Source organism: Balaenoptera physalus, assembly GCF_965194825.1.
Source record: "Balaenoptera physalus genome assembly, chromosome: X".
Classification (NCBI taxonomy): Eukaryota; Metazoa; Chordata; class Mammalia; order Artiodactyla; family Balaenopteridae; genus Balaenoptera; species Balaenoptera physalus.
The window spans coordinates 61650059-61794237 of record NC_138903.1 but is presented as its reverse complement, the minus strand read 5'-3'; the positions used below and the strand labels follow the sequence as shown (position 1 = coordinate 61794237).

The window sequence follows — 144179 nt, the reverse complement described above, 5'->3', positions numbered from 1 at the left end:
TTCCTGTTTGTTCTTTTTATTTTATATTTTTGTAGGCAATTTTATTTGTTCTCTTTCTTTGCTTAAATTTTAAATTTATTTTTATTTTTACTTTTAAATTTAAGTAGATTTACAATATCGTGTTAGTTTCAAGCATACAGCACAGTGATTCAGTTATAAATATAAATATATGTATATATATTCCTTTTCAGATTCTTTTCCCTTATATAGGCTAGTAAAAAATATTGAGTATAGTTCCCTGTGCTATACATTTGGTCCTTGTTTTTGTAGGTAATTTTCATTTTATTTTCATGCATTTTCTTTTCTTTACAAATTTTTTTTGAAGTATAGTTGAGTTACAATGTTGTGATAGTTTCAGGTGTACAGCAAAGTGATTCAGTTATACATACATATATATATATATGTTCTTTTTAAAATTCTTTTCTATTACAGATTATTACAAGATATTGAATATATTGCCGTGTGCTATACAGTAGGTCCTCGTTGTTTATTTTATATATAGTAGTGTGTATCCGTTAATCTCAAACTCCTTATTCCCCCCTCCTTTCCCTTTTGGTGACCATAAATTTGTTTTCTATGTCTGTGAGTCTATTTCTGTTTTGTAAATAAGTTGTTCATTTGTATCATTTTTTAAGGTTCTACCTATAAGTGATATCATATATTTGTCTTTCTGTAACTTCACTTAGTATAATCATCTCTAGGTCCATCCATGCTTCTGCAAATGGCATTATTTCATTTGTTCTTTTTAATTTCTTTAATTTTTGGCCGCACTGCGTGGCATGCGGGATCTTAGTTCCCCAACCAGAGATCAAACCCGTGCCCCCTGCAGTGGAAGCGTGGAGTCTGAACCACTGGAACGCCAGGGAAGTCCCCTGTTCTCTCTTTTTAAAATCTCTTCCTCCTTCCACCATTTAAATGTTCATGTTTCCCAATGTTTTGTCAAGAGCTGAAAGGGGTCTGAGATGTTACCCCACTTGCACAGTTATGTACATTATACGTATGGATACTAAAGAAACACGAGACACCTGGCTCAGGGAAAAGAGGGTTTTTTTAATTAATACTCACAACCAGATCAACAGCCAGATTAATATTGCCATGTTGGTCCCCCACACCCAGACCCACAGGTGACAGGGTGAGAACTGATGGAAACTTTCTTTGTGAGTGGCGGGTTTCACCCCAAAGATGAGAGATAGAGAACAGTGGATTTTCTCCATTTATATCTGGGAGACAGCCATCCTGCTCCCCTCCGAAAGGAGAGAGAAAAAGCTTTGCTCCTCTGAGAGGGGCTGGAAAGGATCCCGGTTCTTACACCAACCTTTTGTAATGTTAACATGTCCTTCCAAGAGCCAGATAAATCCTGTGTCTCCAGCTTTTACAGCCTAGAGATGTCTCCAAAGTCTGGGCTTTATCCCTTTTGAAGTGTTAATACTTAGGGAAATAGTACTCAGTCTTCCTGGAATCTTGGGTGCTTCACCTGGGGACCTGGTCTCGGCTGTAACCATTTGGAGCTCTTGGAGAGATAAGAAAAGTTTTATTATTCCTTTGGATCAGAGCAGTGAGCTAGACAAATGACTGGAGATATCCTCATGGTATGTGAAAAGTGAAATGCAGGGGAAGTGAAAGCAAACATTCTCCATCTTTATATTGTGTACATCCCCGTGTCCCAGGTGGCTGGGGCTTTTTACAGGAGCGCTGAGAAATTCAGGAAGTTTTATTTTCCACACCAGGATTCTACCTTCTGTCTTCTTCTGATCTCACTCTACATGCTCTCCCTGGACCATCCCACCTCCTCTTGTTGTTTTAACTGCTACCTCTACGCTAGGACCTTCAAATATCCCACCACCTTCCAGACATCTATGTGAGTGTTCTAACCCCACATGTTCGAAATGGAACTCATCACCCTGCCCCCAAACTCTTGTATCCTCTACGTCAGTTGGCAGCAGCACCATCTGTGTCATACTTGTGGCTGCCCTCATTATTGGAATAACCTTTCTATACACGGAAGATTTTCCATGTTATGAGCTCCGCCCCCATCGTGTAAGAGTCAGAACTATCTGCCGGCCTCCCTCGTAGCTAGAACACGGTCCCAGGACTTAGGCTCCTCCACTCAGACACACCTGCATGAGACTGATTCGGAACTGAGCACCATGAGGAAACCAGCTCTACGCAGAGCTTCCATTTTTTGCTATCAGGGAATTCCCACTGTTTTCAAGGTTGACTTCTTGCAGCAGCAGCGGTAGCAGTGTCCTCTTGGGCTCTGGCTGGGGGCACCTGTAGCATCCGGCCGCTTCTGCAATGGTTTGGGGCACTGTTCCCAGAAACTTAGCTTTCAAGGTCTTTCTCCAGCCTTCCCAACAATTGTGGCAGCTCCTCAATACCCTTTTCTTCTTTTTATGTATATTTATTTATTTATTTTTGGCTGCATTGGGTCTTTGTTGCTGCGTGCCAGCTTTCTCCAGTTGCGACGAGCGGGGGCCACTCTTTGCCGTGGTGTGCAGGCTTCTCATTGCAGTGGTCTCTCCTGTTGTGGAGCACGGGCTCCAGGCGCGCGGGCTTCAACTACACAGGCTCAGTAGTTGTGGCACACGGGCGCTAGAGCGCAGGCTCAGTAGTGGTGGTGCACAGGCTCAGCTACTCCGCAGCACATGGGATCTTCCTGGACTAGGGCTCGAACCCGTGTCCCCTGCATTTGCAGGCGGATTCCTAACCACTGCGCCACCAGGGAAGTCCCTCAATATACCCTTTTGTAAAAAATGACTTTTCTGTTTAGTTAACTGGAGTCAGCCTCTATTGCTATCAACTGATATCTCTGACAAATACACACCCCATCACACAAAACAGAAGCCTGGAGTCGTTCTTGACTCTCCCTCACCAACAACATCCACTCAATCCTCGAATCTTGTTAATTTTATCTACTAAGCATTTCTTGATTCTGACCCTTCCTCTTTATCCCAGTTACCTCTTCTCTGGCTCAGGCCCTGGTAATTTTTCATCCAGACTATGGCAACAGCCTCCTACTAGTCTGCCTGCCTCCAGTCTCGTCCCCTTCCAATCCCAGCCTCCACACTGTAAATAGAGTGGAGGCTGGGATCTAAAACATAAGCCTGGCTGTCATTCTCTTGCTTTAAATTTCATTACCTGCCACTTCCTATTTTGAAAAATGTTGCTATTACAACACGGAACCACTTGTAATTACTCCCCAGGCATGCGCGCGCATACACACACACACACACACACACACACACACACACACACACACACACACACACACACACACACACCCTTTCTATCTCTTGGTTCCATGCCTTTGCTTGTGCTGTTCTCTCTAAAATGACTTTCCTTCCCCCTCTTCACTTGGCCACTACCTGCCTATCCTTTCAAATACGCCAAGGGTGTGATAGGTGGTCTCTTCCTTGTTTCCATAATACCTTGTGCACACATCTATCACTGCACTTACGACAAGGCACTGTAATTGATATACACACACACACACACACACACACACACACACGTCCTCAATTCCTACCTTAGTGCTTGGCATTTGCATGCACACAAATGTTTGATAGCTGATTCATAAATTGATTGACTTAATTCAATTCAAACAACACTTTTTAAAAAATTATTAATTATTTATTTTTGGCCGTGTTGGGTCTTCGTTTCTGTGTGAGGACTTTCTCTAGTTGCGGCGAGAGGGGGCCACTCTTCATTGCGGTGCGTGGGCCTCTCACTATCGCGGCCTCTCTTGTTGCAGAGCACAGGCTCCAGACGCGCAGGCTCAGCAATTGTGGCTCACAGGCCCAGTTGCTCCGCGGCACGTGGGATCTTCCCAGACCAGGGCCCGAACCCGTGTCCCCTGAATTGGCAGGCAGACTCCCAACCACTGCGCCACCAGGGAAGCCCCCAAACAACACTTCTTTGAAAACTGCTTTAAACCTTCCCATCTCCCTTCAGACCTCTCCTAAAGCAGTTAGTGGTTCCTTTCTCTATGCACTTTGTACATTCCTCATTTTTTAAATCTAGGTAAAATTCACATAACACAAAATTAACCACTTCAAAGTGTACAATTCAGTGGCATATAGTATATTCAAAATGTTGTGTAACCATCACCTCTATCTAGTTCCAAAACATTTTCATCATCCCAGTGGGAAACCCCACACCCATTAAGCTGTCACTTCCTGGTCCTCCTGACGCCCCCCCATCCCCCAGCCTCTGGCAACCACTAATCTTCTTTCCATCTCTATGGATTTATCTATTCTGGATATTTAATAAAAATGAAATCATACAATATATGACCTTTTATGCCTGTCGTTTTTCACATAGCATAATGTTTTCAAGCTTCATCCATGCACCATGCGTCAGTACTTAATTCCTTTTTATGATTAAGTAAAATTTAATTGTATGGCTATATCACATTTTATTTATCCATTCATCCATTGATGGACAGTTCAGTTGTTTCTACTTTTTGGCTACTGTCAGTAGTGCTGCTATGAACAACTGTGTACAAGTTTTGGTTTAAATACCTGTTTTCGATTATTTTGAGTATATACCTAAGAGTGGAATTGCGTATCATACAGTAATTCTATTTTTAAAAAAGCTTTTTGAGGAACTGTCCAACTGTCTTCCATAGTGGCTGCACCATTTTACATTCCCACCAGCAATGCATGAGGGTTCCAATTTTCCCACATTCTTACCAGCACTTGTTATTTTCCTTTAAAAAGAAGTATAGCCATCCTATGGGCTTCCCTGGTGGCGCAGTAGTTGAGAATCTGCCTGCCAATGCAGGGGACATGGGTTTGAGCCCTGGTCTGGGAAGATCCCACATGCCACGGAGCAACTGGGCCCGTGAGCCACAACTACTGAGCCTGCGCGTCTGGAGCTTGTGCTCCGCAACAAGAGAGGCCGCGACAGTGAGAGGCCCACGCACCACGATGAAGAGTGGCCCCCGCTCGCCGCAACTAGAGAAAGCCCTAGTACAGAAACGAAGACCCAACACAGCCAAAAAGAAAGAAAGAAAAGAAAGAAAGAAAGAAAGAAAGAAAGAAAGAAAGAAAGAAAGAAAGAAAGAAAGAAAGAAAGAAAGAAAATTAAAAAAAAAAAAGTATAGCCATCCTAGTGGGTGTAAAGTTGTATCTCATTGTGGGTTTGAGCTGCATTTCCCTAGTGACCAGTGATGCTGAACATCTTTTAATGTGTTTGTTGGCCATTTGTGTACCTTATTTGGAGAAATGTCTAGTCAAGTCCTTTCTTCATTTATTTTAGTAGACAGTTTTTTTTAGTACAGTTTCAGGTTTACAGAATAATTAGACAGATATTACATAGAGTTCCATATACCCACCCCGCCCTCCTCTCCACCCCCATCCATTCCTACTCCTGCATGCAGTTTTCCCAATTATGAACATCCTGCAATAGTGTGATACATTTGTTACAATTAATGAACCAATATTGATACATTGTTATAAGATCAAATAGTTTATAGTTTACAGTAGGGTTCACTCTTTGTGTTGCATGTTCTATGGGCTTTGACAAATGTATATGACACATTCACCATTACAGTATCATACAGTATTATTTCACTGCCCTAAACCCCCCTGTGCTCCACCTATTCAACCCTCTCTCCCTTCTTCCCCAGAACCTCTGGCGACCACTGATATTTGTATCGTCTCCAGAGATACACTTCATTTTTTAGAGCAGTTTCACATTTGTAGAAAAACTAAGATGATAGTACAGAGAGTTCTCATATACCCACATCCATCCCTATTATTAACATCCTACATTAGTGTGATACATTTGTTACCATTAATGGACCAATATTGATATGTCATCATTAACCAAAGTCCACACTTTATTCAGACTTCCTTAGGTTTTTTTTGGTTTATTTACTTATTTATTTTTGGCTGCATTGGGTCTTCATTGCTGCGCGCGGGCTTTCTCTAGTTGCGGCAGCGAGCAGGGGCTACTCTTCATTGCAGCAGGCGGGCTTTTCATTGTGGTGGCTTCTCTTGTTGCGGAGCATGGGCTCTAGGCACGTGGGCTTCAGTAGTTGCGGCACGTGGGCTCAGTAGTTGTGGCTCGCGGGCTCTAGAGCGTAGGCTCAGTAGTTGTGGCACACGGGCTTAGGTGCTCCGCGGCACGTGGGATCTTCCCGAACCAGGGCTCAAACCTGTGTCCCCTGCATTGGCAGGCAGATTCTTAGCCACTGCGCCACCAGGGACGTCCCCAGACTTCCTTAGTTTTTACCTAATGTCCGAAATTTTCTGTTCCAGAATCCCATCCAGGATGCCACATCACATTTAGTCATCATGTCTTACCTTAGGCTCTTCTTGGTCGTGATAGTTTCTCAGACTTTTCTTGTTTTTGATGACCTTGATGGTTCTGAGAAGTGCTGGTCAACTATTTTGCAGAATGTCCCTCAATTGGTATTTTTCTGATGTTTTTCTCGTGGTTAGACTAGGATTATAGGTTTGGGGGAGAAGACTACAGAGGTAAAGTGCCATTCTCATTGCATCATAGCTGTGATACATAATATCAACATGATTTTCATTGTTGATGTTGAACTTGACCGCCTGACTGAGGTAGCATTTGTCAGATTTCTCCACTATAAAGTTACTCCTTTCCCCCCTTTGCACATTGTACTCTTTGAAAGGAAGTCACTATGCATACCCAATCTTAAGAAATAGAGAGTAATGCTCCACCTCCTTGAGGGCAGAGTACCTACATAAATTATTTGAAATTCTTCTGCATGGGAGATTTGCCTCTTCTCTTCCACTTATTTATCTATTTATTCAGTCAATCGCTTATTTATGTCAGTATGGACATATAGATATTTATTTTATACTCTGCCCGCTCTCACTTTTATGTTCAATCATTTTTATTTTTATTTTTTTAACTTTTATTTATTTATGGCTGTGTTGGGTCTTTGTTTCTGTGCGAGGGCTTTCTCCAGTTGTGGCAAGCAGGGGCCACTCTTCATCGCGGTGCGCGGGCTTCTCACTATCGCAGCCTCTCTTGTTGCGGAGCACAGGCTCCAGACGCGCAGGCTCAGTAGTTGTGGCTCACGGGCCCAGTTGCTCCGCGGCATGTGGGATCTTCCCAGACCAGGGCTCGAACCCGTGTCCCCTGCATTAGCAGGCAGATTCTCAACCACTGCGCCACCAGGGAAGCCCTTTACTTTCTTTTTATGCAATTAACAGCAGTCTGGCATCAACCAACCAACCAACCAATAATAGTTCACTTGACAATGCTAGCACACTGTTCCCGACACTGGGAACCTTTCCTGGGACCTGAAGAATGTTTCCTTCCAATCAGAGGCAATGATGGCCCTCTGTAAGTATTTACTGAAGTCGATCTTCCCCCTAGAGGAACAGATAAATGAGTTTGGGGAGTGCCTCCCTACACTTGTCAATGAAATGAGGACTTCCCAGACTGGATGGAGAAAATACTTTGAAGGATGTATCAGTCAGAGTTCAACCAGAGAACCAATAGAAGATATATGTTAAGAGATTTATTGCAAGAAATAGGCTTACACAATTGTGGGGGCTGGTTAGGCAAGTCCAAAACCTGTAGGGCAGTCCATCAAGAAGGGCAGGCCAGAATTCCTGAACAGGCTGGAGCTGCTGTTCACAGGAGGAATTTCTTCTTCATCAGGGAAGCCTCAGCTTAAGGCCTCTGAACTGACTGAATCAGGCCCACCCAGATTATCCAGGATAATCTCCCTTACTTAAAGCTAACTGCTTATGGACTTCAATCACATCTACAAAATACTTTCACAGCAATACCAAGATTAGTTTGATTCAATAACTGAGGACTGTAGCCTAGCCAACTTGACACATCAAAAACCATCACAGGGCTTCCCTGGTGGCACAGTGGTTGAGAATCTGCCTGCCAATGCAGGGGACACGGGTTCAAGCCCTGGTCTGGGAAGATCCCACATGCCGCGGAGCAACTAGGCCCGTGAGCCACAACTACTGAGCCTGCGCATCTGGAGCCTGTGCTCCGCAACAAGAGAGGCCGCGATATTGAGAGGCCCGCACACCGCGATGAAGAGTGGCCCCCACTTGCCGCAACTAGAGAAAGCCCTCACACAGAAACGAAGACCCAACACAGCCAAATAAATAAATAAATAAAAATTTAAAAAAAAACATCACAAAGGAGAAAGAGGAAGAGGGGAGAAGTGGAAGAGAAAAAGAAGAAGGGAAAGGAGAACAAGAAGGAGGGAGAGAAAGGGGGAGGGGAGAAAGAGGTGTAGGAAAAAGAGGAAAAGGAGAAGGAACATGCCAGGAGGTCAGCAGAGGGTTTCCATAACCAAGGTTATGATGATAAGTAGAAAAATGTGAAAAGAAAAACAAGTTGAACCAGCCACATTACACCACAGATATGAAGCATTCTCCATGAAGGCTTTGCACAGACCCACTAGACAAGATGTTTTATCACATACTCCACAGAAGAAGAGGGAGGATTCTGTAAGTGGAAACAAAAGGAAGTGGAAACAGTTGCCCTTGGCAGCAGTAGCAGAGACTGTGGAAGTGGATGGCTTGCTGCCACAGTGTTCAAGAGATCACTGGAAAAAGCCTCCTCACAGCCAATCAAAAGTGATAGTGCTGGGCTTCCCTGGTGACGCAGTGGTTGAGAATCTGCCTGCCAGTGCAGGGGACACGGGTTCGAGCCCTGGTCTGGGAAGATCCCACATGCCGCGGAGCAGCTGGGCCCGTGAGCCACAATTACTGAGCTTGCGCGTCTGGAGCCTGTGCTCTGCAACAAGAGAGGCCGCGATAGTGAGAGGCCCGCACACCACGATGAAGAGTGGCCCCCGCTTGCCACAACTAGAGAAAGCCCTCGCACAGAAACGAAGACCCAACACAGCCATAAATAAATAAATTTAAAAAAAAAAGTGATAGTGCCATAGTCTGATCTAGAAATTCCACTTCAAGAGATGCATTCTATATCTACTTATTCTATATATAGTCTATATATTTATTCTACATATATTCCATAAATATATGTTTGAAATGACACATGTAGAAAAATATTCACTGAAACGTTGTTTGCAAGAGCAAAAAGTTGGAAGTAGCCGAAAAGTCTGCCAGTGGGAAACTGGTTAAATAAACTATGGTATAGCTAGCAGTGTAATACTACACATTTGCAAAAACAATGAGCAGCTCTCTACGGACTGACTTAGAAAGATCTTCAGGATATAGCGTGAAGTGAAAAAGGCAAGGTGCAAAACTGTGGGCATATTATGCCACAATTTGTGGTTTTTAAAAAGGAATATATGGATATAAGTGGATAAATGTATAGAATCTTTCTGGAAGAATATATAAGAAACTGATAACTGTAGTTGTCTCTAGGGAGAGCAAGTGAATTGGGGATAGAGGAAGAAGGGAAACTTACTCTTTATCACATACATTTTTGGAGATTTTAATTCTTGTACTATACATTATATATACAAAAATTAAATATTGTATGCCAAGTAATGTTGAAAGGGGATGAGGTGCTGTCTTCCCACTGTGGATCTGAAGTATATCATAGAATCTATCAAACTTTCTGACCTCTATCTGCTCAGAGGAGGCAAGTCACGTGCAAAGCAATTCTCTGCAATGATGCTTGGGCAAAAGCTGAAGACCTTGGGAGGAAAAGGGGGCATTTCCATTTCTTCATCCAACTGAAAGAAGGGCTCTGGGAAGAGTGGGGAGGAGTTGACAGTGTCAGAGAAAGCAATTTGGGCTTTTGGACCAAGCCTTAAGATATTAGAATAACACGGTGTTCGCTACAGAGAGAGCACATTTCATGAGGGTTCGAGAGAGTATTTCCTTGGAGACATGCCAATCTGATCACATGAATTTTAAACAGAAAGCAAAGTAAGCGTTAGAAATATGTTCAAGTGAAACTAAAATCGGTTGTAATGGGGCACATTAAGAATGGTATTAAAAGAGAATGACAGGACTTCTCTGGTGGCGCAGTGGTTAAGAACCTGCCTGCCAATGCAGGGGACAGGGGTTCGAGCCCTGGTCCAGGAAGATCCCACATGTTGCGGAGCAACTAAGCCTGTGCGCCACAACTACTGAGCCTGCGCTCTAGAGCCCGTGCTCCGCAGCAAGAGAAGCCACCGCAACGAAGGGCAGCCCCCGCTCGCCCCAACTAGAGAAAGCCCGCACGGAGCAATGAAGACCCAACACAGCCAAAGCAAAACAAAACAAAAAGAATGACAGCAGAGGAGGTGTCACCACCTTTCTAAAACTGGAAAAGAGGTGAAAACTGATATTAGAGCCCCAGATGCTCTGTTTCCTCCACATACACCTGCAACCTGTTTTTGCCACCATTTGCTTTTCTCAGAGCCCTTTGCACTGTGCCTTCTGGAGCTCCTGTTCCTGGAGAAACTAACCGCTCTACGCACTGGTTTTCTTTGCTGAGCTTTTCCTTCCAGCCCTTGTCTTAACTGATCGTGGCTTTCTCCTGAGGCTCCTGCTTTCCCACTCCTCTCCAGAAGGAGACTGCTTCTTCTCTCACACTCTGACTACCACAAAGGTGAGGAGGAGTGGGGGGAATGAGGGAAGCTTTCTCCTTGCTCCCTGTTGCCAAGTCCACCACTCGTGGGTAAACCATTTCTGTTCCTTTGAGACTCGTGGCATCTGGATTTGTAACTGTCTACACAACCTTAAAACTATGATCCCAGCCTCCTTTATTCAGTAAGAATGTTTGAATCTAGCTATCAGTTTTCTTTCCTACCCCATGTCATCAGCTAGATGACTCCAGAATTAATCTGGATGACCATCTGACTCCCTGGCTTCCCAGTTTCTTGACTTTCTCAATTGCCTTCAAGAAAATATCCAAATTCCTTAGTATGGGGACTTCCCTGATGCTCCAGTGGTCAAGACTCCATGCTCCCAATGCAGGGGGCCCAGATTCGATCCCTTGTCGGGGAACTAAGATCCCACATACCGCAACTACTGAGCCCGTGCGTTCTAGTGCCACAACTAGAGAAGCCCACATACTGCAACGAAGAGCCTGTGTGCCACAACGAACACCCAGAACAGCCAAAAAAAAAAATTCCTCAGTATGACAGACAGCATCCTTCAAATATAGTCACCGGTCTACTTCATTTCCTGGCATGGCTTCTTGGGTACTTTATATTCCAGCTAGAAGAAATATTTTACGGTTCTCCAAAACCACTGTTAATTTATTCCTTCAGGCCCTTTGCCATCCTCCTCCTTCTTTCTGTAACGCCAGTTCCACCCCCACCTAGTTTGCCAGTTGAGCATCCATATGAATGACTCATTTAACAATCCAGCCTTCCAGTTCCTATTCTGCCTTTACTCCAGGAACTTTGATATCCATCCCATTTCAGCCTCCACTCACAGAGCCACATCCTGGGCTTCTTCAGTGCCCAGAAAAATAGGACTTCTGAAATCTCACACCCCAGTCTCACAAAAAGCCAGAGGGGACTTCCACTTGTGGCCAAGATGGAATAATTTACCCTCCTGACCCAAAGAACAACAACAAATGGACAGACTCTATTAAACAATAGTTTTCAGACACTGGACATCAGGTAGCACATGATAATGATCACAGAAAGAGGAGAAACAAACAAGCTGAGTGCCCTAGCATACTGTCAGAAGAGAGTTTCTAGGCCACAGTGCAGAGGGGTGGAATCCAAGCAGAGCCTAGCAGCCTTTGTGAGCTGAGAAGACAGAGTTGGGAGTCCGGGAAGGCCAAGGTAGCTAAAACTCACAGGACAGAATACTAGAGAGAAGAGGGCTGCACAGAAAGAAAGCTCTGGAGATATGCAGAGGATTCACCTTGAGTCTTCCATCTGAGTACTGGTTAGTGAACACATGTAAAGAAACTACCTAAAGCTGGAGAAAGAACCACCTGAAAGGACTGGAGGGGAAAAATATTCAAAGCTTGGGATTGCCCTGGTGGTCCAGTGGGTAGGACTCCACGCTCCCAATGCAGGGGGCCCGGGTTCAATCCCTGGTCGGGGAACTAGATCCCACGTGCATGCTACAACTAAGAGTCCACATGCCGCAACAGAGTAGTCCACATGCTGCAACTAAGAAGTCTGCATGCCACAACTAGGAGCCCACATGCTGCAACTAAGACACGGCACAGCCTAAATAAATAAATAAATAAATATTTTTAAAAATATATTAAAAAAAAAGATTCAAAGCTCACACAGGGACCAGATAGTTTGCATTCCCACAGCCTGAGTGGGAAAACTTCATAATTCACAAGACAGTGGGTAAAATACTGAGGAGGGTTTTGCCTCAGTAGTAGAGTGAAATTAGCCTGAGACTAAAAGGCTGCTTTGATTCTGGCTTTAGAAAAATAAGCTGAAAAGCTAGTCTCAAAAAGATCAAACTGTTTTCAAGTAACAACTTCCCAGAAAAAAGCTTTAAGCACATCTATAGTAGTACAAAAATATCCAGCACCCAATAAGGTAAAATTCACAATGTCTGGCATCCAATATTGTTAAGATGACAATACCACCCAAGGCAATCTACAGATCAATTTAATCTGTATATTTTGCAGAAACAGAAAAACCCATCTTAAAATTCATGTGGAATCTCAAGGGGCCCCCAAAGAGCCAAAACAATCTTGAAAAAGAAGAACAAAGCTGGAGGTCTCACACTTCCTGGTTTCAAAATTTACTACAAAGCTACAGCAATCAAAACAGTGTGGTACTGGTATAAGGACAGACATGGACCAATGGAACAGAACAGAGAGCCCCAAAATAAACCCTCATATATATGGTCAGTTGATTTTTGACAAGGATGCCAAGACCATTCATTGGGAAAGGACAATCTCATTAGTAAATGGTGTTGGCTCCCTCCCAGAGCCGGTTCTTCCCTGGGAGGGTGACTTCAGGGCTGGCCACCCCCCTCGCCCCCATTCCCCATCCTCAACTGAAGTTTGATGAATTGAAATTGGGCCTCTATGCTAACTGGTTTCCTTTATTCTCAATAAATGTTGGGTTTGGTTTAAAAAAAAATGGTGCTGGGACAACTGGACATCCACATGCAAAAGAATGAAGTTAGACCATTACCTTACACCATATACAAAAATTAACTCAAAATGGATCAAAGACCTAAACTCTAAAACCATTAGAAGACAACAACAATAACAACAACAACAACAAATTCAAAAATGGGTAAAGGGCTTCCCTGGTGGTGCAGTGGTTGAGAATCTGCCTGTCAATGCAGGGGACACGGGTTCGAGCCCTGGTCTGGGAAGATCCCACATGCCGCAGAGCAACTAGGCCCGTGAGCCACAACTACTGAGCCTGCGCGTCTGGAGCCTGTGCTCTGCAACAAGAGAGGCCGCGACAGTGAGAGGCCTGTGCACTGCGATGAAGAGTGGCCCCCGCTTGCCGCAACTAGAGAAAGCCCTCGCACAGAAACGAAGACCCAACACAGCCACAAATTAATTAATTAATTAATTTTAAAAACCATTAAAAAAAATGGGTAAAGGACTTGAATAGGCGTTTCTCCAAAGAAGATATATAAATGGCCAACAAGCACATGAGACGATACTCAATAGGACTACCCACGAGAGAAATGCAAATCTAAATGACAATGAGATACCACTTCACATCCATTAGGAAGGCTATTATCAAAAAAAAAAAAAGGAAACTAACAAGTGTGGTCAAGAATGTGGAGAAATTAGAACCCTCGTTCACTGCTGGTGGGAATGCAAAATTGTGCAACTGCTGTGGAAAACAGTTTGGCAGTTCCTCAAAAAGTTAAACATAGAATTACCATATAATCCAGCAATTCCATACCTAAGTATACACCCAAATGAATTGAAAACAGGGACTCAAATAGATACTTGTACACAAAATCATATCAGCATTATTCACAATAGCCAAAAGGTGGAAACAAATCAAGTGTCCATCAACAGATGAATGGGTAAATAATATGTGATATATACATACAATGGAATATTTTTCAGCCATAAAAAAGAATGAAAGGCTTCCCTGGTGGCACAGTGGTTAAGAACCTGCCTGCCAACGCAGGGGACAAGGGTTCGAGCCCTGGTCCGGGAAGATACCACATGCCGCGGAGCAACTAAGCCTGTGCGCCAGGACTACTGAGCCTGCGCTCTAGAGCCCACGAGCCACAACTACTGAACCTGCGTGCCACAACTACTGAAGCCCGCGTGCCTAGAGCCCGTGCTCTGCAACAAGAGAAGCCACCGCAATGAGAAGCCCGCGCACTGCAACCAAGAGGCGTCCCCGCTCGCCGCAACTAGAGAAAGCCCGCGCACAGCAACAAAGACCCAATGCAGCCAAAAATAAAAATAAATAAAATAAATTTATAAAAAAAAAAGAATGAAGTTCTCATACATGCTACAACATGGATGAACCTTGAAGACATTATGCCAAGTGAAAGAAGCCAATCACAAATGGACAAATACTGTATGATTCCAGTCATATGAGATACTCAGAGTAGTCAAATTCATAGAGACAGAAAGTAGAATAGAGGTTACCAGGGAAGGGGGAAGGAGGGAATAGGGAGTTATTGCTGAATGGGTACAAAGTTTCTGTTCAGGGTGATAAAGGGTACTGGAAATAGTGGTGATGGATGCACAACATTGTGAATGTAGTTAATGCCAGTAAATTGTACACGTAAAAATGGTTAAAATGGAAAATTTTATGTATGTATGTTAACCACAATTAAAAAAACACACATGCCACAGCACATCATAATCACATTGTTTACAACCGGTGATAAAGAGAAAAATCTTAAAAGCAGCCAGAGAAAAAAGATATGTTATGTATAGAGGAATAAAGATAAAAATGACAACAGGTTTCTTGTGAGAAACGATGTAAACCAGAAGTCAGCTGAGCAACATCTTTAAAGTACTAAAAGATAAAAAACCCTGCTAACCTAAAATTCTATGCTCAGGGGCTATAAAAGGGTAGCATAAGCCATCCTGAGATGAAACTGCCCTGTGTTTTGACAGTGGTGGTGGTTGCACAAATCTACACATGTGATGAAACTGCACAGAACTAAAGACACACATACAAACACACAGCTTAGCATATGGAAAGCTGGTGCTATGATAAGGTCTATGGATTGTATCCATGTCAGTTTCCTGGTTGTGCAGTGCACTATAGTTATGCAAGATGTTTCCACTGGGAGAAACTGGGTGAAGGGTGTTGGGATCTCTGTATTACATTTTTTTTTAACAACTGTCTGTGAATCTACAGTTAACTCAAATTAAGAAGTTAAAACAAAACCATACATTTATTAAAAAATAAAACAAAGAAAGGAAAAAAAATTTTAGAAAAGAAAAAAACCCAAACCATACATTTATCATCTCACTGTCTCCTATGGGTCAGGAAACTTGGCACTGCTTACCTAAGTTCTACAGGTCAGGGTCTCTCACAGGACTTCAATCAAAGCGTCGGCCAGGACTGCATCCATCTCAAGATCTACTTTCAGAGAGTGGAGGGAGAACTCCTTACCTTGAAAGGTACATTTTTACTAGACTTCCATTGGAGGAACTGAAATGCATGGCCACACCTAGCTGCAAGTGTGGTTGACACATGTTGTCTTTGGCAGGGAAGCTTTGTGCCCAGATAAAACTCAGAGATCTATTTACTGCAGAAAGAAAGGGAGAATGTATTTATTTGTTCTAAATACTTACTGTTCCTCTCTACTGGACTCATCCCTACAGAGTTTTTCCCTGCACCATTACAGCTGACCTGACATATGCTTTGTTTGAGCAGATGCTGAAACACACTAAAGCAGATGCTGTAAGGTGCTTGCCCTAACACATGAGGTGTCTGGTCTCTATAGGGACTGCTCTTTCAGTGTGGGTCCTGAAATGAAGACATGGTACAGAGCCAGTGCACAGCAGAGCTCATATGTATGTGAATAAGAAATTAATCACTTTTATTACAAGCCACAGAGCTTTGAAAGTCACTTGTTTCTGCAGCAAACTAAGACATGCTACATTATGCTTAGACTGCTGTATTGACAACTAGCAACCTCTGCCATACTCCCCAAAACATAAACTTTAGTTTGTTTTTTTTGTTTGTTTTTCTTTAGCTAGCAAACATTTATCAAACATGAACTATGTGACTGGTATTTTGGGGCACAGGAAACTATATGCATAGTAGATATGTACTTAATAAACAATAATCATAAAAAGTATTTACAAATAAGAGAAAGATTCATTCTCCAATAGCAAAATGGATAATATACATGGAAAGGCACTTAAAAGTAAACAAATAAATGAATAAAGAAGTAAATAAAAAAAAAAAAAAAAAGATCTACTTTCACATTCACTCGGTGGTTGTTAGCAGGATTCAGTTCCTTGTGGGCTGTTGCACTGAGGGTCTCAGTTACTTGCCATTTTGGCCCCTCCACAAGGCAGCTCACAACATGGCAGCTGGTTTCCTTAGAGCAAGCAAGCAAGAGAGAGCGAGAGAGTGCCAGCAAGATGGAAGTCATGGTCTTTCGTAACTTAGTCTTGGAAGCAATGACCCATTACCTTTGCCATCACCTTTACTGTATTCTATTTGTTAAGTCACAAGGTCCAGCCCACACTCAAGAGGAGGGGACTATACAAAGGCATGAATACCAGGAGGTGGGGATCACCGGAGGCCATCTATCTTCCACAGCAGCCAAAGAAAATACTTTAAAGGATGAATAATAAGGCCATTTGACCCACCAGATATAATTAAATGCATAGTAATTAAAAGTTTTATAGTGGTCTAGAAATAAACAGAAAGATTAAACACAACGGAATAGAGTCCAGGAGACTCAAGCATTGCTAAGAGCAAAAAATTGGAAAATTAGATGTCTACCAGGGACTTCCCTGGCAGTCCAGTGGTTAAGACTCCACACTCTCAATGCAGGGGGCCTGGGTTTGATCCCTGGTCAGGGAACTAGATCTTACATGCATGCCGCAAGTAAGAGTTCACATGCCACAACTAAGACCCGGTGTAGCCAAATAAATAAATACTTTTTAAAAAGTGTCTATCAATAGGTTGTTAAAAAATAATGAGGCAGGGCTTCCCTGGTGGCGCAGTGGTTAAGAATCCGCCCGCAGGGGACACGGGTTCGAGCCCTGGTCTGGGAAGATCCCACATGCCACGGAGCAACTAAGCCTGTGTGCTACAACTACTGAGCCTGTGCTCTGGAGCCTGCGAGCCACAACTACTGAGCCCGCGTGCCTAGAGCCTGTGCTCTGCAACAAGAGAAGCCACCACAATGAGAAGCCCGCACACCGCAACGAAGAGTAGCCCCCACTCACCACAATTAGAGAAAGCCCGCGGGCAGCAACGAAGACCCAACGCAGCCAAAGATAAATAAATAAATAAATAAATTTATAAAAAAAAATAATGAGGCAAACTGGAGAAATCTGAAAAAGATTACTGGGTTGCATCAATGTCAATATCCTGGTTGTGATATACTATACTATAGGTTTGCAAAATGTTACCATTGGGAGAAACTGGGCAAAATGTGCAAGAGATCACTGTTATTTGTTACATTTACCTCAATGAAAATGTCAATTAAAAAAGAACGAGGTGTGTGTGTGTAGATAGAGAGACATTCACAATAATTAAGTGTAAAAAGAAATACACCTCCCATCTAACACACACACATGTACACACACACTTCTAGATCCTCACATCCCCCTTGAGATACTGTCTCCTTTCTCTGCTCCCCTTAATAGCAAAACTCCTCAAGTATCTATACTCACTGTCTCCACTTCTCACCACCGATTCTCTCTTAAACCAACTTTAACTAGGCTTTCATTACCACCACTCCACAGAAACTGTTCTTGTCAATAACACCAATTACCTTCATTTTGCCAAATCCATTCTGCCTCAGTTCTCAGGCATCATCCTGCTGGAATTCTCAGCAGCATTTTATATAGCTGATCATGACTTACTATTTTTCTATTTTTCTTACTGAAGTATAGTTGATTTATGATGTTGTGTTAGTTTCTGGCATACAGCAATGTGATTCAGATATATATATATATATATATATATATATATATATATATAAATGTTCTTTTCCTTATTCTTTTCCATTATGGTTTATTACAAGATATTGAATATAGTTCCCTGTACTATACAGTAGGTCCTTGGTGTTTATCTATTTTATATATAGTAGTTTGTATCTGCTAATCCCAAACTCCTAATTTATCCCTCCCCCCCCTTTCCCCTTTGGTAATCATAATGTTGTTTTCTATGTCTGTGAGTCTATTTCTGTTTTGTAAATAAGTTCATTTGCATCATTTTTTTTAGCTTCCACATATAAGAGATATCATATGTTATCTGTCTTCCTCTGTCTGACCTACTTTACTTAGTAGGATAATTCTAGATGACTTCCTTTTTTTAAATTCTTTTCACTTGGCTTCTAGGAACTGTACTCCCATCTCCTAATTTTTTTCTTCTTACTTCACAGTCTGTTCCTTCTTGGCTTCCTTTAATGAGTCCTCTGCATCTCCCTGGCCTCTGTATTTGTTGGAGGACCTCAAGATTCGGTCCTTTAGGGGCTTCCCTGGTGGCGCAGTGGCTGAGAATCTGCCTGCCGATGGAGGGTACACGGGTTCGAGCCCTGGTCTGGGAAGATCCCACATGCTGCGGAGCAACTAGGCCCGTGAGCCACAACTACTGAGCCTGCGCGTCTGGAGCCTGTGCTCCGCAACAAGAGAGGCTGCGATAGTGAGAAACCCGCGCACCGCGATGAAGAGTGGCCCCCGCTTGCCACAACTGGAGAAAGCCCTCGCACAGAAACGAAGACCCAACACAGCCAAAAATAAATAAATAAATAAATAAGTTAAAAAAAAAAACCTAAATGGGAAGCATCTCTTTAAAAAAAAAAAAAAGATTCGGTCCTTTAATCTCTTCTCTTCTTTGCACTCAATTCTTAGGCCATCTCTCCTAATCCCACGGCATCTACATAGTGATGATTCCCAAATTCATATCTCTAGCCCCAACCACTCCCCTCAACTCCAGGCTCATATAGCCAATTGCTTATTCAACATCTCCACTTGGTTGTCTAAATGGCACCTCAACCTAATATGTCAAAAACGGAGCTCTATTTTTCTCTTCAAACCTTCTTTTCTCTCAATGTTCTCCATTTCACCAAATAGCATCTCCAGCCTTCCAGTCTCTCAGGCTTGGGAGTCATCCCTGACTCCTCCCTTTATTTCATACCTCACATGCAATCCATCAGCAAATCCTGTTGGTTCTACCTTCAGAGTACATCCCTACTTTTAATCACTTCTCACCATCTCCGTTACTACCAACCTCATCCAAGCCACCACCATCTCTTGCCTGGATTACTACAATCGCCTACTAACTAGTCTCCCTGCTTCCACCATTGCCCCCTAGTATTTACCACAAAGCCTAAGAGATCCCTTAAAAAACAGAAATAAAAATCATGTCACTCCATGCCTAAAATCTTCTAATGGCTCCCCATGCCACAAGGAGTTACATAATCTGGCCCCTGGAAACCTCTCTGACCTCATCGCCTTCCACTCTCCCCTTGTTTATGCTGCAGCAGACATGATGGCCTCCTTGCTGTTCCTCTAACATGCCAAGCACCTCAACTGTCTCGGCATCCTTGTACTTGCTGTTCTCTCTGCCTGGAATGATCTTCCCCCAGATATCCACATGATTTATTTCCTCACTTCATTAAGTTCTCTGCTCAAATGTCACCCTCTCAGAAAGGCCTTCCCTGAACAGTCTAATAACTCACCCCCCCCAACTCCCTCTCTGTACCCTTACCTTACTTCAGTTTTCTCATGTACTTATCACCACCATCCATATACAGTCATCCCTCAATATCCTCGGGGAGGCAGGGGGATTGGCTCCAGGACACCCCCACACACACACCAAAATCCCTGGATGCTCAAGTCCCTTATTTGCATATAACCTATGCACATCCTCCCATATACTTTCTTTCTTTCTTTCTTTATTTGCCTGTGTTGGGTCTTAGTTGCAGCACGCAGGGTCTTAGTTGCAGCACGCAGAATCTTTAGTTGCGGCATGTGGGATCTAGTTCCCTGACCAGGGATCGAACCCGGGCCCCCCTGCATTGGGAGTGCAGAGTCTTAGCCACTGGACCACCAGGGAAGTCCCCCTCCCATATACTTTAAAGTTTATTTTGTTTTATTTTGTTCAGTGCTGTATTCCCAGCACTTGGATCACTGCCTGGCACAGAGTATTCACTCGCTCAATAAATATTTGTTGAATGAATAAATGAATTAATGATTTCTAGCTCTTAGATTAACAGTAACTACATAATTGAATAAATGTATCTCTGTACTCCAGGGCCCAGCATAGTACCCTCTACCTAGTTGGTATCAACAAATTTTTGTTGAATGAATGAAAGAAGGCTGTAAATGTGCTCATATCTTACAAGTATTTAAAAAATCTTCTGATGATCCCATTTCTCCCTCTAGTTATTACTACTATTCTTCTTCCCTTCACAGCCTAGCTTTCTCACCTTCCAATCATTATTTCTTAGCCTAAAAATTTTTATGAAACATATCGCAAATACAAAACAATATACACATACATACTCTTACGATTTAATTATTTAAATCATATATATAAATAATAAAATCATATATGTGTGTGATTTAAAGAATAATAAAATGAACACTCATGTAACCCACCAATCAGCTTCAGAAACAGAACATTACCAGAGCTTCTGAAGTCCTCTGTATGCCCTTCTGCATTGCATTCCTCTCCTTTCCCGCAACATATAACTGCCCGCAGGGATTTTGCTTTTCTTTATTGCTTTCTCACCTGTGTTTTTGAACTTTACATACATAGAATCATACTGTATGAATTTTTCTGAACTTGACCTTTCTGTAGATTGTGTTTGTGGGATTTATCCATGTTGATATTGTAGCTGTAGGTATTCATTTTCACCAATGTGTAGTTTTCCATTTTATGATTATACTGCAATTTATTAAGCCAAATGTCCTGCTGAAGGACATCTGAACTGTTTCCAGCTTTTTGCTATTAAGATCAGTGCTGCTATGAACACTCTTGAACTCTTGTACATACTTTCTGGTACATTTCTGCAAGAATCTTTCTAGTGCTCATAGCTGGGATAGAATTGCTGAGTCAGAGAGTATGATCATGGGTACTTTTCAGTTCTTACTTGACTTCTCTGTTGCATTTTAAATACTGATTATTGGGAATTCCCTGGCGGTCCAGTGGTTAGAACTCTGTGCTTTCACTGCCAAGGGCCTGGGTTCAATCCTTGGTCGGGGAACTAAGATCCCACAAGCCACATAGCCAAAAAAAACCCAAAAAACCATCTTCTGATGGGAAAGAGAAAGAAAGGAAGGAAGGAAGGAAGGAAGGAAGGAAGGAAGGAAGGAAGGGAGGAAGGAAAAAAGAAAGAAGAGAAAGACTGATTATTCCTTCATTCCTCACATTCTCTTCCCCCTCTAACTTCTGGATTACACACTTGCTGACTGTTCTTTTGCAATCACCTTGCTCACTCCCCTACCTCTGGTCATCCATTAAATGTTGGATCTTTTCCCCAGAGTTCTACCCTTGGCCCTGATCTCATTTACATAACTTCATCTGCCACCCATAGGCTAATGACACAACAACATGGCCTCTCTCCTAAGCTCCATTATTTCCAATTACTTCCTGAACATCTCCACTTGGATGTCTTACAGACATCTCACCAAACATGACACAACTCCTTATCTACCTCAACCCAAAGCCTATTCCTTCTTTTAAGTTACTCCTCTATTATTCTCCACCCTCACCCCTAGCTGCCCAAGACAAAAACCTGGAAGAATTCCACTCTCCCCTTTGGTCATTACATTCCGAGCTGCTTTAGCAACACTTCGGTTCTTCCAATACACCAACCTCTTTTCTGCCTCAGAGCCGTTGTTCTTGCTGTTCCCTCTACCTAGGATGATCTTCATGTGGCTCAATGCAAGGCTAGCTCTTTCTCATCTTCAAACCTTAGTGAAAATGTCACCTCCTCATTAGAGACTTCTGCTGTCTATCTTATCTGAAGTAGGTCCACAGCCACCCCAACCTGGCCACAATGACTAATATACCACCTTCTTTTATTTCTTTCTTTTTTTTTTTTTTTTTTTACACACTGTATTTTATTTTTACAAGAGATAAATAGACTGACACCAAGCATTGTACATGGATGACCAAAACAAAAGCAACAATGATTGCAATTACCAAACATGAAACACACTCATACTATGTCATAATATTGACATTCAGTCCAGTATTCCTCCACTGTAACAGCTCCTTTATTTTGCAGTGAAAATTGATTTGTATATTCTTTGCCTCTGAGTCCTTGTTGGATTGTTTCTTTTTTTTTAATTCAGACAGAAAGTCACAAAAATTATACTCATCCTCATCAGTTCACTCAGTCTCATGTAATTAATTGTTTTTTTTCATCTTGATCTTTTGTTAGCACTTTTATGAGTTCATCAGTTTTTCATTAGAGTTCTGAAAATGCTTATTCATTCAGTTCAGCAGTACAGTCAGTTACCAGAAACCTGTATTTGTCAGAGTCTTTTCCATGAATTTCTTAAAGATGAAACCCTATTATAGGAACATATTTGCAAAAGCATCAGAGTACACACAGAACTGTCTGTAAATGACAAAAGACTTAAAAATGACCACAGTTAAAAATTTGATGAAAGTTCATAATAATGCAGTTGACAAGAAAATTAGTTATTTCTGAGATATACATTTTAAGGTAATAACTAGGATTATGACTTATAACATTATACCAGAACATATAAGATTTTTAGAAATTTCATGTAACGTCTGAAACATTTCTATTAACATATTTCCATACAAATAACCCAATGAAAGTTTAGTATTAGTTGTTCTGTTTGTTTGTTTTTTTATACTGCAGGTTCTTATTAGGCATCAATTTTATACACATCAGTGTATACATGTCAATCCCAATCGCCCAATTCACCACAACACCATCCTCACCCCACTGCAGTTTTCCCCCCTTGGTGTCCATATGTCCGTTCTCTACATCTGTGTCTCAACTTCTGCCCTGCAAACTGGCTCATCTGTACCATTTTTCTAGGTTCCACATATGTGCATTAATATATGATATTTGTTTTTCTCTTTCTGACTTACTTCACTCTGTATGACAGTCTCTAGATCCATCCACTTCTCAACAAATGACTCAATTTCATTCCGTTTTATGGCTGAGTAATATTCCATTGTATATATGTACCACGACTTCTTTATCCATTCGTCTGTTGATGGGCATTTAGGTTGCTTCCATGACCTGGCTATTGTAAATAGTGCTGCAATGAACATTCGGGTGCATGTGTCTTTTTGAATTATGGTTTTCTCTGGGTATATGCCCAGTAGTGGGATTGCTGGGTCATATGGTAATTCTATTTTTAGTTTTTTAAGGAACCTCCATATTGTTCTCCATAGTGGCTGTATCAATTTACATTCCCACCAACAGTGAAAGAGGGTTCCCTTTTCTCCACACCCTCTCCAGCATTTGTTGTTTGTAGATTTTCTGATGATGCCCATTCTAACTGGTGTGAGGTGATACCTCATTGTAGTTTTGATTTGCATTTCTCTAATAATTAGTAATGTTGAGCATCTTTTCATGTGCTTCGTGGCCATCTGTATGTCTTCTTTGGAGAAATGTCTATTTAGGTCTTCTGCCCATTTTTGGATTGGGGTGTTTGTTTCTTTAATATTGAGCTGCATGAGCTGTTTATATATTTTGGAGATTAATCCTTTGTCTGTTGATTCGTTTGCAAATATTTTCTCCCATTCTGAGGGTTGTCTTTTCGTCTTGTTTATGGTTTCCTTTGCTGTGCAAAAGCTTCTAACTTTCATTAGGTCCCACTTGTTTATTTTTCTTTTTATTTCCATTACTCTAGGAGGTGGATCAAAAAAGATATTGCTGTGATTTAGGTCAAAGAGTGTTCTTCCTATGTTTTCCTCTAAGAGTTTTACAGTGTCCAGTCTTACATTTAGGTCTCGAATCCATTTTGAGTTTACATTTGTGTATGGTGTTAGGGAGTATTCTAATTTCATTTTTTTACATGTAGCTGTCCAGTTTTCCCAGCACCACTTATTGAAGAGACTGTCTTTTCTCCATTGTATATCTTTGCCTCCTTTGTCATAGATTAGTTGACCATAGGTGCGTGGGTTAATCTCTGGGCTTTCTATCTTGTTCCATTGATCTATGTTTCTGTTTTTGTGCCAGTACCATATTGTCTTGATTACCGTAGCTTTGTAGTATAGTCTAAAGTCAGGGAGTCTGATTCCTCCAGCTCCGTTTTCTTCCCTCAAGACTGCTTTGGCTATTCGGGGCCTTTTGTGTCTCCATACAAATTTTAAGATGATTTGTTCTAGTTCCGTAAAAAATGCCATTGGTAATTTGATAGGGATTGCATTGAATCTGTAGATTGCTTTGGGTAGTATACTCATTTTCACAATGTTGATTCTTCCAATCCAAGAACATGGTATATCTCTCCATCTGTTGCTATCATCTTTAATTTCTTTCATCAGTGTCTTATAGTTTTCTGCATACAGGTCTTTTGTCTCCCTAGGTAGGTTTATTCCTAGGTATTTTATTCTTTTTGTTGCAATGGTAAATGGGAGTGTTTCCATAATTTCTCTTTCAGATTTTTCATCATTAGTGTATAGGAATGCAAGAGATTTCTGTGCATTAATTTTGTATCCTGCAACTTTACCATATTCATTAATTAGCTCTAGCAGTTTTCTGGTGGCAGTTTTAGGATTCTCTATGTATAGTATCATGTCATCCACAAACAGTGACAGTTTTACTTCCTCTTTTCCAATTTGTATTCCTTTTATTTCTTTTTCTTCTCTGATTGCCGTGGCTAAGACTTCCAGGACTATGTTGAATAATAGTGGTGAGAGTGGACATCCTTGTCTCGTTCCTGATCTTAGAGGAAATGCTTTCAGTTTTTCACCATTGAGAATGATGTTTGCTGTGGGTTTGTCATATATGGCCTTTATTATGTTGAGGTAGGTTCCTTCTATGCCCACTTTCTGGAGAGTTTTTATCATAAATGGGTGTTGAATTTTGTCAAAAGCGTTTTCTGCATCTATTGAGATGATCATATGGTTTTCATTCTTCAATTTGTTAATATGGTGTATCACATTGATTGATTTGCGTATATTGAAGAATCCTTGCATCCCTGGGATAAATCCCACTTGATCGTGGTGTATGATCCTTTTAATGTGTTGTTGGATTCTGTTTGCTAGTATTTTGTTGAGGATTTTTGCATCTATATTCATCAGTGATATCGGTCTGTAATTTTCTTTCTTTGTAGTGTCTTTGTCTGGTTTTGGTATCAGGGTGATGGTGGCCTCATAGAATGAGTTTGGGAGTGTTCCTTCCTCTGCAATTTTTTGGAAGAGTTTGAGAAGGATAGGTTTTAGCTCTTCTCTAAATGTTGGATAGAATTCACCTGTGAAGCCATCTGGTCCTGGACTTTTGTTTGTTGGAAGATTTTTAATCACAGTTTCAATTTCATTGCTTGTGATTTGTCTGTTCATATTTTCTGTTTCTTCCTGGTTCAGTCTTGGAAGGTTATACCTTTCTAAGAATTTGTCCATTTCTTCCAGGTTGTCCATTTTATTGGCATAAAGTTGCTTGTAGTAGTCTCCTAGGATGCTTTGTATTTCTGCAGTGTCTGTTGTAACTTCTCCTTTTTCATTTCTGATTTTTTTTTTCATTTCTGATTTTATTGATTTGAGTCCTCTCCCTCTTTTTCTTGATGAGTCTGGCTAATGGCTTATCAATTTTGTTTATCTTCTCAAAGAACCAGCTTTTAGTTTTATTGATCTTTGCTATCGTTTTCTTTGTTTCTATTTCATTTATTTCTGCTCTGATCTTTATGATTTCTTTCCTTCTGCTAACTTTGGGTTTTGTTTGTTCTTCTTTCTCTAGTTTCTTTAGGTGTAAGGTTAGATTGTTTACTTGAGATTTTTCTTGTTTCTTTAGGTAGGCTTGTATAGCTATAAACTTCCCTCTTAGAACTGCTTTTGCTGCATCTCATAGGTTTTGGGTCGTCGTGTTTTCATTGTCATTTGTCTCTAGGAATTTTTTGATTTCCTCTTTGATTTCTTCAGTGATCTCTTGGTTATTTAGTAACGTATTGTTTAGCCTCCACGTGTTTGTCTTTTTTACGTTTTTTTCCCTGTAATTCACTTCTAATCTCATAGCATTGTGGTCAGAAAAGATGCTTGATATGATTTCAATTTTCTTAAATTTACTGAGGCTTGATTTGTGACCCAAGATGTGATCTATCCTGAAGAATGTTCCGTGCGCACTTGAGAAGAACGTGTAATCTGCTGTTTTTGGATGGAATGTCCTATAAATATCAATTAAATCTATCTGGTCTATTGTGTCATTTAAAGCTTGTGTTTCCTTATTTATTTTCATTTTGGATGATCTGTCCATTGGTGTAAGTGAGGTGTTAAAGTCCCCCACTATTATTGTGTTACTGTCGATTTCCTCTTTTATGGCTGTTAGCAGTTGCCTTATGTATTGAGGTGCTCCTATGTTGGGTACATATATATTTATAATTGTTATAACTTCTTCTTGGATTGATCCCTTGATCATTATGTAGTGTCCTCCTTTGTCTCTTGTAATATTCTTTACTTTAAAGTCTATTTTATCTGATATGAGTATAGCTACTCCAGCTTTCTTTTGATTTCCATTTGCATGGAATATCTTTTTCCATCCCCTCACTTTCAGTCTGTATGTGTCCCTAGGTCTAAAGTGGGTCTCTTGTAGACAGCATATATATGGGTCTTGTTTTTGTATCCATTCAGGAAGCCTGTGTCTTTTGGTTGGAGCATTTAATCCATTCACCTTTAAGGTAATTATTGATATGTATGTTCCTATGACCATTTTCTTAATTGTTTTGGGTTTGTTTTTGTAGGTCCTTTTCTTCTCTTGTATTTCCCACTTAGAGAAGTTCCTTTAGCATTTGTTGTAGAGCTGGTTTGGTGGTGCTGAATTCTCTTAGCTTTTGCTTGTCTGTAAAGCTTTTGATTTCTCCATCAAATCTAAATGAGATCCTTGCCGGGTAGAGTAATCTTGGTTGTAGGTTCTTCCCTTTCATCACTGTAAGTATATCATGCCACTCCCTTCTGGCTTGTAGAGTTTCTGCTGAGAAATCAGCTGTTAACCTTATGGGAGTTCCCTTGTATGTTATTTGTCGTTTTTCCCTTGTTGCTTTCAATAATTTTTCTTTGTCTTTAATTTTTGCCATTTTTTTTTTAATTTTTTTTTTTTTTTAATTTTTGCCATTTTGATTACTATGTGTCTCGGCGTGTTTCTCCTTGGGTTTATCCTGTATGGGACTCTCTGCGCTTCCTGGACTTGGGTGGCTATTTCCTTTCCCATGTTAGGGAAGTTTTCGACTATAATCTCTTCAAATATTTTCTCTGGCCCTTTCTCTCTCTCTTCTCCTTCTGGGACCCCTATAATGCGAATGTTGTTGCGTTTAATGTTGTCCCAGAGGTCTCTTAGGCTGTCTTCATCTCTTTTCATTCTTTTTTCTTTAGTCTGTTCCACAGCAGTGAATTCCACCATTCTGTCTTCCAGGTCACTTATCCGTTCTTCTGCCTCAGTTATTCTGCTATTGACTCCTTCTAGTGTAGTTTTCATTTCAGTTATTGTATTGTTCATCTCTGTTTGTTTGTTCTTTAATTCTTCTAGGTCTTTGTTAATCATTTCTTGCATCTTCTCAATCTTTGCCTCCATTCTTATTCCGAGGTCCTGGATCATCTTCACTATCATTATTCTGAATTCTTTTTCTGGAAGGTTGCCTATCTCCACTTCATGTAGTTGTTTTTCTGGGGTTTTTTCTTGTTCCTTCATCTGATATATAGCCCTCTGCCTTTTCATCTTGTCTATCTTTCTGTAACTCTGGGTTTTGGTCCACAGGCTGCAGGATTGTAGTTTTTCTTGCTTCTGCTGTCTGTCCTCTGGTGGTTGAGGCTATCTAAGAGGCTTGATGGGAGGCTCTGGTGGTGGGTAGAGCTGACTGTTGCTCACCTTCTTTTATTTCTAACACAGTTTGTGTTTCCTTGTTTACTGTCTCTTTTCCACTCAGATATAAATTCCATGAGAACAGAGATTTATTTCCATGTTTTTCACTGCTACATCCACAGCCTAGAACAGTGTCTGGCACATAATAGGCACACTATAAAGATTTATTGACTGAGTCCTATAAGCCTCCTTATTTCTTGGCCCTCTAATAATTAGTCACCAAGCATGGTTGAGTCTACCTCCTAAACATCTCCCAAATCTATGCCATCTACTCCAACCCAAATATCATTGCTCTAGTTGAAGTCCACAACACTTCTCACCTGAACGAATGCAATCGCCTTGTAACAGGTACCCTTTCCTCCAGCCTGGCCTCTTCTCTAACACATTCACTAGAGTGAAGCCACAGTTAATCTCTTTAAAACCAAACCAAATCGAATCACATCCTTCACATTCTTCATTGTCCATCAAGATAAAGTCCAAATTCCTCACCGTGGTCTACAACCAGTTGTGGGATCTGTTTCATAATCTACTCTGCCTTCCCCTACCCTCATTTTCCCTCCCCACAGGCCCAATGTTCCAATTCTGCTGGACTACTTGCAGCTCTGCAAACATTCGACGCTGATTCTAGGCTCTGGCTTTTGGATATGTACTATCTGTCTGGAATATCCTCACCCCACCTTACCTGCCAACCCCTCAGTAGCCATTCAAATTCAGCTCAAAGGTCTTTTGAACTGTAAAGCTTTTCTTCACCCTCATCACTGGCCCATAACTTGCAAAATTGATTACTTTTTCCTCTCAACTTTCCCTTTTCCTTTCATATGCTTCCACTGCATTGATCACACTGTACTGTACTCTTGGGTTTTGCTTCTCCTGTCAATCTGGCTTCCTGTGATGCTTCAGAGCAGATGCTGTATCATTCTTCTTCGTAACCTCAGTTGTCCCCAGTAGTAGGTGCTGGAACGGTTATTGAATGAATGAAAATAGGCAAAAACAACTTTTAAATAACATCTAAAGTTGACAAAGTTGTAGTGAAATTAGTATGTTCACATAGAATGGGTACAAACTTTTGGAAAGCAATGTGACATTACATATCAAAACCCATAAATACCTTTGTAACAGATAAAAGTGGTTGCTTTGGGGAAAGTGAGTGGAGAAGAAAAGGGAAGTGTGGGTAGGGAAGCTGCTATTCATTATGAGCTCTTCTGATTTTTTGACCGTGTGTTACATAGATAGCAACTTTATAGAATTGTTTTTAACCAGTGGCCTAATAATTCCACACTCACAAACTGATGCTAGAGAAACAATTCAACAGAAGTAAAAGCTATATGCATGGGACTTCTCTGGTGGTCCAATGGTTAAGAATCTGCCTTCCAATGCAGGGGACGCGGGTTCGATCCCTGGTCGGGGAACTAAGATCCCACATGCCATGGGGCAACTAAGTCCACATGCTGCAACTACTGAGCTTGCACGCCACAACTAGAGAGCCTGTGTGCCGCAACTACTGAGCCCACGTGCTCTGGAGCCCGCACGCCACAACTGGAGAGAAGCCCACACGCCGCAACGAAAGATCCCGCGTGCCGCAACTAAGACCCAACACAGCCAATAAATAAATAAATAAATACATACATACATATATAAAAAAGTAAAAGCTATATGTATGAAATGTTAATTGTTGAATTATCTAAAAATGGGAAATATTGGAAACAATCTAATAACACAATAATAGGGAAATGGTTAAATAAGTAAGGGTAAATTCAATAAACTATTACGCAGTCATTAAAAAGTGGTATGTGCAAGTATGATCTAATCTTGGTATACATTAGGTATACACAAGTGTGTAAAGGCCTGGAAGCTAGCTATACACAAAACAAGTTAACGGTGATTTTCTTTGGTGGTGGGATTACAGGTTTGTATTTCCCTCTTTTTGCCTATCTATATTAATTTTCTACAATGAACAATAATATTTAAATAATAATTTTTATTTTTTTAAATAATAATTTTTAAAAGTTTAAAAAACATATTTTGTACACCATGACTGCTATCAGGTAATATTATGCAACTACGGGAACAAAGACTGGGAGGTAATATGCAAAAATGAAAAGTTATTATGTTGGCATAGTAGGATTATAAATGACTTTTTTCTTGTAACAAAACTTATTTTCAACATTTTTATGATGAAAGTAATATATGTTTCTTATAGAAAATTCTCTATAGAAGAAAATTTTTTTTATAAATTTCTTTTTTTAAAAATAAATTTTATTTATTTATTTATTTATTGCTGCATTGGGTCTTCGTTGCTGCACACAGGCTTTCTCTAGTTGCAGCGAGTAAGGGCTACTCTTTGTTGTGGTGCGCCGGCTTCTCATTGCGGTGGCTTCTCTTGCTGTGGAGCACGGACTCTAGGTGCACGGGCTTCAGTAGTTGTGGCATGCCAGCTCAGTAGCTGTGGCTTGTGGGCTCTCAAGTACAGGCTCAGTAGTTGCAGCGCAGTGGTTAAGAATCTGCCTACCAATGCAGGGGACGCGGGTTCGAGCCCTGGTCCGGGAAGATCCCACATGCCGCGGAGCAACTAAGCTCGCGTGCCGCAACTACTGAAGCCTGTGCGCCTGGAGCCCATGCTCCGCAACAAGAGAAGCCACCACAATGAGAAGCCCGCACATCACAAGGAACAGTAGCCCCCGCTCGCTGCAACTAGAGAAAAGCCCGCGTGCAGCAACAAAGACCCAACGCAGCCAAAAATAAAAAAAAAATACATTAAATAAATTTTTTAAAAAACCCATTCACTTTATAGCAGTACACCATATATACTCAATAAATATTTGTTAATCAATAAATACTAAAAAAACAAAAAACAAAAACAAAAACCCTGCGCCACCAGGGAAGCCCTCTATGGAAAAATTTAAAAAATAAAATGAAAACCACTCTTCATCCCACTGTGCAGATGTAACCAGTGTTACAATTTTCCTGTATTTCCTTCCAGACTTTTTTGAAATTAATTAATTAATTAATTTATTTATTTATGGCTGTGTTGGGTCTTCGTTTCTGTGCGAGGGCTTTCTCCAGTTGCGGCGAGCGGGGGCCACTCTTCATCGCGGTGCGCGGGCCTCTCACTATCGCGGCCTCTCTTGTTGCGGAGCACGGGCTCCAGACGCGCAGGCTCAGTAATTGTGGCTCACGGGCCCAGCTGCTCCGTGGCATGTGGGATCTTCCCGGACCAGGGCTCAAACCCGTGTCCCCTGCATTGGCAGGCAGATTCTCAACCACTGCGCCACCAGGGAAGCCCCCAGACTTTTCCTATACTTATTTTTTTTTAACAAAAAATGTTGGGCTTCCCTGGTGGCGCAGTGGTTGAGAATCTGCCTGCCAATGCAGGGCACACGGGTTCGAACCCTGGTCTGTGAGGATCCCACATGCCGCGGAGCGACTGGGCCCGTGAGCCACAATTACTGAGCCTGAGCGTCTGGAGCCCGTGCTCCGCAACAAAAGAGGCCGCGATAGTGAGAGGCCCACGCACCACGATGAAGAGTGGCCCCCGCTCGCCGCAACTGGAGAAAGCCCTCGCACAGAAACGAAGACCCAACACAGCCATAAATACATTTATTTTTTAAAAAATGTGGTCATACTTAATTTTGTATACTGTTTGTCTCACTTGACATTGTATCATGAGCATTGTTCCATGTCCCCTGTCCATCTTGTGGCTGTATCTTAATTTAATTCCATATTGTCGAACACTCATGGTTTCTATTTTTTTTTTTTTTTTTTTTGCTGCACCACGTGGCTTGTGGGATCTCAGTTCCCTGACTAGGAAATGAACCCAGGCCACAGCAGTGAAAGCCTGGAATCCTAACCACTAGGCCACTGGGGAACTCCCTCCAATTTTTTATCTTAAAAATAGAATGCTTTGATGAGCGTATTTTACATAAAACTTCATGTTCATCTCTGATTATTCCCTTAGGATAATGTTTTTAAACTGGAGTTACTAGATGCAAAGGATGAAAATTCTTAAGGCTCTTGATGCAGTGTCAAATAGCTTTCAGCAAAATTGTACTGAGTTACACTCCCACACACAGTGTGTCAGTGCCTGCTTTATCATACCCTCATCATAACATTTTCTTTAAAGCAGTATTGTGTTCAAAAACATGGGTTTCAGAAACAGATAGCCCTGTATCCAAACCCTGGCTTTACCATTTATAAATACGTGACTTTAGGAAAGTTGCCTAATTATTCTGATCTTCAGTTTTCCCACCTGTAAAAATGGGCATACTACCACCAACCCTGAGGGTTACTGTGAGGATTAAAGAAGATAATGTATTAGGTTGGACTTCCCTGGTGGCGCAGCGGTTAAGAATCCACCTGCCAATGCAGGGGACACAGGTTCAAGCCCTGGTCCGGGAAGATCCCACATGCCACAGAGAAACTAAGCCCGTGTGCCACAACTACTGAGCCTGCGCTCTAGAGCCCACGAGCCAAAGCTACTGAGCCTGTGCGCCACAACTGCTGAAGCCTGCACACTCTAGGGCCTGCGTGCCGCAACTACAGAGCCTGTGTGCCACAACTACTGAAGCCTGAGTGCCTAGAGCCCGTGCTCCACAACAAGAGAAGCCACTGCAATGAGAAGCCCGTGTACCGCAACTAAGACTAGCCCTTGCTCGCTGCAACTAGAGAAAGCCCACGTGCAGAAAGGAAGACGCAACGCAGCCAAAAAAAAAAAAAAAATACTAGGATAATGTATTAGGTTGAACCATATTAAATCGCCAACATTCAATCATTTTGACCTACAAAAATGTTTTCCATATTGTTCAACCTAATACATAAAGCATGCTATCTGGCAAATGGTAGTTATTGAAATTATTATTATGGAAGCAGGATAACAAAAATGAATAGCATCCTTACTGAAACCCCTCAGGTTTAGAAGAAATAAGCAGAGATAAACTCCTAAAGAAAAACTTCTGGCCTTTTTACAAAAGCAGTAGAGGCTTCAAGTACAAAAGGGAAAGGGGAAGAAGAGACCAAAACTAGAGGGAAAGAGTTGGGAGACCACCTGCCCTTTCCCAGCTGGAAATATTTCTTGTCATTTACATTCAAATGTCCTTACTCTGTGGAAGATGGGAAAATACAGATTTCCTAAATTTGAAAAAGGAAATAAGGAAACTATATAAATAAGGAAACTATAAACATAAAGAACAGTAAGTTTTGTGTCGATGTTTAGCTATTGCAAAACAGGGAGAAGAGAGAAATGCTGTAAGCCAGTATTTCTCAAACTTGGTCTCATAATAAGAATCACCTGGGATGCTTTAAAGCTCGTTTCCAAGCCCACATCCCAGTTAAACTGAACCATATTGTAGAGGAGGGGCTGGGAAACTTGTATAGTTACCCCAGGTAATTATGATAATCAGACAAGTCTGGGAAACTGCTGTACAAATACCTATAGCTTTCAAGAAGGCAATGACGAATTCATAATAACCTCATGGATGAAGAAATAGGAAGTAGTTGGTGGATACTGCAGGCAATATTGGTAGTAATAATAAAATTAAGAGGAGTCAAAATATAAAGAGCCTGGCAGACTTGCCTGTAGTTCTTCTATAGCAAAGTTATCTCAAATTGCAATTCTCTGTTATTCCTGAATGAACCCATTTTTCTGGTAAAATAATTGGCTGTTCTACTTCTACGGTCAACACCTTCAATGGACTTTCGTACAAAGCAGGCTTTCCCAACTTCCTTTTTTCCTCTGTAAAATAACATTCTTCCCCTTGGTCTCTGGAGTTGCCTATCATTTGCTATAGTTGGCATGTCCTTAATTGCTATTCCTCTGCCATTCCTAAATAAACTCATATTGCTGGTTAAAAAAAATGTAAGGAGTCTATCAAAAGTTCATTACTTACTTTGGTGGCTTTAACTTATGTTCACAACTTCTTTGCTACTTCTTGCTCTAGGAGATGGAACTTAATTTCCCCTCACCTTGAGTGTGAACTAGATTCAGTGACTTGCTTCTAAGGAACAGTACATGGAAAAGGAGAACTAGTAATTTTATAGTGGAGAAACCTGGCAGACAGCTCCTTAACCAAGTGATTAAGGTTAACATCACCAGTGATAAGTCATGCTGATATTCTGTGCACCACCTGGTATGATGTGACGAGAAAGGCACTTCACACTGTGGTCTTCTTCGCCCACATGCATACCACCAGGATAATGAGAAAAATATCAGACAAACCCAAATTGAGGGCCATTCTACAAAATACTGGACCAGTACTCTTCCAAAGCATCAAGGTCATGAGAGATAAGGAAAGACCAAGAAACTTTCACAGACTGGAGGAGACTAAAGAGACATAATGATTAAATGCAACGTGGTATCCTGGATTGGATCCTGGAACAGAAAAAGGACATAGGTGAAAAAACTAGTGAAATTTGAATAGAGTCTCTAGTTTGGTTAATAGAACTGTACCAATGCTAATTTCTTAGTTTTGATAAATGTACCAGATTAAGATGTTAACATTAGGGGAAGTCAGATAAGGGTATAGGGGACCTGTCTGTACTATATTTGAAACTCTACTGTAAATCCAAAGTTATTTCAACATAAAACTATTGAAGAAAAAAATATAATTTCTTATGTGGTAGGTACACATTTAAAGGTTTTATTATTCTTTACATCTAGTACATCCATTATATTCTTTTTTAAAAATTTTTATTTTGAACAGTTTGTTTTATTCTTTAAATTTTTATTTATTTGGCTTAATTTTTATTTATTTGGCTGCATTGGGTTTTCCTTGCTGCACGTGGGCTTTTAGCTGCAGCGAGTGGGGCTACTCTTCATTGTGGTGCGCGGGCTTCTCACTGCGGTGGATTCTCTCGTTGTGGAGCCCGCGGTAGTTGCAGCACACAGGTGCTAGAGCACGCGAGCTTCAGTAGTTGCGGCACGTGGGCTCTAGGGCACGTGGGCTTCAAGTAGTTGTGGCTCGCGGGCTCTAGAGCACAGGCTCAGTAGTCGTGGTGCACAGGCTCAGCTGCTCCGCAGCATGTGGTATCTTCCAGGACCAGGGATCGAACCCATGTCCCCTGTGTTGGCAGGCAGATTCTTAACCACTGCACCACCAGGGAAGTCCCCATCCATTATATTATTTTTTTAAGTTTATTTTATTGAAGTATAGTTGATTTACAATGTTGTGTTTATTTCTGCTGTACAGCAAAGCGATTCAGCTATACAGATATATACATTCTTTTCTATATTCTTTTCCATGATGGTTTATCACAGGATATTGAAGATAGTTCCCTGTGCTATACAGTAGGACCTTGTTTATCCATTCTCTATAGTTTGCATCTGCTAATCCCAAACTCCCAATCCCTCTCTCCCCTATCCCCCATTATATTCTTTTATACACATGAACTATTTTATAATTTAAAAACCAATATAGGAAAAATGTAAGGGATCTAAAACAAGCCATCTGTGGAAGGGACCTACAAAATTTTTAATACTCCAAATTCAATTAAGTTGATTTGGGGTAAGCACAGGATGGATTGTTCCAGTAGGTAAGAAGCTTTTATTTTAGCAAATATACAGGCTTTCTTTAGTTGCGTCGAGTGGGGGCTACTCTTCGTTGCGGTGCGTGGGTCTCTCGTTGCGGTGGCTTGTCTTGTTGTGGAGCACAGGCTCTAGAGCGCAGGCTCAGCAGTTGTGGTGCTCGGGCTTAGTTGCTCCGCGGCATGTGGAATCTTCCCGGACCAGGGCTCAAACACGTGTCCCCTGCATTGGCAGGCGGATTCTTAACCACTGTGCCACCAGGGAAGCCCTACTGAGCTCTATCTGACGAAATGGGATATTAACAGAGCAAGGATAGTCTGCAAGTCATCAGATACGAGAGTCCAAGGTAAAGGCCAAAGTCATCAATATTCCCCAGCACTGTCTAGGAGGCTGTTCTGGTATCAGATCCATCCCTATACAGAAGATGGGTACATGAGGTTATGACAGCTTGATCCCAGCCATTCAAATTGGCCCGTGTAACAACCAGATAATCGTGTGTCTCCTGATGTGATGCAACAGGAAGCACACACCATCAGTTATGAAACATCTTGTTCCTCCCCCTCCCTCGAAAATAAAAACATTCTGAACTTGACTCTAATCAAGCCTCCTGGTCTAACTTCCCGTTTACAGGATATACCAGGGAATAGAAGACTATTGGGGATGCAGTCAGCCATACTGGGAGAAAGTCAAAGTGACCTGGTTTTCTCAACAACAAATGCCATTAAAAAAAGAGAGAGAGGTGGAACTGTTAAAGATTAGAAAGGACTTAAAAGACGTGAACCAAATATAATGTTTGAATCCTGATTTCAACAAGCCAAATGTATACCTTTTTTTGAGACAATGGGGACATTTGTACATAGATGGGGTATTAGATAGTATAAGGGGATTTTTTTTGGGGGGGCTGCGCCATGCAGTATGAGGGACCTTAGTTCCCCGACCAGGGATCGAACCCGTGCCCCCTGCAGTGGAAGCTCGGAGTCTTAACCACTAGACTGCCAGGGAAGTCCCGTGATTATTGTCATTTTTGGTATGTGATAAAGGTAGAGGAGTTTTTAAAGTTTTATCCGTAAGAGCTACATAATGAATAATTTTCTGGCAAAATATGATGTCTGGGATTTACTTTAAAATACTACAGCACCTCTCCAAGAAAAGGGGGAGGGATAGATGAAAGAAGACTGGCAAAATGTTGATAATTGTTCAAGCTATATGAGGGGTTCATGAGGGTTCATTATACACCTCTACTTTTAAGTATGTTTGGAATTTTCCATAGTAAAAATTTAAAGGTAAAATCCAACTTACTGCCCTGGTTCTGATTGTCTCCTCACTAAGCAACATTCTGATTACAAAGTCTTCTCGTGTAGACTTGTCAACTAGCAGAAAATGTACTAATGAGCAAATATGAGTACTTGCCTACTTGTTAAATTTCTCATTGTTGATTAACAAATTAGTAAATGTTTATATATCAGTTTGCTTTAAGGTTTAGACACAGCTTCTGATTGGTGAGGCAGAGACCATGGGCTGGGATGAATGCTACCACTGGTCAACTAACTGCGTGGCCAACTGGTCTTCCCTGAGCGGACGGATTACCTCCCAACAGTTTTGCATTCACTGTTTTACCAGCGTGCCGTGCTTTCCTACTTGAACTGCAACACTGGTAGATTGTGAATTAGGAACTAAGGAGTTGTGGAATTAGAACAAGGAAAGAAGGTCCTCTTCTCCTACTCATCATTACTATTTGTAACAATAAAATGAGAGTTAACACATACTGAGTGCTTACTATGTTGCAGACATTATTCTAAGCACTTCACAATGTATTTTTGATTTAATCTTTACGATTATCCTACTATCCTACATTCACAGATGAGGAAACTTAACGCCCAGGGGACTTGCCTAAAGAGCCATAGGAGTCTGACTTAAAAGGCATGTTCCGGGCTTCCCTGGTGGCGCAGTGGTTGAGAATCTGCCTGCCAGTGCAGGGGACACGGGTTTGAGCCCTGGTCTGGGGGGATCCCACATGCCGCGGAGCAACTGGGCCCGTGTGTCACAATTACTGAGCCTGCGCCTGGGGCCTGTGAGCCACAACTATTGAGCCTGCGCGTCTGGAGCCTGTGCTCTGCAACGAGAGAGGCCGCGATAGTGAAAGGCCCGCGCACCGCGATGAAGAGTGGCCCCCGCTTGCCACAACTAGAGAAAGCCCTCACACAGAAACGAAGACCTAACACAGCCAAAAATAAAATAAATAAAATTTAAAAAAAAAAAGGTATGTTCCTAGGTATTAAGACATATTATCTTCATTTGAAAACAATGCCGTAAGTCATCTGGTTTATTTTGTAAATCACACACAGGAGCATCTCTGAACTGTCTCTAGGCTCTGAAGCAGCATATTACAGACTAGGCAAGTAAATATGTCCCTGGCAAAATGCACAAGGGTAGCGTATGTTGGAGAACAGAAGATTTTGTAATGAGTACTGGGGGGAGGGGACAGGGCAGTATAGCCTCTTTTACCTGTATATTGAGAGATTATCTTCTAAGTCTTGGGCACTACCTATGTTAAGACAGGACACCTAGGGAAGGCGCCAGGCTGTCCTCTTTACACAGCTCCTACTGAATCAAAAGCAGTTTAAGTGCTTGAAATTTTAATAATTAGAGGTTTGCATGAAAAAGCTTAGAATTTGTGTTATAAAATGAGGAGCCCTTGAAGCTAGAAATTAATTGACTAAACTGGTACGTGAAATGTGTATAAATTGAATGGATGTATTACTGTGTAATAACTTACTTCGAAATAATAATTTAAAAAATCATCATGCTAGGATGGAGTCAAAGAGAACAACTTCTGATTTAGTTGTAAGAAATTTCTCATCTTACCTTTTTAAAGAATTTATATTTTCTGGCAAACAAATTCTGCCCAGTCTGATATTTATTGCTCAGAGTTAGGAGAAGCCATACCTGCTTGGTGATCTGAGAGTTAAATCTCATAACTTACAATTTGATTCTAAAGTAAAAAAAAAAAAAATGAAATGAGAAGCAAAACTTTTAAAACCCCAAGTTTTGGGAATTCCCTGGCTGTCCAGTGGTTAGGACTCGGCGCTTTCACTGCCTCAGCCCAAATTCAATCCCTGGTCAGGGAACTAAGATCCTGCAAGCCGCGTGGCCAAGCTTTTATTCTAAACTTGAATTTCAGAAACACATCAAGTAACTTGGAAGAGAAGCTAAAATATTTAAATTACAAAAGTTAGTGGTGGACAAATTCTTACGCTTTTTTCATATCTGCAATAATTTGGCTTTATTACAGTACTTGGAGCTGTCTAGAGCCATCAGATATTTGTGTTTTACTTTTATTTGACTGTCATAAAGAGTTGTTTATTTTAAATAAAGGAGAGTCAAGTAAACTGAAAAGTTGTTTTCTGGCCCTGCCAGAAAGGGAGATGAAGTCAATACATGGTTCTGAAGCTTTCCCCTCTACCTGTGTAGATTCTCATCCATAATAGTGACTCACCAAGGCACTGATTTTCAGCCAAGGGGATAGTAAAACTCTGGGTGAGTGTGGAAGCAACTCTCCATGTGGGGGGAGAAGATTAACAGGGAATGGGAGTTTGAAAACGTCTCTCAAGTAATTCTGACAAACCCTCCCTTCCTGAGGATTTCTACTTAGTCTGGAATATTTTGCAATTTCACATTAAGATCGAGGTTTCACTTTAAGGAGCTAGAATAACTTAAATTGGTCTAAATGTGTGAACTATTGTTTATTCAGAAGAGATAAGAACCACAGCTAACATTTACTGGGTGTGAACCATGTGCCAGGCACTGTGCTGAGCACTTCATAGGCACTATCTCATTTAACTCTCACTACAGCTCTGTCAGATAGCTGAGGAAGCAATGTTAGTTAATTGCTAGTAAGCTGTTATACATAAGTATACATGATACTTAAGCCTGTATTTCAAACCACCACACGCTACACTGTTTCTAAGACACTTGGATCTGAAATGTGGGTTTTTGTTGAAATATTTTTATCCTCATAGTCCACAAAGAGATTCTACTGGAATCTGGAGTTACAGCTGGCAATCACAAGGTTGGAGGAAGTGAAACAACTGATAAATTTACCTCAAGAGAATGAAAAAGTGTTGTCCCAACTTTTCTCTCTATTGTAAATTGGCGATCGAGCCTGTAACTTGCTTATGATTTTGTCTAAAGATTTAGGAGTATTTAAATGATGCTCTATTGTTTGCAACTTAGACACCTTTGGTGAGAAAGTTACATTAAACCTCAGACTACACCTCTTTTTAAATTACTTTCTTAAGCAGGAGTCTAATAAGCACCTGATATTATATACAAAACTTATGTACACACTGCTGTACTTAAAATAGATAACCAACAAGGACCTCCCGTATAGCACAGGGAACTCTGCTCAGTACTCTGTAATAGGGACTTCCCTGGTGGCACAGTGGTTAAGAATCCGCCTGCCAATGCAGGGGACATGGGTTCAAGCCCTGGTCCGGGAAGTTCCCACATGCCGCGGAGCAACTCAGCCCGTGTGCCACAACTACTGAGCCTGCGCTCTAGAGCCCGCTAGCCACAACTACTGAGCCTGTGTGCCACAACTACTGAACTCCGCACGCCTAGAGCCCATGCTCCGCAACAAGAGAAGCCACCGCAATGAGAAACCCGCGCACCACAATGAAGAGTAGCCCCCGCTCGCCGCAACTAGAGAAAGCCCGCGTGCCACAACGAAGACCCAACGCAGCCAAAAATAAAAAAAAAAGAAAATTAAAAAAAAATTACTCTGTAGTAACCTAAATGGGAAAAGAACTTGAAAAAGAATAGATACGGGGCTTCCCTGGTGGCGCAGTGGTTAAGAATCCACCTGATAATGCAGGGAACACAGGTTCGAGCCCTGCTCGGGGAAGATCCCACGTGCTGCCGTGCAACTAAGCCGGTGTGCCGCAACTACTGAGCCTGTGCTCTAGAGCCCACGAGCCACAACTACTGAGCCCTGGCGCCACAACTACTGAAGCCCACGTGCCTAGAGCCTGTGTTCTGCAACAAGAGAAGCCACCACAATGAGAAGCCCGCACACCACAATGAAGAGTAGCCCCCGCTCGCTGCAACTAGGGAAAGCCCGTGTGCAGCAACAAAGACCAAATAGAGAGCCCAAAAAAATAAAAATAAAATAAAAAAAAAAAAAGAATAGATACGTGTATATGTATAACTATGTTGTACACCTGCAACTAACACAACATTGTTAATCAGCTATGCTCCACTATAAAATAAAATTTTTAAAAAAATTTTTTAAAAATAAAAAAACTTTATGTGTATTTATATTTTTTCTGGAAGGAAAATTCACAGCTTTTACTATATTTTCAAAATTGTCCATATCCCCAAACAGGGTAAGATCCATTATTTTAACCACTGTTTGATAGACTGAGAGCTGTTTGATAGAGAACAAAGGTAAAGGCTGAAAATTCCTCGTTGATAAGAAATCCATTAGTTTTAAATTTAAATATTGAAACCTACGAATTTTTGTAATATAATATCGGGGAAACTTCATCAAATTGTCTAAATCAGGGATGGGGAAGGACGGGGCTGGCGGGGTGGGGCAGGTCTCCCTATCACTTGGGAGGCTTAAAAAAAAACCCTCCTGGGGCTTCCCTGGTGGCGCAGTGGTTAAGAATCTGCCTGCCAATGCAGGGGACACTGGTTCGAGCCCTGATCTGGGAAGATCCCACATGCCGCGGAGCAACCAAGCCCGTGAGCCACAACTACTGAGCCTGCGCGTCTGGAGCCTGGGCTCCGCAACAGGAGAGGCCGCCGCGACAGTGAGAGGCCTGCGCACCGCAATGAAGAGTGGCCCCCGCTCGCCGCAACTGGAGAAAGCCCTTGCACAGAAACGAAGACCCAACACAGTCAAAAATAAATAAATAAATAAATAAATAAATAAATAAAAACAACAACAAAAAAAAAACGGAAAAAAAAAAACCCTCCTCCCAGACTCTGGTGACCTTCCCACCACCAGAATCTAGAGCCACCCCATCCCCCCTCTCCCAGAATCTAGAACATTTGTTTACTAATGAATGCTCATCTTAACTCCCAGTGTATTTGGGGAAGAAACAAAGAAACAAATAAGACTGGTTTAAACTCTTACCTTCAGGGTCATAATATGTGCCCAGCACTATGCTGATGTTATTTTAAAAGATAGGCAGACTGTCAATATTTAGGATAAAGGAATTTAGGAAGTGAGTTGTCTAAAATAAACAGCTTCTAATATACTTTCTTCTGATACAGTTGTGAAAACTGAAGCAAAATATATCTGGCACCCTACCAACCTTCATTTTTCATTGATAAATTCTTTTTCCTTCCTACGTATTTAACTATGTCTCTAGTTTTGGGAACTAGAGCAAATAAATGTGCTCCCAAGTTTTCCCATATAGCTGTTTCCTCCCTTTATAGTATTCCAGATTTCATAAGAAGGAAACATAGGAAAAATGAATAAATTTGTGATCATTGATATGACATACCCTCCACCTACTAAAATGTAATTTAATTCTGCTTAGTCTGTTATTTGACCACTTCTTACAGTTAACTGAGTCAAATTTTTGGTTGATACAAGTTCTTATTTGTACTGTGTAAGTGAGAGTCACAAACACAGGATATAAGTACACATTTTTATTTTACTGTAAATCAGGATGAGTGGATATTTTTAAAAGTTGAAAAGCTGTCATGTGCAGTTGATTGAAAACACTGCATTCTGAGACCCCAAAATGTGGAAAATCCAAACCTGTACAGGCAGTTTTAAATAAATGATTTTTAAAGTCTTACATCTATTTAAACCAACTTGCAGAATTTATAATTTATATGTAATTTGTCAGTTTACGTATGACATTTATACATAATAGATTGAATGTATAACATTAAGGGTAATTTATTATTTTTTAAAACCTTGAATATTAAGTTATTATGAACCAAAAAGCAAAGGATAAATTTGTAGTACTATATACCTGATAATTAAAAAATTGTGATTCTATATTTCTTCTAAAGTACTTATGTTTACCAAAGGATTATTATGAATATTGTTGCTAGTATTATTTTAAGGACTATCTGCATCAGAATTATAGATGTGCATGTTAAAAATGCACATTCCAAGCCCAGGAATTTAAATTTACAATAAGCAACCCCTATTGCCATTTTGATGTAATACTTGTTGAAGAACAGTGATGCCGACCAGGGACCTCTGGGGCTCCTGGGCAGGGAGGCCTTTTTGTCCCCCATTTCTTGTAGGCAAGACTCCAGCCTCCATGACCTTCCCTGAGTTCCAAAGGGCAGACCTGAACAGTTGCTAATCAAGGGCCTGAGGCAAGACTAACGGGACCAGAGAAGCTCAGGAGATTAGGAGACCCTGCACACACCCTAATCTTGTCAGCAACCCCACCCTTTTGAAACTCTGCAGAAGAAAGAAGAATGCAAGACTGTTACTGCCTTGATCCTTATCACATACCTCTGACCACTACCCCTGACTATATAACCTCTCCCTATTCCCCAGTGAAGGGGGGCACAGTTCTTGAGGCGCTAGCCTGCTGTGTTCCCCTTTGCCTGGCAAAGAAAGCAAGCCATTCTTTCTCCCCCATAACACTGTCTCCATATTTCTGTTTGGCATTGCTGCACAGAGAGCCAAGATTTTGGCAACAAATTTGGGGGCTCGTCCGGGATTGACTCGCGGGCAGGAGGCCCCGTAGGGGCCTCGGCTTGATCGGTTGCTCAGGGATTTCTCTCCACGTCACCCTCCCCAGGGAGAGCAGAGGGTTGGAGGATTTCTCTGAGGCCAGATCGCCAGGGTTCCCCTGCCATAGGGCCCTGCCCCGATCATGCCCGACCCACCGTCTCAGCTGCAGAACTCCATGGCTGCGGCGGAGATCGGGGGAGAGGTTGCCCTAGCAGCTGCCGAGGCTTTCTTTGCCTTGAGGACACCTTCCTTCTCCCTTCTCCGCACCAGCCCGGACATCTACTCTGAGAAGACATTAACTCTTGGAGGATCAGAAAGAGGGCGTTTGGTACGTCGCAACAAACTTGCCAGCAATTTGGTAAGTCCCCTGGAGTGCACACCGTGGCCTTTTTGACTATGTCCGTTTGGGGAACTTCGGTTCCAGTTTGGGGAGTTCTCCCTGTGAAGGGAAATTCCATTTGTAAGGCGCTGCTTCGGACAAAGGTCACAGGTCTAGTGGGACTGGGAAGTCACATTTGGGGCATTTTTGCCATTTGGTTTTTGATTTCTGGGCATCTCTTTGCTGTTTTTTAAAAATTTTGAGTGTGGCTTCCAGCTGGCGAGGTTTGGGTTCGTTTGGTTACTTTGGTTTGAGCGCGCAGACATGTTACTAACTGCTCAAGCTAGAATGGGAAGCGCTTCCTCTAAGTTTCCACCCCCACCGGGGAGCCCCTTAGAAAAAAGTTTGAATGACTTCGGTCAACCTATAGCTATGATCCAATGACAAAGAAAAATGGCCTAAAAATGGGTCTCTTACAATTAGATCTTTATTGCCACAGGATGGGAAAATGGACTGAGGTTCCCTTATGTCCAGGACTTTCTCCTATAATTGAAAGCCTGAGGAATCAGAAAAACTCTCCTGGCTCAGGGAGGAAAACAAGCCTCCCCCACTGCTGCACGTTCCCTTACTCCTTCAGATTGTTCTGATAAGCCTTAGTAGACCCTGGAACGTGGAATATCGAGGTTCCGGGCTTGGCCAAAGATATCCAGCCAGTGATTATTAAGTAAAAGGGTTATATAGTGTCTAAATATAAGGTACCAATTTCTTAAACGTAGGGAAGATCCTCAAAAAATGTTTGTAAATAGATTACCAAAATAGGAGGCCACCGGTCTGACCTAAACTAACCACAGCTGATATTCAGAGCCTGATAGGAATTTTGGAAGAGGCCTTCTCCCCTAAGCTAAATGAGGAAAAGTAGAACTTTCCAACTTGGGTGAATGGGTATGTCAGTCCCTCAATATCGTTAAGGTAGCCACCCAATTCTTTGAAAAAGAAAACAAAACTGTCCTTGTTTTACAAATGTAGTCTTTACAGGACCAGAGGTGTGGCTCCGAAAATAATCCAAAACCCACCAATCTCTTTTACCACTCCCAAAACCTTCCCTATTTATCTTAAGAGGCTTATAAATATTAAACAAAAGGGAAACAAAGTCATCCTAGGAGGAACTTGCCTGTACCATTGAGATGCAAATGTCCTGTCTGGTCTTCTCAGGAACACTTAACCTCTGCCATCTTTTTAAACTGGAAATTTTAAAACGGGTAAAGTAATTCAGAATTTGACTTGTCAAGGATAAATAGAAATCTTAAGTGTCTTTTCTTCTGTAAACACTAGTAAAAAGGGCTTAACCATCTAGATAGGTGACCTTGATGTGTTCCATCTGCTAGAAGCCCAATTTGAATCCAACCCCTTGTAACTGATGGCTTTTATGTTGTACCTGACTCAGGGCTGAAATTTTCGAATGGAAACTATGAGGCCTCTATGTTTGTTTGTGTGTTCGTATGTGTCTATATGTGTGTTGTAGGTGTATGGTATTGCCAAAAATGAATTCGTAAAAGACCTCTACTTAATTGGCTTTTAAAAAAATCAAGTGCTTATATAAATACTCAGAAATAGAAAATAATCTGGCTAGAATGAATTTCAGGTTCATGTCATCCGGAAAATATTCAGTACTAAACTGATATCCGGTATTTGAAGGTGGCTTAAGCTTGTTGGTTTGATTAATATAGATATGTTAGAGTCATCAATGTCAAGTATAATACTTCTGTTGTACCTAGGTTTACTAGAGGTCAAATAAGACCTTATTCTATCTCTATTACAAATTTGTCAATAAGAAAAGGAACTCAATGGGAAAAAACTTTTACGGAAAGTAAGATATGTGTTTTTAGTAAAAGAAGGTGTGAAGGGCTTCCCTGGTGGCGCAGTGGTTAAGAATCCACCTGCCAATGCAGGGGACACGGGTTCGAGCCCGGGTCCTGGAAGATCCCACATGCCGCGGAGCAGCTGGGCCCGTGAGCGGCGATTACTGAGCTTGCGCGTCTGGAGCCCGTGCTCCGCAACAAGAGAGGCCGCGATAGTGAGAGGCCCGCGCACGGCGACTGAAGAACGGCCCCCGTTTGCTGCAACTAGAGAAAGCCCTCGCACAGAAACGAAGACCCAACACAGCCAAAAATAAATAAATAAATAAATAAATAAAAATTTAAATTAAAAAAAAAGAATAAAAAAAAAAAACTTCCCAAATCAAATAGTAATAAAGTTTCTTCAACCTCTAGCTAACTTTGGGATGCTTCAAAGGGCCCTGAAACATCCCAAAGAGAGATACTAATCAGGTTCATTTGGTATGTTAAATTACATGGGAAGTATTGTCAAATGAGTAATAAATCTTCTTAGGTTATATTGTATGGTAAATGTTACTAATACAGATATTCTAGAAATTATATGGACTTCATAAAGATCTGATATGTCCTGGTAATAAAATGTTATCAGTCATAATTCTAGTTATTATCTTAAAGTGTTGTATGTCACAACAGTAACCAAGTTACTTTGTCAATTGCATTGTAATCAGATTTTAAACGTGCCTTCTTAAGTCTTTTGTCATTATAGACACTTACCGTTTCAATCTAATGCCTTTGCAAAAAATGCTTCCCCTTCAAGAAGATTTATAGAAAGGACTTTTGGATATATACAAGTTTCTGACTTTCAGACCATAATGCTGAACTGGGTACGAAACTGAAGAATTCTAATGAAAAACCTGATGGCCTCATAAAGCTGTTAACCAAAAAATGATTAGTTATATAGGATGGAGTGAACTGGTGAATATGGTTATTTTTATGGTTTCTATCTGAAAAAATTACTGGTTTAAATCTGTGTTTTCCAGGTATAAGGAAACCTTCCCCTCAAACTCATTAAAACTTACAGAAATTTGGTAAATTATACTTTTTTGTAAGCAGAATTGAAACATTTATCTTATCTCTCTATCTGCTCCCTCCAGAGACTGGAAACAGCTTTATCGGATAAATTAGGAAGGCTACCTCACTAGCAGTTACAGAAATCCCAAGGTATTTTGGAGACCTTGAAAAGGGAGGAATTCACCTACATCTGTTAGGCAAAAATCTGTGATAAGCCCTTGGCGTGACTCTCCTAGCCCTGAGAGGTCCTTTAAAAGTCCAGTCTGATCTTACCCTTCCCCCTCCCCATATCCTCAAGTCCATTCTCTAGTAGGTCTGTGTCTTTATTCCCGTCTTGCCACTAGGTTCTTCATGACCTTTTTTTTTTTTTCCCCTTAGATTCCTTATATACGTGTTAGCATACTGTATTTGTTTTTCTCTTTCTGACTTACTTCACTCTGTATGACAGACTCTAACTCCATCCACCTCACGACAAATAACTCCATTTCGTTTCTTTTTATGGCTGGGTAATATTCCATTGTATATATGTGCCACATCTTCTTTATCCATTCATCTGTCGATGGACACTTAGGTTGCTTCCATGTCCTGGCTATTGTACATAGAGCTGCAATGAACATTTTGGTACATGACTCTTTTTGAATTATGGTTTTCTCAGGGTATATGCCCAGTAGTGGGATTGCTGGGTCGTATGGTAGTTCTATTTTTAGTTTTTTAAGGAACCTCCATATTGTTCTCCATAGTGGCTGTATCAATTTACATTCCCACCAACAGTGCAAGAGTGTTCCCTTTTCTCCACACCCTCTCCAGCATTTATTGTTTCTAGATTTTTTGATGATGGCCATTCTGACCAGTGTGAGATGATATCTCATTGTAGTTTTGATTTGCATTTCTCTTATGATTAATGATGTTGAGCATTCTTTCGTGAGAGAGTGGCATGGACATATATACACTACCAAACGTAAAACAGATAGCTAGTGGGAAGCAACCGCATAGCACAGGGAGATCAGCTCTGTGCTTTGTGACCACCTAGAGGGGTGGGAGGGAGGGTGATGCAAGAGGGAAGAGATATGGGAACATATGTATATGTATAACTGATTCACTTTGTTATAAAGCAGAAACTAACACACCATTGTAAAGCAAGTATACTCCAATAAAGATGTTCAAAAAAAAAAAAAGTCCAGTCTGAGACTCCTTATAAAAGTTTCAGCAAGTAAAAAGTCTATATGATCAATTACAGTTATATAAATCATCAAACCAAGTTTATTGAGAGACCACACTTATTTTACAAACCAATTAGTCTTAATTTGGTTACATTTAGTAGAAAAGAGGGTAATTTTAGAGAGAAAAAGATTTTTCAATGAATGTTAAATCCCAGTTTTGTTAATGGACATCTGTAATTACTAAGACTCATCTCCCACATAGTTCTTTGCTGTTATGTTATATTAATGTAAAGTTTAATTGAATTATTAAAGGATACTCTAAGTTTGTTTCTGAAGCTTATCTCAGTAATTTCTTTGGATGAAGATCAGATGCCCCATGACCTGCAACCAGGGGATTATGCATACTGGAAAAGACATAATTTAAAGGACTATCTCCAACCAGGGCAGAAGGACCCTTTTCAGGTACTCTTAACTAGCTTATGCACAGTGAGAAACTGAAGGGAATTGACTCTTGGATTAATTTCCACTCACAAAGGGTCCCTGCACTGGAGTGGCCTGTAGAGAGGATGGCTGACCTCAAAATCACCTCAAAACAATGCTCAAACAAAGGAGAAACTACACTCACACCAGGGCGAGAAGAAGACGACATCAGAAGTAGACAGCTTGCCCGAGATCCTCGACCTGGCTCATCTCCCCCTCACCTGGAAGCTCTCTTACATCCCTTCAAAGCGGGAGACGGGGTGCTGCTGAAGTATGAAAAAGAGCAATGACCTGAGCAGCAGCAGCAGCCTGAAGAAAAAAATGAAAGGGATCTTATCTTAGGACGTTCTTCTTACTACTCACGCCTCTCTAAAATTAGATAGAGTAAAACCGTGGGTACATCATACCAGAGTAAGAAGATTATCAGCTATTGACCAGCCAAGCCTGCCTACAGCCAGCGCAGACTCCTGAGAAGCAGACATCTCACCCTTTGGGAAACTTTAAGTATTTGTTCCAACAAGTGGAATGAAAGTTCTGTTTTCTTAGCCTTTCTCATACCTTCTACCTATAGATTCATATGCTGATTCTTTTGATAATTCTAACTGCTAGACATGTGGTCAGCTTCCTATTTCTGGGTCTTCAGGATTGCCTTGATAGGTTTTCCCCATACAGGGAATGGTTTGGAAACAATTGGCTACAATAAGTCTCTCTGAAGTACAGGTTCCAGACTGGGCTTCAGACTTACTCCCCTGAATTCCCAAGGAAATGAGATCTGTTCTGTCTACTAAAGTTCTAGTTGTCACGCCTCTTACTTCTAACTGGGTCTGCTACACCAAAATGGCAAAACAAGGGATTGAGATCTTAATCACATAAGACTTGGATCCAGGACTTGGAACTCAAATATTTCTAATTTGTTATCTATTCCCCAAAATTTAGGCAGGAATATGCCCCAGCTCAGCAAGAAGTAGTTAAAGCTGTCGTCGCCCCATTCCCTAAAAGGTTTGGGGAAAGATACAGCTGAAGTGGGGATGAAAACCGAGTCCCCCTAAAGCTGAGTTCCTCTGCCGAGTTTACGATTAACATCTCTATCCAAAACGATTGTTCCCTTTTCTTGTCCAACATCTGTTCTCCTCAAGATTGAGGAATATCAAAGAAAAGGGAGGGACTGATGCCAAGCAGGGCCCTCTGGGGCTCCTGGGCAGGGAGGCCTTTTTGTCCCCCATTTCTTGTAAGCAAGACTCCAGCCTCCATGACCTTCCCTGAGTTCCAAAGGGCAGACCTGAACAGTTGCTAATCAAGGGAGGAGCAGCCACAAAACCACCCGAGGTAAGATTAAAGTGACCAGAGAAGCTCAGGAGATTAGGAGACCCTGCACACACCATACTCTTGTCAGCAACCCCACCCTTTTGAAACTCTGCAGAAGAAAGAAGAATGCAAGACTGTTACTGCCTTGATCCTTATCACATACCTCTGACCACTACCCCTGACTATACAACTTCTCCCTATTCCCCAGTGAAGGGGGGCACAGTTCTTGAGGCGCTAGCGTACTGTGTTCCCCTTTGCCTGGCAAAGAAATAAAGCCACTCTTTCTTTCTCCTCCATCTCTCTGTCTTCGATATTTCTGTTTGGCACTGGTGCACAGAGAGCTAGGATTCTGGCAACAACAGCTGATACAGAGGATAGCATTAATTTGGGAATGTTGCTGAATCAGAGTTTCCCAAACTTCTCAGATAAGAATCACTTGGAGGGAATTCCCTGGCAGTCCAATGGTTAGGATTCCACGCTTTCACTGCCAAGGGCACGGGTTCAATCCCTGTTCGGGGAACTAATACCCCACAAGCTGCGCGGCATGGCCAAAAAAAAAAAAAAATCACCTGGGCCATCTGTAAAATATACACACCACCAGTCTTCCCCAGACATTCTGACTCAAGAAGGTTGAACTGGGGCCTGGGAATCAGTACAAGTACACCAGTGGTTTATCTTCAAAGTCAGGGGGAAACAAATTATATTATTATATTTAGGCAAATATTTGCACCGTAATACCGAAGACCCTGGAATTGCCAAAGAAGATTAAACTACCAATAGGAAAAAATTTGTCTATTTTACACTGATATGGAACCGGTGTTTTGGAAACACAATCCTGAGGTTACCTTCTCAGGCTCCACCCCACTCCCACTGAAAAATTTCCCACTACTTTTAGAATATAGACAAAACTCCTTACCATGGTCCACAATGCCCAGAGTCATGGTTTCCTTCCTACTGCTTCTCTATATCCAATACCCATCTTTCTGGTCTTAATTTAAAGATGGCCCTTCTCTAGGCCAAGGCTAATCTCTTCTACCCTTGGTGCTCCTGAGGAAGTTTCCTCATTTGTAAAATGGGAATAATATTGATCTCATAGATGGTTCAGGATTAAATGGGGTCAGGTAAGAAGAGCTCTCTGCACAGAGAGGCTGGCACAGTGAATTATTTAATCAAATCCAGCTCTGTTTCTACTTCACGTTCAATTCAATTCCTTTTTTTAAAATTAATTAATTAATTTATTTATGGCTGTGTTGGGTCTTCGTTTCTGTGCGAGGGCTTTCTCTACTTGCGGCAAGCGAGGGCCACTCTTCATCGCGGTGCGCGGGCCTCTCACTATCGTGGCCTCTCTTGTTGCGGAGCACAGGCTCCAGACGCGCAGGCTCAGTAATTGTGGCTCACGGGCCCAGTTGCTCTGCGGCATGTGGGATCTTCCCAGACCAGGGCTTTAACCCGTGTCCCCTGCATTGGCAGGCAGATTCTCAACCACTGCGCCACCAGGGAAGCCCTCAATTCAATTCTTAAACCCACTTGCCATCTGGTTTCTGCATCCACCATTCCAAAGAAACTATTTTCATTAGGCTCACCAACTGCCAAGTCCAAATGGCATATTTCAGTCCTTATCTGACTGACCTTTCTGCAAATACTGGACATTGCTGACCATTCCATCCTCTGAAATTCTCCTTTGGCTTCCCTAAAAACTGTATCCTGGTTTCCTCATACTTCTCTGGCCAGCCTTTTAAAGTACCCTTTGTGGTTCCTTCATTGCTTACTTTTTCAAATTTTAAAAAAATGTTTTATCACAGTAATACATGCATATTTATACGCCAATGACAGCTACTCAGCAAGGTCTTCCTTGACCATTAAATTAGAACCCTCACCCCATACCCTTTCTCATCACTTTGTTTTGTCTTCGGAGTACTTCTCTCACTCTCATTCACTTGTTTGTCTTCCTCCCCCACTAGATCCTAAACTCTCTGAGGGAAGGGGGTATGTTTTACTCACTGCTGTATTCAGAGCACGAAGAATAATGCCTGGCACCCACTAGGCTCAATCAACATTTGACTAACTGACTGAAATATCCCCCACATTTAATCAATCACTTGTAGATTCTACCTCCTCAATTCTCTCAAATCTTTGCCCACTGTTCTTGCTTCACAACTGACTCATATCTTGCTTAAAAGACTGCCACAACCATCTCCAGTCCTATTCTATAGTCCATAGCCCAAACTGCAGCTAAAGTGATCCAAATCCTTCAATAGATTCCTACTGCCTTTAGGATTATGTCCAGATTCTTTAGCAAAGCATATAGAGCTCTCCATGATCTGGACCCTGGCTAATTCTAGTTTCAGCTTTTGCCAGCCCCTTCCATATGCACCATGCTCTAACCATCCCTAACTATTTATAGTCACATGCAAACTGCTTTACCTTTTTTGCTTCTACACCATGACAGCTGTGTTGCTGAGGACCTTTGGAGAAAAAATCACACAATAAAGTAAATCGGTACCATTTTAGATAAACACCATTTAACCTCATTTGTGCATTGAACACCTATAACAATCCTTTTATGGATCCCTAGTCAGCTCCAGCTCCCATTTCCCTCATGACCATTAAAAAAAAAATACCAAGAAACACTTCAACATTAATAGAAGGGTCTACAGTGAAAAGAATGCGCCCCTCCCCAACCCTACCTCACTCCTAGAGGTGTTAACAGTTTGAAGCGCAACGTGCCAAATCTTCTCTGTGAATATGCAAATATGGATTTACATCCCTTTTGTCTCCTAAACAAATGAAATTAAATGTCACCTACTATTCTAAGACTTATTTCTTCAAGAATATCTTTCCATATTAGTACATATAGATTTTCCTCATTCTTTTTCAACAGTTGCATATTTTTTGACTGGACGTACCATAATTCAACCTCTCTGCTACTAATGGACATTTAGCAGGTTTCCCGTTTTTCATTCTCTCAGCAGTTCAACACTTTTATTCAAGCTCCCATCCCATTTTCACTTTTCTCACAAGGATGATTTTACCTATTTCACAGAGGAAACTGAAGCTATGAAGTGTGAACTCCTCCAACTTTCTATCTCCCTCATCTATACGCTGATCTGTAACTCCAACTCCGTCCTTCCTTTGTCTGGGGGTGGGGGGGAATCTCTTCTCCTATAGGAGGAAATGCTATCTATGCTAACATTCCTTCCTGTTTTCACAGAGGTCTTTCCAACAATTATCTTCTCTTGCTTTTTTCCAACCCCTCCTTCTCTATTGCTTTCTCCCTTAAGCCTATGTAAGCGTACTTATTTATCTTCCATCTTTTTTTTTTTTTTTAAATTCTTGGCTGCACCGGCGCCACATGCAGGATCTTAATTCCCTGACCAGGAATCAAACCTGCGGCCCCTGCAGTGGAAGTGCAGAGTCTTAACCACTGGACAGCCAGGGAAGTCCCTATTTTTCTTCCATCTTAAGGTACAGTATGCTAACACATATATATGGAATCTAAGGAAAAAAAAAAAAAAGGTCATGAAGAACCTAGGGGCAAGACGGGAATAAAGACACAGACCTACTAGAGAATGGACTTGAGGATACGGGGAGGGGGAAGGGTAAGCTGTGACAAAGTGAGAGAGTGGCATGGACATATATACACTACCAAACGTAAAATAGATAGCTAGTGGGAAGCAGCCGCATAGCACAGGGAGATCAGCTCTGTGCTCTGTGACCACCTAGAGGGGTGGGATAGGGAGGGTGGGAGGGAGGTAGATGCAAGAGGGAAGAGATATGGGGACATATGTATATGTATAACTGATTCACTTTGTTATAAAGCAGAAACTAACACACCATTGTAAAGCAATTATACTCCAATAAAGATGTTAAAAAAAAAAAGACTCTCCCCCTCTTTTATTCCTCACAGCCTAGCTTCTTGAAAGAGTAGTCTATGATCTCTCTTGTCACTTCCTCATCTTCCATCTGTCCCTCACCCTCCTGCTGGCTGGCTTCTAATCTCACTCTCTTGCTAGCTAAGGTCACCAGGGACCTCCTAGTTGCCAAACCCAAAGGCTCTCAGGCTTTATTTTACTTTACTTCTCTGTGGTATATATGCTAAGTCTTTTTCTTTTTTCCTTTAAAACTCCTTCCTTGGTTTAAGAAATATCATCAAGTTTTCCTTCTATTTTTGACCACCCCTAAAAATTGGTCTATACGAGCATTCTGCCCTCCATACCCTTCTGACTCTACACAGGCTTCCTGTGTGATCTCACCTACTCCCAAGTTTGCACAAATCCTAAGCTTTCTACCTATCATAGTTTAAACACACATGCTCCCAACCGAACTTAGTTATTTCTCCTACCTTCCACCCTCAATCTGTTCAGTGAATGGCCATCACCATTTACCCAATCACCTAAGTCAGAAACCTAGATTCCACTTTTTTTTTTTTTTTTTTACTTTCCATTATCCAATCAGTCACCAAGAGGTACCTCTCATTTCACCCCTACTGCCAATGCCTCAGCCAGTTTAAGTCTCCATCATCTCTCATCTGGCGTCACCCCTCTCCAGCCCATCCATTTTTCACACTGTGCCAGTGATCTCTCTAAGATGAGCATTTGATCCTGAGCCTCGTAATCACTACACTACATATGTTTCCTTTATTCCATCCATCCAGAACTACTTGTTGTTCCATGAACAGACCATGTACTCTCATGCCCCTAAGCATTCTGTTCTCTCTGCCTAGAATACCTCCCCCCCGCTGGCCCCCAGCAAACTCCTCCCTACTCTTCATGATCTATCTGAAGGGTTCCCCTCTACGAAGGCTTCTCATCCTTACTTCATAAGCAGAGTTGGTAACTCCTTATCACCATGAAACTTTGTAAATATTTATTGCAATGATCATTTCTTATTAAACTTATTTATATGTCTGTCACTCATTCTAGACCTTAAGTGCCCTGCCATCAGAAACTGTATCTTAACGTCTGTATCAGCGTCTAGCAGACTACTTGATAAAAATAGGTGGCTCGATAAATGCTGAATGAATGAATGAATACCATGTACCCATCCAATCAAGCTAAACCAAAATTCTGGAAGCCACCTTTCATTCTTCCTTCTCCACTCCCAAATGCCAATTGGTCATCAAGTCCTGTTGATTCTATCCCCTAAACAGCTCTCAAATTCATCCCCCTCCTCCCCATCTTAATGCCACAGCCCTAGTTCAGGCTCCACTACCCCATACTTGAACTAGATTTGCCCCCCTCCAAACCACTCTCCGCACTAGTGCTGGAATTTTAAAAAATTTTTTTATTACAAAAATAATACATTCTTGTAAAAAATTCAAATACAGAAATAAAAAGCACAATACCCCACCCAGTAGACACACAAGCATATAGCCCCCTCCCCTCCAATCCCACTCCCCAGAGGTTATCACTGTGAACAGTTTTGTGTATATCCTTTCAGACCTTTTCCTTTGCATATACACGTATATATAAACACATATAAATACACACACATGGGTTTTGTCATTTACAAAAACGGTATCACACTTGTTACATGATTGTTCAATTTTTCTTCATTTAATATACAGAAAATTTCTAAAACACAAATCTGATTATATCACTCCACTAGAGCGCCTCATTTCTCATAATATAGAATTCATATGCAGTAGCATCAAATTCAAAGCTCTTGACGATATGCTTCCTATCCATCTTTCAGTCTCATCTCTGGCCATTCCAGCATTTGAGGGACTGGAACATAAACCACCTTAAATCCTTTCTGGAACACGGCAGGTACAAACAAACAAACAAACAAACAAACTAGGAACACACTCTGCCATTTCTGGAGTTCGGCCTTTTCACTTCATGTTACACTCTGCCTGGACTTTTCCATCTGGCAAGCTCCTAATAATTCTTCAACAATCAGCTTAAAAATTACCTCTAGGAAGACTTCCCTGACTTTTTCAGACATGATCACTCCTCTATTTTCCCCTATACTTTATATCTAGCTTCTTAATTGCACTTCTCTCACAGTACTGTAATGATTTATTAACATGTCTTGAATTCCACTCCCCCTCCCCCAACTTGATGGTGATATTGTTCAGTGAAAGGAATGCATCTTATTTAATTTTGCATCCCAAGGTTTTGATGGAATGCTTACCATGGAGCAGATGCTCAGTAACGAATCTGTTGAGGATTTTATGATTCTAGGAACATTTACTGAGTACCTACTCTGCACAGAACCATATCCTAAGCATGAAAAGAAACAGAAGACACAGTCTTTGCCCTAAGGAACTTACCATTTCCCTACCATTTCCCCTGGGGGGGAGGGACAGAACACATTTACATGGCAACATATCATTTCTGACATATAGGCTGTTTCAAAGATTTATAGTTATCTGCCTCCAATCCATTTAGGAACAAGGCAGTGTATAATCAAATACATAATAAAATAATGGGCAGTTCAGTTTGTCCAAGAGGTTTATGCTTTTAGTGTGGCACAGAGTCCACCAGAATCCAATTCTCTGTCCCAGCAGAGAGGCTGTCCCCTGTTCCAGCCTGCACATTAGAAAACTGAGATGATACCATGCTTGGAAATTTTCTAATACATCAAGAGGACATAAAGTTATTAGTTCTTTCATGATTTCTCTTCTTTCCCCAGGAAAGAATGATACTAAGAGCAATAAATGGAGTTAAAGGGGGCACTGGAGAAGGAGAAGATTGCTCTCTGTTAGTGGTAGGGGGAAGGGGGTTGCTTGGTTTTAAATCAAAGGGTGGCACTGCCCCAGGAAGATCAGGAGAGGTGATTTTTTATCATTTACTTACTTACTAATTTTTAAAGGCTACGGTACTAGTTAATCTGGTGATTTCAAGATCAGACACTGTACAAATATAAACAAATGGGGGAAAGGTGAACCACCTAGGCTGGAGAACAGGGAAGGCTGACCAAGGAGGCCCAAAGGAAGCCTCATTCATCAGAGTCCAAGTCACTGTCCCCAGCAATGGAGTGGAAATCCTCACTGTCCTCCTCGTCCTCTGACAGGTGGACCTGGCTTAGTACGCTCGGCCCAGAGCGCTGCTCTTCCTCCTCCTCATCTTCTTCCTCCTCTGATACCTCATACCCACCGATGCTGCTGAAGCTTGTGTCTTGGGTGTTCGACTTGGGATCAGGCTCCTCATAGCTCCCATAACTGAGAAGAGAAACATGTCATCTCTCAAGCTCGGACACCATCCTCTAGCTGACCAGTCCCGTTCTTGGTGCCACCAAGGGATCAGCCCATCTCACCTCCCCTGGACACTAAAATGACGGTTCTGGACTGTTCTACAGGTCCCTGAGAGAAAAATGATCCTATTCAAAAACATCAACTTGCCAACTTCATATACGCAAGAATCTGAATGAAAGAAACTCCCCTACACCCGAACAACACACTGCCAACTTACATGACCATAAATGCTCTGAGAGCCTCATAGTTTCGTCTGCCACTTACAGCTTCACTCATCTACATATCCAATTAGTCAACAGTCCTGAAGATTCTACCTTTTCAATATATCTTGTCTCTATCCCCTCCTTTCCAGCCCTATTCTGCCTGCCTTGGCTCAGTCCTTTGTCATCCCTGGCCGCCTGCACCACTGAAATCAGTCTTTATGCCTCCAGTCTTGCTCTCCCCCAATTAATTCTTCACATTTCTGCCAGAGTGCTGTTTATTTTTGTTTGTTTGTTTATTCTTAATTTTACTTAAAAAAAAAACACAAGTAATGCACGTTCACTGGTTAAAAAAAATTAGAATATACACCAGAAAAAAAGAAAAAAAAAAAAAAACACCAATAACTCTACCACCCAGAGATAATCTTTTGGTATATGACCTTCCAAATTTTTTTCTATGCACTTCACTTTGATGCTTAAACATTTCCTTTTTATTTACAAAATTGGAATACTCTATATACTCTTCAGGAATCTGCTTTTCCACTAATGTTTATAATGAACATCTTTCCATGTCAATAAACATACATCTATAGCATCATTTTAATAGCTGCATGGTATTCCACTGTATGGCTGTAACATGATTTATTTCACAGTCTCTCACTAGAACATTTAAGCTGTCTTCAATTTTCCCACTATGAGAAACAATGCTGTGATAAACATCCTTGTACAAACATCTTGATGAAGGTATTTTATTGTTCCCATGGAATAACTTCCTAGATATGGAATGTGGGGGCCAAAGGGGATGCACGCTTTTTAAGTTTCTGATTTATAATGATAAATTGCTGTTATCTCTCTCACCTACCCCTTTCGATTTACATTACCAACCAGTCATTTCAGAATGTCTTTTTCCTCATGCCTTTTCCAACACTGGGCATTATCATTCATTTTAATCTTTGCCCATCTTATAGGTTAAAAAATTGCATTTCATTGTTTTATTGCATTTCTTTGATTCTTAGGGAAGCTAATTTTTCATATATTTATTGGCCATTTGCATTTCTTTTGTAAACTGTTAATTCATGGCTTTTGCCCATCTTTCTTTTGGGGCACAGAGCAACCTTTCCAAAATACAGATCTGATCATACTACTCTCATTCAATGTTTGCCCCAAATTTTCAGGCCCTTCATGATTTGGTCCTTACCTACTTCTTTAAACTGTCTCTATTACACGGATCATGATCAAAACCTCCAGCCACACTGAGCTACTTGCATTCTCTAGAAGTGTTTCATGTCTCTGTGTCATCATACATGCTGTTCTTAGTCTCTGGAATGTCCTTCACTTCCTTTTTCATTTAGCTGATTCCTATTCTGATTCAGCTCAGTTTCTCTAACCAGCTCCTCTACTCCACTCCTACCCAAGTCCCAGAAAAATCCTGTCGTTGCCTATCACAGCACTTTTCTTGTTACACTGTGATCATCATCTGTTTGCCTGTTTTAGATTTCCCACTAGACTGAACTCCCTGAAGCAAGGGCAACATCCTTGCTTTTGTACTTGTAAATATTTGCTGGATGAATAGACTCTTAACTGCTTTCTGGATACTTGTGGCTTAGATGTATCATATGTACCTTAAATAAAACATGTCCACAGACAAATTCATTTTTTGCCTGCTTTCCCACTCCATCTAATACCTGTTTTTCCTCTTTCTTCTCTCAGTGACATTCCCATTCATTACATATCTTATCTCCTTACCTCCTAAATCCAATTGATCTACCCTGTGAACAGCTCTTGAATATGTCCCTTCCCTTTCTTCCACTCCTAACAGATTCTAGCTGAATTCCTTATCACTGCCCTAGAGTTATTGAACACACAAATTTGATGTTACTTTCTTTTCCTTAAAGTGATGATTCCCATTAACCACAATCCAAATGTCTTAGCATACCAGTTAAGGTCCTCTACAGTATAATCCCTTGCTACTTCTAGAGTCACAACGCCCAGCAACCTCCCTTCTGTCTGGAATTTACTTTGCTATATTTCTGTGCCTTTGAACATACTGTTCCATCTCTAAGGATCTCCTCACCTGCTGCCACTTATCTACTTAGTAGACTCCTATTCATCCTGTAAGGCCCAGTTCAAATGTTCCCTCATCTGTGACACTTTCCCTGATTACTCCAAGCAGAGCGAGATACTCCCTCCTCAGTGGTGACTTGGCACTTTGTACTTAACCTATGCTATGTAGCTCTTATCACACTGTATTTGTAATAATTTTGTTGTATCAGTCTCTTCCACTAGACTGTGAGCTCCTCAAGGGCAGGATATGTCTTGCTCCTCTGTGTATCCCCAAGGGCCTAGCACAGTGCCTGGCCCTAGCAGGTGCTCAGGAAACGTTTGATGGATGAAAGTAATCTGATGCTGGGCCCTCTGACATCATAGCTGGGCACTGATGCCACAGCCCTGTAGCGTGTTGCTACCGATTACCTGATGTTGCTATCCTCCAAACCATGAGAAGCCTCCCCACCGTCTCCCTCATAGGACATCATGCTTTCTTCATTTTCCATGCCCATCCTTGTGTTCTCCTGAAGCATGCGGGGCTGTTTGGGTCTTATCCCACCAGATCCCACATCAGAGTCACTTCCACTTTCACTCAGCTGGATAGCTGTGAAAAGAGACAGATCCTGAGATAAGTTTGACAAAGAATTAACATCTTTGGCTTAGTCTTCCAGAACTAGTTAATCCCATGCATCTACAGAGGCATCTTGCCTGGACTCCTCACCTCAGAGGATTGCCTAGGGTCAACATTGACAAGATCTGTAGTTTGGAAAGAGAATTAAAAAATCATTTCCTTTTTCCATTTCAGTGCTATCTATCTGTTCTTTTTCCCCCCATCATCTCCTCCTATACTCATCCCCTGCCATTGCCATTAATCCACAAAAAAATCCCAAAGCAGGATCTTTTTTCTTCATTTTCCTTCCCTATTGCCACATATAACACTTCTATCTCGTTTTTATCAAGTATTCAAATCAAAACTGCTGCTTTGGCATTGCCTTTTTGACTGTCATCTTTTTTACCTTCTGTGTTGTACTTTTTCACCTCTTCTAAGACTAATGAATTTGATCAGCCTATGAGTGACTGCTCATTACCCTGAGGTCTATTAATGGGACTTCAATAAAAGAGCAGTTTCTGGTAACAGCATATGTGGCCCAGAGCTTCCTCCCAAGTCTTGAGGGTGCCATGGTGAGCTACGTACCAGAGAAAGGGTTATCTCCTTCTTCATCACTCCCGGCATCTTCCTCATCATCTTCTCCTTCAGACATAAGCAAATCCTCATACAGGACACTGGCTTGAGGCTGTTGCACAGTTCCCTCCTCTTCATCTGCAAGATCACCATCTGCATCTCCACCTTCCTAAATGAGACCAGTTGAGGATCAAAGTCCCATTAATCGACCAAGTAAAAGACCAGAAGCCACCACCAGCCACACCCCCCTTGCTGCCTTACAAGAAGTTACATAATTTTGGTGGGTAGATTTGTTTAGCTGGTTCTTAAAGTCAGATTGGGCCTCACTATGGAGACCTTCTGATAGCACCTGGGGATTTGGCCTGTCCTGTACTACTGGGGCTCCTACCATATAAGGGTATAATGTAACCATAAGCTTTCTGTAAGCATACTCACTGGGGCTGGAGTCTTAGGTTTCCCATCCTCCTCCTCATCATCATACCCTTCAATATCTACATCAGAGTCTTCCTCGCCCAGCCTACCTCGGCCCTGGTGCATCTGAGTAAGGAACACAAATAGCACATCATTGAGGGACGTGCCAGTAGGAGGAGTCAACCAAGGGCTCTCACTCAGGACCGATGCTCCTCCCTGATATCCCAGCAAACCCCACAGCTAGTGGGGGCTGTTTACACAGCTCAAGGCATGTGTATTTTCCCCCATTCATTCTTTGGAAATCACAGGTAGGGTTAAAAAAACCAAACAAACAAAAACCCAAAGAACAGGAAGGCCTTGGTCTACTATTACTGTATCATCACAAGGAGACTCCTCCTTTCTAAACCAAGCTTTCCCTAGCTTGTGTTGGACTCTTTGGGACAGAAAAACCCTTCTGGATTTTGTACTCTCCAGTGGAACCCTGACTGAGATCAGCTGATAAGAGTTCTGACTTCAGATCAGGAGTATCTGCTGATACCTCTAGAAAACACCAATTTAAAAAACTTAATTTTAAAAATAACTTTAATTTAGATAACTCATATACAGTAAAGTAGCAGGGCAATTATTTTGAACTCTGTCTCTGAATGCAGTTGGTCTTTCTAGTCACCTGTCAGGCTGCTGTGATGCCTCACACACTTTTCACACTTGTACCTTCCCTTAAGTTCTGCTGTGCCTGACTCTGCCCATGGTGACAGACAGAAGACAATGCCAGTCATGCGACCTGCCACCGTCCCACCTTGAAATCACATTTCCAGGCCTTCATTCCCAGGGCCAAGGGGTCCAATCATCATCCTTGACACATGTCCACACATCACCACCATCACTCCCCCATCCCCTACCCCCAAGCATACTACCAATCTCACAAAAAGAATATCCTACCTGTGTCACCTGCTTTTCTGGAGTGGCAGTGGGAATATCCAGGACAGACATATTGCTCTCATCTTGAAATACAGAGGCATCTCGAGACATACTGAGGGATGTGTTGGTATCATACAAATCAGGAGGCTGTGGCACAAATCATACAACTTAGCTTCTATTTAGTAAAGGGAGCAAGAAATACAGAGAACTCCTCTTTAGAGTATTCACTGCAGAAAAAGGTCATGCAGAACAATCCATTTAAAGAGAAAACATAGTTTTGACATAGTTTTATGGACAGGTTTTTGGGAATCTCACAAATGTTGCTCATTCTAGCAGAGAGGCATCTGATGTATATGATCAGAAGCCTGAAGCAGAAAAGCATCAAAGCTATGGGACAATTCTATGTCCTAACAGCCTTTATGGTCAATAACCTAATTTCTTCTAAGCCTTGTCTTATTGTTTTTAGGCCCAGGGCTTCATACCAGTGCCATTTGGATTGTTTGGTTTGGAGACATCTAATAGAAAATGGGATAAAGAAATTTCAGTTCCAACCAGAGCATGGAATGGGGTAAGAGCTTATGAGCTCACCAGAGGATGCTACGAGGCAAAATGGCATGGTGAAAAACCATGGACTTTGGAGTAAACTGCCCTGGGTTTGAGTCCTGGCTCTACCATTTGCTAGCAGAGTAACTTTAACAAATTACTTAATTTCTCTAAGCCTTGATTTCCTCAACTGTGAAACACGGATGATAATGTCTACCTCACAAGGTTGTTTGGGAGAATTAAGAGATGTGTATATGCTCCTTACCCAAGGAGCATATCCTTCCTTCTTCCCTCTCCTAAAGAGAACAGGGATTTAATAAATGGACTACTCAGTGAAAGGAGGGCAGGAGGGACTAAAAAAGAACAGGCTGGAAAAGTAGGAAAGCATTCTCTAAAAAGCTGGCTGAGGGCAGAAATATTATGTGGCTATTAAAAAATGTTTTCAAAGACTATTTAATGAAATAAAATGCTCATGATATAATGTGAAGCGAAAACAAGACACAAAATCATAATGACCAATTTCACTTTAAAAATGTGTCTATAAACGCACACGTACACGCATTACAGATTTGAAACATGCCAAAATGTTCACCGTGGTTGGTTCTTTCTGACTGGTGGACTTGATTTTACGTAACTTATTTATTCTGTATATTTTCCAATGTGTCCCAGTGAACATGTTACTTTTATCAACAAAAAACCCACGTGTGTTACTTTGTTGTTGGTTTTGTTGTTGTTTTTAAAGCAAACAAACAAGGCTGATTGGGAACAGGGTTTTGGAGAAAGAGAGGCAAAAAAGAATTCAAAGCATTACACTGCAAATAAACTAGTTGTGGAACAAAAGAAGAGAAAATCAGGGAATGAAACGCTATGTGGGAAAATGTAAAGCAAGCAATTTTAGAGAAAGTGTTAAGCTGAACGTATGGTGCAATACAAGCTGGGTAGAAACAGTTGAGTGAAGATACATTATTGATTACCACCATTTAGAGCTGGAAGTAAAGTACGATTACTGTCATGTTTCTACACAACAAAATTGTATTATGACAGGTTAAACTTACACAAACACACTTTAATAGCATTTGGGTTTGAGAGTAGTAATGAGTAAGGACAATCACTCATGCACATCTTCCTCAGGTTTAGAAGTAATGCACTGGGCTTACTAATTTAAAACGTGTATATATGAGCGAAGGCAATGATCAGAGAGTGAACTGGAATAATGAAGAGGCAATACCTACACCCTACTCCTCATAGGAGATCCTCTTAACTGCACAAAACAACATCTACTGCTCCTGAGGGAGAACAGTTGCCAGGTTTTCCTCGCCATCTGAGATAGTTGGGAGGGGAAGGGAAGAAGGGAAGATGGCTTCTGGGTCTAAGGCTCTGACTCACCAAAGGGCTAGCCTTAGGCTGTCATAGAGCAGAGCAAACCACACGCCACTCAGTAGTTAGACTCTCCTGGGGAATGATGGCTAAAACCCAGGCTTTAACTTACCACAAAGGGTCTTGCGGAAGCTGTGGGCCTATTAGCAAATAGGACCTTCCTGGGCAACATCACTCACCCAAGCCCCCTTGACCCAATCTGCCCACACACTCCAAGAGCCTTTCCTTGTTCTGGGCCTGGAAGAAGTATCTTAGGGCTCTTTATACTTGGCCCCTCAGTGGCCTAGGTTTTGGGGTGAAAGACAGAGTAAAAGATAGATAGGGAGAGTGCATGAATGAGATACAGACAGCAATTATCCAACAGAGATCACACAGGTTGCATTATTAGTTCAGAGTGAAACCTGAGCAGAATGGAAAAACGTTTTCCAGTGGGAATTGGGAGAAATCTGCATTAGAATATTTGGTTAAATTTGAAAGGGCCTCTGAGAATCCTGTAGGTGACTTTCATACAGATAAGGAAATAAACATTTCCTGAATGTCTACTATGTGCTGGGCAAATGACCTTGTTTAATGTTTACAACAATCTTGAAAAGTACATTTTAGAGAAACGGAAACTGGATTAGAGGGGTTAAGTTAACTTCCCAAATTCACAAAGCTAGATAGCAGCAGAGCTAAGACTCAAACCCAGGACTGTTTTATACCAACCTTCATGTACTTTCCACTTTACCACAGTGCCTCCAATACAGTTATATTCTGGTAAGTCTTATTTTTCAAATATACCAGCCCTCTAAGAGTATAGTATAGATGAAAGAGACTCTTAGTATATTCAAGGGTCAGATCCGAAAGACTAAAAATTTCTTATTAATCTTGCTCTCTAGTCTTTGAAATGAAAATTTAAGAACATTATAAAACATTACCTGTCTTCATTTACGGGGAGAGCGAGTCAATCCAGGAAAATGGGTGACATCTGAGCTACACTGAGATATCTCAGAGGGAATGAGTAATCAGGCATCTATAAGGCACAGGAACAATGTGGCCCATGTCTATACTCTAGGGATGTCCTAGAACCCCAATGCATGAGGCAAGGGAGCTCCAGAGACTCAAGAGAATGCCTCTGGCTATGGTAGTCAGGAATCTGGTATTCCTAAATACTGCCTAAACAACTAAGACCCCACCCCATTCATTCATCCCATATCTGTCTCTTCTGGATTCAACAAGGCTACCAAGACCCACGGCCCTCACTCACCTTAGCCTTTGAGAAGACAAGAAAGCACACGAAAGGCATATGAAGAGGAAGGACAGAGAAGAAGGGTATCTCAGTAAATACATCTGTTAACATGCTCCCAAGTTCCCAAACCAAAAAGAAAACTGTAAGAGGAGGCTTCTAGTCCTCAGACTCACCTGAGGTGTGTAAGGCCCTGGGGTCATTGGGTCCAAGCTTTCTAATTCTGCTTCCTCCAAAGCTGCTTCTTTAGCTGTGCAAATATCCTTCTCAAGTTGAGTCAAATGCTCATCATACTGAGAAATAAAGAAAATTAGTGAATTCATTCAACATTTGTTTTAGACACTGGGGATACAAAAGTTGTAAAAGGAGCAAATGAAAATCCTTGTCTTCGAGGAGCTTCTATTCTAGTGGCAGGACACATATGGTAATTAAAGTAAATAATTACATAGTTTATTAAAAACATTTAGTGCTAGGTAAGAAAATAAAGCAGGGAAGGAAATAAGGGATGTGGGTTGAGGTTTGGGATGTGATATTACGTTTTAAAACAGGATAGGCAGAGAAGGCCTCCTCATCACTCTAGGGAACAAAGGGATTCCAGAAAGCTAGATCCTAAGGGGACCTCCTCTTTACCACTTACCTCAGTCAATGTCTGGTAACAGACGTTCACAATCTCCTGAGCAGTCTTGGTATACTGACTTTCAGGCCCTAAAAACGAAGAGAACGCCATTACCTTTGCAGACTTCAGTTCCAGAAATTTACATTGTCACCAGTGGTAGTGTCCCATTATCCTAGATCCAAAGAATCATGCTTCAGCTTTAACTTGGACTCTTGCTCTACTTTTGGAGGTGGAAAATTTCAAACACATACAAAAACAGAGACACTAATAAAATGAACTCCCATGTACCCATCCATTACTCAGTGTCAATGATTATCAATACATGGTCAATCCTGTTTCATTTACACCAACTTTGACACTTCCCAAATTATTCTGAAGCAAATTCCAGCATTTCATTTCATCCATAAATTGTTCAGTATGTGTCTTTAAGGACTCTTTAAAAAAATAACTATGTATGATACTATAATGGTAGATACATGTCACTATACATCTGTCAAAACCCACAGAATGTACAATACCCAGAGTGAACCCTAATGTAAACTATGGACTTTGGGTGATAATGATGTGTCAATGTAGGTTCATTGATTGTAACAAATTTACCAACTTAGTGGGGGACGTTGATAACAGGGGAGGCTGAGCATGTGTAGGTGCACAGGGTATATGGGAACTCTCTGTACCTTCTGCTCAATTTTGCTCTAAACTGCTCTAAAAAATAAAGTCTATTTAAAAAAGAAAAACCAACTGTATTACACCTAAAATAGTTAACAATAATTCTTTAATATTATTAAACAGCCAGTCAACATTCAAATTTCCCCAACTGTTTTACAAATGTTCTTTTACATTTGATTTTTTGGAATCATAATCCAAATAAGGTCCACACACTGCATTTGACTGATGTGTCTCTTTAAGATACTTTAATCTATTAGGTGATTCTTAACCAAACTACACAGCTCCCCATACAGTTTTTGTCACAAGTTGCAAACTGGTGGCTTGCAGGTCAATCCAGTTTTATTTGGCTCACAAAAAAATCAGTTCAGGTGGTGATCGTTTCATAATGTGCAGAAATGTCAAATCATTGTATTGTACACCTGGAACTAACATACTGCTGTAGGTCAATTATACTTCAATTAAAAAAAATCACTTCAGTTTGTGAAAATGCATTGAGCTGTGCACTCATAATATATACTTTTCTGTACGTAAACTATACCTCAATAAAAAGTTAAAAAAAATCTTAGTTGGCAACATTTAACAATCAAGAGATTTCATATAAAAACCCAAATGTCTGGCTTCTCTTAAAAAAGTGAAAGATGTGGCAACACAGGGTTAGCATTCTCATAATGCACTGATGGGCTGGATCTGAGTAGCAGCTGTCCCTTTTAGATAAGGCATGTGTTTCCCAGGTTACGTTGGTCCCTACCAGGTCTGCTTAACTCATTTACGCCTGGACCCTGAAAACATCTGACTTTTTATTCCCTGCCTTAAGTGCTTTATAATAGTCTTTAACATACTGTTCATTCACCTACTCATTCATAAAACATTTTTGAGTACCTTCTAGGCGCCAGGCACTAGACACAGAAAGGAGTAAGATATAGACCATATCCTCAAGAAGTTATGGTCTAGCACAGTGAGATAGACTATAAACAAATGGGGCAATACAATGCAGTGAAAAAATCTATACAGGGCTCAGTAGAGGCATAGAGGAGGAAGTGGCCAATTCTGGGATGTAAGAAGGAAAGAAGAATTAGGAAAGGCTTCACAGAGGAGGTGATGCTTGAATTAAATCTACTATTTATCAGGATGTAAAGGATAAAAAATATACCACATGTGAAGTTTTCGTGCTGTAACTACTCTGATTATTGCAAGCTATTATACAAATAAATAAGTCTCCTTCAGTTAAAATCTCTCACAAGCATAGGTCATCTGTTCTTTTTTTTTTAATTAATTAATTTATTTATTTATGGCTGCGTTGGGTCTTTGCTGCTGCGCGCGGGCTTTCTCTAGTTGCGGCGAGCGGGGGGCTGCTCTCTTCGTTGCGGTGCGCAGGCTTCTCATTGCAGTGGCTTCTCTTGTTGCGGAGCACGGGCTCTAGGCACGCGGGCTTCAGTAATTGTGGCACTCGGGCTCAGTAGTTGTGGCTTGTGGGCTCTAGAGCGCAGGCTCAGTAGTTGTGGTGCACAGGCTTAGTTGCTCCGCAGCACGTGGGATCTTCCCGGACCAGGGCATGAACCCGTGTCCCCGGCATTGGCAGGCGGATTCTTAACCACTGAGCCACCAGGGAAGTCCCAGGTCATCTAGTCTTTATAAAAGATAAGTAAAGTTGTGTCCTCACACAAGCTGACTGTGCCAAACACAAACCAGAAAGAAAACGCAGTCAACCAAAAGATATTCAGGACATGTAGAAAGACAGCCAGAGCTGGCTCACAGTCAAGAATAGTTTGAGTGATAAGAAGACCGAAGCTGAAGTTTCTGAGTTCTAATCTTCTAGGGCCACCAGTAGGTTGGTCCTCAAAGTACTGACGGAGACAGACTGCAAAAGTTATCAGACAAGCTTTCATGTTGATAGAAATGCATGATGTTAGAGAAAACAGGCTGCATACAGGTTAGAGCCCTCCTTCACCAAGCCAGAACAACATCAGCTTATTGCAGTATCCTGGCTCTTATACCTACCTACCTGACTCATCGCTCAAATTCCAGCCTATAGATTAAGAATTCAGCTCTTCAGTTTTGAAACCTAAACATAAAACAACCCTTTCAATATCTCAATGCTCTCATAATACAAGAAAAAATTAGTTTTATACATTTGCAAAGTTTTCTCTTACTTTAAACCATTTAAAAGATGTGACCTCTTCGTCGCCCATTTTCTTTGCAACACACAACTCTAAATAAATACCCACGGGCTTCCCTGGTGGCGCAGTGGTTAAGAATCCGCCTGCCAATTCAGGGGACACAGATTCGAGCCCTGGTCTGGGAAGATCCCACATGCCGCGGAGCAACTAAGCCCATGCGCCACAACTACTGAGCCTGAGCTCTAGAGCCTGCAAGCCACAACTACTGAAGCCCATGCGCCTACAGCCCGTGCTCCGTAACAAGAGAAGCCACCGCAATGAGAAGCCCATGCACCCCAACGAAGAATAGCCCCTGCTCGCTGCAACTAGAGAGAGCCCGTGTGCAGAAACGAAGACCCAATGCAGTCAAAGATAAATAAATAAATAAATAAATAAATAAAATTTATATTAAAAAAAAAAACCTAAAAAAATAAAATTAATACCCACTAATAAAGCCCCCAGAATATAAAAAAATACACTTACTTATATAGCTGAGATACTTCTCTGTGTGTTTTGATTACTAGCTGTGTCTGTTCTCAGTTTTTCACAGTCCATGCTCTCAAGAGCTACAAGGGTTTCAGCTATTTAACTCTATTACTCTACTATATGCAAATTGGCACTGAAGTATAATATTTCAGATGAAAGATGGTGGTGGAGTTGGCAAACCACTGTTAACACCACCAAAAAAGGATAAAAATACACAGATATTTTCTTAACCCTACCTATACCAGAAATTCTTTATTTATTTGTTTGTTCATTTATTTATTTATTTATGGCTGCATTGGGTCTTCGTTGCTGCACACGGGCAGTGAGCGGGGGCTACTCTTTGCTGTGGTGCGTGGGCTTCTCATTGTGGTGGCTTCTCGCTGCGGAGCACGGGCTCTAGGCGCGCAGGCTTCAGTAGTTGTGGCACGCGGGCTCAGTAGTTGTGGCTCGCGAGCTCTAGAGCACAGGCTCAGTAGTTGTGGCGCACGGGCTTAGCTGCTCCACGGCATGTAGGGTCTTCCTGGACCGGGGCTTGAACCCATGTCCCCTGCATTTGCAGGCGGATTCTCAACCACTGTGCCACCAGGAAAGTCCCTATACCAGAAATTCTTGAATGGAGTGGTAATGAGAGAGATCCATGAACCTCCTGAAACTGTAAACAGAATTCTGTATATAATACATATTTTTCTGAGTAGAAGATCCATAGTTTTCCATCAGATTCTCAAAGGGGTCCATAACCATCTGCATAATGCTAAAAATATTGCTCTATATTCTGCAGCAATCAGGTGCTTACTAAAAGTAGGATGATCAGGGCTTCCCTGGTGGCGCAATGGTTGAGAATCCACCTGCAAGTGCAGGGGACATGGGTTCAAGCCCTGGTCCAGGAAGACCCCACATGCCGTGGAGCAGCTAAGCCCGTGCGCCACAACTACTGAGCCTGTGCTCTAGAGCTCGCGAGCCACAACTACTGAGCCCACGTGCCACAACTACTGAAGCCTGCGCGCCTAGAGCCCGTGCTCCGCAATGAGAAGCCACCGCAATGAGAAGCCCGTGCACCGCCATGAAGAGTAGCCCCCGCTCGCCGCAACTAGAGAAAGCCTGTGCACAGCAACGAAGACTCAACGCAGCCAAAAATAAATAAATAAACAAACAAATAAAAGTAGGATGATCAGCTTTAAGTTTCACAGCTTAGGAAGAAAAGAGTCATCCAGTGAAAAGACATACACAGACAACAGGGCCTCTGTGGGAATAATAAAGATACTGTGGCTACTGTGGGGGGAAAAAGAGGAGGCAGAAACTGAATTCCAATTTCCCGGTCCCTAAAGGATTACTATACAGAAAATCAGAATTTATGAAGAGTAATTTCCAGGATGACATGAAAATGAATGTGAAAGATAAAACCGTCTATGAATTATCACTGTGCCCTACAGGAGAACAAGTGACCCATTTGCAAAAATGTATGTTTTTCTGAATATATTTTGTTTTTCTTCTCTCTCCTTATTTAGTAAATCATGGCAAAGCAACTGTAAATATCAAAGAAATATATTTATATTTATACTTTGCCTCATTCATAAGGGTTGGCAGTAGCCTACAGAATCACATGTAATTCAAATCAAATGTCCTTAAATAGTGATAATTCCAATGACAGCTTTGGAAAGTTGATATTCCACCAAAATCAAAGAAAATTCCTTTTGTCATTTCTAAGTTAATTTCCCTCTTTAGTAATGTCAGGAGAAGAGAAGAAAGTTACAAGCTTTGTGGTTCCAGTTAGAGAGGGAAAACAAGTATTATTGCTATCTAAAAGGTTTCAGAGAAAAATACCAGTTGAGTTGGTGAGCAGTCCTGCACAACCAAGAGAAGGGGGTTTGTGATCACTTCTAAGCTCCTATTTCCTTTGAGAACATTTCCACAAATACTAAAAATAACCTTCCTCCTAAGAAGATAAGCACTGTGCCAAAACAAGCATAAATTATTATCCTGACAGTGAACGGTGTGGGGGATATGCATGTGTTGCAATGTGAATCATTAAAATTAAAAAATAAAATCTCAGTAGCAGTAGAAAGCTTTAAAAAAAATCAGTGCCAGATTTAAAAAGAAAAAAAGGAAAAATCTGCACAGCTAATTCCTAAAGAAACTAGAATTACTAAATTCAATTATGCATAGTCTACAGATCCCAAAAAAGATGAGCTTGGGCTCTCCCAATTCTTAGATATTTATCTCAAACTAGTTCCAGAAAAGGTAAAAAGAGAAGTAAATCTAACCTTTCAGACTGTAGCTAGGCTCTTTACATTAGGTATGACGTAGATCAAATGCAAATTAAGATGTTTAGTTTCCAAGATAAAAGGTTTGAGCTCTCAAACCACTGTAACAGAACTTTACTCAGAATCAGGACTAGAAACTCAAGAAGCTAGAAAATCCAGAGGGGAACTGGGGTAATAAATCTCACTGGGCATGGGTAGGATTTACATTCAGGACCTACCTCGTTAAAAGTCCCAAAGAACGTTAAAATACTTTTTTCCCCCAAATGGACCATTCCATTTAGCAACTTAAAAAATACATACATAGCCTTAGCTAAACACACTCATCTCATATTTCTACAACAATTAGAAAAATAACAACATAGACAATTCAAAACACCTTTTCTTGAAGAATAAAATTTATAACAGCCTAACTCTTCATTTTTAAGTACTTACTGTAAGCCAGGTATAGTGCTAGGCTCTGATGATACAAAGATACAAAAATAAAAAACAGAACAAAACAAACAAAAAACAAGAGATAAGTCCTTGTGCTTGATGCCCTTTCAAGGCTTCATGGAAGATAAATATACACAAACTCATAATTTCAATAACATACCAAGCACTAAGGGATCGTAGAGAAAGTAGCAACTGTGTCAGAGAATGAGGCAGTGTTAAAGAACACTTCTTTGAAACTGTTTTCATCAGGTCAACAGTGATATGCTTACTGCCAAATCCACTCAACATTTTTCAGACTCAACCCTAGAAGTGCTATGTTACATATGCAACTGACGTTCACTTTTCCTTGAAATTCTCTAAGCCCAAGCTCCTACAGCACCACTCTCCACTTTTTCTTGGTAGCACCTCTTTCTTTGGCCGTTAGTTCATTCAACAGATATTTACTGAGTGTTTACTATGTGCCAAGCATTATCCTACACACTGGGGATATGAGACAGACATGGTTCCTGCCTCCATGGAGCTTACAGCAATCACTTATTAGATTTAGGCCATTTTTCTTTCTGTGCCCATTTTTCTTTCTATACTCTTCACCTACCTCTACATGATGCCAACTGTAATAGCTTATATAGAATAAACACGGGGAAGTTAATATTGATTTATATCCTGCACGGTAATAAGGTTTTTTTTTTTTTAATTTTTATTTATTTATTTATTTATGGCTGTGTTGGGTCTTCATTTCTGTGTGAGGGCTTTCTTCTAGTTGTGGCGAGTGGGGGCCACTCTTCATCGTGGTGCGCGGGCCTCTCACTATCGCGGCCTCTCTTGCTGCGGAGCACAGGCCCCAGACGCGCAGGCTCAGTAGTTGTGGCTCACGGGCCCAGTTGCTCCGCAGCATGCGGAATCTTCCCAGACCAGGGCTCGAACCTGTGTCCCCTGCATTGGCAGGCAGATTCTCAACCAATGCGCCACCAGGGAAGCCCGGTAATAAGGTTTTGTTTTGTTTCTCCTGGCACCACAAAAAATACACTGCCTTGACAATACATTACAGAAACTCCTAGGCTGACAGAAAGCCTATTTTTCTATATCTCCTTTTTCTTTTCTTTTTTTTTAAAGTGCTTTTTTTGTTATCACAGTTTATTCTTTTTTTTTTTAAATTAATTTATTTATTTATTTTATGGCTGTGTTGGGTCTTCGTTTCTGTGCGAGGGCTTTCTCTAGTTGTGGCAAGCGGGGGCCACTCTTCATCACGGTGCGCAGGCCTCTCACTATCGTGGCCTCTCTTGTTGCGGAGCACAGGCTCCAGACGCGCAGGCTCAGTAATTGTGGCTCATGGGCCCAGTTGCTCCATGGCATGTGGGATCTTCCCAGACCAGGGCTCGAACCCGTGTGCCCTGCATTGGCAGGCAGATTCTCAACCACTGCGCCACCAGGGAAGCCCTCTCCTTTTTCTTTTAATAAATAATAATTTTTATTTTCCCAAATGCTGTTTTTGGAAATGTGGGCTTTGTTGTAGCCTTAACACTTTCTGGTGCATATTTGTTTTCTAGCATATTATAGTATCTCGCTCACCATAAGTACAGGACTTTCAGTGAGATGATGCCTTGTAACAGATTGCTATATCACTATTCACTAGCTCAATACAGTACATAAGAGAAGAGGGCTAGTAACTTCTGGACATCTTATGTCTATTCCCTATCAAACTTAAGCAGATAATGAATTCTTGAACAACAAACAAGTATTCTCACAGAAATGAAATGTCAAAAGACAATTATCACTGGGCAATCTCCCTCTACTTCAGCCATAGTATTTATTTATATATACATACACACACACACATTTTATTGAGGTATAGTTGATTTATATATTAGTTTCAGGTGTATAACATAGTAATTCAAAATTTTTATCGATTATACTCCATTTAATTATAAAGTATTGGCTGTATTCCCTGTGCCATACAATATATCATTGTACCCTTTTTATACATAGTAGCAGCCACAGTATTTTTTTAAAATTGAAGTACAATTGATTTACAATGTTGCGACAGTTTCAGGTGTACAGCAAAGTGATTCCATTATACATCTATATATATCTATTCTTTACAGATTCTTTTTCATTATAGATTATTACAAGATATTGAATATAGTTCCCTGTACTATACAGTAGGTCCTTGTTGATTATCTATTTTACATACAGTAGTGTGCATCTGTTAATCCCAAACTCCTAATTTATCCCTCCCCCCACCTTCCCCCTTTGGTAATTGTAAATTTGTTTTCTATGTCTGTGAGTCTATTTCTGTTTTGTAAATAAGTTCTTTTGTATCATTTTTTTAGATTCCACATATAAGTGATATCATACGATATTTGTCTTTCTCTGTCTGACTTACTACATTTAGTATGATAATCTCCAGGTCCATCCCATGTTGCTACAAATGGCATTACTTCATTCTTTTTTATGGCTGAGTAATATTCAATTGTGTGTATGTATGTGTGTGTATATATATTACATCTTCTTTACCCATTCATCTGTTGATGGACATTGCTTCCATGTCTTGGCTATTGTAAATAGTGCTGCTATAAACATTGGGGTGCATGTATCTTTTTTTTTTTCTCGCTGTGCCGTGCAGCATATGGGATCTTAGTTCCCCGACAAGGGATTGAACTCATGCTCCCTGCAGTGGAAGCGTGGAGTCTTAACCACTGGACCACCAGAGAAGTCCCCTTGCATGTATCTTTTTGAATTAGAGTTTTCATCTTTTCCAGATAAATGCCCAGGAGTGGAATTGCTGGATCATATGGTAACTCTATTTTTAGTTTTTTTTTAAGGAACCTCCATACTGTTCTCCATAGCAAGCAGCCACAGTATTTTTAAAAGCAAAGTAGAAATCCAATTTAGATTTTTATTCCAGAAACATTCAAAATGATATTCAGTTCACTCTTTTGCCTTTTTGAGTCACATATGAACAGATTTTACTTAAACAAGATCACATACTTAGATGAATGAAAAATTGTCCATAATATAATGTCAACTGAAAAACGAAAATTGTAGAACAGAATATATGCTTTCATTTGTCAAAAAAAGAAAAAGTATATGGTATGTACAGAAAAAGGCCCAGAATGCTTCACACCAAAACTAACACTACTCTGGAGAATGGGATGGGTAAAGGAGAAGGACAGGGAGATTTTTCCTTTTCACTATATACAATTCTATATGGTTTGCTTTTTTTTAATGCACATGTAACTTTTTTATGATGGAAAATTTTAGTTTAAGTTATATACCTGAATTTTACAGAAATAATTTGGCAAAGATTTTAAAACACTGATAATCTCCAGTGTTGGACAGGCTGTAGGGAAACAGGCATTCTCCTTCACTATTATTTTTATTATAAACAGGTATGGCCCTTTTGGAACACAATTTTAGAACATCTATCGAGATTTCCTACAAAAATATTCCTACAAATGTGCAAGGATATCAATTATGATATATATATATATATATTTATGCTATGGAATGTATTAAAAAGAATGATAGAGATCTCTATGTACTAACAATAAGACAGGATCAGTAAAGATGTCAGTTCTCCCCTAATTGATCTATAGGTTTAACTCAATTCCTATCAAAATCCCAGCAAGACTTTTTTGTAGATATAGACAAGATTCTTCTAACATTTACGTGGAAAGGCGAAAGAATAAGAAAACAATTTAGAAAAAGAATAAAGTGAAAGGAATCACTCTACCTGATGATAAGACTTACTACATAGCTACAGTAATCACGGCAATGTGCAGAGGGACAGATACATAGGTCAGCGGAACAAAGTAAACCCAGAAACAGACCCACACATTTAACTGATTTTTTTACAAAGGTGCTCACAGCAACTCACTGGAGTAAGAACAGTCTTCTCAATAAACAATAATGGAACAATTGGACATCCACAGGCAAAAAGAAAATGAACCTCAACCTAAATCTCATGCCATATATAAAAATAAATTCAAAATGGGTCATGGGGCTTCCCTGGTGGCGCAGTGGTTAAGAATCTGCCTGCCAATGCAGGGGACACGGGTTCAAGCCCTGGTCCGGGAAGTTCCCACATGCCGTGGAGCAACTAAGCCCATGCGCCACAACTACTGAGCCCACGCGCCACAACTACTGAAGCCCGCGTGCCTAGAGCCTGTGCTCTGCAACAAGAGAAGCCACCGCAATGAGAAGCCTGCGCACCGCAACAAAGAGTAGCCCCCGCTCGCCACAACTAGAGAAAGCCCGCATGTAGCAATGAAGACCCAACGCAGCCAAAAATAAATAAATTAATTAATTTTTTAAAAAATGGATCATGGATTTAAATGTACAACAATAAGAGAAAACCTTTGTGACCTTGGGTTAAGCAAAGACTTCTTAGAGACATACCAGAAGCACAGTCCAAAAAGAAAAAATTGATAAATTGGATTTCATCAAAATTAAACATTTATGCTCTTCCAAAGTTACTGTCAAAAGACTGAAAAGAAACGACACAGGCTAGAAAAAAATCTTTGTAAATCATATATCTAGGGACTTCCCTGGTGGTGCAGTGGTTAAGAATCCGCCTGCCAATGCAGGGGACATGGGTTCGAGCCCTGGTCTGGGAAGACCCCACATGCCGCGAAGCAACTAAGCCCGTGTGCCACAACTACTGAGCCTGTGCTCTAGAGCTCGTGAGCCACAACTACTGAGCCTGCGTGCCACAACTACTGAAGCCCGCGTGCTGCAACTGCTGAAGCCTGTGAGCCTAGAGCCTGTGCTCTACCAACAAGAGAAGCCACTGCAATGAGAAGCCCGCGCACCATAACGAAAGAGTAGCCCCCGCTCGCCGCAACTAGAGAAAGCCCACGAGAAGCAATGCAGACCCAACGCAGCCAAAAAAAAAAAAAAATCATATATCTAATCATATATCTAATAAAGGGCGTACCTATAAAGAACCTTCAAAACTCATTAATCATAAGAAAACAACGCAATTAAAACCAGGGCAAAGAAATGAACAGACACTTCACCAAAGAAAATATATGGATGGCAAATAATCACATGAAAAGATGTTTAACATCAACAGCCATGAGGGGAATGCAAAGTAAAAACACAATGAGATAGATGAATGAATACAATTTTTTAAAATAGTGGTAATACTAAATACTGCAGAGAAACGATGATTCATACATTGTTGGTGGGAATGCAAAGTGGTATGGGCACTCTGGAAGAGTACAGCAGTTTCTCACAAAACCACACATACATCTACCATCATATTCTTAAGCATTTATCCCAGAGAAATGAAAATTTATATTCACACAAAATCCTGTACACTAATGTTCACAGCAGCTTTATTCATCATAGCAAAATACTGGAAAACTGAATGTCTTTCAATGATTAAATGGTTGAACAAACTCTAGTGAGATGGAACACTACTCAACAATTTAAAAAATTAACTACTGACACACACAATAATCTGGATGGATCTCAAGAGAATTATATTTAGTGAAAAAAATCAATCTCAAAAATATTATATTATTCTTTATATAACATGCTCAAGTTTCAAAACTATAGAGATGGAGAAGAGCAAAGAGGTTGCCAGGGAACAAGGAGAACGGTGGGTGCACGTGGAGGGACATGGAGGCAAAGGGGTAGCGTCAGGGAGTTCTTTTGTGATGACAGACCAGTTCTAAACCTTGATGGTGGTGGTGGTGGTGTGATGGCATAAAACTGCATAAAACTATACACACGCACAAATGAATATACATTTTTTTAAAGGTGCAAATTGAATAAGGTCTGTAATCTAGTTAATGGTAATGCATCAATATCAATTTCCTGATTTTGATATTGAACCACAGCTATGTAAGAGGTCACCATTGGAGGAAGGTGGGTGAAGGGTATATAGGACTCTACACTATTTTTATAATTTCTTGAGTCTAAAATTATTTCAAAATGGAAGCTTAAAAAAGAGGATCAGGATATATTCATGAGCAAAGAGAGCAACTTACAGAATAATTATCTATAAAAATGACAATTTTTGTAAAAAAAAACCCCAAAAGTTAAAAACTATTTATGTGTAATTACTTAACATGTTTTGTATAAGCACAGAAAAAAGTATAGACAGATATACGCCAAACTGTTACCTCTAGGGAATAAAACTATGGGAGATAGGAGCGGGAGGGCAGGAACAAGTGTTTGTTTGTTTTTTTTTCCCAGGAGAAGGATGGATTTACCACTTGCAGCAAGTAAGGAGAACACTGGGGATCTTTCCCAAAGCAGTGTCTCCGGAAGAAGCTTTAATATTTAATTCTATCTATTTCTGTATTGTTTGACCTTTTTGTAAGTATGAATTATTAAAGAGGTCTATCTGACAGGAATGTGAATGATAGGTTAGAAAGAGATAAGTCTAAAGGCTGGGACACTGGCCAGGTGACTACTTATTGTAATAATTTAGGCAAAATATAATGAGGGTTTTAGTGATATGCTGGAAGTTGGGGATTTATTCAAGGGAAAGAATCAAAAATAACTCTGTGGTTTCCAGATGTAGCTACTCAGTGACGCTAGTAGCTCATTCAACCCAGATTGGAAACAGTAAAGGAGTGAGTCAAGTAAAGGACAGAGGGAGAAAACTGGAATAGAGAAAGGTTGGAAGAACACTCAGTTTGAAGCAAGTTTCAAGTTCCACTGGGACATCCAACAGGAAATGTTCAGCAGGTGGTTGGGATATATATAGATCTTTCCCCAGAATAGAGTTGAGAGTCATCAGGGAAGAGGTAGTAATTAAAGTTGTAGGAACAGGCAGAAGAACATTCAGTAAAGGAGATTGAAAAGGAATGGTCAAAGAGGTAGGAGGAAAGTAAGAGCTGAAAGTTGTTATGAAGCCAATCATACTACAGTTTCAAGGAAGAAATGGTCAGTAATGTCAAATACTGGGGTGAGGTCAAGATAAGGACTTGAAAAGTGCCCACTATACCAGGCAATTATGTAATACTGTTCACTTGGTATGCCGGGCAGGGTAGAACCAGATTAAAGCTAAGTGAGGCATGAATGGCAGGTAAAGAATAGGAGAGAGGCATTACATATTCGTTTAAAAGAAAAAAGAAAAGAAAAGAAAAAAAAAGAAATCCTCATCCATGCTACAACATGGATGGTTGAACCTTGGAAACATTATGCAAAGTGAAATACAAGCCAGACACAAAAGGACAAATATTCTATGTACTGTATGATTCCATTCATATGCGGTACCTAGAAGAGGCAAATTCACAGACAGAAAGTAGAATAGAGGTTACCAAGAACTGGGGGAATGGGAGAATGTGGTGACTGTTTAATGAGTACTGAGTTTCTGTCTGGGATGATGAAAAGGTTCTGGAAATTGATAGTGGTGATGGTTGCACAACACTGTGAGTGTACTTAATGCCACTGAATTGTAAACTTAAAAATGGTTAAAAAAGGTAAATTGTTATGTTGTGTAGATTTTACCATTTTTATGATCAAAAGAGATTTTATTCTCTTCAGTGATGTGAGAGACTTAACCTGTATGTAGGAATACTTATATCTTGGCCCCAATCTAAGGAGAGTCATTGACAAAAAAAAAACAAAGAACCTTAATATTTATTAATGGCCAAACTTACAGAGTAGTCTCAAGGACAGACTTAGAAACTAGTATACAGAAATACTTTAAGCATTATATTAACCTATGAACAATACTATTCTTCAAACTGATTGAAACCTTTAGATTTAATAATCACTTTGGGGGCGGGGAGCACATGTACAACAGTAGCAAAACTTTTAAATTAACTAGGAATAGGGACTTCCCTGGTGGTGCAGTGGTTAAGAATCCTCCTGCCAATGCAGGGGAAACAGGTTCGATCCCTGGTCCGGGAAGATCCCACATGCCGTGGAGCAACTAAGCTCGTGCGCCACGACTACTGAGCCCACGCACCGCAACTACTGAAGCCCACGTGCCTAGAGCCCATGCTCTGCAACAAGAGAAGCCACTGCAATGAGAAGTCCGCGCACCGCAACGAAGAGTAGCCCCTGCTCGCTGAAACTAGAGAAAGCCCACGTGCAGCAACGAAGACCCAATGCAGCCAAAATTAAAATAAATTTATAAATTAATTAATTAATTAATTAACTAGGGAAAAACTCAACAAGAAAAAAGTAGATGCTCAATAGCAACAAAAACTATAAAACATATAGAAATAAACAAAAGATGCCTAGAAATTATACAAAAAACCTAGAAGTTTTTGTTGCGGGAGGTAAAAGAAAATGTGAACAAATGAAGAAACATGAGCTCCTAGATGAAGAAACGTATTATTATAAAGATATACACTCTCTTCAAATTAATCCACAAATTAAAATGTCAATATTATCTACCTACCTACCTACCTATTTATGGACAAGATAGAATCTAACAAAAATGATCCTAGAGTGTATTTAGGATACTTGGGTGAAGATAGTCTAGCAGAGGAATTTAAAATTATAAAGTCTGAATGATGATCACAGTGATACTATCTGGTGGTAACAGTGCAGATTGGATAAACAAACACATAAAACAAAATAGAAAGCTCCAAAATAGGTTCAAGAATATATATAAGAATTCAGTATATGATAAAGGTGGTATTTTGTACTAATGTAGAAAAGGATAGTCTATTCCATAAATACAACTTGGACACTGGCTGATCCTTTGGAAGAGAAAATAAGTTAGATATTTACCTTATACCTTAGATTCTATTTATAAAAATCAATAAACATTCAAACGTTTAAAATGTTATATGTATTAGAAAAAAATACAGTTGGATATCTTGGGGGTAGGGAAGGTCTCTTAAACAATTATACCAAAGATAGAAATCATAAAGGCAAAGACTGATAAATGTAACTACATAAAAATGAAGTTTCTGTATGTCAGAAAATACCATAAACCTAAAAGACCTCTGGGCATGATAGAGTAACTGCTATTGGACTAGTCTTCCCACTGTAACCGGTAAACTGGAAAAAACATATGAAACAACTGTTTCCAACCAGGAAGTATAGGACTGTGATTCTTGGGAGAAAGGAAGTAAAGGAAGTGAGCCCTACAATTGTCCTTGGCTTTCTGCCAAACCCAAGAAAAGCACAGCAGTCTCGCTAAGCCATAGAGCCAGATAGTGGAGTCTGAGGAGGCTAAAACAGCTGTAAATTGCAGGACAGATCTGGAGAGAAGAGAACTCCACAGAAAAATAACCTAAGATCTTCAGAAAGGCTCTCTTGAGTCTTCAGCTGAATACTGAGCTGCACACGTACATGACAAAACTCCGGAAAGAGTCCTATAAGCAGAACAACTATTAGAGCTCACACAGGGTTGGGAATTACTCAAACAAAAGTGTAGGAAAAAACTACCCTAGAGATTTTTTGGGTAAATTTATTTTTTATCTAATCTAGATTGTAGGGTCCTATTGAGCATTCTAAAACATCAGGCACTCAGATTTTATGATATATCATCTACTTATTGTAGGTAAGATGGCTTCTTCTTGGAGTTGACTTTTTGGTTTGAAGAACACTGGAGGAGGAACTTGCTAGGAAATTCTTTGGGAAAAGGGATTTCGTCATGAATAGCTCGGCATAATCTATTGGTACAGACTATGCAGTTTACCTTAAATTTAAATCAAACGTTAAGTATTAAGGCCTCTGCCAACTACTTAAGACTTTGTGGCTTTGTTAAGACCAGTAAAAAATGTGGGCTGTGTTTTTCAGATAGGATTTCTTTATCTGTATGACTCTCTCACTGACATGGAATGTTGTGTGCCTTTTAAGACTACTGCAAATAGTTCCAATCCCAAGTTTTGGGTTTCCTTGATTATTAACATTCCTTCAAATGTAATTTGAACATGAACAGAGGCTCTGAGATTGATTCAGTACCTATGTGGTATCTGGAAGGCCTAAAGGCCTAAACTCCGATATCAGTGTGCAGTCCATCACCACCACCTCAAGTACAAGACTGTGTCCTCCAATGTGTACTGCATACTTCCAGGTGCAGTTTCATCTGGAGTATTACTTATCTTCCACTTGTTGCCCGATGATAACCTTAGTGTTAAGCATTCTAGCTATGTACAATATAGCTCATGTGTCATATACATGATAATACGGGATATGTCAATGAAGGTATATAAAATGCTATGGAAATACGCCACTATGCAGTGTGATATTATGTGTGAAGGATCTGAATGGAAAGAGTCAAAATAATGTTAACTAGAGATACCATTCTACTAATTTTGGTTAGTAAAATTTTTTGAAATAAGAATTTTAAAGCAGGGAATAGATTCCACATGGACTTTGTTACTGTTAATTAGAAACAGGCAGGTTCGTATCTGGCCAAACCAACACAGTTTTAAACAAAAGTATTATTTTGTGTATAGTACCTGATGGTAGGAAACATCTCATATGTGCCTTCAACTCCATGATGGGTGTCCTTTTAGTATAAAAAATGTGACATTTCTTATCTCATGACACCACTTACCCTTACAGCCCTATTCAGAGGTTTCTTACACTCTCACCCACTGGTTAAGGATGCGGGGAAGACAGCCTTCCAGGCTGTCCACTGCTGCTACCAAATTATTATTTACTTCCCCCCTTGGGGAAAAGAAAAAAATCCCTCCTACTTTGAGGCTTGTTCTCTACTATGCCAGAGGTTGAAAACCAGCTGCCTTGGAGCCAGATTTGGCCTGCAGAATAGATGTTTTTATTTGGCTTGCACAGTTAAAAAAATTTTTTTTAACTATTTGCAAATACGAAAAAATTGGGAAATGTCATACACACACAAATCCAGATTTTCAGCTTCTCCTGAAAAATTAAGATACCTAGTGACACTGGATACTCATCTCCTTAGGAAAACAATCAGATGTAGTAAAGTACAAGCCTCTTTAGATGGAATATGTACTCTTCCAGTTTACCACAATCCACACCTGGCCCACCTCACTCATTTACATTACTTGCCTGGCCCCTATAGGCCACTTGAGTCTGAGATCTTTGCTCTTCACCTTTACTCACCATCATTAACCTACTCACATTCACCAAGGACTTGCACACCTGGCACAATCTTCTTGGCTCCAAATCCCTCCCCATCATGGTGAGTTACTCTAACGTTCACACGTACCACCCATCCAAAATCCTTGCAAATCTTCATGCCAATGGTTCGCATCTCCACTCCAGCCAAACATATCCACGACTATATCCAGAATGTTGTCTTTACTAAAAACTGCTTCACCTCTGAAAGTTTCAATGCCAACATACTACACTTCCTTATCACAGCCTTGTATCTGTCCAGTTTTTTCATTCTCTCTCTCTGATCTCAAGGAAACTTGCATCCCCATTAACACCTGTCTCTATCAAGCCTCTCCTGGCTTTAGTTCAAAAACTAAGGCAATGTGTAGCAGTATACTGAAGAAAGCTATAGGATCACTGTCATTTATCTTTCTTCATCAGCAGTTTTACTTGAAGATGGAGGTGAGAGTGGGGGTGGGGGAGGGGGAGGATATAAAATAATTTGGTAAGAAATTTGAAACATGTTAAAGTACAAAGAGATTTCGCCTAATACAAAATCAGTATAAATTTAAAAGATAAAACATGAATTGCCAAAGAAATTTCAAGCTTTTGTAGAGCTGCTTTGGGATAGTCCCCCTAAACTAGAGGCTACGTAGTCATAATCCTCTGCTATAAAGGGACCTTTGGTGACAAGGTTTGAGAAGCTCAACCATCAACTTTTTTTTTCTTGCTAACACTGTCAATTCCCGATCTTTGTGATACATCCAGAAACAAAATCCCAATCCTGAATCAATTCTACCATCTGCCTTGTTTCCTCACGTGGTTTGATGAGCACTGACAAGTTACCCAACTGTGCCAATAGATGCTGTTATAAAAATGAATGATCTCCAACTTCAGCTGGACCCTCAAAGGCTGCTCAATATTTCTGAAATGTCTCTAAGTCAGCTCCTTTTCAAATTTCCTAAAACAGATAATTCAAACCCTTATCTACATTTCTCTTCAAATTCTCTCTCCCACCACCTCACCCACTCTTAGCAAAAGACCCCGTTTCCTACTCTGCAGAGAAAATGAGAGGCTACTGGGCAGAAACTTTCTCAATGTTTATATTCCCATTCTCACAGGGATCCTATCTTATATTCTTAATTTTCTTCTCTTTCACCTATACAAACGTTCCCCTCTGTCCAAATGCCTTCGTCCCCTCCAAAACATTGATTACAGTCTTCCATCTTCCCTTCACGGGCAAATTTCAGTCTCCACTTAATTCTCACTCATTTATATCTTCTGTAGTCTGGCTTTTGATTCTACCACTGCACTGAAATAGCTCTTCTAATGACCGTTCTCTTTGGTCTTCTCCGTAGCACTTGACCTGTTGGCCATTTTCCTCTTCTCTTGGTTTCCAGGACATTACTCTCTTCTGGTTTTCCTTCTTTCACTCTGGTCACTCCTCAGTATTCTCCACCTGATCCCTTAAATGTTGATTTGGTATTTGTCGAGTATATTCTCATCCTACATTCTCTCTTAACAGTGGTTCTTAACTTTTTTGGGTCACATACAACTTTGGTAATATGATAAAGCTATGGTCTGAAAAACATACAACCATATTTCACCTACAGCATCAGGGGGTTCAAGGAATGTACCCTACTCCCTATTTGAGCTCATCCATTTATATTTTTATATGCTGATGATTTGAAAAAAATATCCATATGTACAAGTAGTACAGACTTCTCTTCTGAGCTTTGGACCTCTATATAGCTAACTACCTACTGAAAGTCTTCACTTGGATGTCCTATCTCAATACAAGATAGCCCAAATTGAACTCTACCACTTTTCTCCAAAACCACTCCTCCTGTATTTCCTATTACAGTCAGCCCTCTGTATCCACAGGTTCTGCAACCATGGAAATCAACCAACTGTAGATTGAAAATATTTGCAAAAAAAATTCCAGAAAGTTCCAAAGAGCAAAACTTGATTTTTCTGCAAACTGGCAACTATTTACATTGTATTTATAACTACTTACACAGCATTTACATTGTATTGGGTATTGTAGGTAATCTAGAGATGATTTAAAGTATATGGGAGGATGTGTGTAGGTTATATGCAAATACTATGCCATTTTATATAAGTGACTTGAGCAACTGTAGATTTTGGTATGCATGGGAGTCACGGAACCAATCCCCTGCAGATATCGAGGGACAACTGTATTAGTCAATGGCACCACCAGTTTGCCCAAGTCAGAATTCTGAATGTCATCTGACTTATCCATCCTTCCAAAAAACGGAAATTTCTTTATTTTTAATTACAAAAGTATTTCATGCTCAATTAAAAAAATTCAAACACCTAAGTACAAAAAAGTATAAAGTGAAGATTATCCTCCACCTCTCCCTTTAGTAATTCTACTCTGTGACAACAATTGAACAAAATAGTGACTGAGCCCTTTAGATGGGGGATGTGCTCTCCAGTTCATCCATTCCTACTGAGCCTGTTTTACTCATTTATGTTACCTGTCTGGCCTCCATAGGATCTGAATTTGCAACTCCTTCTGTAAATACTGTTGAGTGATCTAGTTTTCAACAGTACATATCTTGGATATATTTTGATATCAGCATATGTAAGGTACAGCTTTATTTGTTAGCTAATCTACCATTCTGATGGCTAAACAGTATTCTGTCATATAGATGTACCGTAATTTAACCAATTTCCTATTGTTGGATATTTAGAATGCTCCTATATTTTTGCAATTACAAACAATGTTGCAATTACAAACATATGTACATTTGTACGTATGCCTTTGCAAACCTGTGTGGAGTATTCCTTTGAGAGATGAACTTGCTTAGTCAAAGGGAATACACATTTATAGTCCTCTAAAAAGTTTGTACTGATTTATGTTCTCACCAAGAGCATAAGAGTACTTGGCATCATTTTGAATTCTCCCTGCCCTTTACCCATACCCTCAACTTCCAACCATTTATGAAGGTATCAATCCTACTTCCTCAATATCTCTACCATCTGTCCCCATCTTTCCATTCTTATTGCTACTTAACTTAGTTCAAGCTCTCAGTACTTTTAACTTGGACTGCTGTCAGTAGTTTCTTTACTGGTCTCCATATTTCATTTCCCTTCCTATCTATTCTTCAGATAGCTTCCAGAATGATCTTACTAAAATACCTGTTATGGTGGTCTGTCCTTTTAAAGGCATACTAGGCCTTTCATTACTTGGCCCCATCTAACTTTAAAAACTAATCTCTTAACACCAAAACTAGCTCCCACTTTGCACCCTAGCCAAACTCAACTATTTGCACTGCCCTATCCAAGGCACTCTCATCTTTTTAGCATTTGCACTCTCTACCTGGAACTTCTTCCCCACCCTTCTCCACTTGACTATTTGCTTGGCACAGCAGGTGCTCACTAAAGAATTAGCTACAATAATCATCATCCTTCAAAATTTAGCTCAAAAATCACCTCCTCATGAAAGAGTTTCCTGCCTTCCATACCAGTAGAAAACTTGAAAAGATGAAAATGAAGGCAACCGCAACCTTACATCTCAGAAATAATCACTTATCACCAGCACGTCTTTTTTCTATGTATCTTTTCTTAAAAGCATAACTGAGATGACATAAAGTTATGTGTTCTGCTTTTCTCACTTAACATTCTAAGCACTTTTGTCATTAGTTTGTTTTTTTTTAACACCTTTATTGGAGTATAATTGCTTTACAATGATGTGTTAGCTTCTGCTTTACAACAAAAAAATATGGAACGCTTCACGAATTTGCGTGTCATCCTTGCGCACAGGCCATGCTAATCTTCACTGTATCGTTCCAATTTTAGTATATGTGCTGCCAAAGTGAGCACTGTCATTAGTTTTTAAAATAAGCTTTCAATCTTTACATAGCAATCCATCATACAGGTGGCACAATAACTAGTCATTCCCTTTACATTAACCGTTCAGGTTATTTCTAATTAATATAAATGACATTATCATGAACACCTTTGTCTATATCTCTGATTAGGATAGATTATCCTACCACGTGCTAAGCACTTACATGCATTATTTTATTTAATCCTCACGATAGCCCTCTGAGGAGGGTATTATTATTTTCCCCATTTTACAGAAAAGAAAGCAGAGTCTAAGTTACTTGTCCAAAGTCACAGTGCTATGAAGTGGTGGGGCCAATATTCAAATTCAAGTCTACCTGACTATAAAGTCTGTTCACTTAACTATTTTTAAGTCTCAATGCTGTCAAAGAGCTTTCTAAAAATGTCTAACAATGTTACACTGCCAACAGCATATGTGAGAGTACCTGTCTCACTAGCATTTTGAATACTTCCATTAAAAAAGAAATTGAAAAAAAAAAAAGAGAAATTGAGCTCATCTAATAGGCAAAAAAATGGTCTGTTTCAATTTGCATTTCTTTGACTACTAGATACAACTGAATATTCATTTTCATTTGGTATTTAATTTTTGTCTTCTGTGATTTGTCCATCTGCCCTCTTCTCATTTCAATTAGCATCTTCTGGGTTTTTCTTGTTGCCTTACATAAGCTCCTCATAAATCTGCCCTCTATCTTCAGGCAGCCATTACCAGGCCAAGCATCCTCTCTGTAACACTCTTGCTTGCTTATTACTTGTTATACTCATTTTTAGACACCTGTGAGCCTGCCAACTTCTATTACCAGAATTTTGGCTGATTAGCCTTAGGTGCTTTCAGGAGACAATAATGGAGAAATAAATGACCTGACAGAAGTCATTTCCACTTTCCAATCAGCAATAAGAAGGGCACAAGGGACGATGCAGATTCTTTTAACGCAACCCAGATGGAACAAAAGTGGAAGGCTCATCTCCTACAACTTCTCTTTTTTTTTTTTTAATTTATTTATTTTATTTATTTATTTTTGGCTGTGTTGGGTCATCGCTGCTGCGCACGGGTTTTTCACTAGTTGCGGCAAGCGGGGGCTACTCTTCGTTGCGGTGCACGGGCTTCTCATTGCGGTGGCTTCTCCTGTTGCGGAGCACGGGCTCTAGGCATGTGGGCTTCAGTAGTTGTGGCTCACAGGCTCTAGAGCACAGGCTCAGTAGTTGCGGCGCACGGGCTTAGTTGCTCCGCGGCATGTGGGATCTTCCCGGACCAGGGATCGAACCCGTGTCCCCTGCATTGGCAGGCGGATTTGCAACCACTGCGCCACCAGGAAAGCCCTCCTACCACTTCTCTTAATGAAATATATAGGTTCTAGTCAAGTACAGTTCCTTGAACTTGCCCTGTTCTTTCATTCCTCTATGATATTCTATTCACTATACCCAGAATACCCATTTCCTCATCTGTCTTTCTGGTTGTCCCCTCCGTCACCTCCTCTAATTCTCTGTCCCTTCTATCTGGCAAACTTAACAGCCACACTACTTGGGTTCCCGAATATTGTGCAGAAAAGTCATACAATCAGGTGGATTTTTAGCTGAGACCTCAGTATGCTAGGCAATTCTCTCAAATGCCCTTAGCTCCCTCTTCTGTTTTGCTTCAGGAGTTATTTGGGATTGTCATTTTGCTGCCTAATTCTTTCAACGTTTTTCCATTTAGGATAATGTAAAAGCTCTTAAGTATGACACACGGCATACACTAGGCCCTCTTATGATTTGACACCTGTCTACTTCTCTATATATAACCAGTCATTCATCAACATGTACACTTAACTGCAACCCCAATAACTTGTTTCTTAAACCCAAGATGTAATTTCAGGTCCCTGTGCCTTCATATATTGCTCTTCTCCCTGCCTAGAACGCTTTCTCCTCATTTTTTGGTTAGCAAACTCCATTGATCTTTAGAACTCAGCTTAAGAAAACTCTCTTCCAGAAAGCTTCCTCTAATCCCACTCTGATTTAGATATCCTGTTTCTGTTTTCCTTTGGCACTCTGTGAATGCATCTAGCATAATACTTAAGTTCTGTAATTTTTCTTTTGTTTTCCCAACTAAACTATAACCAATTTGGAGGCAGAGAACATATCTAATTTGACTTTATATTTGTAACATCTATCAGTGCCAACACATATTAGGTGCTCAACTGATGTTCACTTAAGTGAGCCATTCAAAACTGAACTGTATTAACTTGTTTATGAAGCCTTCCCTAACCCTTAGGTGAAGGTACTCCTTCCTCTCCTCTAGGGCACTTTGTACATCCTTCTAATATAGCCCTTGCCAAGCTGCATTTTAACTGTTTCTCTTCACTGACATAAGGACAATGATATCTTTCCCACTGGTAGATTAAGTAGCTAGCACAGCACCTGAGATACATTATTCAATCATTTCACATATTGAGCAAAAACTCCATGCTCTGAGGAAGCACACCCATAGGTGAGTTTTCACATCTCATGGAAAGCAGTGATGGCCCAAAGTAATATCCATTTGATTTTTATTCTCATCTCATTTTTCGGTGCTTTCTAAAGTTTAGAAAATAAATATACGTTGTTTTTTCATCATTAAATGTTATTAGCAAACTTTACAGAACACACTAAAGTACATGCCTGTTTTAAAAAAAATGCAGAGTAAGTCACATGACTGATTCTGCTGACTATCATGGCTCAAGCCTGCTTTATGCACTTAAATTTTAATAATGCTAACTAATGTTGGATGGATATATTGATGCAAAGAGAAAAAAAGGAGAAATACCCACCATTGTATTTAACACTGTTGGCCAGAATAAGGTTGACATCGTCTAGAAAGCTCTCCCGACTCTGATACTTGTGCTTGGAGATATTCTGTGATTAAAAGAATCAGGGACTCAGATACACAAAGTTACTTGGTTCCCAAAAGACATTTTAGACCAAATCACTCACCTTACGTATGGTCTCTAAATCCATTGGACTGACAATCACTTTGTAATAATCTGGAACAAACTTCTTATTAACTGGGTGATGAAATGGCCAAGACTAGCAAAAAGAAAGCATGAGAAATTAAATGGAAACCATTCTTTATACCAGAGATTCTCAAACTTCACTGGGTCCCAAATATTCTTAAGACTCCGACAAAAGCTATGGACCCTTTTCCCAGAAAGACACATAATCATACAAAACTTTGCATATAATTTAAGGGGATTCCTTTATGGGTTCATGTGCCCTGGTAGGGTAAGGATCCCTACTCTATATTCACAATTAAAATCTCTCATTCCCTTGTCCCATGCAGAAGGTTTACACCAGGGGTCCCCAACCCCTAGGCCATGGACCGGTACTGGCCCGTGGCCTGTTAGGAACCGGGCCGCACAGCAAGAGGTGAGCATCGGGCAGGTGAGTGAGTGAGCAAGTGAAGCTTCATCTGTATTTACAGCCACTCCCCATCGCTCGCATTACCGCCTGAGCTCCGACTCCTGTCAGATCAGCAGCGGCATCAGATTCTCACAGGAGCGTGAACCCTACTGTGAACTGTGCATGTGAGGGATCTAGGTTGTGCGCTCCTTATGAGAATCTAATGCCTGATGATCTGAGGTGGAGCTGAGGTGATGATGCTAGCGCTGGGGAGTGGCTGCAAATACAGATTAGCAGATGATAATTAATGATAATTAGCAGAGAGGTTTGACTGCACAGAGACCATAATAAATCAACGGCTTGCAGACGCATATCAAAACCCTATCAGTGAGTGGCAAGTGAAAACAAGCTCAGGCCTCCCACTGACTCTGCATCATGGTGAGTTGTGTAATTATTTAATTATACATTACAATGTAATAATAATAAAGTACACAATAAATGTAATGCGCTTGAATCATCCTGAAACTGTCCCCCACCCACCATCCGTGGAAAAATTGTCTTCCACGAAACCGGTCCCTGGTGCCAAAAAGATTGGGGACTCTGGTTTATAGCGTTACTGCATACACAACATATGCCTACAACACAAAAGGAAACTCAGTTCAGAATTCCCTAGGGAGGATCATTACAACAAAATGATACACAGAATCAACATGGTACCCCTGCCATAAAGTTGCAAGACAAAAAATGAAACAAAAAACAACAAACGCGGGACTTCCCTGGTGGCACAGTGGTTAAGAATCCGCCTGCCAATGCAGGAGACATGGGTTCGAGCCCTGGTCTGGGAAGATCCCACATGCCTCGGAGCAACTAAGCCCGTGAGCCACAAGTACTGAGCCTGCACTCTAGGGCCTGTGCGCCACAACTACTGAGCCCGTGTGCCGCAACTACCGAAGCCCGCACGCCTAGAGCCTGTGCTCCACAAGAGAAGCAAGCCACCGCAATGAGAAGCCTGCACACTGCAACAAAGAGTAGCCCCCGCTCACCACAACTAGAGAAAGCCTGCGCGCAGCAACGAAGACCCAACGCAGCCAAAAATAAATAAATAAATAAATAAATAAGAAAAAAAAGACAATGAATGCTGGGTAATTATCAAACTCTCATTTGTTAAGAAGCACCTCTAAATCCAAAACCTCCCATTAGCTGGCATCCTAATTTCTCTCCAGGGCTATTCAGGAGCATTAAAATACTGAATGTCAACAACAGGTATAAAGAACCGCTCTATATCACAGATTCCTGGCCTCTTTGTTTCAATAATGCACTCATAGAGCAAAACGGTTTCTTTTTAAAATTATATACCATTTTGAATTGACAAACACCACGCTCCAGACTCCCCAACATACATACACATGCAGACCCTTTCACCCTTTCCTCTCCCCTGTACTATCTTCACAATATTTAACACACAGACCACTTACATCTGGAACTGCCATCATTTTCTGGGTGACAATGTTGTCCAGAATAAAAGAAAATGCCACTTGGTCATCATCATCCAGCAAGGGGTTGATAGCTTTCTCTAAACGAGCCAATTTGTCTTCTTTCTGACATGAAACAAAGCAAAGGAAAGGCAGGGGTTTCCCTGAGGTATAATCACCATAGAGTATTAAGGATAATTTAAGGTTCAGTTGTCTATTGCCCTTGTCCCAAAAAGTCTAACTTTGAATTGTGGCCTATTCAGTTCCAGACAAAAAGTCCAGGTAAGAGAAATAATATTCCAGTAAAAGGATCAAAAGAGATGTACTGACCAATTCCTTTAGGTATTCTATCTTCTATTCTTGTAGAACATCAAAAATATACATCCCTGGGCATCAATAGCTTAGCTCCCACAACAAACACATCTTCACCAAATTAAGTGTTAATTATCAGACTGCTTTTGCCATAAAACTATTGCTGAAAACACTGAACACATTACTGTTGAGTAGTGACTTTTGTGTAAGGGAATCTAACCCAATAAATTCATTTTAGACTGTACTAGGAAAAAGTTTGTGTGTCAACTGCTCCATATCCTCACCCACTAAAACTCAGTCTTTTGTTTTTTTTGTCTTTTTAAATTTTAGCCTTTCTAAGGGAGGTATGCAGTGTTAACTAATCATGGTTTAAATTTGTATCTCCCCGGGCTTCCCTGGTGGCGCAGTGGTTGGGAGTCCGCCTGCCAGTGCAGGGGACACGGGTTCGAGCCCTGGTCTGGGAGGATCCCACATGCTGCCGAGCGGCTGGGCCCGTGAGCCACAACTACTGAGCCTGCGTGTCTGGAGCCTGTGCTCCGCAACAAGAGAGGCCGCGGCAGTGAGAGGCCCGCGCACCGCGATGAAGAGTGGCCCCCGCTCGCCGCAACTGGAGAGGGCCCTTGCACAGGGACGAAGACCCAACACAGCCAAAAAATAAAAATAAATTTAAAAATTAAAAAAAAAAATTTGTATCTCCCCAATGATCAATCAAGTTGAGAATCTTTTCATGTTTACTGGCCATTTGGTTATCCTCTTTTATGGAATTTCTACTTCAATATTAACATCATCATACTTATATTTTTTAAGCCTATTAAGGTACCATTTTTTTTGTTGTTAAGAAGATGAAATACAGATAGATTATCTTTTAAAAATTAAAATTTCTCCCTGCCAAAACAGTCTCTTAGCTTCAGCTGACTTCCTGGGAAGTCAATTTCCTTGGCCCTTTCTAAAGAGTTATGTGGATTTTATATTTTAATCGTAGCCCTACTATTTAATAGCCATGATGCCCAAGACAAATTAGTTTCTTCTATGGACCTCAGTTTTTCCATCTACAAAAGGGAAGGATTAGACTACATGATTTCTAAGGTCCCCTCCAGACTCTAACGTACAAAAGACCGGCTACTCCCTCATTTCTCTACTCTTCCTTCTGTTACATTCCCTACTTCCTCAATACTGGTACCTGCCAGCTTCATTCTACTGCTTTTCTCTCATTTTAAATGTCTTACCTCTTTAAGTTTTTCATCACAGAGATCCAGCATGGATTGAGAGATCTGGGTCAATGAGTGCTTCGGCCCTAGATTACAGAGGAACAATAAAAGAGATGGGACCACTAAAAATGGGAGGCAAGAGCTACCAACACCTCTCCAGATTTTTAACTCATTTACTTAATCACCTAATATGTGCCAGGCACCAGCCTAGCTGCTGGGTTAGACAAATGTATCAGTCTTATCTCCATTTTTCAGTGCCTAACACATAGCAGATGTACAATATGGATGAATAAACTAATTTTAACTCTCTCCCTTATTTGTGTATATCCATACATAGCAGTACTACTGTCGATACTGTTGCCTTTAATACCCTGAAAATAAAACTATGGATGGGGAATGACAATTTGTTTAAGGATGGCTAAGGAGACCAATGAATGATTTATAATCTTTCCATACTGAGCATACAAAATTTGTGACTGCAATTTTTGTTTGCAGAACTCATGGTTTGTGATGTCCACCCAACATATGGCTAATCCAAAGCCTTTGTCAGAAAAGAACCTCCACCCCACCTCAGACTATTACTTTAGTTTCCCTGAAATCCGTAACAAGAGCTTCACAGAATCCTCCAACTATCTCCTACATTCCCTGCTTATGGCTACCCTAATTTAAGCTCATCATAGGGATAGTGAAAACATTTTCATGTAAAAAAACAGTAATTCTGGCTACTTCCTTTCGGTATACTTTCTTATCTTCCTCTGTCAATTCTTTCGTGTAAGTGCTCCCCAGAGCCTAAAACTCAGCTCTTTTCCCAACTACTTATTAATTAGTTAACAGGGATTTGTTTATTCATTCAACAACTGTTTAATGACTGTCTGTGATATGTTCAATGTTGAGAATAAAGGGAAAATAAGACACAGTCCCTACCTTAGAGAGTTCTTGGTTTAGTCAAAGAAAATGATATGAAAATAAAGCATTGCAAGACAGGGTGTAAGTGCTTGAAGTATCTACAGATGAAATGATATGATGTCTGGAAATACAGGCTAAACAATGAACAAGACTGGCCATATATGCTGGTGATTGTGGAACTGGGTGAATAGGTGCACTGAAGTTTATTTACTTTCTCTCTACTTCTGTATATGCCTAACAATTTCCATAATAAAGTTTTTAAAAAGTGAGTGTAAGTGCAAATAGAGGAATACACTGATTACTACGAACTATGGAGGGGTTGCAACGTGTTTTAGGTTGTTTTACAACAATTAAATCTGAGTACCAGGGAGGAGTAGGGAAGGCTTGTTGTGAATGACAATCGAGCAGTGTTATTAAACAAGAGAAGTCTTCAGGTAGACAGTAGGGCTGAAAAACATTCCAGAGGGAGGAAAAAGTATGCAAAAACATGCTAAGTAAGCAAATTCATGGAAACATGAAACAATAAATCTCACAACAGGAATCACAAGTAGTTTGGTACAACTGGAATACAGGTAGGTATGTGTGGAGGAGAAATAGGAAATGGAACTTGGAAAGGCAAGAAGGGACATATTACAATGGTCTCATAGGAGATACAAAGGCACTGGAGATTTTAAGCTAGAGAGTAATTTTTCAAATTTGTGTATCAGAAAAAAATACCCTGTGAACAGTATGAAGAATTAAGGCAAGCAGCAGAGAGAAAGTCTGGAAGCTATTGCAAGAGGTCAAACAAGAGACGACAAGGGCTTCAACTAAGATACTAGCAATGGAGACCAAATGGAAGGGGATGTATTCCGGCAAAATTTAGAAGGTACAATTTATGCAACTTAGTGATCTATGAGTATAGGTCAGGGAGAGTGGAATAACAATGGCCAACATTTCTAGGTTGTACAACTAGATGGACAGCAATACTAGCAATGGTGGCACTACTACTATTAACACTATTATCCGCATTTGGGTATGAGGAAGAAGGAAGATTGAGTTAGAGGGTGACGTGGTGAAAGTCATAACTTAAATTTCCAAATTTTTACGAACACTGCCACCTAAATGACCCACAAGTACCTCAAGCTCTGTATTTTCAAAGTCAACTCTTACCTTCCCATTCCCCTTCCAAGCTGATTTTTGTTTATGCATTTATCCTTGTCACCTTGAATGACAGTTGGGACTAATAAATTTATTCTTCCTTTGTATGTGTCTGGTACTCTGCTAGGCCCTTGGAATACAAAGATGAATAGTCTCTCTAGGAGGTCACAAAGTGATGGGAAAATCAGATATATAAACAATTATATATAACACATAAGAGCTATAAAACTTGATTTAATTGTGTTAGGGGGGGCACAGAGGATTGAAAAAATGGGTGCTTTGGGCAATCTGAATAAGTCTTCATGAAGAGATGATATGAGTTGGTCTGGAAATATGAATGGAAATGGAATAAAGGGCACTCCAGACAAAGGGCAAATACTGTACAAAGGCATGAAGACATGGTATAGGATATTTAGTTAAATACAACATAGAGCATAGCAGGAGTCTCTATCTATAGTAGGTCTGGGAGCCAGTCACTGGAGATGAGACTAGATAAATGGGTCAGGCCTGCTTGTGAAACGTATTAAAATCTAGGTACTACTATTGTCCCATGTGTGCAGGTAAGAAAACTGAAGAGGCTATGAGAGGTTAAATAAGTTGTCTAAGGTAACTCAATTAGTAACTGGCAGAGCCATAGTTCATACTCTATCTGTAACCTTAATCCCTACACTAAGGATACAACTGGAAACCAGAAAACTTTATCCTCTACATGCAGAAGCTATACTGTTTCTTGAACTCTTTAAGACTCAGAAAACAGATTTCTTCCTCCTTGCCTTTCCAGCTTTTGAGCAAAGTAGACATATAACAGCCCCCATAACAGATTTGTAGACCAACTCAAAGACAAATATGGTCAACAAGCACATACTCTGTGGGGGTTCCATCCACACTGAATGCCCCTCCCTTCTGTTTACTTAGGCTCACTCCTATCTCCCACTGCTTCTCATGCAATTGTTTCATTTCAACAGATTCTCTAAATTCTCTAGAGGATACATAAAAAAGTGGGAATAAAAAGAAGCAATACTTATTAAATGATTAAAATGTACATTACCTGATTTTCATAACCCCAAAATGCACTAATACATTGTAGGTCCTTTCAGTCAGTCCAATCTAGTCTAAATTTAGGACTAGTAAGGGATAAATAAGGATCTGAAAGGTGATCTTTGCAGTCAAAGAACAGGTGATTCTTACCATTGTAGGTTGCACTATTTTTCACAATTAGCTCCAAATGCTCTCTGAACTCTTCCCGAGATGGGTAGAGGCGTTTACGCACATTTTCACGGAGCGTCTGTAAGTCCATTGGTCGGGTGATAATTTTGTAGTAGTCCTTTACAACCTTTGCATTGACTGGAGTGTGGAAAGGGTACGTCTGTGCAAACAAGAACCAGCACCATCCATGAGCAAAGAACAGTTGCCAGACCAATTCCTGAAGACTCTCACATCTTACCTGTCTCTACCTGGCCATCAACTCTCAAAGGAATCTTTCTAGATGGAGCAGGTCTGTTTCCTCTACTAAACTGTTAAAAAATAAATGAAAAACTATATCCCAAAGAATTAGGAGTTCCAGGTTCCTAGAACTACACTCTACTGCCATCTATCTGAAATCACACAGAACAGCCTTGCCACCCATACTGTAGATCTGAATGCAATGAACTCACATTTGGAAGATCTCTCATGTCATTGATGATAGACTCCAAAATGGATGACAATGTCACCATGGGGTCTGTCCGGCGCCGGTGAATGGACTTATGAGGTCTCTAAGGAAAAATAAGAAATCAGAATGCTTCTTCAGATTAAAAAAAAATAAACACAATAAATATATATTTTGGAAACCCTGTAATGAACAGTACACGTAATTCTCAGGGCAAGGCCAAGGGGAGAGAAACTAAGGCTACATCAGGGCCATGGCTTAGAGGGCTGGGGGAATTAATGAGAACCCTATCTGGTCAGAAAGCAGCAATGCCAATACTCACATTCAAATAGTCACAGTGAACAGTGGTTCCAACTCGCCGTTTCTTCTTGGGAGGAAGTTGCTGCTTAGGGAACTTGAGAACCAGAGATTTTCTGCGAACCTCATCTGCACTGCAATCAATAACACTTTCATAGTGTGCAGTCCCTATTTCTAGTCCCCAGAAAAAAAGCAATTACAATGAAAAAGTCCAAAGTACCTGAGCATGAGCCTGGGGAGGAAAAAGCCAAACCAAAGGCCAGACATCCACATTCTAAGGCTCAGATCAGGCAAGGCCTCATAGGATCTCCAAATTAATAAAGAACTAGGCAAGCCACAACTTCACCTCAGTTTCCTATTTGGAAGATAAGGGAACTAGGCTAAAGGAATTTCAAGAATCCTCCCAGCTCCAACATTCTATCTTTGGGTTAAAGGGCTAGGAAATTTAACTTACTCAGAATAGAAACAAGGAAGAAATTAAAGCAGGTTTGAAAAGAAAAACTAATTTGAGTCTCCCTCAATCATTAAAAGCCCATCCACCTTTTTCCCTTCCATCATATGGGATCAAGATACTATATTTTCCTTTTCTAATGTGCTTCAAGACGTGACTACTATAGATATTGATAAATTAAATTAACGAGGACGGAAAACAACCCTCAAATCTAAACAGAAACAGAAACAAATGAATATAACTGCATATCAAATTAATTAAAAATTATATACTCAAAAAAGAATTCAAATATATTTTGAATATAATACCCTGACTGTACAACTTCAGTGGCATATAATCCAAGGACAACAAATTACAGAAAACACCTTGAACCTACTGTACAGATTTGTTGTTGGTAGTAGTATTGGTATTGTAATTCTCAAACTATTTTGTACATATCATAGGACAGAGCAAATAAATAAATATATTGATGTTGGGAACCAAAGAAAGGATAAAAATATGAAACGGAGGAAGATGAGGAACAAGCTGTAGATACAATTTGAATTGGAGGTATTGATATGAAGTTGTGATTTACAATATATGTATATTTCCTAGTTCTGTCTACTAAGGGCCTAGAAGCAATGACATCTCAGTGGCAATGAGCATACCTAACACCTAGATATTGGTTTCTAAATACCATTCCCCAATAAAAGGAACCAGGACTCCCTGAGAAATGGCTGATTCTGGGTCTGAGACAGGGAAATTTCAAGGACAGCCTGGAACATCTCGTGCCAAAAAGCAAAGAAGTTTTCAAAATTTATAGGGTCATTTCAAAAGGACACAGGTCAGGCTTGAAGGGACCAAATTTGGGGCAATCTGGCCATCAAAATTAATAATGATGTTAATAGATTTTAATATATTAAAGTTTCCAAAAGAAAGAATTTCAGAATCTATAGTAATACCCAAACAAAAAAGGGAGGGGGAAGCTCTTCACAGAATGCCAGTTAATGTAGAAAGAATGAAAAGAATTAGAAAAACCACCATTAAGCAACCCCCAATGTAATAACTGAGTTATCAGGTAATGATCATCAATGGATGTTAAAACTATTGAGAGAAAGATTGTTAGCAGGATAGACCACAGTCCCTAGTGACACCTTGAAGGCAGCCTCTGAGCAGAGGACCCAGCTGAGCTGTGCCCAGACTCCTGACCCATAGAAACTGTGAGATAATAAATGTATGTTGTTTCAAGCTACTGAAAAAAAAAAGGGACTTCCCTGGTGGTGCAGTGGTTAAGAATCCGTCTGTCAATGCAGGGGACACGGGTTTGATCCCTGGTCCGGGAAGATCCCACATGCTGCAGAGCAACTAAGCCCACGAGCCACAACTACTACTGAGCCTGCACGCCACAACTATTGAAGCCCGTGTGCCCTAGAGCCCACGTGCCACAACTACTGAGCCCGCATGCTGCAACTACTGAAGCCTGCACGCCTAGAGCCCGTGCTCCGCAATAAGAGAAGCCATTGCAACAAGAAGCCCACGCACCGCAATGAAGAGTAGCCCCCACTTGCCACAACTAGAGAAAGCCCACGTGCAGCAATGGAGACACAACACAGCCAAAAAAAAAAAAAATTAAAAAAAACCAGGATATTCACCCACATATTAATTACAATGGAAAAAACATACCTTTATTATAGAGGAATCTGGGGATTAACACTTTAATAAGATAATCAAAATACTGAGAAAACCTGACGTTATCTGCCTCCTGATGTGGTGCAGTAAGTACATAATACCACCTATGTTGTAATCTTGCCAAAGACATTTACTCTGAATATAATCAATGGGAAAACAGACAAATCCAGAATGTGGAATATTTTATGAGACCATTGGCCTGGACTCTTCAAAACATTCAAAGTCATGAAAACCAAAAAGGTGGGGAGGACAGTTCTAGATTAAGAGAGACTCAAAATACTTAATGTTTGAACTGGAATTGGATCCTGAAGGGGGGTGAGGGGCAGGCAATAAAGGACATTGAGACAACTGGGGAAATTTGAATAAGGACTGAATATTAGATCCTATTGAATTAATGTTAATTTTCTTACGTGTAGGAATAGTATCATGTTTGCCACACCTTTATTCTTAGGAGATGTGTGCTAAAGAATCTGAGTGAAATGCCATGATGCCTAAAACTTCCAAATGCTTCAGCAGAAAGAAAATGTTTTAGATATATAAAGATGAAACAAATGTGACAAATGTTAACAGCTGGTGAATTTAGAGGAAGAACAAACTTTATTATTCCTTCAGCTTTTCTGTAGGTTTGCAATTTTCAAACTAAAAATTTAGGGGAGAATTTTTTTTTTATTTAAAAACTTTTCTACTTGATTATCAAATTCTCTGAGGGCAAGAGACAGATAAGTATAAGCACAGTTTGTCTCCTTAATTTTTTTGGATGGTCCATTATCAGAACATCTGAGATCAGGGACCTTACAAATATTACAAGTGCCTGGAAGTAGAATAGGAAGAGCATCTACTATATGCCAGGCACTATACTACATTTTTTATATAGTCTCCCTCATTTTACCTTCATAGCTACCATTGTAAGGGTGATTTTATTTCGTAAATAAGGAAACTAAGACTCAGAAAAGTTAGGCAGCATGCCCAAGGGCAAGTGGTGGAGCTTAATGAGTGCTTCACAAGACTAATTTTCATTACCGGCAACAATTAGTGAGGAAAATCCATCAAAGTTCCTATGTCCTACATTCCACTTCAGAGAACACATCACATCCACCCCTGCCACCCATTGATATCACCAACCTCCAACAGATCTCTCCCACCTGCTATCTCTTACCTCTCAATTAGCTGTTTCCCTAAGACAATCTTGGTCCCTTCAACCTTGATAAGTTCTTCATTATCATTATGAATGACTGTCTTTTCCAACTCTTCCTCCTGCTCCTCTGTCATGGCAACAGGGTTGGAAGGTGGAGCATTTGTTTGATAATAAAGGGGGCAGAATTTGTTTGTTCTCATGTGCCCAATGGCACCACAAGCCCCACATTTCAGCTGCAAAAGGAAAAGTATCAACATGTCAGAGGTAAGCAGGCTTCTTTGTGTTAGCTTTAAGAAATATATAGAAGGTAGAAGAGAAACAAAGGCAGGCCCAGAACTTTTATTCTAACAATCATTATATGCCTTTCAACCAGAAGGCACTGGACAAAAGTGCATGTATGGAAATGACACATTAAAAACAAAATGAAATCCAGAGACTGAACATTACTTTAAAAACCAAGTGAGGGCGAAAAGGGAGAGGATTTCTACCCCCAATTTAAGTTGTAAACTATGAAAATATTAAATATGCGTAAGAAAGGCTATTGGAAGCCCAAGGCTGCATTCAGCCTCACAGGCAGCCAGCATGGGTGTATTCCCAGCCTCAAGGAAAAGGCTTAATAATACCAAGTCTCCGGGAATTCCCTGGTGGTCCAGTGGTTAGGACTCCATGCTCTCATTGCAGAAGGCCTGGGTTCAACCCCTGGTCAGGGAACTAAGATCCCACAAGCCATGCAGAGTGGCAAAAAACCCGAAAAAACCCAAGTCTCCATCTTACTTTTGCAACTGCCCTCAGTTTCATCTGTAAAGTGGATCAATACTGTATCATACAATACTTATATAATATCACATAGAAGAAAGAAACATTAAAATACTTGATGACCTCAGTACGTGTTAACAGCAGTTCACATTGGTTGAGAATTTTACACTTTATAAAGTGCTCCTCATGCATTATATACTTTAATACAACACCAGTGTGAGACAGGTATCATTTTATAGAAGAGAAAACAGGTTTGGAGAGGTTACGGTCACAGAGCTACTAAATGGCAGAACAAGAACCTGAACCCAGATCTTCTGTTTCCGAGTCCATGGCTCTTTCCACTGTACCACAGTTGCCTCAATTTTTTTTTTTTAACATCTTTATTGCAGTATAATTGCCCCACAATGGTGCGCTAGTCTCTGCCCCACAACAAAGCGAACCACCCATACACATATATATAGTTGCCTCATTCTGTGATGCACGTTACAGTTACACTGCACAGTAATATCTGGAATCCCACCTAAATTATGCAAAGCAACCTGTATGTTTTTTTCTGTTGCTTCTTTTAGTACATGCAATTTAAAAACAAGATGTGTTCATGTAAGTACATACATGTACATGTTAAAAAAAATGCACCACACCTATCTCAACTCACAGAAAATATTTCCAATGAAGTATAAATGACACCCAATGACACCAGATCAAGTCTGGTGTTGTCAGTAGCAGTCGCAATAGTACTAGTAACACCCAAGTGGCCACATCAATTCAAACTAGTTTTCCACAGTACTGCCCTCATTCCCAGTAAGGGAGGATGCCAAAAGCTAAGGGAAAAGGTATGCTTTCTTAGTTATGATCACACCACATATACTTACTTTTAGGTCAGGACGCTCCTTCATTTTTTTGGGCTTCTTCTCAGGAGGACCCTTAAGCTTCTCCTTTTCCTGGTTTCGCTTAAGCCGCCTCAGTTGCTCTTGAATCCTCCGCCGTTCTTTTCGCATCTCTTCTCGATGCTGCTCATCAAAAAGGGCAAATTTACGACTAAATAATGGGGAAAAAAAAAATCACAGATCCATAAGCAAACTTAAACCAAGAAGACTGTCCTGATAGCAAACATCTCAGAACTAAAGTAATCCACCAAGAATGAAACAAAAGGGGCTACCTGGCATCCCCATCTACCCTGCTCATCAGTCTTCCACGTGCAGAGAGGCACCTCTCTCAGAATGAGAAGCCCTGAGGAGTCCCTAAGATTTTTGCCAACCAACCAATGAAAACACAAAGGACCCAGTGGAACTAAAAACATGCCTTTATTTTGCAGCAAATTTGGAATTCTCCCTGTGATTTGGCTTTGTTCAAACCCAAAGTTCTAAAGGCAAAATGGTTCCCAATTAACACAGACTTCCAGGGACAACCGTGCAGAATCCTGTCACTAAAACTCAAGCATCAGGAGGAACCAAGATGGCGGAGTAGAAGGACGTGCTCTCACTCCCTCTTGTGAGAACACCAGAATCACAACTAGCTGCTGCTGGACAATCATCGACAGGAAGACACTGGAACGCACCAAAAAAGATACCCCACATCCAAAGACAAAGGCGAAGCCACAATGAGACGGTAGGAGGGGTGCCATCACAGTAAAATCAAATCCCATAACTGGGGGGTCGGTGACTCACAGACTGGCAAACACTTATACCACAGAAGTCCACCCACGAGAGTGAAGGTTCTGAGCCCCACGTCAGGCTTCCCAACCTGGGGGTCTGGCAACGGGAGGAGGAATTCCTAGAGAATCAGACTTTGAAGCCTAGTGGGAATTGATTGCAGGACGTCGACAGGACTGGGGGAAACAGAGATTACACTCTTGGAGGGCACACACAAAGTAGTGGGCGCACCGGGACCCAGGGGAAGGAGCAGTGACCCCAGGGGAGACGGAACCAGACCTACCTGCTAGTGTTAGAGGGTCTCCTGCAGAGGCGGAGGGGGTGATGTGGCTCACGGTGGGGACAAGGACACTGGCAACGGAAGTTCTGGGAAGTACTCCGTGGCGTGAGCCCACCCAGAGTCTGTCATTAGCCCCACCAAAGAGCCCAGGTAGGCTCCACTGTTGGGTTGCCTCAAGCCAAACAACCAACAGGGAGGGAACCCAGCCCCACCCATCAACAGTCAAGTAGATAAAAGTTTTACAGAGCTCAGTTTACTGAGCTCTGCAGCAACAGTCAGCTCTACCCACCACCAGTCCCTCCCATCAAGCCTCTTAGATAGCCTCATCCACCAGAGGGCAGACAGCAGAAGCAAGAAGAACTACAATCCTGCAGCCTGTGGAACAAAAACCACATTCACAGAATGATAGACAAAATGAAAAGGCAGAGGGCTATGTACCAGATGAAGGAACAAGAAAAAACCCCAGAAAAACAACTAAATGAAGTGAAGATAGGCAACCTTCCAGAAAAAGAATTCAGAATAATGATAGTGAAGATGACCCAGGACCTCGGAAAAAGAATGGAGGCAAAGATCGAGAAGGCGCAAGAAATGTTTAATAAAGACCTAGAAGAACTAAAGAACAAACAAACAGAGATGACCAATACAATAACTGAAATGAAAACTACACTAGAAGGAATCAATAGCAGAATAACTGAGGCAGAAGAACGGATAAGTGACCTGGAAGACAGAATGGTGGAATTCACTGCTGTGGAACAGAATAAAGAAAAAAGAATGAAAAGAAACGAAGACAGCCTAAGAGACCTTTGGGCCAAAATTAAACACAACAACATTCGCATTACAGGGGTCCCAGAAGGAGAAGAGAGAGACAAAGGACCAGAGAAAATATCTGAAGAGATTATAGTCGAAAACTTCCCTAACATGGGAAAAAAATAGCCACCCAAGTCCAGGAAGTGCAGCGAGTCCCATACAGGATAAACCCAAGGAGATATTTGCCGAGACACATAGTAATCAAATTGGCAAAAATTAAAGACAAAGAAAAATTACTGAAAGCAGCAAGGGAAAAATGACAAATAACATACAAGGGAACTCCCATAAGGTTAACAGCTGATTTCTCAGCAGAAACTCTACAAGCCAGAAGGGAGTGGCATGATATACTTAAAGTGATGAAAGGGAAGAACCTACAACCAAGATTACTCTACCCGGCAAGGATCTCATTCAGATTCGATGGAGAAATCAAAAGCTTTATGAACAAGCAAAAGCTAAGAGAATTCAGGACCACCAAACCAGCTCTACAACAAAAGTTAAAAGAACTTCTCTAAGTGGGAAACACAAGAGAAGAAAAGGACCTACAAAAACAAACCCAAAACAATTAAGAAAATGGTCACAGGTACATATCGATAATTGCCTCAAACATGAATGGATTAAATGCTCCAACCAAAAGACACAGGCCTGCTGAATGGATACAAAACCAACACCCACATATATGCTGTCTACAAGAGACCCACTTCAGACCTAGGGACACATACAGACTGAAAGTGAGGGGATGGAAAAAGATATTCCATGCAAATGGAAATCAAAAGAAAGCTGGAGTAGCTATACTCATATCAGATAAAATAGACTTTAAAATAAAGAATGTTACAAGAGACAACGAAGGACACTACATAATGATCAAGGGATCAGTCCAAGAAGATATAACAATTATAAATATATATGCACCCAACATAGGAGCACCTCAATACATAAGGCAACTGCTAACAGCTATAAAAGAGGAAATCGACAGTAACACAATAATAGTGGGGGACTTTAACACCTCACTTACACCAATGGACAGATCATCCAAAATGAAAATAAATAAGGAAACACAAGCTTTAAATGATACATTAAACAAGATGGACTTAACTGATATTTATAGGACATTCCACCCAAAAACAACAGAATACACATTTTTCTCAAGTGCTCATGGAACATTCTCCAGGATAGATCATATCTTGGGTCACAAACCAAGCCTTGGTAAATTTAAGAAAACTGAAATCATATCAAGCATCTTTTCTGACCACAACACTATGAGATTAAAAATGAATTACAGGGAAAAAAAACGTAAAAAACACAAACACATGGAGGCTAAACAATACGTTACTAAATAACCAAGAGATCATTGAAGAAATCAAAGAGGAAATCAAAAAATACCTAGAGACAAATGACAATGAAAACACGACGATCCAAAACCTATGGGATGCAGCAAAAGCAGTTCATAGCTATACAAGCCTACCTCAAGAAACAAGAAAAATCTCAAGTAAACAATCTAACCTTACACCTAAAGGAATGAGAGAAAGAAGAACAAACAAAACCCAAAGTTAGCAGAAGGAAAGAAATCATAAAGATTAGAGCAGAAATAAATGAAATAGAAACAAAGAAAACAATAGCAAACATCAATAAAACTAAAAGCTGGTTCTTTGAGAAGATAAACAAAATTGATAAACCATTAGCCAGACTCATCAAGAAAAAGAGGGAGAGGACTCAAATCAATAAAATTAGAAATGAAAAAGGAGAAGTTACAACAGACACCACAGAAATACAAAGCATCCTAAGAGACTACTACAAGCAACTTTATGCCAATAAAATGGACAACCTGGAAGAAATGGACAAATTCTTAGAAAGGTATAACCTTCCAAGACTGAACCAGGAAGAAATAGAAAATATGAACAGACCAAATCACAAGTAATGAAATTGAAACTGTGATTAAAAATCTTCCAACAAACAAAAGTGCAGGACCAGATGGCTTCACAGGTGAATTCTATCAAACATCTAGAGATGAGCTAACACCCATCCTTCTCAAACTCTTCCAAAAAATTGCAGAGGAAGGAACACTCCCAAACTCATTCTACGAGGCCACCATCACCCTGATACCAAAACCAGACAAAGATACTACAAAAAAGAAAATTACAGACCAGTATGACTGATGAATATAAATGCAAAAATCCTCAACAAAATACTAGCAAACAGAATCCAACAACAGGGTTTCCCTGGTGGCGCAGTGGTTGGGAGTCCGCCTGCCAATGCAGGGGACGGGGGTTCGGGCCCTGGTCTGGGAAGTTCCCACACGCCACGGAGCAATGAAGCCCATGTGCCACAACTGCTGAGCCTGCGCTCTAGAGCCCAAAACCCACAACTACTGAGTCCTCGTGCCCCAACTAATGAAGCCCGTGCGCCTGGAGCCCGTGTTCTGCAACAAGAGAAGCCACCGCGATGAGAGGCCCACGCACCACAGCGGGGAGTGGCCCCCGCTCGCCGCAACTGGAGAGAGCACGCACACAGCAAGGAAGATCCAACGCAGCCAAAAATAAACAAATAAAATAAATAAATAAATTAAAAAAAAAAAAAAAAGAATCCAACAACACATTAAAAGGATCATACACCATGATCAAGTGGGATTTATCCCAGGGATGCAAGGATTCTTCAATATACGCAAATCAATCAATGTGATACACCATATTAACAGACTGAAGAAGAAAAACCATATGATCATCTCAATAGATGCAGAAAAAGCTTTTGACAAAATTCAACACCCATTTATGATAAAAACTCTCCAGAAAGTGGGCATAGAGGGAACCCACCTCAACATAATAAAGCCCATATACGACAAACCCACTGCAAACATCATTCTCAATGGTGAAAAACTGAAAGCATTTCCTCTAAGATCAGGAACGAGACAAGGATGCCCACTCTCACCACTATTATTCAACATAGTTCTGGAAGTCCTAGCCACAGCAATCACAGAAGAAAAAGAAATAAAAGGAATACAAATTGGAAAAGAAAAAGTAAAACTGTCACTGTTTGCAGATGACATGATACTATACATAGAGAATCCTAAAAATGCCACCAGAAAACTACTAGAGCTAATCAATGAATTTGGTAAAGTTGCAGGATACAAAATTAATGCACAGAAATCTCTTGCATTCCTGTACACTAATGATGAAAAATCTGAAAGAGAAATTATGGAAACACTCCCATTTACCACTGCAACAAAAAGAATAAAATACCTAGGAATAAACCTACCTAGGGAGACAAAAGACCTGTATGCAGAAAACTATAAGACACTGATGAAAGAAATTAAAGATGATAGCAACAGATGGAGAGATATACCATGTTCTTGGATTGGAAGAATCAATATTGTGAAAATGACTATACTACCCAAAGCAATCTACAGATTCAATGCAATCCCTATCAAATTACTAATGGCATTTTTTACGGAACTAGAACAAATCATCTTAAAATTTGTATGGAGACACAGAAGACCCCGAATAGCCAAAGCAATCTTGACGGAAAAAACCGGAGCTGGAGGAATCAGACTCCCTGACTTCAGACTATACTACAAAGCTACAGGAATCAAGACAATATGGTACTGGCACAAAAACAGAAACATAGATCAATGGAACAAGACAGAAAGCCCAGAGATAAACCCACGCACCTATGGTCAACTAATCTATGACAAAGGTGGCAAAGATATAAAATGGAGAAAAGACAGTCTCTTCAATAAGTGGTGCTGGGAAAACTGGACAGCTACATGTAAAAGAATGAAATTAGAACACTCCCTAACACCATATACAAAAATAAACTCAAAATGGATTCGAGACCTAAATCTAAAACCGGACACTATAAATCTTTTAGAGGAAAACATAGGAAGAACACTCTTTGACATAAATCACAGCAAGACCTTTTTTGATCCACCTCCTAGAGGAATGGAAATAAAAACAAACAATAAACAAATGGGACCTAATGAAACTTCCAAGCTTTTGCACAGCAAAGGAAACCATAAACAAGACGAAAAGACAACCCTCAGAATGGGAGAAAATACTTGCAAATGCATCAACGGACAAAGGATTAATCTCCAAAATATATAAACAGCTCATGCAGCTCAATATTAAAGAAACAAACAACCCAATCCAAAAATGGGCAGAAGACCTAAACAGACATTTCTCCAAAGAAGACATACAGATGGCCAAGAAGCACATGAAAAGATGCTCAACATCACTAATTATTAGAGAAATGCAAATCAAAACTACAGTGAGGTATCACCTCACACCAGTTAGAATGGGCATCATCAGAAAATCTACAAACAACAAATGCTGGAGAGGGTGTGGAGAAAAGGGAACCCTCTTGCACTGTTGGTGGGAATGTAAATTGATACAGCCACTATGGAGAACAATATGGAGTTTCCTTAAAAAACTAAAAATAGAATTACCATATGACCCAGCAATCCCACTACTGGGCATATACCCAGAGAAAACCGTAATTCAAAAAGACACATGCACCCCAATGTTCATTGCAGCACTATTTACAATAGCCAGGTCATGGAAGCAACCTAAATGCCCATCAACAGACGAATGGATAAAGAAGTTGTGGTACACATATACAATGGAATATTACTCAGCCATAAAAAGGAACGAAATTGAGTCATTTGTTGAGAAGTGGATGGATCTAGAGACTGTCATACAGAGTGAAGTAAGTCAGAAAGAGAAAAACAAATATCGTATAGTAACGCATATATGTGGAACCTAGAAAAACGGTACAGATGAGCCAGTTTGCAGGGCAGAAGTTGAGACACAGATGTAGAGAATGGACATATGGACACCAAGGGGGGAAAACTGCGGTGGGGTGGGGATGGTGGTGTGCTGAATTGGACGATTGGGATTGACATGTATACACTGATGTGTATAAAATTGATGCCTAATAAGAACCTGCAGTATAAAACAACAAACAAAACAACTAATACTAAACTTTCATTGGGTTATTTGTATGGAAATATGTTAATATAAATGTTTCAGACATTACATGAAATTTCTAAAAATCTTATATTTGTATTTGTATGGAAATATGTATGGAAATATGTTAATATAAAGGTTTCAGACATTATATGAGATTTCTAAAAATCTTATATTTGTATTTGTATGGAAATATGTATGGAAATATGTTAATATAAATGTTTCAGACATTACATGAAATTTCTAAAAATCTTATATGTTCTGGTATAATGTTATAAGTAATAATCCTAGTTATTACTTTAAAATGTATATCTCAGAAATAACTAATTTTCTTGTCAACTGCATTATTATGAACTTTCATCAAATCTTTAACAGTGGTCATTTTTAAGTCTTTTGTCATTTACAGACAGTTCTGGGTGTACTCTGATGCTTTTGCAAATATGTTCCTATAAAAGGCTTTCATCTTCAAGAAATTCATGGAAAAGACTCTGACAAGTACAGGTTTCTGGTAACTGACTGTACTGCTGAACTGAATGAATAAGCATTTTCAGAACTCTAATGAAAAACTGATGAACTCATAAAAGTGCTAACAAAAGATCAAGATGAAAAAAAAATTAATTACATGGGACTGAGTGAACTGATGAGGATGAGTACAGTTTTTGTGACTTTCTCTCAGAATTAAAAAAAAAAATCCCACAAGGACTCAGAGGCAAAGAATATACAAATCAATTTTCACTGCAAAGTAAAGCAGCTGTTACAGTGGAGGATTACTGGACTGAATGTCAATATTATGACATAGTATGAGTGTGTTTCATGTTTGGTAATTGCAATCATTGTTGCTTTTGTTGTGGTCATCCATGTACAATGCTTGGTGTCAGTCTACTTATCTCTTGTAAAAATAAAATACAGTGTGTGTGTGTGAAAAAAAAAAAAAAAAACTACAGTGAGGTATCACCTCACACCAGTTAGAATGGGCATCATCAGAAAATCTACAAACAACAAATGCTGGAGAGAGTGTGGAGAAAAGGGAACCCTCTTGCACTGCTGGTGGGAATGTAAATTGATACAGCCACTATGGAGAACAGTATGGAGGTTCCTTAAAAAACTAAAAATAGATTTACCGTATGATCCAGTAATCCCACTCCTGGGCATATACCCAGAGAAAACCATAATTCAAAAAGACACATGCACCCCAATGTTCATTGCAGCACTATTTACAATAGCCAGGTCATGGAAGCAACCTAAATGCCCATCGACAGACGAATGGATAAAGAAGTTGTGGTACATATATACAATGGAATATTACTCAGCCAAAAAAAGGAACGAAATTGAGTCATTTGTTGAGACGTGGATGGATCTAGAGAATGTCATACAGAGTGAAGTAAGTCAGAAAGAGAAAGACAAATATCGTATATTAACGTATGTATGTGGAACCTAGAGAAATGGTACAGATGAACTGGTTTGCAGGGCAGAAGTTGAGACACAGACAAACAAACAAAAAAAACAACTAATACTAAACTTTCTTTGGGTTATTTGTATGGAAATATGTTAATATAAATGTTTCAGACATTACATGAAATTTCTAAAAATCTTATATGTTCTGGTATAATGTTATAAGTCATAATTCTAGTTATTATTTTAAAATGTATATCTCAGAAATAACTAAATTACCTTGTCAATTGCATTATTATGAGCTTTCATCAAATCTTCACCCATGGTCAGTTTTCAGTCTTTTGTCATTTACAGACAGTTCTGGGTGTACTCTGATGCTTTTGCAAAAACGTTCCTATTAAAGGGTTTCATCGTCAAGGAATTCATGGAAAAGACTCTGACAAGTACAGGTTTCTGGTAACTGACTATACTGCTGAACTGAATGAATAAGCATTTTCAGAACTCTAACGGAAAACTGATGAATTCATAAAAGTGCTAACAAAAGATCAAGATAAACAAAAATTAATTACATAGGACTGAGTGAACTGATGAGGATGATTATAATTCTTGTGACTTTCTGTTTGAATAAAAAAAAAAAAATCCCCCCCCCTCCCAAAAAAAAATCCCACAAGGACTCAGAGGAAAAAAATATACAAATCAATTTTCACTGCAAAGTAAAGGAGCTGTTACAGTGGAGGATTACTGGACTGAATGTCAATATTATGACATAGTATGAGTGTGTTTCGTGTTTGGTAATTGCAATCATTGTTGCTTTTATTGTGGTCATCCATTTACAATGCTTGGTGTCAGTTTATTTATCTCTTGTAAAAATAAAATACAGTGTGGGGACTTCCCTGGTGGTCCAGTGGTTAAGAATCCTCCTTCCAATGCAGGGGATGTGGGTTCGATCCCTGGTTGGGGAACTAAGATCCCACGTGCTGCGGGGCAACTAAGCCTTTGCGCCACAACTAGAGAGAAGCCTGCATGCCATGTAGAGCCCGCACACCACAACAAAGACCTGATGCAGCCAAAATAAGTAAATTGAAAAAAAAAAAAAGCCAAAATACAGTGTGTGGGTGTGGAAAAAAAAAAAGAATATTCAAAAAATAAAAAATTTAAAAAATTTAAAAATTTAAAATATAAAAAACTCAAGCATCCACCCTCACTCCCTTCCCCATCATTATCATTCTTCTTATCGCACTGGAAAGTGGGGAGGGAGTCAAACTCACATGAATTCCTCATCTTTTGTGGTCCGTATACGCACATAGGCATCAATGACAGCTGGCTTTCGGACGGTCTCACAGCGAACATATTCCTTCCCCTCTTCATCGCGAAACGTGCGATAAATCTTGAGACAACGGCCAGTGGCAGAAGAGTTAAGGCTTGTCACAGAAGCTGTGTCATCATCTCTGTGATTGTTTCCTGCTGCTGCTGAGCCTGCTGCTGCAAGGCAGAAAAAGATTTCCACACATTCCCCCTACCACCCAAATGGCCATTTTCTTGGGGTTGAGTGGAGACTCCAAAGCTCAACATCCCACAGAACTATGGTTCTACAGAAAGCATCAGTCACCACCAGCCCCAAGAATACACTGAGTTGTCCTTTCCTGACTTCATTTTACCACTGTCAGTGTTCTCGTTTTTGTTAGTACAGAAAGTTCTGAAAGGATCTCAAAGAAACACGTTTGTTATATAGGGGACAGAAGAGCAGTAGCTGTATTCTGATTCTTCTGAACAACAGCGCAAGAAGAAAGTCCAAGCAGGAAGCAGTTGATGGTCACATTATAGAAAAGCACCCAAGCACCCACGGGAAATAGATGGCACCACAGAAAAAATCCAGAGTCTCAAGGCCTAGAGTATGCTTCTCCAACTTTAATATGAATGAATAGGAATCATCTGAGGATCCTGTTAAAATACAGATTCTAATTCAGTAGGTTTGGGGTGAGATCTGAGATGCTGCATTTCTAACAAGCTCCCATGTGATGTAGATACTGCTGGTCCAGGACCACACTAGAGGAAAGGCTTTATCACATCTTTACGAAGTAGCCAGAACAACAGAATTACACAAAGCTTTTACAGAGAGGAAACAAAGGAAAGGCTACTGTGAGTGAAAATAGTCATTTAAATCTTCATCTTCAGCCTTTATCCTCTCTCTCAGTATCTACATCCAAGTTTTCAACTGCCTGCTTGACATCTATACTGGGAGTATCATGGGGACCTCAAACACCACATATTACACCTTTCCTTCTTAAACCTGCTTCTTTTTCTGAAATTTACTACTTTAATCAATGGTACCACCACCATCTTTCTAGCAAGCAAGAGTGAAATCTTAAGGTCCCTTTGATTTTTCTCTTTTCATTCCCAGTGACCAAATCCCAAACCAGTTTAGGCCTTTCTCATTCCCACCGTCAACTTATGCAATTTTGGGTTGGTGATTTTAAACTTTTTAGGGTCTAAGACTCCTTTGAGAAGCTTCTGAAAGCCATGGATCTTCTCAGAAAAGGCACATTTGCACAGAATTGTACATGTGATTTCAGAGGGTTCATGAACAACCCCCCAATTCATCCACAGATTCTGTATTAAAAACTCTTACCCTCTAGGATGAATGCCCAGAAAACTCAATTGATGTACAGCACTGATAGCCCTGGCTTGGCCAGGCCTAATACAGACAGAGGCAGTAGTGGACTGGCAGCATCTCTTCAACTTGTGCCCCACAGACAAACCTAGAGTCCAGTTTGCAGAATCTCTCTACCTCATCTATAGGCTTCCCTACACTCATCCCCTACTTCTTCTGCCTCCAGCTTTACCTCAGTTATTAGCGTGGTTATTTACACTTTCTTGATCTTTCTTTTTCTTGTCTGTCTGTGAAGTCACTACCCTCACCCAGTAGCATCCGCTGCAGTTCCTTCCGCTCCTGTTCCTCCCGCTCACGTGACAGCTGAGAGCTGGTTTTCTTATTCTGCAACATGTTCTCGATGTTCTTTCCCATCTCCTCAAAGTCACTGTCTTCAGCTGAGCTGCTATCTGTGTCAGTTGATAAGATTTCAGTTGATGACAAAACCCTAAAAAGAAAAAACAATGTTAAGAAGAGGGAAACATAAATGTGTAGAAACAACTGAAGAAATACAGTTTTAGTTTAGGCAAGAGTAGGAAATTGAGAAATCAACCTTAAAAAAGAAATATTCAAAATCCACTAAGACATGGGACCCTGAACAGAGAAGCTCTACAAAGTTTTCCCAGAAATTTAGTCACAAGGCAAGTTCAAAATATGAAATAGTACTGCAACTCTTTCACAATTCCTGGAAAAAGCCTGAGAAACAAATCAGTACATCGGTCATTTTTAATAGGGCATTACCATCCTCTAACCACTAAGCCTACTGTTGCCTATCACCACTGTAATGGCTGCCAGGTCCAAGTAGGCCACAAAAGTTGCCATGGAACCTAGCAGTTCTTGCCATTCAAAACCTTTGCCAAGCTGCTTTGAAGGGAGTAGGTACTCTAGCAGTATTATGAATAGACACCACCCTGAAATCTCAGATACCTGACCACTAGTCACTTTATTAGGTGACCTTCTCTTCACTATAAAATAATGTCTGGGACCCCTCCCCTTTCCAACTTGGATTTTCTACAGCACTAAAACAACACACTTGTTCTGCAGGTCAAAGATGCGCTGACATTCCTCTTTGTAACGCTCTTGATGCTCAGCCACAGAAAACCTTGATCCACGGGCAAATTTACTCATGGGCCCCTCTCCAGAGCGGGCCTGTTCTGTTGACATTGTGCGTACTACATCGATCACTTCCCAGCGGGACAACTTTTTAATCTACAAGAGACACACACACACACACACACAAATCATTCAGGGATTTCAAAGGACAAACCAGGGTACATGGTTAGAGAGTTAGACCAAAACCAAAAAAACAAAAAACACAACAACAATGAAATCACCCAAAGCAGGTTAAACAGAAAGCTTTGGGAAAGCTAACTCCTGAAAAAGTATCTAAGATCCAGTTTACCACAACCTACCCTACAAAATTCTCCAGATTAGTTCCTAGCATCTGCCTCCAAGCTTTTCCCTCTCTATACAAAGCCCCTAGGAGCCTGTAAGTCTTCCTCTTCCACACCCACCTCTTCCTCAGGCACGCCAAATTTACGTAGAAGTTGCTTGGCATTTTTCAGTGAAAGGCGACGGAGGTCTGCATCTGTTCCTGTCACTGTCTTCTTCACTGGCTGAGGCTCCTTATCATCCTACCTCAGAAACAAAACAAGAGAGAATACTAGTAAGCTGAACTCTTTATGGTAGGCATTTAAGTCATCCTGTCAACATTTTAATGGCTTTCCAGATCCCCACCCATTCATCTCCATTCCTTAACCTCTATTTCTTCCTCCCTTGATTTTTAACCTCTAGAAATTCAGACAGTCTCACCTTCTGCTGTGTTGGTTTGTTTGGAATCTTCACATAGGAGAATCCTTCACCACACCCTGTGGGATCTGCCACCCCAGTCACCTCCAGGAGACACTTGCCCTTCATGGCAGCAATGAAGGCCCTTGTGGTGTTCCAAGGAGCAGTGCGAACCTGAGTTATAGAAAAAGATTCAAAGGGTGGTGGGAAACATTTGCTCTAGCCATACTTAGAAGGTGGGGATAATTACAATAATGTACAATTTGATGCTTTCTTAAACTGTCCACAGAGATCAATAGTTACATAAAGCTGCCCAGTACTCAGCCTGCTGTTCTTTCCTATGGTACTTAAATCATGATAATAAACAGAGGCCAAGATCTCAGTCAGTATAAGTAGGAATATGTGGAACAGTGGCACCCCCTTCAGCCCCATATCCCTTGGGTTTGACTGAGAGTTCTCAAAGACAGTGTTGCCCCCACCCTCACGATGCTCAAAGAGTTAAGTTAGATTGATGACCACATTTGACTGCCCAATTGCTCAAACGCCTTCTTCAGAATGACTCTCACAATTAGATGATAAGCATGCTTTACAAAAGCACTGGCCCCAATCCCAGTAGCAATAAATCAAAGTGTATTCTACCTCTGCCACTGGTTTGGTCAAAAAGGCCTGTCCTCTCCTGGGACCCTGAATAGTGTTCATCAACCCCATTAAATAATCAGGCAGTTAAGACAAGGGGAATGTGCTTGTCCAAACAGACCAGTCAAGAGTATAAATTATTAGCTAGAAAGAGGCCAATTCTCTACTCAAGATTCAATCTTGAAGGCCATTCAACAGAATCTTTAATTTTGGAAATTCTTAGACATCCACTCATTGTTAACTCCAACCTCAAAAGAATAGTACAACAATGCTTCTTTAGTCACTCTGCCTGACCTCACTGACAATCATTCACTCACTTAACAAATATTTATGGAATATCTACCACATGTCAAGCACTACTTTCTCAAGGACCTCATGTTAGTGAGGGAGAGATAAATAAACCAACAAATTCAATACTGCATGATCAGTGCCATGATAGGAAAGTAAAAAGTGCTGTATGTACACAAAGAAGGAAAGGATGGTGATCCAATCTGAATGAAGGGTGGGAGTGAGGGCAAGAGTCGGGAAAAGCTTCCAGGAGAATATAACTTGTAGATGAAAGCCAGATGACAGAGGAGTGGAGAGAAAACATTCTAGGCAGAAGGAATAGCAGTTGCAAAATCCTAGAAGACAGCAGAAAGAAATTAAGGGAACTGAATGAACTTCAGTATGTTTGGAGCTTAGAGTATAAGATGGGCAGTGACAGATGAGAGGAGGTGAGAGTTGTATTACAATACAAGACCAAAATCATGTAGAGCCTTACGAATCATGTTAAGGATTTCTTCCTAAGAGAAATGAGGACCCAAAGGAAGTCTTTGGGCAAGAGAGTGATATGACCAAATTTTTGTTTTAAAAGATCATTTAATTTTTTGACAAATGGTACTAGAATAACTGGACATTCATATGCAAAAAAAATGAACCTTAATCTACACCTTGCACCCTAAACAAAAATTAACTCAAAATGGATCTAACCATAAGATCTAAAGCAATAAAACCTTTAGAAGAAAATATAAGAAAAAAACTTTGCAACCCTGAGTTAGATTAAAATATCTTACATATAACACTAAAACCACAAGCAACAAAGGAGAAGATTTACAAGTTAGACTTCAGCTCTTCATAAGACACTGCTAAGACAATTAAAACACAAGCCTCAGATTGGGAGGAAAATCTTTGTAAATCACGTACCTGATAAAGAACTCGGACCTAGAATACATAAAGAACTCTCAAAACTTTAGAAGAAAACAAACAACTAATTAAAAATAAAAATGGGCAAAAGAGATACAGACCCTCAACCAAAGAGGATAACTGGATGATAAATAAGCACATAGAAAGATGCTCAACATCTTTAGCTATCAGGGAAATGCCAATTAAAACTGCAATGACAGGAGGATTAACCAAGATGGCGGAGTAGAAAGACGTGCTCTCACTCCCTCTTGCGAGAGCACCAGAGTCACAACTGGCTGCTGGACAATCATCGACAGGAAGACACTGGAACTCACCAAGGAGGATACCCCACGTCCAAGGACAGAGGAGAAGCCACAGTGAGACGGTAGGAGGGGCGCAATCAGAGTAAAATCAAATCCCATAACTGCTGGGTGGGAGACTCACAGACTGGCAAACACTTATACCACAGAAGTCCACCCACTGGAGTGAAGGTTCTGAGCCCCATGTCAGGCTTCCCAACCTGGGGGTCCGGCAACGGGAGGAGGAATTCCTAGAGAATCAGACTTTGAAGCCTAGTGGGAATTGATTGCAGGACTTCGACAGGACTGGGGGAAACAGAGACCCCACTCTTCGAGGGCACACACAAAGTAGTGTGCGCATCGGGACCCAGGGGAAGGAGCAGTGACCCTGGGGGAGACTGAACCAGACCTACCTGCTGGTGTTGGGGGGTCTCCTGCAGAGGCGGGGGGTGGCTCTGTTTCACCGTGGGGACAAGGACACTGGCAGCGGGGGTTCTGGGAAGTGCTCCTTGGCGTGAGCCCTCCCAGAGTCTGCCATTAACCCCACCAAAGAGCCCAGGTAGGCTCCAGTGTTGGGTTGCCTCAGGCAAAACAACCAACAGGGAGGGAACCCAGCCCCACCCATCAACAGTCAAGTGGATTAAAGTTTTACGGAGCTCTGACCACCACAGCAACAGTCAGCTCTACCCACCACCAGAGCCTCCCATTAAGCCTCTTAGATAGCCTCAACCACCAGAGGGCAGACAGCAGAAGCAAGAAAAACTACAATCCTGCAGCCTCTGAAACAAAAACCACATTCACAGAAAGACAGACAAGACGAAAAGGCAGAGGGCTATATACCAGATGAAGGAACAAGAAAAAACCCCAGAAAAACAACTAAATGAAGTGGAGATAGGCAACCTTCCAAAAAAGAATTCAGAATAATGATAGTGAAGATGATCCAGGACCTCGGAATAAGAATGGAGGCAAAGATCGAGAAGATGCAAGAAATGATTAACAAAGACCTAGAAGAATTAAAGAACAAACAAACAGAGATGACCAATAAAATAACTGAAATGAAAACTACACTAGAAGGAATCAATAGCAGAATAACTGAGGCAGAAGAACGGATAAGTGACCTAGAAGACAGAATGGTGGAATTCACTGCTGCAGAACAGAATAAAGAAAAAAGAATGAAAAGAAATGAAGACAGCCTAAGAGACCTCTGGGACAACATTAAACGCAACAACATTCGCATTATAGGGGTCCCAGAAGGAGAAGAGAGAGACAAAGGACCAGAGAAAATATTTGAAGAGATTATAGTCGAAAACTTCCCTAACATGGGAAAGGAAATAGCCACCCAAGTCCAGGAAGTGCAGAGAGTCCCATACAGGATAAACCCAAGGAGAAACACGCCGACACACATAGTAATCAAAGTGGCAAAAATTAAAGACAAAGAAAAATTATTGAAAGCAGCAAGGGAAAAACGACAAATAACATACAAGGGAACTCCCATAAGGTTAACAGCTGATTTCTCAGCAGAAACTCTACAAGCCAGAAGGGAGTGGCATGATATACTTAAAGTGATGAAAGGGAAGAACCTACAACCAAGATTACTCTACCCGGCAAGGATCTCATTCAGATTCGATGGAGAAATCAAAATCTTTACAGAGAAGCAAAAGCTAAGAGAATTCAGCACCACCAAACCAGCTCTACAACAAATGCTAAAGGAACTTCTCTAAGGGGAAACACAAGAGAAGAAAAGGACCTACAAAAACAAACCCAAAACAATTAAGAAAATGGTCATAGGAACATACATATCAATAATTACCTTAAACGTGAATGGATTAAATGCTCCAACCAAAAGACACAGGCTTGCTGAATGGATACAAAAACAAGACCCATATATATGCTGTCTACAAGAGACCCACTTTAGACCTAGGGACACATACAGACTGAAAGTGAGGGGATGGAAAAAGATATTCCATGCAAATGGACATCGAAAGAAAGCTGGAGTAGCTATACTCACATCAGATAAAATAGACTTTAAAATAAAGAATGTTACAAGAGACAAGGAAGGACACTACATAATGATCAAGGGATCAATCCAAGAAGAAGATATAACAATTATAAATATATATGCACCCAACATAGGAGCACCTCAATACATAAGGCAACTGCTAACAGCTCTAAAAGAGGAAATCGACAGTAACACAATAATAGTGGGGGACTTTAACACCTCACTTACACGAATGGACAGATCATCCAAAATGAAAATAAATAAGGAAACACAAGCTTTAAATGACACAATAGACCAGATAGATTTAACTGATATTTATAGGACATTCCATCCAAAAACAGCAGGTTACACGTTCTTCTCAAGTGCACAAGGAACATTCTCCAGGATAGATCACATCTTGGGTCACAAGTCAAGCCTCAGTAAATTTAAGAAAATTGAAATCATATCAAACATCTTTTCTGACCACAACGCTATGAGATTAGAAATGAATTACAGGGAAAAAAACGTAAAAAAGACAAACACATGGAGGCTAAACAATACGTTACTAAATAACCAAGAGATCACTGAGGAAATCAAAAAATACCTAGAGACAAATGACAATGAAAACACGACGACCCAAAACCTATGGGATGCAGCAAAAGCAGTTCTAAGAGGGAAGTTTATAGCTATACAAGCCTACCTCAAGAAACAAGAAAAATCTCAAGTAAACAATCTAACTTTACACCTATAGAAACTAGAGAAAGAAGAACAAACAAAACCCAAAGTTAGCAGAAGGAAAGAAATCATAAAGATCAGAGCAGAAATAAATGAAATAGAAACAAAGAAAACAATAGCAAACATCAATAAAACTAAAAGCTGGTTCTTTGAGAAGATAAACAAAATTGATAAACCATTAGCCAGACTCATCAAGAAAAAGAGGGAGAGGACTCAAATCAATAAAATCAGAAATGAAAAAGTAGAAGTTACAACAGACACCACAGAAATACAAAGCATCCTAAGAGACTACTACAAGCAACTTTATGCCAATAAAATGGACAACCTGGAAGAAATGGACAAATTCTTAGAAAGGTATAACCTTCCAAGACTGAACCAGGAAGAAATAGAAAATATGAACAGACCAAATCACAAGTAATGAAATTGAAACTGTGATTTAAAATCTTCCAACAAACAAAAGTCCAGGACCAGATGGCTTCACAGGTGAATTCTATCCAACATTTAGAGAAGAGCTAACACCTATCCTTCTCAAACTCTTCCAAAAAATTGCAGAGGAAGGAACACTCCCAAACTCATTCTATGAGGCCACCATCACCCTGATACCAAAACCAGACAAAGATACTATAAAAAAGGAAAATTACAGACCAATATCACTGGTGAATATATATGCAAAAATCCTCAACAAAATACTAGCAAACAGAATCCAGCAACACATTAAAGGGATCATACACCACGATCAAGTGGGATTTATTCCAGGGATGCAAGGATTCTTCAATATACGCAAATCAATCAATGTGATACACCATATTAACAAATTGAAGAATGAAAAGCATATGATCATCTCAATAGATGCAGAAAAAGCTTCTGACAAAATTCAACACCCATTTATGATAAAAACTCTCCAGAAAGTGGGCACAGAGGGAACCTACCTCAACATAATAAAGGCCATATATGACAAACCCACAGCAAACATCATTCTCAATGGTGAAAAACTGAAAGCATTTCCTCTAAGATCAGGAACGAGACAAGGATGTCCACTCTCACCACTATTATTCAACATAGTTCTGGAAGTCCTAGCCACGGCAATCACAGAAGAAAAAGAAATAAAAGGAATACAAACTGGAAAAGAAGAAGTAAAACTGTCACTGTTTGCGGATGACATGATACTATACATAGAGAATCCTAAAACTGCCACCAGAAAACTGCTAGAGCTAATTAATGAATATGGTAAAGTTGCAGGATACAAAATTAATGCACAGAAATCTCTTGCATTCCTATACACTAATGATGAAAAATCTGAAAGAGAAATTATGGAAACACTCCCATTTACCATTGCAACAAAAAGAATAAAATACCTAGGAATAAACCTACCTAGGGAGACAAAAGACCTGTATGCAGAAAACTATAAGACACTGATGAAAGAAATTACAGATGATACCAACAGATGGAGAGATATACCATGTTCTTGGACTGGAAGAATCAACATTGTGAAAATGACTCTACTACCCAAAGCAATCTACAGATTCAATGCAATCCCTATCAAATTACCAATGGCATTTTTTATGGAGCTAGAACAAATCATCTTAAAATTTGTATGGAGACACAAAAGACCCCGAATAGCCAAAGCAGTCTTGAGGGAAAAAAACGGAGCTGGAGGAATCAGACTCCCTGACTTCAGACTATACTACAAAGCTACAGGAATCAAGACAATATGGTACTGGCACAAAAACAGAAACATAGATCAATGGAACAGGATAGAAAGCCCAGAGGTAAACCCACGCACCTATGGCCAACTAATCTATGACAAAGGAGGCAAAGATATACAATGGAGAAAAGACAGTCTCTTCAATAAGTGGTGCTGGGAAAACTGGACAGCTACATGTAAAAGAATGAAATTAGAATACTCCCTAACACCATACACAAAAATAAACTCAAAATGGATTAGAGACCTAAATGTAAGACTGGACACTATAAAACTCTTAGAGGAAAACATAGGAAGAACACTCTTTGACATAAATCACAGCAATATCTTTTTTGACCCACCTCCTAGAGGAATGGAAGTAAAAACAAAAATAAACAAATGGGACCTAATGAAACTTCAAAGCTTTTGCACAGCAAAGGAAACCATAAACAAGACAAAAAGATAACCCTCAGAATGGGAGAAAATACTTGCAAACGAATCAACGGACAAAGGATTAATCTCCAAAATATATAAACAGCTCATTCAGCTCAATATTAAAGAAACAAACACCCCAATCCAAAAATGGGCAGAAGACCTAAATAGACATTTCTCCAAAGAAGACATACAGATGGCCACGAAGCACATGAAAAGGTGCTCAACATCACCAATTATTAGAGAAATGCAAATCAAAACTACAATGAGGTATCACCTCACACCAGTTAGAATGGGCATCATCAGAAAATCTACAAACAACAAATGCTGGAGAGGGTGTGGAGAAAAGGGAACCCTCTTGCACTGTTGGTGGGAATGTAAATTGATACAGCCACTATGGAGAACAATATGGAGGTTCCTTAAAAAACTAAAAATAGAATTACCATATGACCCAGCAATCCCACTACTGGGCATATACCCAGAGAAAACCGTAATTCAAAAAGACACATGCACCCGAATGTTCATTGCAGCACTATTTACAATAGCCAGGTCATGGAAGCAACCTAAATGCCCATCAACAGACGAATGGATAAAGAAGTTGTGGTACATATATACAATGGAATATTACTCAGCCATAAAAAGGAACGAAATTGAGTCATTTGTTGAGAAGTGGATGGGTCTAGAGACTGTCATACAGAGTGAAGTAAGTCAGAAAGAGAAAAACAAATATCATATATTAATGCATGTATGTGGAACCTAGAAAAATGGTACAGATGAGCCGGTTTGCAGGGCAGAAGTTGAGACACAGATGTAGAGAACGGACATATGGACACCAAGGGGGGAAAACTACGGTGGGGTGGGGATGGTGGTGTGCTGAATTGGGCGATTGGGATTGACATGTATACACTGATGTGTATAAAATTGATGCCTAATAAGAACCTGCAGTATAAAAAAACAAACAAACAAAACAACCAATACTAAACTTTCATTGGGTTATTTGTATGGAAATATGTTAATATAAATGTTTCAGACATTACATGAAATTTCTAAAAATCTTATATTTGTATTTGTATGGAAATATATATGGAAATATGTTAATATAAATGTTTCAGACATTACATGAAATTTCTAAAAATCTTATATGTTCTGGTATAATGTTATAAGGAATAATCCTAGTTATTACTTTAAAATGTTATCTCAGAAGTAACTAATTTTCTTGTCAACTGCATTATTATGAACTTTCATCAAATCTTTTTTTTTTTAAATTAACTAATTAATTTATTTATTTATTTTTGGCTGTGCTGGGTCTTCATTTCTGTGCGAGGGCTTTCTCTAGTTGCGGCGAGCAGGGGCCACTCCTCATCGCGGTGCGTGGGCCTCTCACTATCGCGGCCTCTCTTGTTGCAGAGCACAGGCCCCAGACGCGCAGGCTCAGTAGCTGTGGCTCACGGGCCCAGTTGCTCCGTGGCATGTGGGATCCTCCCAGACCAGGGCTCGAACCCATGTCCCCTGCATTAGCAGGCAGATTCTCAACCACTGCGCCACCAGGGAAGCCCCCATCAAATCTTTAACTGTAGTCATTTTTAAGTCTTTTGTCATTTACAGACAGTTCTGGGTGTACTCTGATGCTTTTGCAAATATGTTCCTATAAAAGGCTTTCATCTTCAAGAAATTCATGGAAAAGACTCTGACAAGTACAGGTTTCTGGTAACTGACTGTACTGCTGAACTGAATGAATAAGCATTTTCAGAATTCTAATGAAAAACTGATGAACTCATAAAAGTGCTAACAAAAGATCAAGATGAAAAAAAAATTAATTACATGGGACTGAGTGAACTGATGAGGATGAGTATAATTTTTGTGACTTTCTGTCTGAATTAAAAAAAAAAAATCCCACAAGGACTCAGAGGCAAAGAATATACAAATCAATTTTCACTGCAAAGTAAAGGAGCTGTTACATTGGAGGATTACTGGACTGAATGTCAATATTATGACATAGTATGAGTGTGTTTCATGTTTGGTAATTGCAATCATTGTTGCTTTTGTTGTGGTCATCCATGTACAATGCTTGGTGTCAGTCTACTCATCTCTTGTAAAAATAAAATACAGTGTGTGTGTGTGAAAAATAAAAAATAAATAAATAAATAAAAATAAAACTTCAATGACAGACCACTTCACACCCACTATAGGCGGGCAATAATAATAATAGCAATAAAAATAAATAGAAAATAACAAGTGTTGATAAGGATGTTGGAACACTGGAACCCTCATACACTGCTAGTAGGAATGTAGATGGTGCAGCCACTGTGGAAAAGTCTCGCAGTTCCTCCAAAGGTAAAACAGAGTTACCATACAACCCAGCAATTTCACTACCAGGTATTTACCCCCCTGCCAAAAAAAATGTATGTCCATATAAAGATTTATACATGGGTATTTAAGGCAGCTTTATTCATAATAGCCAAAAACTGGGAACAACCAAAATGCCCTTTGACAGGTGATTAAACAAACTGTAGTACATCCATACTGTGGTATACTACGCAGCAATAAAAGGAACAAACTATTAATACACACAACCACCTGGATGAATCTCAACATAATTAGAGTGAAGAACACAGACAAGAAAAAATTTACACTTTCAACAAATGGTGCTGGGAAAATAGAATACCCATGTACAAAATAATGAAGGTGAACCTTTACTTTACGCCATAAAGAAAAATTAACTCAAAATGGGACAAACACTGAAATGTAAGAACTAACAATGTAAAACTCTTAGAAGAAAAGACAGGGGAAAAGCTTCCCGACACTGGATCTGGCAATGATCTCCTGGATATGGAACCAAAAGCACAAGCGACAAAAGTAAAATTAGGTAAACTGGACTACATCAAAATTTAAAATTTCTCAGCAACAAAGGACACAACAGAGTGAAAGGCAACCTATGGAATGGGAGAAAATATTTGCATAACATATATCTGAAAAGAGGTTAACACCCAGAATATATAAACTCCTGCAACGCAACCACAAAAAGCAAACAACCCAATTCAAAAATGGGCAAAGGGCTTGAACAGACATTTCTCAAAATAAGGCATACAAATGGCCAACAAGCACATGAAAAGACACTAATCATCAGGGAAATGCAAATCAAAACCACACTAAGATACCACCTCACACCCATTGAGATAGCTACTTATCAAAAAAACAATAAATAACAAATGCTGACGAAAGTGTGGGGATGTTGGAACTCTTATACACCATTGATAGGAATGTGAAACAGTGCAGATGCTTTGAAAAACATTATGGAGGTTCCTCAAAAAACTATTGATAAAAATAGAATTATCATATGATCCAGTAATTCCATTTCTGGGTATATATGCAAAAGAATTGAAAGCAAGGTCTTGAAGAGATATTTGCTCACCCATGTTCATAGCAGCACTATTCACAACAGCCAAGAGGTGGAAACAATGCAAATGTCCATCAATGGATGAATGGATAACCAAAATAATATTCCATGGTATATGTGTGTGTGTATACATATCACAGAATATTATTCAGCCTTAAAAAGGAAGGAAGGGCTTCCCTGGTGGCGCAGTGGTTAAGAATCTGCCTGCCAATGCAGGGGACACGGGTTCGAGCCCTGGTCCGGGAAGATCCCACATGCCGCGGAGCAACTAAGCCCATGCGCCACAACTACTGAGCCTGCGCTCTAGAGCCCATGCGCCACAACTACTGAAGCCCGCGCGCCTAGAGCCCGTGCTCTGCAACAACAGAAGCCTGCACTCCGCAACGAAGAGTAGCCCCCGCTCGCCACAACTAGAGAAAGCCTGCATGCAGCAACAAAGACCCAACACAGCCAAAGATAATAAAAAACAAAACAAAAACTCTCAAAAAAAAAAAAAGGAAGGAAATTCTGACACATGCTACAACCTGAATGAACCTTAAGAATATTATCCCAGATGAAATAAATCAGTGATATAAAAACAAATACTGTATGATTCCACTTAGGTGAAGTACCTAAAGTAGTAAAATTCATAGGGACAGAAAGTAAAATGGTGGTTGCCAGGGGCTGGGGGAGGGAAAAATGGGGAATTACTGTTTAATGGGTAATAGAGCTTCAGTTTTGCAAGATGGAAAGAGTTCTGGAGATTGGTTGTATAACAGTGTGAATGTACTTAACACTACTGACTACACACTTAAAGGTTAAGATGGTAAATTTTGTGTATGTATTTTACCAATTAAAAAAAAAAGAGTACATGTAACTGTATGATTCCATTTATCTAAAATTCTAAAAAGTGCAAACTAATCTATAGTGACAGGAAGCACATCAGTGGCTGTCAAGGGACAGGGAGGGTAGAGAGAAGGGAGGAGAGAGGAGAAAGGGATTTCAAAGAGGCACGAAGAAACTTTTGGGGGTGACAGATACACTCATTATCTTGTCACGACAATTTCACAGGTATAAACATACAACAAAACGTACCAAACAGTACACTTTAAACATGTGCCGTTTATTGTATGTCAATCATCTCAATAAAGCTGTTTTTTTAAAAAAAGGATAAATGGGATGTACTAATAAAGATTAAAGCTGTACCTCATCATCAATCTTCATCTGGAAATCTTCCTCATTTTCTTCTTCTGGAGCAAAAAAGGACTTCTCACCATAGCCAGCATCCTGGAAGAGGACAAATCCATGCGTAAGACAAAGCACAAGTTTCAATGAATACCAAGTACAGAACACCAAAGCCCATTTTGCATAAAGAATGGATTCTGTAAAGTCTTAGGCGTACCTATCACCATTCTACATCCTTAGGCTAATACATGTGGATAGTTAAGGCCCATAAGGAAGCGAAATAGAGATGCTCATTAACTCAGTGGGACAGAGCTGTGCTATCCCACCCCAGCTAGATCTTTCCTATTTTGGCCTGATAAGGACATTATGCTTCTCTAAACCACATGTCCAGCACCATCATCATCTCTGCCCACCTGGAAGGCTATGGAAAACAACTAAGAACTACTTTCCCTGCTAACACACCTGTCTTACAAAGAACAGAGATTAAAACCACCACCCAAATGAATGAGCAACCGTTTTCAAAGCAAAACAATATACCCTAAGTCCCTCACTAAGCCTTCCCACTGGTATTTAGCTACAATGCAGTTTACCCCAGAACTGATGTACACAGAGTACATCATACAGTTTGACTTTATAAATAATTGGTAATAATCTAGTAACCATCATTCGTAAGCCAGTGAGAAAAGTCTTCATCCTCATCTCTCTGAAAAAAACCCATAGGCATAAGTAGTGCCTAAGAGGAAGGTGTTCACCTTCAGCCGCTGCTCTGCAGCTATCATGCTATAATAAGCGCAGCACTGCTCTGGAGACACCATAGCCCTGATCTCCTCCTCAGTTGGTAAACGAAAATCAGACTTCAGCACCCACCAGTTTGAGTCCATGCCTAGAAAAGATAGAGAAAATGAGACCATTCTGAATCCCAAAGGCCCTTTCATTGACAGCCAACAGGGATGGCAAAACAAGACTGAACTAGGCAATGTCCTAGAAGGTATCAGGCCTAGCCACAGTTAGCCTGACTGTCCAGCAAAGAAAAGCCCTGCTGCTAGGTTTCCTACATCTCACGTAAGACATCCAACAATCACACTGAATTTCCTGACAGGCAAGATTAAATAGCAAAAAAAAAAAAAAAAATTAAATAGTAATCAGAGCCTCCATAATTAGAAGATTTGCTACCTCCTTTTGATGACTTTATTATTTTTTTCTATTTTATTAACTGTATGTTTATCCTTTTAACTGGAAGCCCTAATTCCTTTCTTGGAGAGAGGCAGAGAGGACATATAATCAGTCACAACTGATGACCTGTGCGTTTGAAGTCAGCGCAGAGCTTTAGCCTCTTCCGGATGCTGCTTTCTGAATGGGAAGGAAAGGCTTTTTTTATATCTTCCATTCGGATCCGCCGTGGCCGATCTTTACTCTTCCAGAACAGGCGGTAAATAAAAACCTGCCCAACAAACCGAATTTTTTTTATTTGGCAAAGTAAGGATAAAAGTCCTCCCCAGGGCCCCTTCCCCTGCTAATCCCCTATGTGTTTTGATCTTTCCTGGTGTGCCCCCAAATCCACATATCCTTTTACGTACACCCAGACCCCCTCCCTATCCTCTCATTCTTACCTGGAGAAAGTCTCGAATATGTGTATTGGCCCTTTTGGAGTTGGGCCCAGGAACTTCAAACAAGGGGCACTGCTGTCCAACCACAAAAATATCCACTAATTCTCGAATATAGTAACCTTGTCTTGTGCGAATGATAAGGAAGTCAGTTTCTGGCATCTTATGAAGATAAATTGGAGCACGAAAAAGATTGTTCTCAAATGCCTAACAAAAATAAAAACACAAAAGTTATATACAGAGAAACCCTGGAAATTTAGTAAACTAATGAGAAAGGAAAATCAAGCTTGTTTGCTCTCTATCCCCATTATGCCATCTAAGGTGTATCGAATAACGTAAACAAATTATAACATGGAATATCAAATGGGATTAGACAGATAATTTTTTACCCACTGGCTACCTTTAAGAGTCAGTAGTGGGGAAATTACAGGATTTGGATTCAGATGACACTGGCTCTGCTACTCACTGTATGATGTCAGATAAATTACTTAATATCTATGAGCTTAATTTTCCTCATCTACAAAATGGAGATATTTAAAACGCCTATACCTCACACGATTGCTATAAAGATTACATATGAAAATCACTTTATAAACTAACAAGTACCATACTACTACCCTAGACCTAGCATAGCCCTTGACATAATATGTGAGATCAAAACATTTGTTAAGTAAATTAATAAAAAAATAAAACAACAAAAACAACTAATGAATTAGAAAGTGTGCTAGAAAAGACAGACCAAACATGCAGGACAGAAACATTTGAGCTTGTTTAAGTAGCAGCCAGATGAGGATCAACTATCACAAGAACCTGTGATTCTAAGGAAAGACTTCTCAAAAAAATCAGAAAAGTAGAAAAGAGAGAGGATCTTCAATAGATAGGTGTGGAAAGAAAATTCTAAATGTGGAAAAGAGTTACAGGAGAAGGTAGAAAGGGATCTCTCTGAGAGACTACAAAAGTAGCCACAAAAGAAGGGGATGGACTGGTAGAAAATCTCAATAGCAAGTTACAGGGATAGGAACTCCAGGAACAGTATGAAGGTGATACTCAAAATTTGGTGGGAAATGGACTACAGATGTAAAGGATAAAAAAACAATGTGCTTTGTAGATGTTTTAAGAGAATAAGCAATAGAAACAATGGAATAAAGTAGGTACAAGAGCAGGTAAAATGGTTAAGATTGCCAAGAGAAATGAAGTGGGGCGGGAGTGGGGGGGGGACAAGGTAGAAGAGTGCTAAAGATTTCCTCACATCATTTGTGGACCTCTGTACCTTCCCTTAACAAAATATGTAAAAGCTAGGTTAGCAGAGGGCATCTCTATACCCATCAGAACAAAGAGGGGAAAAAACCATTTCACTACAGCTGGGGACTGTAAGTAGCACAGTTCAGGGTGGTTCAATACTCAAAATGACCACGACTACTATAATCAAAACATACCCATCTTACACATACAAATTAAACATTCATAAATTAACTATAGTAAATTTTTTTTTTAAGATTTTTTTTTAATGTGGACCACTTTTAAAGCCTTTATTGAATTTGTTACAATACTGCTTCTGTTTTATGTTTTGGTTTTTTGGCCCTGAGGCATGTGGGATCTTAGCTCCCCAACCAGGGATCGAACCTGCAACCCCTGCATTGGAAGGTGAAGTCTTAACCACTGGACCACCAGGGAAGTCCCTATAGTAAATTATTAATCCCAGGTTGACTTCCCTATGCCACCCAGATGTTTCTGGACTTCTTACCACTATGTATTTTCAAAAAACTATTTCAAATTTAACTTACTGAATAACATAATAAGGAGCCAGTTTCAATAAAAAGATGCAAAAAATTTTTGGATTATAATCATTTTTAGTTTATATTGCTCTTTCCCATATTTGATGTATAAATAGTATCTCAATCAACTAGAATTGGTCCTTTCCGGGCTGACTAGCTCCTCATCTGTCAATTTCCTTAGGAAAGAGTTACAACAGGAAATAATTCCTCACCTGAAGTAATTGTCCAGGATGGAGTGAGCCTAGAAAAGGAGATGTATGGCAGTAAACAGTTTCTCCATATTTACAATCTGGGGCTCCGGGATCTTTTCCGGGTTTCTATAAGGAATGCAGCAGACCCAGTTATTATCCCAGAATATAATCAATAAGCCTACACAAAATATTCTATGAGCATAGCATTCTACTAATAGTACTACCTGCAAAATGGATATCATTCCTTCCTCCCAATAAATTTCTAGTATAAAATAACAAAATACACGTTCACATATGATCATTGGATATTTAACTACAGCTATACTAACAACAAAGATTTTCTGAGCAGACTCACCCGCTTATAGTAGTTTTTAATCTTGGTTGCCATGCCAACCTGCATCATTAATGGTCCATTTTCCTCACTATATTCTGCAAGAATAAGATCTCCATCTTTGCCTGTGAGGTCCTGAGGTGTGCGCATGAAAAACATCTCTCCACCACCTGAAGCTTGCCTCTCTTGTTCTCTCATCTGCCGAGAACAAAGACAATACGGTACAGCTACTGACAGGACAATAATTGCAGAGTGATGTTGTTCACTGAGACATCAAAAACTTTTACTTGCCTTTTTTTTTTTTTCCAACTTCATAGCAAAAATTGTCAAACATAAAGTCAAAACTATGAACACCTATTATCCCACCACTTAGATGTAACTTTATATTTTGCCATATTTGTTTTATCTGTAACTATCTCTCAATAGATTTTGCTGAACCGTTTTTCAAAGTTGCAGTTACCATGGCACTTCACAGCATTTTCACATGCATCTCCCAAGGACATTCTCCTAAATAACCACAATAACATTCTATCACATCTAAGAAAATAAATAATTTCCTAGTATCATCTAATATCCAGTCCATCTCCCCCATTTGTACTCCAATGTCTTTTATAGCTGTTTTCTTCTAACCAAGATAACCAACCTTAGCCTTCTTTTTGATGTGCTTTAGCAAGGGCTGGACTGAGTGGGGACCTGGCTGAGATAGTGCCCCAAAAGAGTACTTCTTCAGAGGTGGGCGATGGAACTGCCGTAGTTTAATGGGCCCCATGTGGGTGGGAAAGAAGGGCTGCCGTAATTCCACAGCAGGAATTGAGTGCTAAGACAGAAATATAAGGGTTCAAATTAAACTCCAGCCTAGGCAAGATTTACCCATATCCTCCATCAGAAGAAAGCAGTGGTTCCCATTCACCACAGAAAAAATGCTACTTTTACCTGGATAATATTTCCTCCAAAGGTGCCTCGAAGACCCTGTTGCTTAGGGTAGTAATATTCATCATTGGAGAGATTCCATGGATCTTTCACTTCTGGCTGAGACATGTTCTAATGATACATCATCAAACCTTAGTCAGACTACCCTTCTCCATTACCTTTCTTTGTTCTTCTAAACACCAAACCCCTTTTCCCTTCACAGACCTGCTGTGGTTCCTCCTTGATGACTCCTGTTTTCCCTAACAGAATTCGACTCTTCTTCAGAGATGATTCCTTCTTACTCTCCTTGGAGGGAGAGTTAGAAGTAGCCTCTTCCTTTTCATCTGGAATTTCTGAGGAAACAAAAGTCACCCTGGAGTTGTTATCCCTGAAGATTCACCTTTCCTACTGACACCTTTGCAATTCCTAACCAGATTTCTCATCCTTCTCCAGACCACTTCTAGTCCATGATTAACTCCAACCAAACTACACTCCTGACATCTCCAAGGTACTACTTTCCAACATTCCTACCTTATGAGTTTTCCCTAAACAATACACAAATACTAGAAACTGACAGCCACAACTTTGCTGTCTCAAACTGCTATCAAGAAGCTTCTAGTCTTGACCTTCCCAACCCTTCTGATTTGCTCCTGCCCCAGACATTAGCAGAGCAAGCTGTCAATTATGGAGGAGAAACACTGACCCAGCCAGTACCATACCCAAAATGAGGTTCTCATCATTGGGATCAAGTGTCAAAACAGGAGGCTCCAGGAACCGGGGCATGGCCTGAGCATCCCAAATGATATTGTCCTCCCAGCGTCCATACACTAGCTCCTCATTGTCAATGGGAAAAATGGAGTACCAAGGTTTGTCATCATCCAGGGTTGCTGCAAAACCTAGTCAAAACATGAGGAAACAATAACAAACAAAACATTTATGCCCCCTTCAATTCTAGCAAAGGGAAAAGGAGCAAATGCTAGTAGTTACTCATGTGGCTACTGAAAAGGAACCTAGTGGATACAGTGTACTTTTAAAAATGTTGCAGGGCTTCCTTGGTGGCGCAGTGGTTGAGAGTCTGCCTGCCAATGCAGGGTACACGGGTTCGAGCCCTGGTCTGGGAGGATCCCACGTGCTGCAGAGCAACTGGGCCTGTGAGCCACAACTACTGAGCCTGCGAGTCTGGAGCCTGTGCTCCACAACAAGAGAGGCCTCGATGGTGAGAGGCCCGCACACCGTGATGAGGAGTGGCCCCTACTTGCCGCGGCTGGAGAGAGCCCTCACGCAGAAACGAAGACCCAACACAGCCATAAATAAATAAAAATCTTAAAAAAAAAAAAATGTTGCAGACAAAAATGTTCACTGCAATGTTTTTTTATAATAGTCAAAATTTAAACAGCTAAATGTTTAATAACAGACTGATTAAATAAATTATGGTAATAAATGATGGTAAAATATGCTAACAATAAATGTAGTAAAATATATTATATTTAAAATACAATAATTATTGGTAAATTATGAAAACATCCATGTATGACTGCTATGTAACTAATAAAGTGTTTAGATAGAAGGGAAGGAAAAAGAAAAAAAACTATTTCTTAGATTTAGAAGACATTTTTGGTTTTCCTCTGAATTATAAAAGAAATCCAGATTAACTCAAGAAAATTTGGAAAATACAGGAAAGGTATAAAGAAAACTGCGACGCTGTTTGTGATCTTACAAACTAGAAGGAACCACTGGGAATCCCATAGTATATTCCCTTTTAGTAAACTTTCTGTTTATATAGTGTGTTTTTCTTTTTCACTTATGCAAACAGGGTATCAAATATGCCCCTTCACATCTGGGGGTTTTTTTCCATTTAAAATGAGTTTCCCATGTCATTAAACATTTTTATGAAGAGCTTTAAATGACGTAAAATAATATTACATTACGTGAAAAACACAACATGTAAAATTGTACCTATAGGAATGAGCTCAGCTATATACACACAAAAGACAGAAAACTGAAAGAAAAATACACCAAAAAGTTAAAGCTGATAGTCTCTAGATGGTAGGATTACCAGTGATTTTTGACACTGTACTGTATCTTCAAAGTTTTCTACATTAAGCATAGCATACCTTTTTTGAGTGTCCACGTGTATTTAAGGAGGAAAAAAGCAAATTCTAGAATGATAAAGATAAAGGGCCTTTGGAAACAAAAGTAGACTATAAAGATAAAAGCATTGTTACAGTTCAGAAAGATCTTTAACTTCAAAGTAGTTTTCACATTTTTCTAATGAGAAATCAGAGTCCAACCTAGCTCATTAACAGTGTAAAAAAAACATTACAGACTAGAATCAGGGCTCAGATCCAAAACATTTCACTGTCCCTCAGCAGCCAAGATCACAGCTAAGCCTACTTAAGATGACTGAGATGAAGGACAGTTTGTGCTGGACACAGCAGGCACAGATGCACACCTTGTTGAACATTGTAAGCCATGGCATTCCTAGTCATGCTGGAAGGAAGCCAGCCTGCCAAGCTTGCACGCTGTGGTTTTGTCCCTTTGTGTTTGACATCCTCCCCATCCCAGATGATATCATCCTCCCAATGCAGCTGTGTCACCATCAGGAAGTTTTCATCAGCCAGAAGATCAGTGCCACTGCTTTCCTCAAGTTTCCTGAAGTCCTACACAAGCAGGAGAGGAACAACAAATCCCTGAATGGTCACTCGTCAGAGTTCCCACTCCAAATCCCACAACAGATACATCAAATGTGGTCTCTGACTTGAGAGAAGAACCTGATGACGAAGGGGTATCTGCCTCCTCCCACTCCTAGTCTGGCGCAGCACTCATCTCACAAACAGAATCCTTGCAGTGGGGCCAAGTTGCCAGGGTGATATACCACACCAAACAAAAGGCTTGGACACCTCAATCTCCCACGAAGGAAACCCTACCTAGTGTCTCCCCAGTTGAAAAGTAAAGTAAAACTGATAGGGCTCTGGGCACAGTGATTCCTTTCTTACATACCAGTGTTACTTACCTCCATCATTCTACATTTCATCACAGGTTCAAGTTCCATCTTTCTCAGTTTGAAGCCATAGTCAAACCCACTGCCATCTTCAGGAACACCCAGCATATCATACCACAGTCTAGCAGGACCATAACGCCACTCAGCCACTCTTGGTTTGGTGTCTGTCACTTTATCTGTATCTCCAGTTGACTGGGAAAACTTGGACTCCACAGGAGCCATCATTGTGATCTGTAACAGAATAAAGTAGAGGGGAGGAAGATATCCTGATCCCAGATGCCCTAAGGCTACAGGGAGTTAACAGGCAGGAGGGGAACTTAGAGGAGCCATAAGGATGATTCTTGAACAGGACTGCAGTTAGAATGTAAACAATGGAGGTATATCATGGCATACTCTATCATTCAACTTTCCTACTCATCAGTGTATCACCATCTGCCTGCCCCCAATACTTTTCTATTACAACAGGGAAGGGACAGCCACTGGGACTGAAATCGTGATTACTTAATGATAATCAGCACAGGACACTGCCTGCTAAGGTATTATTTTCAATTTAGACATAAGCTAGGGAGAACTCATTTGTTCCCCTCTTAGATCTTAATTCCAGATCTCTACTTTGCCTACTTCATCATCAGAGAGACACTGCTCTGGAGGTGGTGGTGGAGCGTAGTCATAGTTCCACAAAGATTTCTGGTTGACTTCTGATTCTACTGAGCACTCCACCTCCTGGATCTGCTCTTCCTGTATTAGTTCACGGTGCTTCTTCTTCCTCTTTCTCCGAGCACTCCGCCAAACAGATGGGACATTCTTCCCTGGTCCAAAAAGACGTAGGAAGCGTAACACCTAGAACACAAAACATGCTTCTATGTCAGAGACTCAACGTCAGATAGGAAAACAGTAGCTCTGAGTCTGGAAACTCCCTTGAGGATTCTACTCAACTGTGAGGGAGGGATCAAGAAATGCTGAACTCAGATTTATAACATCTACCAAGAAAGTAAAGTGCTCCTTAATAATTTGGACTAGTTCTTTTAAAACAGAAAGGACAACTTCTAATGAGAATTATATAAATCACATGTACTATCAATGCACAAAACTTAAAAAAAGGAAACCTTTAGATTCTACCCATTCCGTATTCAGTATCTTTTTTTTTTTTTTTTTTTTTTTTATTAATTTTATTTTTGGTTGTGTTGGGTCTTCGCTTCTGTGCTAGGGCTTTCTCCAGTTGTGGCAAGCGGGGGCCACTCTTCATCGCGGTGCGCGGGCCTCTCACTATCGCGGCCTCTCCTGTTGCGGAGCACGGGCTCCAGATGCGCAGGCTCAGCAATTGTGGCTCACGGGCCCAGCCGCTCCGCAGCACGTGGGATCCCCCCAGACCAGGGCTCGAGCCCGTGTCCCCTGCATTAGCAGGCAGATTCTCAACCACTGCGCCACCAGGGAAGCCCCCGTATTCAGTATCTTAACAACACAACTCAGTATCTACAAGAGGGCAGTGGTTTGCAATGTGGGCATTCTCCATAGAAAGTACCTTCCCAGGACGAAATTCTGGGAAAAGTTCTGTGACACTCGGCAACAGCTTGGTGGCATCATGCTGCATAATCCCAGCCAATGGTAGGGTCAGCTTTCCATCCTCAGATTCTGCCTGTGTTGCTTCCTGAGGTCCCATCTCAGATTCTGAGTCAGAGGAACTACTGAAGTCCACTTTCTCTGAGGCCAAAGAGGAAGGGGCAATGATGGAGGGCAAGATGATGCCTTCTCCATCCTCAGACACTGCAACAAGGAAGAGAAACCCCTTTGGCATGTAACTGTGAGCATATTTCCTCAAATTCAGCCAACACCCACTCTAGGCTTAAGCACGGCTCAGTGGCAGGGGATACAGTTCCAAGCACCCAGATTACTAGTATGCAACCCAGAAAACTCATTCCAACTCATCATCTCCCACCATCCCCAACTCACCTTGTACCTGGTACCCTGGGGTTGTGATGAGAGAAAACAAACACTATTACTACATTTACTACTTTCTGTAAGTATATTAGGTTAAAGAAATGTGACCAATAGAAAAATTACATAACACTTTTATACCAGTCAGGCCTCATGTCCGATTCAGGGACCCATAAACTGGAGAGATTTTTTAAGCCCACAGGGTAACAATGAAATTATTTAGCATAAAATAAGATCTATGCCACAAAGTTACCAAATGCTACTTAGCCTGCAGACTAAGAAGGAAATGGCTTAAAACTCTAATAGGAGACACTTAGGTTGACATAAGCCTCAAAATACAGGAGATCAAAGACACTGCTCTTCCCCAATCTTCTAGCCTAGAACAGGGTTACTTACTGCTGTTGCAGACATAGGAATAGGTGAGATGATCATTAAAGACCCTGCCTTTGAAATCTCTGACTCTGACAGCTGGCTCTAAATGACTTATACACATTCTAGGTGCCTTCCTATTTAATCATTTCTTTTAAAGAGAGCCATCTAAACAGGTAGTTTCCAAATACCAGTACAGATCAGTTGCATCAGAAATTACTTGGGGGAATTCTCTGAAATCCCTGAGCTCTACCTCAGATCTTCTGAATCAGATTCTCCAAGGCTGAGAGTCAGAAATCTGTATTTTTTTTAAAGACTTGAGGTGATGCTGATGGGCAGCCAGATTTGAGAACCACACTGACCTAAACTACTTTTTCTTGAGCGCATGTTAAAATACTGTTGTCAAATGTTTTAAAAGTAAAATTTCCCTTTAATACGGAAATTTGAAAATTGTATGAATCACTTCTAGAAGTTGTGTCTTTTCCTAGCAGCTTAATTTTGATAGCCCCCTATGAGCATGCCAAAAATTTGGATCAGGAATGGAACTTGCCCCTTAGACAAAAATAGACAGTCTCTACTTACCACCAGTAATAGCATCCTGGTCCTTATCCTTCTTCATTGGTCCTGGGGGTGGAGGTGGAGGAGGCATCAACTTGCAATCAATGTCTTCACAATCAGCATCATAGTCATCCTCATCATAATCTAATAAAACCAAGAAAGTGATCTCCTCAATATCCAGAATGTCACACAACAGCCTTGAGCTCCCTTGTCATTCAAGAATTTAAAGCACCACATGAAGAACTAGGCAGATGCCTTGAGAACACACAACAGATGCAGCTTCTGCCTTCAGAAAGAGATGACACCATATCACCAAGTGCTGTTAACACCATGTATATCTCATACAGGAATTTAGAAAGCGCCCAAGAACTGTTTAAAACCTTTGCTCCTTCTCCTGGTCAAACCCTGTTCCTTTATTTTCATGCTACTCAATCTCATAACTGAATTTAACATTCTTCTTTCCTCTGTCAGCTTAAGACTGGACTTTTTTCTCACCTCCCAAGTCTTTGACACATTTTTTTCTGTCTACCTTCTATAGTCTGTTATTCTTTTCACTACCCTTTAACCAGTGGCATCACTCAATACTTAGTCCTGAACACTCTGCTTTTATTCCTCTATACACTCTCCATTCCCTTTCTAAAGAATCACCTTTATCCAGACTAAACTCAAATCTGTTATGTCTTGCCCTGACTTAGCCCCTCTACAATTGCACTGCATGTTCTGCTGCCTGAAGAGCTTTTCCATTCATATATTCAACAACTGCATTTCGTATCACACTGAAATATCCTTCAACTCTTTTAAATTCCCTTTTGTTACTATCAATACCACCTCCATCCTCATTTTCCCAGCTTATGATTTTAGCCTCCTGTCTCCTTCATCAATCTCTTACCCCCAACACACCTTTTCCAATCAATCATTAATAGTAGTCATTATAGCAACTTCTATTCACTGAGCTCCCATTATGTGCCATGTACTTTTAGCTATTTTACCTATAATCCTCCCAATAATGCTGCAAAGTAGGAATTATTCTGAGATACAGAAGTGAAGTGACTTAGGGTCATACATGTTTTAAGTGACAAAGTCAGAATTCAAGCCTGGTTTAACAACAAAGTGTCTTTCCAACACGCTTCCTCACTCGCCAAGTCCTACCGATGTTTTATCAGCAACTCTCAAGTCTGACCCTGCCTATCATTTTCCACAATTGTCACCCTACTCCAGACCTTGATAACTTTACATCTAGCCCACAAGAACTGTCTCCAAGTTAGTCTGCTCCTTTACCCTTTTTCTAATCAAAACCCCAAAGCAACAAGCATCACTTTTCACTTTCATTTAGGAAGGAAAGACAACTAACATTTATGGAGCATCCACCATGACACTGTCCTATGTAGGTGCTTTCATACCATGTGATAATGAACTTGAATTCCCACCAAAGTCCTATTAATGAGGTAGGTATTAATACACTTACTGCAGAAAAAAAACTGACAGATTATTACAAATGAGAAATCCAAGCCTCAGAGACTGAGCAACTTTCCCAGGGTCAAACTAAATATGGAGTTGGGACTTGAACCTATGACATTCTGACTCCAAAGTCCATCTTCTTTTCATTATACCATCCTGCTTCTTACTCAACAATCTGTATCAGTTTACAATTCTTTATGGCAGCAAACCCCAAGCAATGCGTACATAAAGGTGCTGTCAAATTGCTCTATGGTTGGTTCTTACTATTTGGTGTTTGTTTTCCACTCCTTCCAAGAAAACCTGCTGGCCAATTCCCTGCACACTACTTGCTTATTTCTATCTCCAAACCTTTATGCAAGCCATGTTTCCAAACCACAATACCCTGCTGCGTCCTCTTCATCAAACCTTATCTTTCAAAATTTTGCTCAAAATTCACCTCCATGAAGCCTCTTCTAATGACCTCCATCTACTTCTAATTATTCCAAAGAAACACCCTTATCAATTAAGCCGTGTGAAGGGGCCAATGCCAGGGAAGGAGGAAGCTAAGGGCATAGATAAAGGTACCCTCAGAGGACAAGAGAACTTGGAAATGAGCTTCCCACAGTACTGAGACTCTATCAAATACAGCATCCTCCTTTTCCAGGAGGTCAGCTCACAAAACCCAACTAAGAACCGCTCACCTATCCTCTTCCTTACCATCCCTAGCCAAGACAACAAATCCAAAACTGAAAATTACAACATGCCCTGAAAAATCAGAGCTGCTACCACCTCCCCCTCAGCCTATGTCAGGGTGCTCAAACAAATAGTTATGCTATTTGACTTAGCCAGTCTGGCAGCCCTTCAAAATTAAGTGTAACACTCTATACAGAAATATGAGCTGGCAACTAGTTTATGTCTTCTTATTATTAATAATTATGTTTTGCATTCATTTATCTCACCTTCCCCAAATGATAACAATATCCCTGAAAGTAAGGCCTGTATCTTCTATTTTTCTAGGTTACTTCTTGTGTATGTGGTGCAGTTAATTCTCTTTATATAAGAAGCACCCAAATCTATTAACTGGCTCTGAAGAAACTAAGTTCAGCTCTTTACCAAGGTTTTATCTATACTTCTCAGCAGCCTGAAATCTAATTCAAAGAGGTGGATAATGAATAAACAGTGAACAACTTCACACAAAGCCCCAAACAGTGAAAGGTAGTATAGGGCAGTGGAAAGAATGAACTAGGATCAGCAAGTCTAGGTTCCAGACTACAGAGCCGAGCTCCTCAAAAATCAGAAAATGGATTTTATTATCTTTGTACTTTACTATCACAGTTTATAGGACATAACGGGTGCTCAATGCCTAATAAACTGAAATGCTGAATTAGAAGGTCTGCCACTAGCTAACTACAGAACTTTTGATAAAGTTCCACATTTTATTAAAGTTTTCTGAAGTTCCAGGTTTCCATATCTATGAGGAGGTAAAGAATAAATAACCACTAAAACCCCTTCAAACTCTGACATTTTGATTCTATAATGTAGCACCTTATACCAGGGAGGAAAACCTATGTTGTGGGCAAGCATTAAGCGCACTGTGTCGCCCAGGTAGTGAGTGATTAACAGAAGTTGAGCTGATAAATACATGTGCTCGTTTATATACAACATTGCATACTTAATCTTTCTTGAACTACCAATTCCTTGAGGGCAAAGACTGAGTTTAAATAGCATCTAAAACAGTACTGTGAACCCCATAGGTACTCAAATACCAGATGATAAGGAGAAAAGAATTATCATCCTTATTTGGCATTCACCAAGAATTTGGGACTAACCAGTATGAGGAATAAAAGCCTGAGTATAGTAACGCTGCCCCAGAACACAAAAGAGGACAGCAGCTACTTGGAACTGAGCTGACAAAGGGAGAGAAGCAAAGACATAAACAGCAGAAACAATGACAGAAAGCTTGGATAGAAACAAACTGGACTACACAGCAAGAAAATGTACTGGAGTGCTCTTACTGATGGCACCAAAGAATCACCTGCATGGCAAAGGGGCTGCAAGGTCCCCATTGTTTGCTGGTATCTTCGGCTTTCATCTTCTGCTACCTCATTAATGTCTGAATAGTCCACAGCATCTTCTGTACTCCTGATCCATCCTATAAATAAAAGGGGGGGGTAGATCTAAACAAAGAGCAAGAAACTTTCACTCCCTCAGATAATTCCCATTGAAAAGTACATGTACAGTAAGTGGCTAGCCTCCTCCCCCACCTTACTCCCCATGACCCAGACTTCACCTTCATCATTTACCAGGGCACCGTCAGTCCCAATCCATTCTTCATTTGCTGTGAGTTCAGTGATCAGGCTGCCCAGACCCAAAGCCCCCAAGCCTGCCAAGTGCTTCTTACACTCCTGAAAAAGGGACAGCACCAGAATCAAAGACAATACCTAAACCTAAGTTTCCCACACCCGCAAGGCTTATTTCCCAGATCCACGACAAAGCTATAAATCCATCTGAAAAACGACTCGGCAGTGTGCTAAAAGCAGCATCATATCTGAGAACTGTAAAGTACATCTTCCACTAAACTCCACATTGATCAGATCTTTATTAACACATCATGTCCAATTTCATCACCATCCTTTAAACTAATGTAAGGAAAGATTATTCAAGGAACCCCCACCAAGACTAAATAAATGGAACAGCAGTTGCCTGAATAAAGGCTAAGGAAACTGAGGTCATTCCGATCAGAGAAAGCAAGGCAAGAACTTTACTGCTGTCTTTATTGTGTGTTGCAGGGAATGAGGAATATTGGTCAGTATTTTCTCCTTGAGGAGACGAACTTAAGATAGGTGAGTGTCAGGCACAAGAAACAATTTCATGAATGTCAGTGAACGGTGGGAAAACTATGTAAGAAGTGCACTGGGACCAGAAGGGGTCTGCCCCGGATGGTTTGAACATTGGCTGTTCTAAGAACTGGGACCTGAACCACGTGATTTGGTGCAGGTCCTGTCCTCTCGCTCTAGAGCCACCTCTAGTCAGCGGTGGCACAAACGCAGTTTCAAGAATCTCCAAGGTTCTCGTAGCAAAGGTTTGAAAGCACTCTCACTAGGTTAAGCTGCTATTTTTCCATCTAACTAGCTCCAAAGCCACCCATATCAGCGCCGCTGACGTCCCAGAGCTTGCCTACTGTTCTCCTCTCGTCTCCACCCTCGCCCACACTGAGCCCCCTCGCTCTCCGTTACTGCACGATCTACTGGCATGGCAACTGCTTCTCTGGTCCTCTTCGCGTACGTTAAGTGCGCCCTCTCACTGAGGGAGGGCCGCATCGCCCTCTTTTTCCGGTTCTTAAGACCACTCACCTCTCCTCACTCCACCTTTTCCTTAGCCGATCCACCCCCAGCCCTATCCCCACGCCCACCCCCTCACATCATCCAAGACGCTTTCCCCCTCCAGCTGCCCGGCTCCATTGATGTTGCCGAAAAGGAAACCGGTTAAAGAAAATGGGCCGCCTCCAGCGGAATCTTCATCGCTGTCCGTGTCTGACATGATGGCGGCGTCGGCGCCGGCAGCCGCTACGGGGAACAGCAAATCCCAACCTCGCCCCACAAGCCGGAAACAAATATCCATGTCGCCCAGAAGTGACTCACAGAGTTCAGTGACCAGCCCCTACCGGATGCGGAATAAAGAAAAAAAGAACCGGAAAGGCCGCCAGTCCTACGAGAAAGGAGAATTGGTGTCACTACCTTACTAGAGGCTTTTGATTGGACTATACGCGATCAGGAGGCTGGATCTGTGAAAAGCGGTTAGTCAAAGAAAATGTTCGGTCCCGCCCCCTTCCACTTACCTAAGCAGGAGCTGTCTCAGTGCACTGGGGGGGAGCGCTTCCTAGGTCACGTGACCTACGTCCTGGTAACCGCACGTAACCACGCCACAGGACACGGAAGTAAAGATTAGAACCGGTTTTTCTTGTCTGTGTTGTCTCCTCCTGTACTGTTTCGTTCGAAAGAGAAACTGGCAGTGTGCCAAAGGTACCTTTGCAGTTAGTTGTTTTTGAATTGACATTTACCCGTAGAAATGGATTTCCTCCCCCCTTTTTTTGGGGGGAAATGTGAAAGTAAAAGGTAAGTAAAACGAGCAGACGACCCTTCACCTAGGTTCACAATTTTAACATTTTTTTTTAAAGATAACTGCAACTTTTTTCAAAGTTATTTATTTATTTATTTATTTATGCATGTGTTGGGTCTTCGTTTCCGTGCGGGGGCTTTCTCTAGTTGCGGCGAGCGGGGACCACTCTTAATCGCGGTGCGCGGGCCTCTCACTATCGCGGCCTCTTGTTGCGGAGCACGGGCCCCAGACGCGCAGGCTCAGTAGTTGTGGCTCACGGGCCCAGTTGCTCCGCGGCATGTGGGATCTTCCCAGACCAGGGCTCGAACCCGTGTCCCCTGCATTGGTAGGCAGATTCTCAACCACTGCGCCACCAGGAAAGCCCCCACAATTTTAACAGGTTTTTTTTCCTGAACCATTTAAAAGTGAGTTACAGATATCGTGATTCTTCACCCCTAAAAATAGACTTTTTTCTACACAACCACAATACCATTAGCACATCTTTAAAGCTTAACATTAATTCAATATCATTTAACATACAGTCCGTATTTAAATTTCCTCAATTGTCCTAATTGGAGCATTTTACATTTCAATCCGGGATCCACTCAAGGTTCATGCATTGTATTTGTTTATCTCCCTTTAGTCTCTTAATCCAGAATCCACCAGCATTTTTCTTTGTGTTGCATGACACTACGTATTTGGAAGAATCCAGGGAAGTTGTCTTGAAAATATTCTATAGGCTGAATTCGTCTAATCTTTTCTTCAAAGTGATTCCGGTTAAATATCTTACCGGTCATCAGAAGGCACAATGTCAGGTTGTTCCAATGTTGGTGATGCTAAATTTGATCACTTCAAAAAAGTGGTGTCCACCAGATCTCTCCATCGCAATGGCACATTTTTCCTTTTGTATTAGTAAGTAACCTATGGGGTGGTACTTTGAAATTCTGTGAATATTCTGTTCTCTATCGCCCTTGCACCCAAAGGTTTTAGCATCCGTCGATGATCGTTGCCTGAATCAATTATATTGGAAGAGTGCAAAAGGGTGATTTTTCTAATTCTTAATTCCTTCTATATTTATTAACTGGACTTAACTCAGTAAAGAACTTTCCCTTTTCTTACGTCCTTTCTTGTATTTTTATTTTAATGTGTTACAATCTAACAGCATCATTATCCTTTTTGATCCTCAAACTGTTACAAATTTGTCCAATAGTTCCCACTTCACTCTGGCTCCTGTATCCTTTTGACATGACCCCAATTAGTCTTTGAGCACTTCCTTGCTTGTTGGCACAAGATGTTCCAGGCTCACTCTGTGCATTCCCTGTCCTGGATCTGATATAAGCCATTTCTCCAAGGAGCCCTGGTTCCTTTTAGTGGGGAATGGTGTTTAGAAAGTGGGGCATCGGGACTTCCCTGGTGGTCCAGCGGCTAAGACTCCGCCCTCCCAATGCAGGGTGCCCAGGTTCGATCCACATGCGACAACTAAGAGTTCGCGTGCTGCAGCTAAAGATCCCGCACGCCGCCACGAAGATTCCCGCGTGCCGCAACTGAGACCCGCCACAGCCAAATAAATAAATAAATTTTTAAAAAAAACAAAACAAAACTGGGGCATCATTGCTTGTAGGCCCTTTCAGTGGAGAGAGAGAAAAAAATTTTAATGAATGAGTTTATACTAATACCTTCGATTCAAATCTAATACCACAGGGTTCTCCCTCACCGGTCCCCATTTCATATTTGTATCTTGCTTCTCTTACAATGAAAACTCTGGTTCCTAACACCAATATATTACTCTTTTCAGAATTACAAGACCAATACCACTACCAACAGTTAACCTAAGTAAAGTTCAGAAGTTCTTTGCAGTTTTCTGTCCTTAGACTATATCCTATTAAAAATTACGTGAATCTTTTTTTTCCTCTGTGGAGTTGTTTCCGTTTGTATTCAACTTTAGGATTTGCTTTTATTGGCCTTTTTAATAAAAAGGATAAAAATTTTATACAATTTTTATTTTTAAAAAATGTAAACTTTTACATGGTTCAAGGTCAAAACTATATAAAAAGCTATTTCCAGAGAAGTCTTGCTCCCATGCCTATGCTCTCTGCCCCATTGTCACCCACTCCCGGTAACCATTTTCATTAATTTCTGGTTTATCCTTCCTGTGTTTATTATTTTTTTCAATTGGGGCGTAATTGACATTAACATATTAGTTTCAGGTGTACAGCATGATTCGCTATTTGTATTTCCTGTGTTTCTTTTTGCAAATATATGCAAATGAGTATGTTCTTATCTCTTCTTTTTCATTATATACCCATGTATTGTTTGATTTTGTTTATATGAAATGTTCAGAAAAGACAAAGATTAGTGGTTGCCTAGGGCTGGGGGTGGGAACGGGGATTAACCGCATGAGGGATCTCTTTGGGGTGATGGAAGTGTTCTCAAACTTAATTTTGGTGATGGTTGCATGACTCAGTAAATTTACTAAAAATCATTAAATTGTACTTGAAATGGGTGAATTGTACAGTATGTAAATTATACCTCAATAAAGCTGTTTTTAATAAAACAAAAAACATGGTTTT

At 40.4% G+C, this 144179-nt stretch overlaps 1 protein-coding gene across 17 annotated transcripts; it reads right to left on the bottom strand.

The window, feature by feature from the left end:
* Nucleotides 1-28843: 28843 nt before the first annotated feature.
* TAF1 (TATA-box binding protein associated factor 1) lies at nucleotides 28844-141786 on the bottom strand. 17 transcript variants are annotated; one of them, XR_014258676.1, is made up of 42 exons: nucleotides 140932-141786; nucleotides 139802-139916; nucleotides 139547-139663; nucleotides 136099-136218; nucleotides 134735-134976; nucleotides 133834-134052; nucleotides 133225-133443; nucleotides 132664-132871; nucleotides 130931-131107; nucleotides 130437-130564; nucleotides 130236-130343; nucleotides 129946-130119; nucleotides 129327-129500; nucleotides 128993-129097; nucleotides 127012-127212; nucleotides 126701-126842; nucleotides 126154-126284; nucleotides 125423-125503; nucleotides 113940-114089; nucleotides 113642-113761; nucleotides 113161-113336; nucleotides 112397-112575; nucleotides 110746-110959; nucleotides 101264-101429; nucleotides 99657-99868; nucleotides 96407-96515; nucleotides 96092-96190; nucleotides 95625-95802; nucleotides 92409-92476; nucleotides 90874-90996; nucleotides 88994-89086; nucleotides 88831-88915; nucleotides 65185-65252; nucleotides 64724-64840; nucleotides 61424-61549; nucleotides 60509-60610; nucleotides 60086-60242; nucleotides 59317-59494; nucleotides 52134-52223; nucleotides 51871-51911; nucleotides 48287-48450; nucleotides 28868-29000 (listed from the first exon to the last, which is right to left on the bottom strand). XR_014258676.1 is itself a non-coding variant. In XM_082445940.1 (41 exons), exons 1-41 carry the CDS (start codon nucleotides 141130-141132, stop codon nucleotides 28978-28980), a joined length of 5736 nt encoding a protein of 1911 aa, XP_082302066.1. In that variant the 5' UTR covers nucleotides 141133-141786; the 3' UTR covers nucleotides 28844-28977. The 17 variants fall into 17 exon arrangements, 15 of the variants coding, with proteins under 15 accessions (XP_082302066.1, XP_082302067.1, XP_082302057.1 ...); XR_014258677.1 differs by lacking the exon at nucleotides 28868-29000 and adding an exon at nucleotides 41879-44836; XM_082445940.1 differs by lacking the exon at nucleotides 48287-48450 and having other exon boundaries at nucleotides 28844-29000.
* Nucleotides 141787-144179: the final 2393 nt, after the last annotated feature.

Coding starts and splice junctions, on each gene's coding strand:
- TAF1 (XM_082445937.1), bottom strand. CDS start 141,132: ATGGATATTTGTTTCCGGCTTGTGGGGCGAGGTTGGGATTTGCTGTTC. Junction 134,977..136,098: donor CCAGGATGCTATTACTGGTG/GTAAGTAGAGAC, acceptor TCCTTGTTGCAG/TGTCTGAGGATGGAGAAGGC. Junction 127,213..128,992: donor ATCCTGGACAATTACTTCAG/GTGAGGAATTAT, acceptor TATTTTTGTTAG/GCATTTGAGAACAATCTTTT.